The following is a 131,760-nucleotide window of genomic DNA, read 5'->3' on the forward strand; positions in this document are numbered from 1 at the left end:
TTTTAGAAATTATCAGAGGTGTTCACTAGGTGTTTATCTGGAAAGATGTTTGTTTCAGGATTCACTATAATAAAGAAAACTTGTAAATAGTCTAAGTGCCTTACTGCAACCCTGTAATAAAATGCATATACAGTAAAATATGTAGCTATAGTTAGCACATTAAATCATAAACATCTTTAATGCTTCCTAAACAATTTATGTAAGACTTTTTGCTTTGTATGCATGGGAATGGTTAAGGGAGTAATCAGGAAACTAGCCAGATAATTTAGAAAATCATTTATTTGCTATTTTATTAACTCTCACTAAAAGGCAATGTTTCTTCTCCCATCCCTTGAGACAATTCTCTTTAATTGGCCCAGCAGGGCTGATTACAATGTCCTGGAGTGCTCTCGGGACTGCTGGGAATAGGGAAGCCCAGGCCAGGCTCTGTTCTCCACGCACCCCTTGCCTCGGCGCTGTCCCCCGCGAACAGCTGCGCAGGGGAGGAGCAATGCTGTTAGAAGTGCTTTCTCACTGTCCCCCACGAGACGCTTAGGGCCAAGTCCCCCTTGTGCCCCTACCCCACCCTACTCGCCCCTGAAGAGACTGGAGGCCACAGGCATGTTCCCGAGTCACAACACGTGGCCACACTGATCACCTGGGACAGAAGGTCGTGCGTCCTCCCCCCACCCCACAAGAGCCTTCCCAGCCCTTTCACCCAGGGCACCCCACCCTGGTGACTCTCCAACCCCATCACGCCCCCAGTCCACTGCCCCTACTACTGCTTCACTGCCCCGCATCCTCCCGGAGGCGCCGACCTGGCCGGCCCTATAGGGCATCGGGGGCCCAAGCGGAGGCCTGTTGCAGAGCCAGCCAAGCACCTCCAGCCAGCGTAGAGACGCTCACCCAGCCTCCTCCCAGGCGCCGCCAGCCACGCACATCCCACACCTGACTGACGTCAGAAGACCCATGACCTGTGGGTCCATTAGGGCCATTAAGATGGTGCCTCTTCTTCGGAAAATGATCTAGTAGCTTCTTACAGAATAAAAGGCTCAGCTGCCCGGGGACCCGTCAGGCCACCCCTCCCCTCCATGCGCGCCCAGGAGGAGGAAAGCCTGCCCACACAGCGGTGGAGCAGTGTTCCCGGGTCTTCCTCCATGGACGCTCCAAACTGGAAACCGCCCACGTGCCCGTCAGCCGTAGGCTGGGAGAACTGCCCGCAGCTCGCCGGAGCGATGGGAGGTGTGCGGCAGCGGCGGCAGCGGGGAAGAGCAAGCAGCGGATGCAGCCGCGGCGGAGCTGCACCGCCCAGATGCTACGTTAAATACTCCGCTGGTTATCGATTGCTGCGTAACTGTTCACCCCAAAACTCAGTGGCTTAGAGCAACACCGAACACTTACCTCACACAGTTTCTGCGGGTCAGGAATTCCAAAGTGGCCGAACTGGTTGGTTCTGGTTTCATGCCACTCAGGAGGCTGCGGAACAGCTGTTGGCCAGATGTCTGTCCGAAGGCCTTGCAGGACTGGAGGGGTGGCTGCGGGGTCATGCCCACACGGCTGGGGGCAGGGGCCTGGGTTTCCATCGCGGAAACTTCTCCCTGGGGCTCTTCATTTGTCTCCAAACTGACTACGAGGGCAGGCCTCTCAGTGGAGGAGGGACTGCAAGGGCTGTAATTATAAAATAACCAGGAGGGGAGGCCACTGGTGCCCACCATGGAGACCAACCACAACTACATGTCACGTGCTTCCAGTTTGGGGAGCTCAAGACCAGGCAAAACTCAGCCACGGGCTCGAGTCCACAGCAGTGGCTCCCACTCGGGTGGGTGGTGTTTGCCGGGGCAGGGGCGCGAGACAGGGGTGGCGTTCTGTGTCTTGAACAGGGTGGGGACTGCACAGGTGAACGGAGCTGATCACTTGCGACCTGTGCCCTTGGCCGTCTGTAAGTCAGTTACACTTTGCTTAAAACATGAAGATGAAAGCACCCAGTGTAGTGAGCGGCGTGACGAGGCTGCCTGAAGCGGTCGTGGAAAGCCAGACTGCAGGAGCTGAGGCAGAGTCGGGTGGCCGTGGAAGAAGGCAGGGGCTTCAGGGCGCAGGGAGAGTGAGGAAGGTTTGCCTGCATCTGTGGAGAGACTGGACCCCGGGCCGTGAGCTCCGTGACCCTCCTGGCAGATGGCCCTCAGGGAGGCTACGCGGGGAGGCCCTGAGCAGGCCTCACGCGAGAGGTGCCAGCCAGCCCTCAGCGGCTCCCCAGGCCCCAGCCCCAGGCTTCCAGCTCGGCCAACGTCTGACCCTGAGGCAGAGCCACCCAGAACCTCCCAGGACTCCAGACCCACAAATCCGTGAGTGATGTGACGTGGTTTTTAAAAGCCACCAGATTTGGGGAGCTCTCTGGAGCTGGACCTTCACCCTCCTCTGCTGGACACACTGGAACCTAAGTATGCTCATGGCACTTTCTGTTGGGAGGAAAACCGTGATTGGGCTGCTTTGAAATCAGTAGGACTGTATCAGGACGCCTGGAAGTGCTCAGAGTGAGAGGAACAGGTTCTGCGCCTGTCAGAAGGCCAGGCTGTGACGACCGAATCGCTGTTGTCACAGATAACCATCTCGTCTGAGAAACGAGAGACCTCGAAGAAGAACAGAGGCGTCTGGCTGCCCAACTAACCTGGCTGAGGTAGAGGGTGCCAGGCGGCCTCTGCAAGCCTCATTTCCTTGGCCTGTTTCATCAGAGATCAAAAGGTAGCCCCGGGTCTCCAGGTCTCCAGGTCTCCAGTGTGAACCAGGGCCCTCAGGGGCAAGTGGCAGGCATGGCTCTGAGCTCACACAGAGGATGGGGGCGTGGTGGGGTGGGGGGAGCATAGTGAGAAAGTAACCAGTTGGCTGTGGGGACTCTGAGACTGGAGCAGAGGGGTCAGAGGAGGCCTGTGGACAGGTGTGGCCGACACCTGAACTTTGCTTTGTGATTCTGAAAACTCCAGCATGTCCACCCCATGTGTCCATGTGTAACTGCCATTGAACAGCCACCGGCAGGCTACAGAGCAGACCCATGGGTGCTTGTCTGGCCTGCAGGGGGTAGCCGGCAGCCCTGAGCAGTCGCCCTCCTGAATGATAGGCAGAATCTCCAAAGGGTGAGCATCTGAGTGTCCCAAGGCCACTGTGACAAATTACCACACATAGCAACAGAAATGTATTCTCTCCCCTTTCTGGGGGCCAGAAGTTTGACATGGAGATCCTGTTCCCTCCAAGGCTCCCTCGGGCCTGCCCGCCTCTCCCAGCTGCTGGTGCTCAGGCGCCCCGGGCTTGTGGCCGAGTCTCTCCAGCCTCTGCTTGTCCTCACGTGGCTTCTCCCTGTGCACGGCTCTAATCTCCCCCTGCCTCTCTCTTACAGGGACATTGGTGATGCAGGTTCAGGGCCAACCAGTTAATCCAGGATAAGCTCATCTCAGATCTTTCACTAAATCACGTCTGCTGAATCGCATTCCTCCTATTTAGAGAAAGGTCACATTCACAGGCTTCAGGGAGCAAGACGTGGGCACAGCACCGACTGCAGAGAGGCTGTGCAAAGCAGCCATACCACCTGGCTGGCGTAGCTCAGTGGACTGAGTGCAGGCTGCGAATCAAAGTGTCGCAGGTTCGATTCCCAGTCAGGGCACATGCCTGGGTTGCAGGCCACGGCCCCCAGCAACCTCACATCGACGATATTTCTCTCCCTTTCTCCCTCCCTTCCCTCTCTAAAAATAAATAAATAAAATCTTAAAAAAAAAACAAAACAAAACAAAACAGCCATACCAGTGTGTTCCCACCTATGAACAGCAGAGAGACAACTCGGCCCAGATCAGAAGCTCAGGAACCTTTGGAAGGACATCAGGGGATCTCCAGATTCTCAGGGAGGCTGGAGACAGAGGGTCAGAAAGTAGCACCAAGGGGAGGCAGGAGGCCAGAAACCAGCCAAGGTCCAGAAACAGCTTGGGCAGAGGTCCTGCCTTGGCCACAGGACTCTGGGACCTCCCAGGGACCTGGTCACTCTCCCTGGAATAGAGTCTGCCTTGCACCTGTGTGGAGGGCTGAGGGGCCCGATGCCTGTGAAGCCCCAGGCCATGCAGGACCTTCCTGACAAGACCCTCCAGGTGGGGCTTCCCTGCCCAAATGTATGTGGAGCCCAGTTCTCAGGTAACAGGACAGAGCACGGGTTGGGGGCAAGTCATGGAGGATGCAGCATCCCTCAACTATAAGGAATGAAGACCCCAGGATATGAAGACTTGAGAGCCCCCCACCTGCAGGACCCAAGCCATGCAACTAGAGAGCAGCTGGTGAGGGGGCGGGGTGTCTGGGGAGCCGTCCCACCGCACTGCTGCTGGGTCCTTTCCCTGGCTGGCCCAGCTTCCTCCTCTACCAGAATCTGTGTCTGTGTGTCTCAATGCTGCTGACCCCTGACCCGCAGCAGTCTGAACAGTGGGGCCCCGGGTGGTGGGGTCCAGGAACCCCGACAGGATGTGCATCTGCTGACCTGGTTCCCAGGGGGGACACCTGTACTCTGAATGCAGGAAGGGGACCAGAGGCAAGAAACCCAAAGTGACAAGCTGGTCCTCTGCAAATGCCGAGGTTCCGCCGCCAGGCTGCCCCGGAGACAGGAGGGCCTCCGCGGACGGAAGCAGCCAGCCTGCCGAACTGTGCTCTCCTCTGTCGTTCCTATGGCGTCTGTTCCTAGTCTAGTGTCTGCATTTATTTCATCGTCGTTTCTTAAAACGCTTGTCCTGTCCTCTTCGTGTCTCTGGGCCCTGCCAGAACAGCCACCCTGAGGCCTTGGAAGCGAAAAAGAGGCCAGTGCGAGTCAGGAGCCTAAGACCCCAGCCAGCCCCAAACCACACAGACGGGCACTGAAGTGTGACTGCCGTCTTCTCAGCAGGAAACAGCTGTGGTGTTGTTCCTTCTGCTGTGCGCACTGCCACCCTCCGTTCGTGAAACACCAGTCGCCCTTGAATTTCACTTCTCGAATTGTTTCTGCTCGTCAGTGAAACACAACGGGAGCGTTCAGCTCCAAGACAGCAGAAATCGTTTGAAAAGTGGAGAGATAGACCATGTTTATGAATGAAAATCCTCAGCTTTGTAAAAATGTCAACTCTGTAAGTTCACTGCAGTCTTAATCAAAATGCCAAGAGAATCAAGCCTCTAAAATGCATGCAGAAGGATAACTTGCCAAAGTAACCACAAACATTTAACAAAAGCAAAAAGGAGTAGGTATAAGAGGGTATTCCCCACCCAGAACCAAGGGACGTCATGAAACTACAGCAAAGGAAACAGTCGAGCCACCAGCCCAGACACGGCCCCACAGTCAGCGGAGCGATCTGTGTGATGCAGGGAGAGGTCCCGTGCCTTACACGGCCTCCAGACCCACAGAGAAGAGACAAATTCTTCAGTACGTCATGTTGGGACTGTCCGTTTGGGGGTGGGGGGGATCCATAAAAGTATATTCCAAAGATGAACTCCAAGTATGTGAAGACCCGAACATGGAACAACTGCAACTATATTGGAAGCCAATGTTAAATGGAGCACTTATGATCTCAGGAAATTAGACCTTCTTAAACCAGACGCAATAAACAAAATGGCTGAGAAAGTTGACCACATCAAAATTTGAGACTTCCAAGTTGGGAGACAGTAGTTACAGAGCAGGAAAATTGCTACTCGTGGAGCAATCAGAATCGTTATCTAGCATGACGAACTCAGAAAACCCGGAGAGCAAAGCAGACACTCGGTAGGAAAACCAGTCATGAGCAGGCTCTTCTCAGAGGAGGGAATTCCGACGGCCAAAAACAGCTAAGAAAATAAACTCTATTGAACAACAAAATGCAAACTGAAATAAGCACTTTTTGCCGCTCAGACTGCAATTACTAAGGCTGGGCCTTTTCCCAGGGGAAGGAGGGGAGTGAGTCTGTGGCAGACCCCCCGCCGTCCAGCCACAGGTCTCCTGCTGCATCTACGTGGCCACATGACCCAGTCCCAGGCTGCTGAGTGAAAGGAAGGCTGTGTGTCTCCAGGTAAGTGACCTTAAAGGGTAGGGACACACCTCCTTCCTTTTCATTGGCTGGATTCCACAGGGAAGTGAGGGCTGGAGACCGAACACATAGCGGACCCACTGGGGGAGGATGGCAGAGCCACCAAATGTAGGGGCCGGCTTCTGCCTGACTATGAGCCACCACAGCAGCCATGCCAGGACCGCCCACCTGGATTTCGTTTTTAACTGAAGACCCTGTTCTTTCTGGTTTTCTGTCCACTGCAGCTGAAGCGAGTCCTTCCTGCTAACAACTCTCCCTCACTGTGGGTGGGTTGAAGTGTACATTTGTTTAGCCACTTGGAATTCAATGTTTAAATGTAGATTCTGCGCCCCTCCCCCCCATCCTCAGGTGGCATCCCCACTTTCCTTCTGCTATCCCTGAAATATCCCACATTGAATCATCACCGAACACAGCCACTCTGGGGGACCGCTGGATGGCCTGCAGTCTGGCTGTGTGATGGTCAAGGTCATCCACCTGACTGCTGCAGGGGTGCTGGGCACTCATCAATGCCCCAATGACCATAGGTCACCCCTGAGACAGCCTCCAGAGGCTTTCTGGAGATGCTGTGCTCTTTCCAAGCAATGGAAACAGTGGGCATGATAATTGTTTCATGGGAAACAATGTAGCAATGGGGTGCTCTCACATCCCCTCCTCTTCTCCTGAAACCAGAAGCTGGTGATGGATGCCACTGTCAGGCACCTGTTCCCAGGACCACCCTGCAGACGGCAGCTCACTCAACAGGGGCCACACCTGGGTTAGAATTTGGAACTAAAATGATCTGTCCAGACATCTTCCTCTATGGGAACCCTGCAAGGGTCCTAAATCACCCAGGTGTTAACCATCTCTTTGCAGTGACGTGACCCTCAAGTAATTTGCTCCATCCCATTAAGAAAACACAGGCAGGGCCGTTGGTTGGCCTAGTTCATTGTAAACTGTTGGCTGGCTGGCTGACACTGCACATTTCCGTACCAGCTATGTGGGTTCCCTGTAGACACTGCAGGGTTCACTCCTGCAGCTCTAGGCTAGCCTCCTCCCACCCCTTACGGGCCCCAGGCTGCCCCAGTGTTCTCCACACACAGAATCGCAGATTGGGCAACTGCAAGGAAGACCACAAGGGCAGGAGACTCATATCCAGCACAGGTGTTATTCTGTGGACAACCGAAGGGCTCTCTTATGGGAAGCTCGGCAGTGTTGGCAGATCAAGGGGCGTGGGAAGCGAGGAGAGATGCTGACCTGCTCTCAGGCGGTGAGCGCCTCAGAGAGGCTTACGGGACGGAAGCTGAGATTCAATGGCTAAGTAAATATTAGCAGAGCTGGATCGGAGATGCACGAGGAGCTTTAATGTAGGCAGGTCCTGCCAAAGTCAGCATGCCCTGGTGGTGGGGAAGGGCACCTGCCGTAGGAACCATTCCCAGCAGTACTTCACACCCTCTCTGCTCAAGGGCATATAGCCCACCTGGCCGACGCCGGCCTTACCCTCCCCGCAAGGCCCAGCTGAAGACAGGACCACTGGCCACACTGCAGGCTCCGAGGCCTGGTCCATCTCTGGTGAGCTGAGGGGTGTGGTATCAGGCCTCTGAGAACCTGAGACATGGCCCGTCCTCTGCCCACCTGCCGTGAGTCTTTGGAACCATTAGAGGTTGTTCAGAGAAACACATTGGGCAGGCCTGCTTCCCGTGCACCGTGGAGGATGCCCTGCCAGCAAGACATCGTTAGATACATATGTGCAGCCATCACTTAAAAAAAAAAAAAAAGAAACTTTAAGACTGGGTAATCATTACTGCAAGGTTGAATAACCCTTGTTTTAACAGAAAAGTCGTTTTGCAAATTCATGTCTCACAGTTGAAAATCTTCCCACGGTGAGGTGTCTTGGGGTGAAGCGTGCCCACAGCAGGCCACCTGCAGTGTGCTCAGCCCGGACCAGCAGGGTTTCCCCTGGACGCTCCCAGGGCTAAGTAACAAAAGACTCTGAGGTGCTGCCTTCAGGGTGAGCAGTGAACAAACCTGTCTTCACAGCAGCCTTGGAAAACATGGTTAAAATCCATAAAAGCATTGGGGTGGAGGAACCAAGCTCGTCATGACACAGAGGAGAGAGCAGAGGGGCTGAGTGCCCAGTCTTGGTCAAGGACATGCAGTGACCAGACCCAGGCCAGGCCTCCTGACCCCACCTGCCCTGCACCCACATCACGCATGGCTGAGTCTGCAGAATTTCTGCTGGGCACACACACCCTGGTCAGTCACCTGCCTCTAAAATCGCCTGCCCTTTCCCAGCCTTGTATTGCTAAGTTCAGAACTAAACCCCATCTTCTTCTGTACACCCAGCAAAAGGTGTACGCATGCAAACACGTCTGAAAAGCAACCAGAGTGGTACTTTGCCCACCTAGGCATTTGGGGTTCAGGACATGCCACTTCCTGTGGCACAGTGTGTGCCCCTCAGCCCCTGTGGGAGGGAGGTGGCCTTTGGGACATTGTCCCTTCTTCCCACCTTGGCACCCTTCACCCAGCTGCCCACATGCACCCTTTTTTGTCAGCACTATGTTTTCTGCGTGTCCAGGAGGGCAGCTTATCAGGAGACAGGGATGGAAGCAAAGGAGCTGATAAACAGGGAAGTGGGGGGTCATTACAACCACCCTCTGCACGCCACATCCCTGGGGACCAGCCTCCCAGGCATGAACGTCTAAAGCAACACCCTGAAACTTCGGCTGGAGAGAGGAGAGGACTAGGGGGTCTGCTGAGGTGGGGGCCAGCACGGGGAGCCTCTGGATTGCAGCAGGTCTGCCTGAGACAGGATGCCCGGAGGGACGGAGCCCTCACCTTCTCCTGCTCCTGAGCTGACTTTGAGCTGAGATTGCAGCCTGGTTTCTGCTCTGCTGGGTCTGGGCCAAGCGTGACTGTGAGGGTTGCGCTGGGAAGGAAAGAAGGAAACCATGCCCTTTTCCCTCTTTCTGCTCCCCTGATTTCTGAGAATGGAGCCCTGCAGCTTCCCGGCATTGAGACTTAGCCCTGTCACGTAACAGGAGCTGGGGTGCCTTCATTTGAACATCAAGCCAACTTTTAAAAGTCTCACCATGGCCGGCAAGACCCTTGTATTTAAGGCCTGAAACACCAAGGGCCACCTTGACGTCTTGGAGGCACGCAGTGTCCCCCAGGCCTGACCATGAGTCCCCTGACCTCACCAGGTGTGCCCCCACTCAGGACAGGAGTCTTTCCTCACAGGGGTGAAGAGCGGGTGAGCGGAGTGGCCTCTCTGGCTCCATCGGCCCAGCTTCTGGACCCACCTGGACAGGCTTTCCCCTCGGGCACCAGCGGCCGGGGGTCCCCTTCCTTCCAGGAGCCAGACAACTCAAGTTTCACGGCCTGTGGGTTGAGCCTGAACACAGCAGTCTCACGAGGTCTGCACTCATGGAGGTCTTCTTTTTGGTTTTGAGTTGTGGGGTACCTCCTCACTGACACAGACGAGTGCTGACTTGGGCTCATGCCCACTCCCCAAAAACTAAACGTGGGCTCCGTGCACTGCAGGAAGTAAAGAAAAGGGCGCTTGTGAAGGTCCGGTGAACTTCTGACGTTGCCTGAGAAATTCGTGGCACTGGGTTTCCACTGAGCTCAGCCACCGCACCAGGACCAGGTGCCCACCGCAATGGTCGCCCACCTGACGGACTGACCTCATTGAAGAGCTGTCTCCCTGGCGCCCATCCGTGATTCCGGCCCCTGTGGTGTGGCCGGGGCCCTTTCTGTTCAAAGTCCGTCATGAATGAACAGAGGCTTTTTGTTGCCCTGAGATTTCCAGGGCTGAGTGATCTTGCTCCACAGACCGAAGATGCCTGGCCGGAGTCCAGCGGGGGACAGAGGGATCTGTGTGTCGTGTTGGGTCAACACCGCAGCACAGCCACGGCGGGGAAGTGGGGCGGCCGTTCATAAAACTCTGACTTGTGTGAACGAGGGTTGCCTTTCCAAAGGAGCCAAGATGCCGGCCGTGCAGAAAGCTCACTGCCAGCCAAGGGTACGGACGGCATTTAGAATTAAAATAAAAATGTGACAGAATCAGAAGCTAGGGTGCATTCTTTCTCCTCGCTCTCCTCAACAAAGCTGAATGGGATTATTGAGATCGCATTCTACCCTTCAAAAAATGCATTTGGCTGAGAGCCGTGTGTGCCGGGCGTCAGCCAGAAACAATTGTTTTGCTGACAGTAGGAGCCCGTGAAAGCCCGTCTCGCAGAGGCGCTGACGCCACCAGACGCACAGCCGGGCCAGCGAGACTCAGTCCTCTTTAATCTCATTCTGAAAGTGAACGGGCTTGGCTGCTGAGCCGCATATAAAGCCGATTCCTGGGAACGCTGTTAGCCGTGAGGGAACTTACCGTTCAGATAACAGTGTTTCTCTCCAACGTGAAGAAAGATAGAAAAACTGGGATTAAAATAAAAAACATGTAAACCCATGGCTTCATTATCCAATAAAATTAACTATGTCCGTAATTAAATAAGTAATAAGTAATGTAAATTTTCTCCGCTCCACACCCACTCCTCAGTCCAGCCCCTCCCCCAGGCTGCTTTCCTAGGCAGACCCTCAGCCAGACGGACGCAGCTGGACCCCAGCCTCACACGGTCCCCTCTGCCATGGGGCCGACGTTGTCCCACCTCTCGGCCACACCGCCTCAACTTTCCAAACGAGGTCTCAGCACCTGCCTCCTCACTTGTGAAAACCTACTCCGTCTCGGAAAGGTCGTCCTCGGCCATCCGTGGAGCGGCCTCAGAGTGCCCCTGGCCCGCCGTGCCCGTCCACTTGGGTCTCACACTGTCGTGACTTCAGTGCTGCTTACAAACCCCGCTCGGCTGCGGCTCCGAGGCCGCACCTGGAGACGACTGACGCTGGGGGCCACCTGAGTCCTCGGTTCCTGGACGCCGCCGTTCAGGACTCTCCACAGGACTGTGCAGACGGGTCCTGTCACTTGCCTCCTGGATGCACTTTTCCAGTTTCTCGCAATTCCAGAATAAAGATTCTTCTCACGCGTGAGGTTTCTCTGGGACACATTCCAAGGGGTGAAACGCCTAGATCACAAGGAGCGTGCATGGCACTTACTGATACTTGCACGCTGCCTCCCCGGGGGCTGCTCTGTCCTCCTCCCCACCATCCCACGGGGCTCCGGGCGGGGGCCTCCTCAGCCCCGCACGTGCTGCTGGCTGCAGATCACGAGGCGTGTCTCCTGGGGAGGACGTTGGTATTCCCTGGGCACCAGCAAGCTGGAGCGTGTTTTCCTGTTTGCGGTTTCTTTCCTGCCGTGTGGGTTTCTCTTCCGGGAATTGTGTGCCCCCGTGCTTTGCCCACGTTTTGTTGTTTTGCTCTCTTCGAGCTGTGCAGAAGTGTTTCATGTTGTATAGACGCCGGTCCTTCTCCGATGATGTTCATTGTGTCTTTTTTCTGCTTCCTTTATGGTTCATATTGTCAGTTGGTTCACGGTGAGACCAAAAACAAGGTTAGCTTGTTTAAATACAGCATTGTTTCTCTGTACGGCTTGTGCTTTGGGCGAGCTTATTAAACCCTTCCCTGTCTCAAAGTCATTCAGATAATCTTGTATTTTTCAACTTTAAGGTTACACTTCTCATGTGTAATCACACATTGATTTGCGCAGCTTTCTTGTGGTAAAATGTGTGTAATGTAAAACTTGCCATTTTAGCCATTTTAAGTGCACATCCCAGTGACATAAATCACATCCTCAACGCTGTGCAGCCTCGCCACTCTCTATTTCCAAAGCTCTTTCGTCACCCCAGGCAGACTGATTCACTTCTTAATGCAGTCACACAACAGATCCTCACCAAGCATCTCCTAAGCTCCTAAGCTGTCAGTGGAGGAACGCTGGCTCCGAACTCGCCCCCGGGTGGATGAACAGAGCACCCAGGGTGAGGGCCACACCCCACAGCCCTCGTCGGATGCTTCAGGGCTAACTTATGGTGACAGAGAAGAGTCCAAGGTGGGGCCAGAAGTGCCCTTGCCCGCCTCTGGTTCAGCCAAGACAGGACAGGCTCACGGCCTCCTCCCTACACCCGGTCTCTGACGCAGGGCCCCTGGGCCACACTCAGCCTTGTGCTGACTCTTGTCACCCCAAGCTGCCACCCATCGTCATCATGTTCAGTGGTCATTCTCCCCATGACTAGCTACCTTGGGCTGTGGTGACAAAGCCACCAGAGCAGGTGGCTGAGGCAGGAGGGCTCCCATGGGACCTTGGCAAGCTCACGCCCTGGGAGAAAGGTTTTGAGGGCTCCCGGGTCCCCTGCAGACTGCACCCTGGGCGTCCTCCTGCAGACACACAATGCTGGGTCGAAGCAGCAGGGAGCCTGGGGAGAAGGCTCCATGTCTCACGGGGCCTGGAACCTTCATGCAGTTGTAGGTGCTTGCTTTAACAAAACAGTATGAAATTAAAGTAACAGATCGGGCATAAAGTTGAGTATTTATTTAGAATGTGAAAAGAAATGGCAACAAATTGCAAGCGTCTTAAAGCTGCAGGATGAAAAACAGAGCACGGGAGGAACGAGCCCCCTCCCTGCCCTCCCCTGCACTGGGGAAGCACACCGCACCCCCACCTCATGAAAAATTTCAGTTAGAGCATAAGAAACCTGTTACAGGTTGAGGAATTGACAGGAAAAGAAGATGTCGTTGCAAAAATGTTAAAGGATAAATATTGAGGTCTATTTTGCCCAGGTTTTACTGAGTTTCACACCTTAAGGTGGGAACAATTCTAGGGAAGAAACCATCTCCAGATGCAGCCTCCTTTGGCCCATGTTCTCCTGGCTCCCCCCTGTTGCAGCGCGTCTCTGCACCTGGACTTCGGGGAGCGTAGAGGACAGACACTCTGTTTAACATACCTCCTGGCCCTGTGGAAAGTTACCTGACCAAGGGTTCCACCTCCCGACACAGTCGCCTCCAGGAAGCCCCCCTGGGTTCCCAGGCATCCTGTCCTCTCCTCTCTGAGCCCTAGCACTGACAGTGTGACTGACCAGACAGCAGAACAAGCAGATTCCTGCTTTACATCATTGGAGTTTAAATGTACGCAACACTTTTGGGGGATCCATCCACTTCCCAGTGTGGGTTTCTATACAAGGGATCCCACTTTCATGCTTCTAACGGTTAAGTACAACCACGGCTGCAGAAATAACTGTGGGGGAGCACGCTTGGGGGCCACACAGTGTTCCTGCTTATTTAGCCAAACTTATTTCAGAGAACTGGGGCTCTTGTCACCGTCGCACCTGTTGGGGCCTGCAGGAATTCTTTGTGACGGGTCAGTGGTGTGAGAGGTGTGTTCCCAACCCCGGCGGTGCTGCAGAGCCACTGCCTGGGGCCTCCCAGGGGAAGACTGTGCTGGGTGCCTGGAGGAGGAAACGGTCCTCACATCCGCTTACTGAGCACGCTTTGTGCATCACAGGAACCTCACAGAACAAAGTGCAGCGCTGTAAAGACTTTACGAGTTCCCCTCAGAGTATATTGTTTCCTTATGTGCGGCATTTTCCCAGGTTTCTTTTCCTTCTTTCTCTCTTTTTCTTAATGTTTTTCCTCACCGGAGGTCATTTTGTCCATTCCTTCTAGAGACAGAGGAAGGGAGAGATAGAAACATCAGTGCAAGAGAGAAGCATTGATTGGTTGCCCCCTGTATGCACCCAGACCAGGGATCGAACCCACAACCTTTTTGTTACGGGATGATCCTCCAACCAACTGAGCCACACCAGCCAGGGCTCTTTCTTTCTTTTTCTTTCCTTTTTTTAATTTGTTGATTTTAGAGAGAACAAGGAAGGGAGAGGGAGAGAAACATTGATTTGCTTTTCCACTTATTTACGCATTCATGTGTTGATTCTGTGCATGCCCTGACCGGGGATCAAACCCATAGTCTCAGTGGATCTGGGTGGTGCTCTGACCCGTGACACTGCCCAGCCAGGACTTCCAGGCTTCCTTTTTAACAATGAAAAGATGGTGTTTGCTTAAATCAATTACCTCTTGAAGTGTGAGTCAAATCCTTGGCTCTTTAGGGGTGAGCTGCACACCGCTCTGGTGTGTATCTGAGGCTCCCGCACCTGCCCACCCTCGCTGACTTCCTCAGGGTGTGAGCCAAGCCTGAAGGTTGGACAGTTCACTTAGTTATTTTCTCCACAAAACTCTTTCTGACAACGATCAAAGCACCAACACGATCTGGAGGCAGCTGCTCCCACAGGACTCCCACAGGACTCCGCTGGGCAGGGGCCAGAGGTATAATTCCGAATCAGAACTGCATTTCATGTGGTGCCCGGTCAACCTGAACTTTCCACAAAGCGCAGCCAGCACTGCTGGGGCCATGGAAGGTGTGAGTTAGTGTTTTCTAATAAAATTAAACATCACCTTTAAGACATGAAACCAACTGTGCAAACATACTCTGGCTTAGAATAATAATAATAATAATAATAATAATAATATAAAAGGACCACAGGACATCAGTGGACTTGGGCCCTGAGAAGTAAGGTAAGGATGTGGACTCACCAGTCACGAACACCCAGCAGATCCCAGAACAACAACAACAAAAAAATTCCCATGATTTTGCACCTAATGGAGGAAGAAAGTCCATTCATTTAGCTGGCACGGTGAGTGAGAAATACCAGACTTTAATATTTAGGTGAGAGGAAGTGGCTCACACCTTTCCTGCTAACACTGATGGCTGCAGACAGTTTGGGAAGGGCTTTCTGTGGGCCAACTTGTGCCAAGGTTCAACAGCGAGGCACTATTTGCAAACCCTAGAGATGGGCTGTCTCATGAACCCCTTTTTACAGATGAGAAAAGCAAAGCTTAGAAGTGGAAATAACTTGAACGAAGTTCCCATCGTGGCAAATGATGGTGCTGAGCCCTCATGCCCACCCCACGCCCTGCCACCAACCTCAGGCAGCCCCGGGGGAGGGGCCGTGGGGACAGCCGTGGCTCTCCTGCCCTTTGTGTGCATATGTACACGTTTAAATTACGTCCCTGTGCATGTGGGCGAGGGGATGTAGTTCCAGAGAAACATGTGTGTGAAGTAGCAACCAGCTCACACCGTTGTCAGGAAGAATGGAGAACACCTTGGCATAGCTGAACCCACATAACTGTCTTGAATGTGTCAAACACCATTTGTTTAAAGAGAAGGTAGTGAATCGCCCAACACAGAATATGCCAGCTCTTCCTCTAGGAACTAGAAACACTCAAACTTGGAGAATTACCGAGATTCACTGGATTGGCAGTGGTTTTTTCCTCAGTAATCTAGCCTGTGGCTGAAATTACACCCAGCTTTCCACTAAACAGGATCTGACCCTCAAAGAAGGGTGACTCAGTCCCTGATCTCCACAAAAGAATCAGTGCTTCACGATTACCTGGCCACATCAACCCAACTGAACCGAGAATTCAGGATGTGCTCTTGTCCACCCCAATCTGCCCTTGCTCATGAAAAGGCCATTGTCTCTGGAGGACGACGGCCAAGCCTCTGATGACACAGCTGGCTGGTGAGCACTGGCCGAGGGCCCCACTCCGCTCCACCGCTCCCCTGCACTCCCTCTGAACTTCACAAAAACTCCCCCTCGGGCAGGCTCTCTCTTACCCCCACATCACAGGTGAGGAAGGAGCCTGAGGCAGAGCCTAGCCAAGTCACCCCAAGGCCATGCAGGACCCTCACTCTAGCCCTTCTCCGTCACCTCTCCATGCGGTCCTCTCCCTGCAGTCATGCGGTGTGACTCCAGGGACTGAAGCGATCAGTCAGAGAACATAGGAGGGACCCATGGACACGGGCAGTGGTCGGGGGGCTGATCATGGAAGCAAGGAGGGCAGTGGGGGGAGGGGGAAAGTGGCACAACAGTAATAGTATAAACAGTAAAATCTTTTAAAAAAATAAAAATTAAATTAAAAAAGGCAGGCAGCTAGTGTCAGCTCATCCCAGCAGTGGGATCACTGTTCATTACAAATGGATTTCTAGGATAATCCTTTAATTCTGGGCACAAAGGAAAAGAGAACAGTGGAAAACAGCCTTGCCTACATAAAGTTTTTTCTAAAAGAACAACTTGGCCAGACTGAAACTAGACTGCTTGCCATATGGGAAGGGGTTGGCACAACTGAATGGTATGTAAGTATGTGCAAGGTCTGTCTGGGAAAAGTCCAGCCATTGCTAACATGACAAGAACATTTTATGCAACATGAATGTAACCTGGCAGCCAAGGAGAGTGGACTGGAATGTGCATGTGTGAACAATGATGACTTTACTGTACTGGTCAGTGGGAGTGGTAGACGCCATTGAGTGAGCATGTGTACTGTGTGGCCATCACATTCAAAATGACTGAGCGAGGAGAGCAATGAATCTGCATCAAACTCTGCATTAAGCCTGAACATTCCTCTGCAGAAACTATGTGGATGATTCAGAAGGTCGCAGCTATGGGCAACTGGCAAGTGGCAGCTTCATCATGACAATGTGCCAGCTCATGCATCACATATCATGCAGAGTTTTTGGCAAAACATCAAATCACCCAAGTAACTCAGCTTCCCTACAGCCCAGATTTGGCACCCTGTGACTTCTTGCTTTTCCCAAAACTAAAATCACCTTTGAAAGGGAAGAGATTTCAGATTATCCATGAGATTCAGGAAAATATGATTGGGTAGCTGATGGTGAATAGGAGAACTGTGTGAGGTCCCCAGGTGCCTACTTTGAAGGGGATTGAAGGGTTATTATCCTCTGTACAATGTTTCTTATATCTTGTAACTTCTCCAATAAATGTCTCTATTTTTCATATTACATGGCTGGACACCTTCTGGACAGACCTTGTGTGTCATTTCCGCTTCAAGAATACCACTGCCAAAGAAAAAAGGTTCATTTTGGGTTGTCAGTGCATTTCCTAAATGGGGATCATTCTAAAAACATGATGAAGTGAAATACAGGCCATTTCAGCCCTGACTGTACAGACTGTAGGAGCCCAGGACCACAACCCCAGTTATGCTCAGAAAGTCCTTCCTCAAGCACAAATGCTAGTTTCCTGCTCCTTGTTTTAAGAGACACACCCACTTTATTGAATTTTTAAACTTAAGTGGCTTATAAAAGGCCTCCGATCCAGTAAGAGTTCCTGGCCTCGTCAGTTCAAGTACTGAAAATATGTGCAAGAACACTCTCAGGACAAACATCCTGAAGTGGGGGGGCCAGATCAGGGGGTTCTCAGCGTCTGTCAGCAGAGACCAAGTGCCTCCACTCAGGATGCATTCCTGTTTGCTAAAGCCGGAACTGGTACAAAGCAACCGCACCCCAGCGGCGCAGGTGGGGCGTCAGTGCACATATGGGGCTATGTGAAGAGGGCAGATGTGTGCACAGGCATAGGTGGGCATGCAGGCAGAGCTGTGTATAGGTGTGCGTGCAGGGGCAGGTGTGTGTGCAGGCACATATGTGTAAGCAGGTATGGCTGTGTGTGCAGGTGTGTGTGCAGGGGCAGGCAGGTATACAGGTGCAGGCTGTGAGTGGCACACTCAAGGGTCCCCATGGTCCACTTCCGATCCTATCCACACCTGTTGCACTCACTTGCTCACTCACCTCTAGGAATGAGTGAGACACATGACACCACCCAGTTGTGCAAAAGGCCTTGCCAAGGAGCTAGTGGACAGCAGCCATGTCCCAGAAGAGAAAGGAGGGGGATGGAGCAGGATCATACACATGACTCTACCTCCACACGGTGAGACTAACTCTGGGACTTTATAAGACAAGCCTCTTATGAATGACATTGATGATATATGTTTCTATCTCCTCACTCACTACTTTCCTCCCGGGCTTCTTCCCAGAACTTCTCAAATGCCCCCTCCTCCTGAGACCTTCCTGGTCTTCCCAGTAGGAGTTACCTTCTTAAATCTCTTCCACCTTTCCCAGTACCTCCTTTCCCACACATCCCTGGGGGCCCACCTGTCATTCCGAGTGCCGCCTCCCAGCCAGAGCTTAGGACGTACTAAGGGTTAAGCCACAACATCTTTATAGAATAAATTTTTGGCTCTCCAAAGAGTTGATTCTCTCTCTTTTTTCATACAATGAATATTATCATACAACCAAAATGTCTCGGTTTACAGCCCAAGGTAGCACCTTCATCCTGATCTTCTACAAAGTTCCACAGCTTTGCTAGGCTCCAGAACCACTGAGGAGATAAATAGGAAGGCTCTGGGGGTGTCGGACAACCCAGGCGGTGGGACATCATCCTAAAGGGAGAGCAGGGTTGGTTTTGGGGGATGACGTCATGTGGGAAGGACGGAAGGGGGCCAGGATGAAATTTCCTGTACAAATGGGGATGAAGAGGGGCTGAAGAGGAAGTGGCAGACAGGCATATTAAGAAGGAGTTAAAAGGGCTTTCCAAATTAATTTCAATATGCAAAAATCAATATCAAACTGCCTCGGGCTTTGCTTTTTCAGTCCAAGCATACCAGCAGTGTCTATATTCATTAGGATTTAGTTGACTTGCAAGTGAAAATCCAACAAAATAACAGTTTAAACAAGGTAGAAGTTTACTTCTTCTTCACATTAATGAAAGCCAGAGGTAACCAGTCCAGGGCTAGGAGCATCTTTCATGGGGCCTAGACTCAGGCTCCTACTCCCTGGTTGTTCTATTGGCATGGCTTCTATTATCAAAGTTGTTTCATAGCCCAAAATAGATGCTATAGCTCCAGCCATTTCATTTACCTTCCAGCCATCAGATAGGGACCCTCTCCTTAAAGGCACCTCCCATAAATTCCACAAACCTTGTACTTGCGTCCTATTTGCTGCCAGAATACAATCACATGACCACAGTTATCTGCCAGGCAGTCTGGGGAATGTAGTCTTTACCCTGGGTGGCCATGCTTCCCGCTGAAAGTGAGGTTCGATCACTAAGGAGTGAAGACGGGTATGCGGAGAACCCACAAGCTCACTGTTGGCCAGGCCACTACCCATTGCTCGTAGTGAATCCCACCTTCAAGAATTGCTCCCCCCTCACTGCCACAGAATGAGATCTGTGTCTTTGCAACTGTGCAAATATAATAAATGTGTATACTGTGATACAGTATTTCTCAAAACCAACTGGGAAGAATTACTGTAAGCATTTTTTTCATAGAAAATTACTCCTTTGAGAATAATTGTTTTCATAGTTGTGCTTTTTTGACATTTTAGGAAGGAAAATTACATGCAAACATTTGTTCTGCAAACCCAAAGTGTGAAGGAAGTTGTACTCAAATACCAAAAAAGTTGCTTCCATGCCTCTGAATTTCAAAAATATTTTTAGTTTGCATAAAGGCTCATGGTAAAGAGGATCTTTTTTTTTTTTGTCAAGGAAAATGAAACTGATGACACAGCTGAAGGAGACCCCGTGTGGATGACGCAGTTTTAAATCACTCCGGGCCCCATCACCCTGTTTCCATGAAGGTCGCTTAAGGTCGCTTCAGGTCACCACCTGCCTGCATCGTTGACGTCCCTACCTCTGTGTTTTACATGCTAACCTGCGTATTAAGTAGGAATTGAGGTTTACCAATAAAATATAAAATAACACCAAGTCGTTAGATCCCTACTTGATGTCAGATGTCGTGGAGCCCTGGAGAAGGCACGTTCAGGGGTGGATAAGGTGTGGAGGGACCACCCAGGCCAAGGCGGGGAGCATGAGCAGCAGGGAAGCAAGGTTGCTGTGGCACCTGGGAGGCTGCAGGAAAGGCTCCGGGCCCCTGGCGCTGAGCATGTGAGAGAGGACAGCCTGGCGCGGCGGGTTCAGAGCCACCAGAGATGTTCCCAGTGCCAGGTGGTCACTGAGCTCACATGCGGGAAGGTGTCTTTTCTGTGCCTGTGACCACAGCACTGCAGCCTCCAGGTGCTTCTGGGTTTGCCACGGGGTCCCAGAGGACAGCCGATGCTGGAGGCGCTCATCTAACAGGGCCCAGTGTGACACTGTGTCGCCTGTGGACAGCGGGCATCGCTGTGAAGTGTCAGGACACCATGCAGAACCAGACGCCTGTCATGGGGACTTTTAATAGGCAGTCCCTTACCTCCACCAGGTGTGGGAAGGAGAAAAGGTCCTGATCTCTGTGGGGTGGCTCCAGGGGTTCCCCAGCCCAGGCCAGGGACCCTGGATGGACAGGCTGACCGGCACCTGTGCTCCTGTGCAGCCTGAGCCCGTGGACAGGTCACATGTGCTCCAGCCAGGACACCTTACAAATACTGAGGTACATTTTCTTTATTTTCAGGAACCACGCAGTATAAACTCCTCAGTGTATAAAAAAGGTATATTCTCCGTGTTCCTTTCAGTTTCACCTTAAAGCTAAGCTGAGCGCACAGAAAACCACTCTTTGCTGCGTGCTACGTAAAACCTGCTGACTGTCATTCTAAGTGATACTTTTCACCTGGCTGACATGTATCAACACGCTGTTTTGACTTGTGGAAGCCCCAAGAGAGGTAACATTTTCTTTCTTTTCTGCAAGTCGCGTTGGTGTTGAGTTAACGAGAAGGCGCAGTGGGCTCCATTCATGGCTGCTCAGTTCCATTTTTCCTTCGAAACGCACCACCCACACGACCCCCGGTGCCCACGTTCCATCAGCAGTTGTTCCCTGAAGTGCGGAGGGACGTCGGGGAAGTTGCGGACGTGGCAGCCCCGGTCCCCACTGCTCACTGGGAACACTGCAGCCCAGACACACCCTCCTCAGAGCCTCAGGCAGTGACAGATAGTGAGTGACCTGAGCGGCTGAGCTTCCCAGAAGGCTGAGTCAGGGTCCAAATCCTGCCCCCTGCTCCCTGCTACGCCACCTCACTGGCAGATGTGATTACGGTGAGACCCGGAGGTGAGAGCACGGACCCACAGTGGGCGGTACACCCAGTGGCTGACGTCCTGGTAAGAGAAGGGAGAGGGAGACCGGAGACCCGCAGACCCCACCTAAATCTATTAAAGACACTGAGTTTAGGTTAAGAACACTCCCAGAAAGAAGACTGCTGCGGCACACCCACCTGGCTTCGTGGGAAATCCTACCAAACGTTTAAAGAAGACATAATGCCAACTGTACAAAAGCTCTTCCAGAAATTTCAGGACAACAGGATAACCCCCAAATCACTCCCTAAGGTTAACAGTGCTCGGATAACCAAACCAGAAGTAGACATAAGAAAAGAACTATCCCTGAAATACAGATGCAAATATTCTTTCAAATGTTTGCAAACTGAATAAAAACAATGAAACAGAGCACTACCTCACACCCAGGCAGGGAGGCGGGCATGTCCACTCACTACTCCAACTCAGAATCTTCCTCAAGATTCTCACCAGGAGAATCACCAAGCAAAGTAAATCAAAGGCATCAGATCAGAAAGGAAGAAGCAAAGCTCTCTTTATGTGCAGACAGCATAATTTTCTGCCTAGAAAACACAGAATCTATGAGAAAGCTATCAGAACTTGCAAGGGAATCTAGTAAGGTTTCAAGACACAAAATTGATATATAATGAATCATATTTCAAATACTAGCCATGAACAATGAAAGAGAACCTTTAAAAAGTATACGTACAATTGCATTGAAACACTAAGTAGTGATAAATCTGACAGAAAATAAGATTTGTACACTGAAAGTTGCAAGAGATTGCAGAATTAAAGAAAACCTAAATAAATTAAGAGATATGCAGTGCTACTCAAAAGACTTAATATTGTTAAGATGTTGTTTCTCTGACAGGTGCGGACAAGTCAGTCGGGCCTTGTCCCACAAAGCAAAAAGGTCGCCAGGTTAGATTCCCACTCAGGGCACGTGCCTGGGTTGCCGGTCTGGTTCTAGGCCAAATGCATGGCAAGGGGCAACCGATGGGTGTTTCTCTCTCACACAGGTGTTTCCTTCCCTCTCTTTCTCCCACCCTTCCCCCCTAAAAATAAGTAAATAAAAGCTTTTTAAAAAAATTAATGTATGGAGCTAGCATAATCCCAATCGAAATTGCAGAGGAAATTTTCTGTGGAAAATCACAAACCAATTCTAAGATTCAAGTGGAAATGGAAAGGGCCTGGATTAGCTGGGACAACTTTCAAAAAGAAAAACTGAGTTTAGTTTGGAAAACTAAAGTAATGCCCCCTGATTTCAAGACACATTACAGAGTTATATCAACATGGTGTGGAATCCACCTCAAAATGGATAAACAGATCAGCGAGGCAGGAGAGAGGTTCCAGAAGCAGAAACACACACATGTGTTCAGTTGAGATTTGACAAAGGTGCAAAGGCAATTCTGTGGTAAAGAACAGTCTTTACAACAAACGGTGGAACAATTGTATATCACACGCAAAAATGAAACAGCCTTACAGCAATGTCTCACATCATGTAAAAACCAGCTCACAAAGGATTATAGGCCTGAATGTAAAATGTGAAATTATAAAACTTCTAAAGAAAACAGGAGAAAACATTTGTGACCTTGATTTAAGCAAAGCCTTTTAAGATATAATACTGAAAACACAATTATTTAAAAGATGATAAAGACAGAACTAAAATAAATATCATGCTCTGTAAATAAATATCATGCATATGGGCACTTAATCCAGAAAACTGGGATTTGTTTAAGATTAGAATGTCAACCAATTTCATTCAACATATGAACAGGACTAAGAAGAAAAACTGTAAGATAGATTTTTTTAAAGACTTTACCGATTTATTTTTAGATATAGGGGAAGGGAGGGAGAGAGAGAGAGAGAAACATTAACGTGTGGTTGCCCCTCACATGCCCCCCACTGGGGGACCCAGCCCACAACCCAGGCATGTGCCCTGACCGGGAATCAAACCGGGGACCCTTTGATTCACAGGCTGGCACTCAGTCTTCTGAGCCACACCAGCCAGGACTATAAGACAGATTTTTGACAAAATGACAAGAACTTTCAGCACATGAGGAATGGAAGGAACCTCCCTGAACCTCAGTGAGGTACCTGTGGAAGGCCTACCAAAAGCAGCCTGACTTCCCCTTCCTCCCAAGGTCGTCCACAAGTCCAAGGTGCCCTCTCACCACGTCTGCTCAAGCCTGCATAGGGTGTCTCAGTGAAATGAGAGAGAAGAGAGACAACAAAAGGCACATGCATGAAAAATAAGCCATCTTTATGCACAGGCAGCATGACTGTGAACAGACAAAATTCTAAGACACCTACAGACAAGCCACCGGAACTAACTGGTGGACTTAGCAAGGCTGCAGCACTCACAGCAAACATGTGGGATGTGGTCGTGCTTCTGGACAGCAACAAACTCCTGGAGGCTTACACTTAAAACCACAATTTACAACATCAAAATATAAGATACTTAGGGGCAGGATTGGAAAGACATGGGTAAGACCTATAAATTATAGGTGAAAATTATAAAACATGGCTAAGAAAAATCAAAGAAAACCTAAGTAAGTGAGACATACACTATGCCCAAGCACAAGTGACTCAATAATGCTTAGCTACTAATTGTCCCCAATGACCCATAGAATCAACACACTCTCAATAAAAATCCCAGCAGATGGTTTGGGGGATATTAACAAATTGATTCTAAAATTTATGTGGAAGATGAAAGGATCTAGAAGAGTCAAAACAATTCTGGCAAAGAGGATCAAAGTTGGAGGACTTGCATTATCTAACTTCAGACTTAACGCAAAGCTTCAGTGACGGGGATGATGCGACATCGGCATAGGTGTCAATGTGCAGGTAGATGGAACACAACCTGAAGCCCAGAGACAGACACACACAGATGCGGTCACTTGATTTTTGACAATGTTGACAAGGTAGTTCTATGGGGCAAGATATTTTCTTCAACAAATGCAGTTGGAGATCCAGCGAGAAAAGAAAACGTTCATCTCTGCCCCTACCACCGACTCATGCCACACCCAAACATTAGCTCAAAATGGAATATGGACCGTAATATTAAAGCTAAAACTGTAAAACTTCTGAAATAAGAAAATCTTTTTTTTAAAGTTGTTTCAAAACATTTTATTTATTTACAAAATATTAATGACCTCGGTGTAGGTGAGTCCTTCTACAACAGGATGTCAAAAGCGTGACCCATACAAAAGAGATATTGATAAACTGGATTTCATCAAAACCTGACACGCCTGCCCTTTGGGAGATGCTATGGATGCTTAACAAAACGTGCCAACGCTCAGATACGGAAAAGCACAGGATTCATGGTTCCTCGTGATTCTGCAGGTTTCCTGGGAGGTTCGTCCACTGCAGGTGCTGGGGGCCCTCATTCAGCCGCATCCACCTGGGGCTGCATCCACCTGGGGCAGAGACAGCTACCTAGGCTGGGACATGCACCTGGGCCAGGGACACCCACCATGGCCTCTCGTCCCCCGTGGTCTGCTTTTACCCAACCTCAACAAGAGCCACATTCCTCCATGTGAGCCATGAACAATGAGAAAAATTAATAAAAACAGTAAGATTCCTTTATTTTACCACTGCAAAATTATAATATATCCAGGAATTAGTCTAATAAAAATGTAGAATCTTTATGTGGAAAAATTTAAATGCTCTCAAAGAACTTAAAAGAAGACCTAAATAAATGAAAAAATAATCTATGTTGGTGAAAAATAATGCTTAACATTGCAAAGTATGAAACATGGTTTTTTTTTTTTAATTTTCTGTATTTCTAACGCTTTGACATCTGGAGGCCTCGCTTCCCCAGGACTGACTGCCTCTCGCAGGGCCATGGGCCTGGGAGCACGCTTTCCAAGTGCAAACCAACCAATCCAGACCCAGCACCCACCCTCTCCTCTATCAGGCACTCACACTCAAGGCCACCGTGCTCCGCCCTAATCACCTCAGGGCAGATACCAGCCGTTCAGGGGCAGCCCCTACCCCTTAGCCCACTGAAATTATTGACACTAGCCAATCCTAAACCTGTTTACCCTTCCTGGCTTGTTCCTGCCTGTGGAAACCACAACAAAGGGTTCTCCCTGGGCTCTCTCCCGACCTGACTGACCCTGGTTCTTCCCCTGAGGCCCCAGGTCCCTGTGCGCCTCCTGTTTCTAGGGAGCTGTGAGTGAAACTTCTTCCCTGATGACTGATAGTCATCCCCGACTGCGTGTCTTACTCACCTAATTAAACCTAACTCCAGGGACCTTTCAACAAATTCTTACTGCAACGACCTACACATTTAATGCAACCCAAAACTTGCAGTAAAGACATTTTAGCAACTGGACAAACTGATTCTACAATCTGGATGGATAGAAAGTTCTACGAATCACAGACCAGCCTTGAAAAGAAGCTCCAACAGGAATGCACCCTACTGGTTACTACAGCACATCCTCCTAAGGTACAGAAATTAAGACAGCGTGATGTCCTCACAGGAACCAACAAACCAGGGGATTAAAATAGAGCGCCTGCAACAGAGCTCTATGAACACTTCTGTCCGTGTGCAAAGCGGAACCACAAGTGGGAAACTAATAAACGGTGATGAGACTATCGGGTCACTGCGTAGAGGAAAAAAAATCTGTGAGCAGATTAAAAATAACCATAAGGTGGTTATTCTTAGAAATAAGGTGGCACTAAAAATAAATAGTAAGAGAAAATGAAGGAGAAAATGTCTTCCTTTCCTGTAAATAATTCTGAAATTAAATAAATAAACACAGCGCAAAGCCCCAGCCCCACAGCAAGCGGCAGGCAGTGTCCCCAGTTCATCTGGAGGGTGGGAGAGAGTTCCCTCTGATCTCCCCGCTTAAAAGAGAACAGCAGGGAGCCACAGGGGCGGAGCTTGGCGGGCAGCCCCTGCGCCCGCAGGCTGTGCATCCCAGAGGTTCCTGGGGAGCCAGGGGGAACTTGCCTGAGTAGCTAAAGGACCTGTCTGGTAGTTTTTCCAAAACTGGGAAACTTAAGCCCCAGAGATAAACCGAACGTTATCCCCTTCTTCTGAAAGAAACTGCTTATAGCTCCATACCCAAGACCAACTTTTCCTAATCAAGCTTCCAGAACACTCCAGAACTTCCAGAACATTCCATCACAGTATTAAAATCGAAGCCTAAGAGTGGACAACCAGTTCCAGCCAACCAACCTCCCAGCCTGCACCATTCTTCCCACAGCCCCACCTGCCAGCCCCTACCTCTCACTCTCAGCCTCCAGGAGATAGTTGACTTCCTCACACACAAGAGATCTTTGTCCGAAATGGTTGATCCACCCTGTTAGCTATCCGGTCCTTTCCAGCCTGCCCGAGGAGGAGTCCCAACCTCTGGTCCCAGCCCAGTGCTTCCCCTGACCCTAGATCTTCTGGACGGAGGTAGGGTCATCAGTGGGTTTTCAACTGTGCCTCCAGGCCCACTGCTGGCCCTCACCTAGGAACAGGCCCAGAGAGTAACCCTCCCTAAAGCAACCATCCTGGATCTGTGCCCCACTCCCTGTGTCTCCATCTGCACACCCCCCTCTTGCCCCCTTCCTCCTTCATCGGACAGCTTTAAAAGAAAGTCCTTGGAATTCCCTTTCCCTGTCCACCACGTGGCTCACTGCTGGGTGCTCTCCACAGCTGTCTACGACAACTGGACAGCACTTAAGTTCTATCCCAGCCAGTGCTCCTGAGGGGAGCAACTCCTGGACTCGCCATCCTGAGCCCTCTGCACCTTCCCTGTTCTCCTGGTGGCCTTTGGCCATTGTTGGCCTTCCAGAGTCCTCCATGGCTCTGTTTATTGTGAATGAGTGGGGGTGGAAAAGGAAGGAATCTCTTCCTCCCCATTCTGCCCAGCCTCTCCCACTGCCCCACCAGCCTTCCCAGCTGGACTCTTGTATCTGAGATCAGAGCCATCACCAACCCGGTCCCTGGAGATCAGCAGAGTGCTGATGGCCACCGAGGCAAGGGAAACAGTGCCTGCTGGTGTCCACCAGCATGTCATGTCCACCACAGTCACCAGGGCCTTTATGTCATCACAGCACAGAGTGGAAGGCAACACTGCCACTGGCTGCTTCTCACAGACGTGCCACCCGAGGTTCCAGGAGAGCTCGCTTGCCCAGGTCAAGCATAAGGCTCTGAATCAGTGTTGGACCCAGCCCTGCTCTTCCCTTTCTTGTTAACTTCGCTGTGTGGGATGCCAGAGGGAACCAATGGCCTCTCCTTTGGTCCCAATTCTCTCCCTCCATTAAAACAAAGAAGGGGGTCAGCATGGTGATACTTCACTGTGTTGGAGGTAAGGGTCTCAGCTGCATTATCAGAGAGCCGAGTCACCCCTGACCCACTGCCCAGGAAGGGATGAGGCTGGAGGGCCTTACAGACAACAGAGGCCCCGGTGAGGTCTGACCTTCCTGCAGCCTTAGAACAACGCAGGAAGAGCTGGGCCCCTTCCGGTGACGTCAGACACCCACGTGTGAACGAGGGGCTGCTGGACTGTGTCCCTGTCAACCTCTCGCGCCCATCAGCTGACGCCTGACTGTCAGGGCCACAAGGAGGGGCGTGCCAAGAAAGTTGCTGTTCTCCCTACAAAAGGTTTGAGGTGAATTTTTTTAATTTACAAAATTTGAACATGGAGCTATTTCACTTTTACCCTAGTTAATATTGTGCTATTAATTAGGGACCCCCAAATATCTCCCCTGTATTCAGAGAGTAATTCCATGAACTAGAGTAATTAGGGAATAAGGATTATTTGATTCAAACCACTGGACTCCCCTCTGTGGACCCCCTGCCTGGTCTCACCATCTGCGTGGGCCCCGCGTTTGAGCAGACCCCACATGTCTGGGATGAGGCCTACTCTAACAAACAGAGTTAGCACGGACCTATGAGAATGCAGCGAGAAGCCCCTTCCCCAAGACCGCCTTGCAGCAACAGTCTGAGTGAGGACAAGGTAGAGGGAAGAAAAGCGGCGGGAGCTGGTTCTGGAGAGCAGTCCTAATGGACCTCAGAATGCAATGGCCTCTTACACGCGCGGCCTGGCCAGGCCCTGCTGCTCGTGGGCCTCAAGATTTGGGGCGGTGAGGCAGAGCCTCACACCCAGACCCGGAGTGGAGATGGGGTAGCTCGCGTGCTGGACTTGGGCCAGCCACTGACCCTGTCCCGGCGCGGGTCAGTGCTGAAACCAGGGCCACGCCCCCGGTCCTGTGCTGAGAGGCGTAAGGGGGCGACGTGGCAAGCCTCGCCGAACTGGCAACCGGACCTCCTGTCCTCCCGGAACCGGGCCAGCCGGTGGTTCTCTGTGGTCCGGCCAGACGGGAGGCGCTCCGGCCTGGACCTAGGCGCTGCTCAAAACCCGCGCTGCTTTTCCCGCGGCCCCCCAGGGGCTAACCCGGGTTGCAACGAGCTAGTCAAGTCTGCGGCCGCTACTCCGGGCCCGCGTGGGCGGGGGTTTGAGATAAAGCCCCGCCCCGGCCCCGCCCCGCTACCGCCCCCCGCTCACGTCACACCGCCGCCCCTCCCGCGCCTGCGCGGCCGCACACCGGCCCGCTCCAGCCGCCGCGCATCCTTGTCCCGCGCCTGCCTCTGCGCTCCGCTCCCCGCTCCGCTCCGCTCCGCGCCGCGCTCCGCGCCCGGCGCGCCCAGCTCCCCGGCTCCCCTTTCGGAGGGCGGCGCGGCCATGAGACTGCGGGGACGCGGTCCCCGGGATGCCCCCGCCTCCAGCGCGGGGGCCGTCGACGCGCGGCGGCTGGCGCCCCCGGGGCGGAACCCCTTCGTGCACGAGCTGCGCCTCGGCGCCCTGCGGAAGGCCCAGGTGGGTTCCCGCCGCTGCCCGGCGAGCCCGCTGCCGGGGCCGCGCCGAGGGGCGGGGATGCGCGGCGGGGAGGGGTGCGGGGAGGGGTCCTCCGGCGAGGCCCAGCCCGGCTGCCGCCCCTCAGGCGCCCGCGGCCCGCGACCGCTACACTGCTCTGCGGCCCGCATTCCGCAGCTGGAGTCCCCGGCGCCCTCGCTCCATCCTAGGTCCCCTCACCTATTTTCCCGCCGCCCGTGCCCTGAGCCTGGCTCCTCATCCTCTTTCCCCGGGCCCCCGCACCCCGGATCCAGCCCTGCATCCTCTTTCCCCGTCCCCGCATCACTTCCCCTGATACCCGCAACCCCCGCTCGGCCCACGCACCTCGGTCCCTGGTGTCGTTGTCCACTCCTGCGGTGTGCAGGCTCCATGCGGTGCTGGAGTGGACCCCCCCTCCCGTGTGATTTTTGTCACTTGATGAGCTTCGTACGTGGGGACCTAGTGGACGACTTGAGTCGGTGCGAGAGACAGTGGTGTGCGGGCTGTGTGGGACCCCCTGAAGATGAACAGCAGGAGCATTTGCGCCTCTGTTTGCCAGTTGTTTTCTGGGGAATGTGCCAGGAACGCTCCCTTGGGGGTGAGTCCGCAACCAGAATCAATTGTATAAAACTTCGGTTCCAGCCTGGGAGGGAACAGTGTGCCATTGGCTTCCATCTGGTGTTATTTCTGGGATCATCTGGTCCTGGCTGAGGGATGGGTGGCTGCAGGAAGCAGTGGGGCTTCCACACTCTTCCCTTCCCTTCCCTTCCCTTCCCTTCCCTTCCCTTCCCTTCCCTTCCCTTCCCTTCCCTCTCTCCTTCTCTCCCTCACTCTTTTCTTTCTTTCGTATTTCCTTTTTAATTTACTGATGATGACAGAGAAACATTGATTTCTTGTCCCACCCATTTATACATTCCTTGGTTGATTTTTGTATGTTCCCTGGGTTGGGGGTTGAAGCAACCAGGCCAGGGCCTCTTCCTTTCCTTCATGTGGTTTCCGACCTGGTGGAATGCCTGCCTGGCTGTGTCAGGTCTCTGTGCTCCGGTTGTGTGTGGTGTTTGCATTTCTTTAAGGTACCTCACAGTATGGCCTTTCCTCGGACTCCAAAACTACCCAGGAGTAGGCGTGCAGTTTGGGGATTTAAGTGGTTGTCTAGTTGGTGGGCAGTATGTTTCCAACTGTGACAAACTTTTGGGTGGGACATTGAGAATTTTTTAGTGTGTAAAGTAATTCACCTGAAACGATGTTAAAGTGAAAGTTCTTGAAGTCAGCATTAAGCTGTCATTTTCTGGGACTCCTGCCTTTTCTCAGAGTGCCTTCTTGGTGGGTTTGATTGGCACGGGAGGCAGAGGAGACTGTGGGCAGAGATAGAAAAGAGGGAAGAGAACGGAGAGGGTGGTGTCCCTTCTAGTGATAGGAAAGGGCAGGGTTGTCCCCAGTTGGCTCCTGGTCCTTGTCCCCCACCTCTGTGCATGTTTGGAGCCAGTGCCTGCCTGCCGTGTGGTCTCCCGGTGCCTAGTTCACTTGTAGCCTCACACTCATCACCTAGCAAGTCCTATGCCCAGAATGCTAGGGGTTAGGACACACAGTCACTTCTCCTATGCTCCTGCGTGGGCCCCACCCACCAGCCCTGCCCCCACCACTCCTGTGGTTCAGGGGGCTTTCCTTCTCCCTCTGTGCTTCAGCTTAGAACCCTCTGAGGTGCTCTGGGGACCCAGCGAACCCTGGCTCCTTCGGGGGGTTTCCAAGGTCCCTTCTGGGCCCTTCCCCACCCCCAGGCTTGTCACAGTTGGCTCCAGTTGCCACAGGGCTCTCTTTCTCTCTTCCTCTTGTCCACTCTCTCCCAGCCTCTCTGCTTCTCCCTCTTGGGTGAAATATCACTGCGAGGGAGAAGCCCCCTCCTCCCTGGAGGTTCCCAGAGGCCCAGCTCCGTATCCCTGTCAAGTTTGCAGCCTACCTGATGGCACTGCCGCTGTCTGTCCCGTTCCAAACTGTGTGCTCACCGCTCCAGCGGATGGGGTCCACTGCAGGGACTCAGCTAGCTGCTGAGTGAAGAAACAGGCGAAGGGGGAGGATGGCGGAGCGGAGTAGGAAATCCCCAGCTCCCCTCCACCAGCGGTCCTAGACTCGTACATTGGGGCTTTAGAGCAGTGCCTGTGGGCTCTTCAGGCTGTTCTTCACTGAGATGAGTTTGAGATCCTGGTTGTAGATGTCAGGCCGCCTCTGGATGACATTCAGAAAAAGAACAGGTGGGTAAGATACTTTGTGTACACCTTGTCACAATGTTTCAGAGACCGCTGTCAGCATAATCCTGTGTATTTGTGGCAAAGTCATTGCTGCTGCTCAGGTGTCAGCGACGTGTGGCTGAGGGTGTGTCGTTCCTCATTGTTCTCCACCTTCCAGGTCCCACTCTGAAGACTCATTTTGCTTTTCACCAAACAGCGTTCTGTCAGCCACACGTTTTACCATTATCTACTGCGTTGTAGGGTAGAGTTTCCACAGAGTGAATTGGCCCATCTACTGCCTCCCAAATCAGTAAATAAATGGATTCAGCAATGACTGAGACACCGAGAGTGCTCAGAAATCATGTAAATTCTGGTTAAGATAAGCCAGTAAGGAGACCTGCACTTACCTGCTAGCATTTGCTGCTGGGAAAGGGCCATTGCAAGTCTGTGGATTAATGACCAGTCCATCTGTCATTTAACTGCAGATTTTGCAAGGAGCTTAAGCATCTCTTTGGACAGAAAACAATGCAGTAAGATCTGAAAGCCATGAATAATTATAGTGCTGGATAGTCACATGGTGACCCGTTACTCCTGAAATTGTGAAGTGGTTTTGTATCACCTGGGTTTTTGGGTGCTTCCCGCTGGAGCGCATGGACGTGAGCTCATTCCCACTTCCAGCTATGAAGTTCCCTCTTTTCTGAACTCCCCCTACTCGTGTCAGTGAGCACTGACTTCCTGGAGAGCAGGCCGGCTTCTTGTACACTTTGGAACCGAGTCCTGGGAGGGCAGAGGCTGGGAGTGCACCCTCCACTGGCCTGATCCCCAGAGAGGATTACCAGGAGGGCTGAGTCCAGGGAGACTCCCTCTCACCGGACCTGCAGTTGGTGGCCCTGCATGGAATTTACCCAGAAGTGGACAGTCTTTGGAGTCCTTATCAGAATGCCTGAGTTTTGATTCAAAAAAAAAAGAAAAGAAAAGAAAAGAAAAGCAGCAGACACCTTGGTTGGTCTCCACCCGGATCCTGAGTTAGGTGTGGCCCTTCTAGAGCAGGGAATCCCACACTTTGTATGCTCCTGACCACTCCTAGTTGACATCCCGGCCCTTGGCTTCAGTGCCCCCCACCCCCATGCACACAGACCAGGCCTGACATGTCCCTCCTGTCCCCCTGACCTGCCAGACTCCTGGGCCCTGCCAGCCGTGCCCACCGCACCCCCTCTGCTGCCCCTTGTGTCTGGTGACTCCATGCCTGAGACTCCAGAACAAGGAGCAGCTCTTTATCTAGCACCTCCTGTGACGCCAGCTGTCTTCCAGGGGTGTGGAGGGATAGGTAAATGGGAGGTGACCTGGCCTGAAGCTGGTGTTCTCGAGGGGTAATAAAACCCCAGGGAAACATGGGATGGAGGATTTCCAGGGCAGCGTGTGTCCCGTGGGAGAACAGAGACAGCCTCGCCCTCCCTGGACACCCGGCGGCTGAGGCTCCAAGTGGACACCAGGTCGCAGGTCTCTGACCACCTGGGAGTCTGGTGGCGATGATGCCTCTGTTGGCACAGTTGTAGCCCAGTGGGATCCAGGACATGCCCAGTGTCCTTGTGCTGGTCACTCAGTGCTGCTGTGGGAGGGGGTGAGTGGAGGGTCAGGTGCTGTGTCCCCATGTCCCAGGTGAGGAGACAGGCCCAAGGCCAGTGCTGTCCCAAGTCCCGGGCAGCGAGGGCTACCTCAGTGCAGGCATCCGACATGACTGTCAGGGCACTGGCCTTCTCTTCTGACTCACCGACTCTAATTTATGGAGGACGCACACGTAAAGCTGGACTGTGGCTAATGCTGAGGGTGGGAAGGGAGATTCAAGGTTGGAAAAAACTTGTCTTTTCAGTTTTTATGCTCTTCTGTCCTGATGTGTGGATTTTCGACATTCATGTATGTTTTATATGTGTGTGTATATGCACACACACACATCATGTACACACAGAAGTATATACACTTATTTACACATTTTGTACACACACATACCCTGGAGTATATATACACACTCATACGCAGTACATACATACACACAGAAGCATATACAGGCACACATATACACAGAAGTATACTCATACACACTCACATGCATTATACATACACAAGTATATGCATGCAGCTTTGTTCTACAACCTCTTTAATCTCTTAGTTCTGAGCAAAGCACAGTCAATCTTATTTCTCATTTTAAAAAAATCAGGATTTCGTCCCTAAAACAGTCACTCAAAAGTGTGCTGCAGGAGCTGGACAGCCTGCCCACCCCGCCAGGCCCACAGGCCTCAAGGCTCCAGGAGGGCCTGTCCCCGATGATGGAAACCATCTGAGGAGGTGTCCTGGGCTCCCCTTCCCGGGTGAGTCTGAGCAAGGCTCCCACAAAACCTTGCTCCACAAAGCCCCACCCCTGCCCCGCCCACCTGCCCCAAAGACCCACAGCCTTCTGACAGCCCTGCTCCCCTGTCCCCCTGCCCCTGGGACTGTCAGCCGACACAGCAGGGCGAGGTGCCACCCTTCCCGGAGCAGCCCTGGGAATAGCCCCCTGGATCCCCTGGAGCTCCCCTGGGTTTGTGGGGGTGGGTTAAGGCGGCCTGGCCTGGCCTTGCCTGAGCCGTGTTTCTAACATTGCTGGTGTTCCGTAAGCGCGTAGTCTAGCTGGGAAGGGCAGTGTTTTGAAAACGAGCCCCGAGGAAAGCATGTGTTTGGAAATAACACGTTGATTGTGACCATAGTGTTTGTCCTTCTCGAGCCCAAGTTGCTGTGCAGCTCCCGGGGCCGTGTCCGTTACACTCCACCCACAAGTGAAAACATGCGGCATTTGTCTTTCTCTGGCGGACTTATCTCACTCAGCATAATGCTCTCCTAGTTTATCCGTGCCGTCACAGAAGGTGAGATTGCCTTCTTTTCTGCGGCTGCGTAGAATTCCCTTGTGTGAATGTGCCACAGTTTTTTCATCCACTCGTGGATACGGAGAACAGACGGACAGCTGTCACAGGGGAGGGGAGTTGGAGGCTGGATGGAAAAGGTGAAGGGGTTAAACAAAAACAAGCAAAAAACTTCATAGCTATGACAGTGCTGAATACCAGAGGGAAAGGAGTGGGGGAAGTGTTGAAGAGGGTGAAGGGGGGACAAATGGTGATGGAAGGAGACTTGACTTTGGGTGGTGAGCATACAATACCATATGCAAATGATGTATTACAGAATTGTACACTTGAATCCTATATAATTTTATTAACCAGTGTTACCCCAATAAATTCAATTAAAAAAAAAAGCTAGTGCCTTGTTCCTTGGCATTAGGTCCATGTTGTAGTCTTGTGAGCTTAGGTGCTCTGGGAGCTGAAATGCTTAAATGCCGCTGTTACGTGGCCACGTGGCGCTGGGCCTCCCATCTTCCTTCAGGCACACTGTGCTGGGCTCGGGTGCTTTTGGTGGCAGGCCGCAAGCTGCCGCAGACTGAGCCGGCCAGAGCCGCTGGCCGCCCTGTGTTGGGGCCTCCCGCGGTGCCCGTGGGGCCGCAGCTGTTTTCCGCTTAAGAGTCATATTTCCATCTCGGAGCTAGAGGAGTGATTTTCCCTAAAAAATTATTTGCCATGTGCACACTTTTTAAAGAACATTTCACAATTTTACTTTCTTTTTTTTAAAGATTTTATTTATTTATTTTTAGAGAGGGGAGGGAGAGAGAGAAACATCAATGTGTGGTTGCTGGGGCTCATGGCCTGCAACTCAGGCATGTGCCCTGACTGGGAATCGAACCTGTGACACTTTGGTTTGCAGCTCCCACTCAATCCACTGAGCTACACCAGCCAGGGCTCAATTTTACTCTTTCAAACCCCTAGGATGACGACACAGAGCCGAGCCTCTCCTGCAGTGTCTCACACAGGGCCCCTAAGATCTGGAGGTCGAGGACCAACACTGGACCCCCAGTGGGGCCTACTGCTCTGTGGCCTCCCCAGGAGCCTGAGCTGCTCAGAAGTGACCTTGGTGCCCAAGACAGCTGGAATGCCAACGAGCTGAGGGCCTGGTATAGGTCAGGCACTGAATGCCCATTCTTGGAGTGAGGGTCTCACATCTTAGCCCATTTACTCTCCCTGGCTCCCCCTGGGAGATGAGATTCTACAGGAACTGAGGAGTAGGAGGAGAAGTGAGAAGACAGGAAGAGCATTCAGGGGAGGGGAGGGCACCCAAGATGTCATTGTCCTGAAGCAAGAATGGGATGTCAGTGTCCCACATGGCTGTCCTGCCTGGTCCCTCACCCCTCCAACCCTTTCCACAGGCCCAGCCCTCCAGCCCCAGAGCCTTTGCTCTGGCCTTCCCCCTGTAAGACCCTTCAAGTGCTCCCCCTGCACTTCCTCAGCCTTTGCTTGAACCCCACTGGTCATCATAGAGACCGTTCTCAACTCCCCTGCAGAAAAGACGCTCACCCCAGGTGTGCCTGCCTTACCCAGACACCTACTGTCTGCTCGTTTGTGCCGTTCCCCCACCCTCCTCTGTCTTGTGGCCCAGCCTCAGCCAGTGAGCACTGTGGTTGGTGTCTGCATCATAGTTTTCCTTGGAGACCTGAGTCTGTGTGACAGGTGGCTGCTGATGTCCCCAAAAATCTACTTCCCCGGCCCTCAGGTGGAGGCTTTTGTGATCATCTCCTGATGCATGTCCTTGGGCCAAAGACTCTTGAGCATGGACTGCATGCTCTGCCTGGCCGCCTCGGTCCCCAGTGCTATGATCTCTGCTCCCTTCACCTGGAGGCACCCCGTGCTGCCCACTGTGTTGACCACGTTTCGCTCACAAGCTAGGTGGCGGGCCCCACTGCCTCGGACTGTCTCCCGGGTCCCGGCACTAGGGGCATGCCATGCTGGGCCTGTGAAGCCACCAGTGCTGATGTCGGAGCCAGACCTTGCAGACCTGAGCCAGGCAAGGTCGGCCAACACGAAGGCTCTGGCCTTCTGGCTGGAACCCTCGGGTGCTGGCTAAAGGGCCGGGTGGGCGGGCAGGCAAGGACTGTCTGCTGATGGTGGGTTTCCATGGGGGGTTCCTGGGTTTAAGTGTCATCTTGAGGGTTCCTTAGGCCCAGGGGTGCTGACCCATGAAGAACTGTGCGAACCTCTGTTGCTGCCTCACAAAACCCACCATCACCCTCAGTGCATCCTCGAGAATGGTCAGTGTGGCCATCCAGGAAGATCAGTTTGCCACTGGGGCGAGGGACAGACTTGTGAACTCAGAAGGAATTACTGAAATGCACCCACTTTGCAGGAGCCTCCAGACTGGGCAGTGAGTGCTAAGGTTTGAGTCGAGAGCTCTTGAAAAGTAATGGTGGGGATGGCGAGGATGTTGGGGCTGGCTGAGGGTTTGAAAGACAAAAATAGCTGTTGTAGAAAAGCTACATTTAATTTTAGATGCGAGCGGGGTAGCTAAGAAGAAATAGCACGCATGTTGCAGTAAGCATGGGCTCAGGAAGGAGTTTCCAGGTGGCACAGGTAATCCTAAGTCGCACAGGTGTACCCAAGCCTCAGAGCGGAATACAGTTGACATCTGGGGCTGGGAAGACAGTCCACATTCACATATTAGTAAGAAAAAGGCGAATGAGTCCCTGCAAGTTCAGGCAAGTCACCAAAGAAGCCCAGGTACCCAGTACACACAACGTGTTGTTCCCACTAAAGCTGCCCCTCGGCCGTGACCTGCGCTCCCTGGCCCCCCACCAGCCACTCCCACCCCAGCCCCCACGCTGACACCTCGGCCCTCTAGCCACCTTCGAGTTTGTCTGTTTGTACAGAGGAAGCTGTTTCTTCAGGGCAGTGGTGTGTGAGACAAGATGAAACTGACCTCCACTATTCAGATACTCAGAGCACGTTCTCTTTGTTTCACTTTTGCTTTGAAGTGCTCTTTTAGAATCAGTGTGAAGATGACTGTGTGTATTCTGTGCTGAATGCGGCGTCGTCGGGTGAGGGCCCGCAGTGACCCGTACCTGACCGCGTTGGTGTGTGGAGGCTGGGGACGAGCACGGAGGCAGACTTCTCCCGGGTGGGCAGGCGGGCTGCTGGGTTTGCGTCGGTGCCACGTCGGGCCCAGGGCTGGGCCTCGGACGCTCTTTCCAGGCTCCGCTCCAGGCTTCTGTGGCTGGCGGTGGCGTTTTCTAAGGAAAGTGCTTGACTGTGCCCGCTGATGGGACTTCTGTGAGGATTGCTGTGCTTTTCCTAAGTTATCTTTTCTGTAAAAGGAAAAATAAAGTGGGACGTCTCTTTTCTCTCGCTGCATCCGGAGAAAGTGGTCCCAGCAGACTTGAACGTGTCTCCGTGGCCCTGCAGACCCCTTCCCGCCAGGCAGGCGGAGGTGCGGGGGCCAGACAGCTCACGGCGTCAGATGTTGGCTTCCCAATTTTAGAGTATTCTGTCTGTGCTAAATCAGGATTCTCAAAAATAACGGGCTCTTTTTTTTTTTTTTTAATAAGTAACAGTAAAAAATAAGATTAATTCCCTGGGCAAGGTTTTTCTGTTTATCTCACACTGCCCCGGAGATCTTTCTGTGGAACGTAGGTACTGCACCTCCAGTGTGTCCCTCACGGCACGAGCTTGGAGGTGACGAAGGCCAGCCTCCCAGGGTATGTGTGAGGAGCACACGAGACCCAGCCTCAGGAGCCGCCGCTCCAACGACTTCTGAACCCTGAAGCACAATTCGTTCCAGAGATAAGCCCTTGTCCTCCCACGCCCAGGCTCCAGCTGATCTGGCCTCATTCACAGCTCCCGTCACAGCAGTGCCCCACCCAGCTTTGGTGAAGGGTTAGTGCACCTGCCTGGCTCAGTTCCTCCTCCCCTCTGCAGGGCTGCTGGGGTGCCTCGTGTGGTAAGAGAACAGAGAGAGGCCAGTGTTTCCAGCAGAGGTTGGGCAGGGGGATCTGGGGTCAGAGGGTGACTCGGCAGCTGTGCAGATCTCTGAGCACCAAGGGGTGGGGTCTGGCAGTGTGTGGAGGGCCAGGGGGGAGCTGCCATGTTCCACCTTGTAGGAGGGGGGTGGTCTTGGGTTCTGGACTTGTTTTGGAGGTGGAGCCAGTAGGAATTGGTAAGAAAGAGAGGTGGCAAATACGATTCCAACATGTGTGCCTACTGCCCAAACCGGACCTGAGGGGCAGAGTCACCCTCTAAGCAGGAAAGGCCAGACGTGAACAGGCCGGTGAGGCTCCGTTTGGGTGGTGGTCCTGTGTGGCTGTGGGTGGCCATTTGTGCTGTTGGCAATACGTGTCTGGAGCCCTGGGCAGCAGACCGGGCTGGGGTGCCACATCAGAGGCATCGTCCCTGAGTCGGGCCAGCATCCAAGGGTGGGAGGTGCACGGAGGAAGGACTAGGTGCTGGCCTGGGGGCTTCTCCCTCAGGGCACCCTCCTCTTGTCTTTTCCTTGAACCTTGGCTTTTGCTCTGACCAGCTGGCGGACCTTGGAAAGTGCTTCGCTGGGCCTCAGTTTCCCCACCTGTTCACGTGTATACCCACTGTATCTTCTCTCTGGGACAGGGACCACACCCTGCATTCCCCAGCAGCATAGTCCCTGCCTCCCCCTCTAGCAGCTGCCCCTGCCTGTCGGCATCTCGCTCAGCCCTGCCCTGCCCTTGGTGCACAGGCTGCCCCTCGGGGAGATCAACCACTTAGGGCAGTTGATTTGTGTGTTATGTTGTTCCTGGCACTGCTCCTCTGTGGCCTCACAGGGCCTGTGCTCTGAGACGCGTGCCTTGAGCTGGGGAGCAGTTTCCTTCAGCTCCTGCCTGCACGTGGGGCCCTGTGGGCTGGGAGCAGGATGGGAACTCCTGGCCTCTGGCGCTTGCCCTCTGGTGGCACAGCAGGTCAGCCCCAGCACCGCTGTGCCCCAGGGTCTCGTGTTCGTGTTTGCTGTGGCACCCCCATTAGTCCAGGCTCCCCCGTCCCCCAGGCCCCACGCCTGTTAGTGGTTCGTCTACCTCCTGTATGCTGAACTAGGCCTGCCATCTTTGACAAATGCTTCATTCAGATGTAAATTCATCTAAGTCACCGTAGATATGAGTCCCCTTTTGTCCCTTGCTAAGACATGAGAAACTAATCGCCACCTTGGGACCTGTCCTCCTTGCCTCCTGTAACTCGTAGCTCCTCCCTCACACAGGTGGTCTTCAGCTCACCTGCCCACGTGAGCAGCTCCTGGGGAGCTGGGCCGGGCTGCCAGCTGGCAGGTGCACACACGTAGGCCCTGCCCGAGTTCTCACCCGCAGCACCCGGGCTGCAGTGTCGCCCTCACAGAGTTCAGTGGGAGACCCGCCCCGAGCAGCGGTCGTCTCCAGAACCGGCGGGAGGTTGCGTTCAGCCTCCTCGTGGGCGGTGCTGCAGAGCTCTGGCCACAGGGCATCTGGGGGCCGACGCCTCGGATGGTCACATTTGTTTTCCCTCCGCACCCCTGCCCTCCCAGAACCTCCGCAGTTACTGAGAGTAGACGGCGCCCCCACCCTGTGTGAGCGCAGTCTCCCTACTTCTGTCACCGTGGGCTTCAGGAACTTGGAGGAGGGAGACGAGGTGCGGGATGTGTCTGCAGTGCGTGTCTCTCTGTGGCCAGCAGGCACTGTTGTGCACGGAGGTGCCTACGTGTTCCATGGAGAGCGCGTCTCTTCAGGGTGCCTGCTGAATGCGCCCTTCGGAAGGGCGGTTCCTTGCTTCTTCCGCAGCGAAGCACACTGGCGTGGAATGCACCTTCAGGAGCGCTTTCCCCGTAAGCTGCCCGCCATCGTGCTGACTAGTGATGGGGGCCACTGACCCCGAGTGTCCGGACATCCACCGTGTTCTTGGAGCTGCCCGCGCCCTCTCCCCTTGGAGCAGCCACCTCCTGCCCTTGTGCTCTCCTGGCTGCAGGTGTTGCTGGAATCTTCCACGGCTGACTGGGGTCCCTCAGTGTGGTGTCACTCCAGTGTGCACGCTTGGAGGGCACAGAGCATTGCAGTGCCCTGGCTGGCCTGCCCACTGAGTGACACCAGGGAGCGTTTCACTGCAGTGACCCCACCTGGCACAGGGACAGCGTGGGTGGAGACAAAGGGGACCCCCATGCTGTAGAGACCCTTGCTTCCTAACCAGCATCTCAGTGGTTCCTTGTTGGTTATCGAGCATGAGGCACTTGGACCGACATGCATGTAGACAGTGCTAGTGACTTCAGTGGCCTGGGAGCCAGTGCTGGGTGTGCCCGAGCCAGGCGTTGTAGCCACAGGTGCCTCGGAGATCCGGACTGGCGGGTCAGGTGAACTCACTGAGAACGGGTGGCGAGAACTGTCACTCTCATACTCCTTGTCATGGCAAATCTCGGTCGTTTTCCAAATGTATTAGCTTGGGCTGTCCTAGCAAAGTACCACGGATGGCAGCTGAAGTGACAGAATTTATTTTTCCCAGTCCTGGTGACTGGGCGTGTGAGGTCCTTGGCATGCAGAGGACCCTGGCACGCGTGTGTGTGCATGTGCACGTGTGCCTGTGATGACGGACTCTGTGGTAAGCCTGTATGAAGCCCAGTCGTAGCATAGATCGTAAGCGACACTCAGACTGCTCCTTCTGTGGCGTGGGCTCCCGTGTCTGGGGCATTCGCCTGGAGCCTGGAGCCTCAGGTCCTGCGGGTGTTTAGAGGCCAAGGGCAGCCCACACACTCCTCCCTGCACCTGGGCGTTTCACCGCCCGGAGTTCTCTGCTGGGGGCCTTGGATGGAATGTGTGGGTTGAAATGAAGTACGCGGGTTGGGATGGGTGATCCACCTTCAGATCTAGTCTAAATCGGCCACTCAGTAACACAACCGTGCTGTGGCCGTGTATGTCAGTGTTATTCCTGCTACACCCCTTTTTAATGGGATAGTTTATCACAACTGGTTTTCAGTAGTTAAGTAACTCAGCCAGGGCTCGTAAGTGTAGATCCTTGTAGGATTGTGTTACAAGCCCTCATCCAGCTCACGAGAAGGGTGACTACCTGGCACTTGGGACGGTGGCTGGGACTCCTGTTAGTAACGGGAGGGCCGCAGCTGTCGCCAGCATCTCAGGAGGGACGCAGATCCCTGCACCACTAGCCTTTTCCTTTTCCTTCCCCGTCCACAGCGTTCTCCCCAACACACCGCTGCTTCTGCCTCCTTCGAGACTGGCCCCCAGTGCCTGGAACGCCAGCCACTCATCACCAGGGAGCAAGGTCCTCCCACTCTGGGACCAGCGCCCCAGTCGGCCCGTGCTAGTGCCATCTGCCAGATGCTGCCCCGCCTCCCTGGGGAGAAGGGCCACTGTGAGAGGGGCGCTGGTGGGAACAGGCCCCGGAGGACCTTCCCCAGGTGAAGGTATCTGTGTCCGTCTCCAGCACAGAGCTTGTTTGGAGTGTGGGCCGTCCCCTGACCTCCCTCCCTGGGGCATCCCTTCGCCCTGCATCCTCCTGACGGAGAACAAATACTAGGACTCAGTCAAGCCGCAGGCTCACCCTCTGGGCCAGCCAAGGAAGGCAGCGCAGCCGCCTCAGGGGACAATCACCACGTCCAGCCTGGTCACTAATTACAGGGCACGCTGGGTATTCGGCCAGAGCTGCCTGGAAACAGCACAATGGCTCCGTTTCCGTCAGACATTTCTCATTCTGTGTGTTTTCAGTCCAGGCAGGATTTCCTGGGGATTCCTTTCTAGGGCTACCCTCTCTTTGCTCAGCCCCACCAGAGCTATGTACGTCCACGTGGCTGTCGTGGCTGCTCTGTCACCTGGTCAGCCTGGGGAGGTAAGGCCCATGGCCTGTTTGCATCAGGGCGGGGGAGCAGTGAGGACGCAGGGAGGCTGGAGGCGCCTGGCGTCTGGGATGGACGCAGGCGACGGAGCCTGTGAGGTGGACCAGAAGGTGCGGGAGGACAGGAGGGCACAACCGGGGGGCAGCCTACTCTCAGAACAAGTGACCAGAGCCCACAGAAGATTCTGGAAGGAGCTACCTTTCAAGCCCTGCTCTTCCTGGGGATGGTTTCTGCCTCCCGGGGTCAAGGCTGAGCCTGGCAGAGAGCACACAGGCCATGTGCTTGGGCGAGGTGAGGGCAGAGCCCCCTGCACCCTGTGGAGTGCAGTTTACACAGCACTGTATATATATTTATAAATATTTAAACATGTGTATTTATAAATATATACATATTTAACACACACACCCCCCCCAGTAGAACAACCCCCTCCCCCGTCCCCCAGGTGAGGCTGTTCCCCCAGAGTCTACGTTGTGTCCCCACCCACCCACCCCTCATCTCATTGGAGGCTTGTCTGTTTGCCGAGGTCAGCTGGTTCTCACTTAGAGACCAGGACTGTGCCCTTTATGATGCATACGGGAGCGGGAGCACTAATGCATCATCTGAGGTTCACACGTCACGTCCTGCACGGAGTGGCCAAGTGAACCCATGGCCGCTGACCAGCCTACAGGAGCCTGCGTTGCTAATTAACCAAACGGCTTGGACAGGAGTGCTCCAGCCCGAATCAGGGTGCCGGGCAGGCACGGGTCCCCTGACCAGGTCTGGCCAGCTTCTGCCTGTTTGTCCAGAAGGAATGTAGCGCTGCCTCCCCTGCAGTCCACAGATGCATTGGGGCGGGCAGTGGTGGAAACCACGTGCTCTTTCTGGAACCCCATTGTAACGGAGGGAAATTGTAGCGCACCCCACCATTCTTTTGACATTGTTTCTGTAAGTGGGGACTCGGACTAACATGTAGCTTATAGATGAACAGCGTGTTGTATTTGAATCCTGGGAAAACCAACTTTAAAAGAGAAAGACTCTGACCTTCAGGCATCCCAGCTCGGGGTGGGTCCCGGATGACTAAGCCAGGCTGACGCACACGGGACCATCACTTGCCCTGTGGGTATGGGCTCTGCTCGTCCGTACATAGAGAACTTTCCAACCCCCTCCTTGATCTCTTTGTTCTGTCCCCTTCCCTTCCTTGTGAAAACCTCTGCCTCCACTGAGGTGGGAGATGGGCTTTGAGATGTGAGTCCCCCCTCTTCCCGGTTGGTGGCACCTGAAAATAAACCTCTTCTTCACATCGACACCTGCCTCTCGAGTCTGGGCTTTTGCAGCAGCAGACAGCGGACCTGTGGTGTGGTTGCACCGTGAGATACAGCTGTGGTGGTCCATGGTTGGCAGCAGGAACCATCCTGGAAACAGAACAGCCTGCACAGCTGGGCGTGGTGCAGGCATCGCACCTCCGAGTGTGCGGACTTTCTCAGATTTCCGGTTTCTGTGCCTGGTCACTCCGTCTGCAGCACCGGCACCGGACAGACAGTGCTTTATGGGAACACACAGTAAACTCTCCAGTAACTTGATTTCTCTGCAAATTGAGAAGGGAGGGCCAGCTGTCAGTTTTAACAGCAGAGCAGATATGCTGAGCTCCCAGCCGGCACCCCAACAGCGAGGGCAGCCTCGGGGGAGGGGGCAGTGAGGAGGGCGTGGGAAAGGGGGGGCGGGGTCACATCTCCGGAACAGGAGGGGAGTGTCACCTACAGACTTGTATCCTCTTTTTCCCTCTGCAACAGAATTATAAAGTAATCCCAAAGGATGGAAATGGACACATTTTAAACTTAAGTGTTAAAAATCAAGGAAAGGCTACAAACTTGTAAGATTAAATTAAAGAGGTACTTAGAGAAAGTTATGTGTTCTCATTGTGAATATTGGGAAACAAAATATTTCTGAAATTAATGCTCCAGGCTTTTACTGCAAGATGTGAAATAGACTGTTAGGACTCAGAGCAGGAGAGACTCTTGCAAGAGCCAGGATCCATGTGACTGCATAGGGCCCCGTGGAGCCCAGGGACACATCAAACTGGGTCTGCAAGCAGATCAGCAAAACAGAAGAAGATCTGGGCTGAGGAGTCGGGGAAGGCGCTGGTGTGTCAACAGTGAAACTGCAGATCGGGACTGGTGGAAAGTCACAGCGGACGGCATCGGCAGCCTCGCGGTGTTCTGAAGTCACGTGCACCACACGGGGAGGTTCGGTCGGGGAGGAACACTCTGAGGACTTCCGGAGATTTCCCCACTGACAAAAGCGCTGAGGTGAAGTCAAGAAAAAAGAGACATCTTGATAAACACTGGTCTTAGATACGTTGAGGCAGCAATCAGAAATCTCTGTAGAAATTTATCTAAAGATACGTGTCTTTTATCTTTGTCTTTTGTCCAGCAGCTGGCTGGCATCCTAACGTCCTTCCTGCAGCACCCGCCCAGAGGAGGCAGCACGGGAGGGGCCTGGGGTCAGATCACCTGGGATTCGGAGGTGACTCAGCCTCAGGGGCGCGGTCACAGGCAGACCCAGGGACTCCTGTTAGAAAAGAAACCCTACTGTTTCCAGCACTGTAGCCAGAATTTCAGCATGACACGAGCTATGAGCACATCACTGATGGTGAGTGAGGACAGGCCCGGGATGACCCGCCGGATGCAGGGGAGACCTGTGAGGAAGTCCAGCACCCAGTCATGGTTTAAAGCGAAACACGGCCCTCAGAGGGCCGGGAGCGGGAGGTGCGTCCACCAGTGAAAGACATTTACTGGCGGCCTGGAGCCAGCGCCCACTGAGCAGGAAGGAGCCTTGCCACCAATGCCAGCAGGGCAGCAGGTCTGCTGTGGCTGCTTCTGTTCCACCTCACACTGAAACCGGAGCCTCCAGCTGGCCGTCGGCACCCTGCCCCTGAAACCGGAGGAGCAAAGCGCCATTAAACATTGCCATCATTAGCAAAACGCGGTTATCAGATCTGCGCCGTCCAACAGGCAGCCTCGGCCCCAAGTGGCTTTGGAGCACTTGAAACGTGGCGAGTGTACGTTGGGACTCCCTGTAAGCCTCAGACTCGCAGTGGATCTCCAAGACCTGGAAAATGGGTGGGCGCTCTCCTAATTTTTGTGTGGAGTACACACTGACGTGATCTTTCAGGTATATCGGGTTAAATAAACTATATATTAATTTCATCACGTGTATTTTTTTTAAACGTGGCCACTGGAAAATTGAAAATTGCGCACGTCTGGCATGTATATCGTGTGGAGCAGCGCTGGCCTTGGTCGGGAGCCCGAGGGACTCGGCGGAGCCCAGAGGAGCAGCCCGCGGGCGCTCAGCTGCGGGTGACAGAGACCCACCCAGCAGATGCCGTGGAGAGGGGCCCTTTAGACCTGTTGGGTTGAGACCTCACCAGAGCCCTTCTCCTGTGTCTTGTCTTCTCCGCATCAGACCCACATATTTGAAATTACTGGAAATAAGCACTGCATCTGGGCATCCTAAAGCCTTTGTCAGTGTTTAAATCTCTCATCCTCTCCCGGTCCACGTGTGACTGAGCACCTGAGTGCCGGCTGGTGCAGCGCCAGAGCACCGCTTTGTGCATGGACGGGCTTGTGTTCCAGTGACGGCCGCTGGTCCCCCCGGGACTCTCCCCAACCGGACCACTCTGCCGAACCCGTGTGTCCCTCTCTCCCACCGAGTGTTGGCACTGTCCCCTCACCTGTGGGGCCTGCCCTTCTCCATGGAGCCCCCACCTGCCTTCCACTGTCCCCCAGCGAGACTCATGGTGGCACGTTCTCTGCTGGGCTCCCTTGGGCTGGAAAGCCACCCAGATTCTCTGGTCCTCCTCGCAGTCCAGTCTTGCCAGCCCCGTACCTGCCATCTTGCCACTTCACAGATGCCAGCTCAGTGCCACAAAAGTATTCTCATGTCACATAAGGCCCAGCTTCGGGGCTGCCTGAGGGCATGGGCATCGGGCCAGAGGGCTTTGACTCCAGGAGAGAGAGCGCCATCCCACTCCTCAGCTGACTCTTGGGGGTGACTTGAGGATAGAATGGGGAGGGGGGCCGCTGCTCCCCTCCCCCAGCCACTTGTGAGAGAGCCGCACCCTGGCCGGGGCAGGGGCAGGGGCAGCCCCAGCTCCTGGGCCGCTTCCACAGGAGGAGTCAGAGGAGGGGGTCCCGGGTGGCTGTGCTCCTGGAATGACCCCAGTCTGTCTCCCCAGATCGCAGTCATGACGCTGACGCTCTTCCCCATCCGGCTGCTGCTCGCTGCCTTCATGATGCTGCTCGCCTGGCCCTTCGCGCTCGTCGCTTCCCTGGGACCCGCAGAGAGGGACCCGGAGCAGCCCCTGGCCCTGTGGCGGAAGTAAGTCCTCGCCCGTGATGCTCCGATGTGGGGGGTCACAGGGCCGTTTCTTCCTCGTTACAGCTCCCGACCCCCAGTGCGGCCCAGTCCGTCCTCCCCTCCCCGAGGCAGTGAGCGCCAGGGCTGTGCTCTCCCAGCGGGGACACTGCTGCCCCGGTGGAGTCGTCCTTTGAGGCCGGCAGCTCCCTCCCCGCCACACCCCTGCCAAGGTCTCCAGCTTCTGACCAGGCCTACTGAGCCGCATGACTGCTATTTCCACGTCTTGAGCACAGAGACCCCTCGTTTTCCGTGTTTCCCAGGCCCCCACGTGCCAGCTGGCGTGTGTCCCACCTGCCGCCCCCGGTCCGGTGTCTGCAGGGGCGAGTGCTCCTCCTTGCTTTGGAGACCTGGGTGCCTCCTTGTCTGTGTGTTGTGAATACTAGAAACCCCGGTGCTCTGGAGGTGGACATGTGAACACGTGTCAGCCGAAGACCCAGCGTGGACCTCAAAAAGTTAAATCAGTCACTGTGTTTTCCCGTTGATTTAAGTGCCTAAAGCTGCTGTGTCAGAACAGCCTGGGGATTTTGGTATCTCTAGTGTCTTAAAAGACATTATTTCTGTTGAGGACTCAAGTACTGACAACCCTTCCATGTCTTGGCATCTGCAGTTAGTCATAAGGAGCCTTGAATGGTTTGCTCAGAAGTAGACGCATTGTTAGCTCAGTGGACGGAGTCCACCAAAGGACCCACAGGCCCAGTCTGGCTGTGGCTCATTTTTTGTAAATAAAGGTTTATTGGGACACAGCCACGCCCACTCGTTTATGTGCTGTCCAGGCTGCAGTCATGCACACCCGGGCAGTGGTGACAGAGGCCACCCGGCCCACAGAGCTTCATGCACGTGCCACCCAGCCAGTACAGGTTGAGTGGGCAAGCTCATCCTCTGTTCTCTGGAACGTGTCGGAGCCGCAGGCGCACTGAGGCCCAGGGGAGGGTGTGGGAACTGGCCCCTGTCCTGAGTGTGGGTTCTCCTGACACCACGTGGTCAGATAGCAGTTACACGCGGGGCCAAGGTCCGAGGGTGTGCTGAGCTGTTGTTGAGCGTGCTGTGGCCTGGCCTAGGGACAGTTCAGGTGTCCAGGGGACCCTTCACACGGGGTCTTCATGCACCCGTCCTCATGGTAGTTCATTTCTTAGACCATTCTCGGCTTCAAATGGTCCACAGTCTCCCTCCCTCCCTGGGAGGTCTGAAGGCGGGCTGTGGCCATCTTCCCACTCTGTCCCAAGCGTGGTGCGTGGCCTGGGTGTGCTGGACGGCAGTTCCCAAGTGAAAGAGTGAGTGGGTGGGTAAGTGAGTGGTGGAGTGGGGCAGGGGGCGGGGTGGGGGGGGGAGAGGGAGTGAGTGAGCGCATGCTGCGGGGCCTGGTGCCCCCGAGGCCCCTGCGGCGCTGGGGCGGCACTGCTGAGCCTGCACGGTTCTCCTTTCGGGCTTTTTAGTTTCCCTTGGAAGATCACGTTTTTTGCAAGTAGTGTTTTTTTTTAATGCTATTACTGTAAAATATATATTTAGTATCAAATACATAATGGAGCAAAATAAGTCTAGACCAAATAGGAATCAGGACTTCCATTTTGGAAGGTTGAGAACCGTAGCTAGAAAGCAGAGATTTTGTAGTTTTTGACATATTACAAGTGATCTGATTAAAAGTTTGGGATTTTAGTAATGGCAGGAAAATCACACTTCCTGGCACTTTCTGTGTAAGTTCTTGTTTCCTCTGCTCTGTCCTTAGGCAGTGCTCCCTCTGGCTCCACCCTCCCCTCCCGCTGCAGATTCTGTCTTTTCCAAACAGACGCCTCTGGTCTGGTTTCCATTCCTTAGACCGGCTCCAGGAAGCCTTTCCTGTCTGTGAATAACTCATTTGGCCTCATTGGCAGATGAGTGGGCCGCAGCAAACAGGGTCCATAGCCCTGCCTCACAGATGCCTCGTGTGTACGCCCCCTGCGTGTGGAGAGCCCACACAAGGAGGCACAGGGTGTCTTCAGCTTCACGAGCACTCTGGGCATATAGGTCCACAGAGACTGTGTGTCATTCTGTGTGTGTGTGTGTGTGTGTGTGTGCGCATGCATATTTGTGTGCATGTGTGTGTGCATGTGTGGACGCGTGTACATGTGTGTTCACACACTACAAGTGTGTGGGTGTGTACACACGTGTGTGCACTTGTGTGTGCATGTGTGTTTTGTGGGTATGCACACATGTGTACAGGTGCTCAGGGTGCACACGTTGCCCCGCGTTGAATTCCTGCAGCACAGCCCTCAGGGTCTCCGTGCAGCAGTATTACGGGAAACTCGCTAATGCCAGGCCCTGGTGGTGCCCAGGGGAGAGCGAACACCACACACGGAACTCCTCAGAGGGAGACACAGTGACAGAGGGGCCAAGTGTGGGACCAGGGGAGTCAAGAGGAAACGGGCTTTAAAGTGATGGGGTTCAGAGCATATGCACTTGTGCCCGTGCACACAACACAGAGCATCAGTGTGCAGTCGGCGGGGGAGGAGGGTCCCTTCCTGCTGCGCACAGCTTTTCGCTTCTGAGCAGACCGACGTTAGATCAGGGAGCATTTTTCTGAATGTGAGTTAGTGTCATCCAGAAGTTCCTGAAATAAAAATCTTAGGCTTCTTAATGAAGAAGGAAGGACACACTTTTGCAAAAGGCACTCTAAGTTACTTTTCAAACACACAGTATTGTGAAAACTGTAGCATCATCTTGCAAAACCCGACCAGCAGACTGACACCAGAGCCAGGCCAGGCCAGTCAGACCCATGGCGATGGTCGGTCTCGGTGCCGACCCTTTGGATGCTTGTGGGGAAGGAGCGTGTCTTAGTCCTCTCAGGCCGCCTTCACCTAGAGCCACCAGCTGGGAGACTGAACAACGGACACTTCGACTGGATTCCAGAAGTCAGAGGCCAGGGGGCCGGCCTGGCCGGGTCCCCAGGGAGGGCCTCTTCCTGGCTGCAGGTGCCCCCTTCTCGCTGGGTCCTCACAGGACTGAGTGCTCTGATCTCGCTTTCTCCTCTTACAAGGACACTGGTCCTGTCAGAGTAGAGCCCCTCCCTATGACTACGTTTAACCTTATTTCCAAACACAGTTATACTGGGGATTAAAGCTTCAGCATAGGAGTCTGGGGGACATGATTCAGTCCTGAGTGCTTCATGTGGGCACTCTGCTCTCAGGTCCGAGTCCATCTTCATGACAACTCCCGGTGCCGTGTGTCCACTGGAGGCTGGAGCCTGGACTTGAACTTACTTTTACTTTTCCTCTGCTCTCCTGGAAGCCTCCTCCACCCCAGGGTCTCAGCTTAGGATTGCCCCAGAGAGGCCCAGCAGCCCCCACATGTGCAGCCCAGCGCGGCCACCATGCCTGCTGCCGAGGGACCGTCCCTGCCACAGCCAGCCAGGCCCAGCATTGAGCTTGAAGCTCCTTGCGGCTCCAGGACGTGGCCTAAGACTTATGCTCTTCATCCTCAACTGCCAATGCTTTACTCCCTGGGGTGGTCTCATCAATGCACAGGCCAGCTGTCCCCTCTCCCATGGTCCAGGTGCTCCCCTTTATAGCAAAACCATTTGAAATATGCAGACCAGTAGTCTATAAGACCATGTGGACCTTAAGATCCAGGTGGACTGGGCTCTTGCTCCATTCCTCACATGCCTGCGTATTTAGGGACCAACACCCCAGCAGTCAACCCCAGGGCTCAGTGTCAGGACACTCCCTCCATCCGGACACACTGTCTCTTCAGTGTCCAGTCATCCCCTCACCTCTGTGGCCCTTTCCCTGATGTGGGCCCGTCATGTCCTGCTGGCTGCGTCCACCTCTCCCCGACCTCGGCTGCAGTGAGTCCCTGTGCCCTCCTGGTGAGCTCCTCTAGGTCAGGAGGTCTGCAACTCTCCACAGGCCAGTGACTCCCAGGCTCCTTCCTCCGTCCCAGACCTCTCCTCAGCCCACCTGAGAGCTTACCTGTATGTTGGTGGCCTCCAATTCAATGGCCCAAACAGTGCTTCCAGGCTTCCATCTCCCCACCTGTTCCAGCCACAGCCTCACCTCCATCCGTGGAACTTCATATTGTCCGTGGCCAGGCCAGGCCCAGGAGTTACTGGGACCTTCCCTCTTTCACACATGTCTTTCCCACCACTGGGAAATGTGGTGGTTCCACCTCCAGACTGCACTTGACCCTCCACTTGGTCCCACTGTCTCTGGCCCAAGTGCCAGTGTAGCCTGTCAGCTGCTCTCCTGCTTCTCCGTGTCAACACAGCAGTCAAGGCTCCTCTACAAATGGAGTCAGAGCGTGGCTCACCTCTGCCTCAGCCCTGCAGGAGCTCTGTGTCCCAGAACCCCAGAGTAAAACTCTCCTTCCCGTCAGCACCTGCAAGGCTCTTGTGATCTGTCATCCCTCCCGCCGTCTCCCTTCTCCTCCCTCCCTCTCCTCCGCCACACTCCTGTCTTTTCAGCGCTCTCATGCACTCCCGCCCCAGGACCTTTGCACAGGCTGTTCTCTCCCTTTGATGTGCTTCACCCAGATACGTGCAGGGTTAGCTCATTACTGTATGTCTGTGCTCAGGTGTTTTCCCTCTGCTGTTCCTGACCCTCCTGACTTTACTTTCCTTTCATTTGTGTTGTTTCACGGACAATACCTCATTCTGATTTACTCCATGATTCACTAATTTTTTTAAAAACTCACTTCCCACCCTAGAGAGTGAACCGCAGGCGGGCAGGGCTTTCTGCCTGGGTTCCCTGGTGTGCCCTCATGCCTGGCAGAGAGTGGGTGCTCAGTAGATGTTGCATGAATGGAGGGAGTAGTGAGGGAGAGCGGGTGGTAGAAGGCAACTCTGCGGCCCACCCTTACAGGTCCCACTCTGCAGTTTCTGCTCCCTAGTTTGTCTCCTGTAGGCACTGTGACCCCAAGGAAAGACCTGTTACTTGGTCTGTTGAGGACAGACCCCCAGCTGCATGGTGGATGCAGCTAGGTGCACCATCTCACATTGCAGTGCCACCTTGTGGTGAGTTAGTACAGGCGCCCGTCATGGTCTTGGTGGTGGGCGTTCCTTTCCCACACCCTGTGATTGTCCAGGTTATGTGCACACTAGCTGGCTTTGTGTTTGAACTTTCCTTCCTTGAACTTTTTTTTTTTATTTTGCAGGAGTTTGACCTTTTGTTTTGCCTCTTAACAAAAGCACAGTGAGCCCTGAGTGTAGACCTCATGCTCACCACTGCTGCTGGGACCCTGCTCTCCTCCTAGCATGTGTCACTCAGCTCCTGTCTGCCGCCCTCTTGGGCACCGCCTGCTGTTTCCTGGGCTTGGTGCTGTTGCTTTTTCTTGTTGTTTTTTTGTCCAAGACTTTCTGGTGTGTCGGGTTCTTTTCTTAGAAGGAGGACATACAAGGAGAACTGGGACATGTTCCGTGTCTGCTAATATCTGTGATCTCCCTCTCCCTGCCCAATTGATGGATAGTTTGGGAATAGAATTAGAGGTTCCAAACCTTCCCTGGCTGGTGTGGCTCAGTGGATTGAGCACCAGCCCACAAACCAAAGGATCACCTGTTCGATTCCCAGTCAGGGCACGTGCCTAAGTTGCAGGCCAGGGCCTCAATTGTGGGCACACAGGAGGCAACCACACGTTGATGTTTCTCTCCCTCTCTTTATTCCCCCCTTCCTCTCTGTCTAAAAATAAATAAAATCTTTAAACATTTTTTTTGAAAGGTTCCAAATCTTACGTCCTCAGAGCTCTGCAGATGTGGGTCTGCTGCCTGTGCCTCCTGCAGCGCTGATGCTGGGATGCCTGTGTTCCCCACTGGGAGGTCTGGGAGTCTTTTTGTCCTTTGTCACTTCAACGAGTCTTGAAGGAAATTTCTAAGTGTGAGACTTTTTAACACATTCCTTCTGCTCAGCACCTTGACAGGGTGTGAAGACGTATGTCTTCATTCAGCTCAGAGAAACTCTGCTCCTCTTGCCTGTGGTCTGTGCCGCTTCCCGCCTTTTTTCTGCTCGTTCTGGGAGATTCCCTGCTCTGTGTTCTCCAGACTTTCTCATGAGTTGGTCATTTCTGCAGCAAGACCATCGATTTTCAAGAGTGTTTTCGTGTTCCCTGCACTTTTCAGAGGGCCTCATTCTTGACCTTCTGTAACAGCACTGATGACAGAGTGAGTTTTTCACCCCCTCCCCCTTCCGAGCCAGCGCTGTGGATCTCTTTGGCTCAGAGTCTGTCCCCTGTCACATGGCTGGGTCTGCCCGGATCTCAGATTCTAAGCTGTCCCCATGTGTGATGGATGGAGGGTGGAGGGTGGGGTAGAAGGTGGAGGTCCCTGCCCTTGTGTGGGTAGATCTGTGTCCTGACTCATGTTCCCCTGGAAAAGCTGGGGCACCTTGGGCCCGTCACCGCGGGCTGAGCCTTAGTGTGAGTGGCGCTGGGCCCCAGCGTCGAGCAGTGAGGGGGCTGTGCCCCGAGACCAGCATCCACGCAGCCTTCTGCACTTGAGTGGGGACGGAATTCCTCTAAGACCTTCGGAGAATTGTCAGGTCACACCCCCCCCCCATATTTTCATGTGGGCTGTTTGAGCTTTGATCTGAGGTGGGGGGGGGTGTCCTTCATAGAAAGATTGAGATTTGATCTCCACTTTTTAAACACAGCTCTCCTCTTCCTTCTGCCTCCAAACCTGCCTTCCCAGGACAGGTCCTGTTCCCACGGCAGCTTCCTCCACAGCCCTGTCTCTTCCTCCTCATGCGTCACTGGGCGTCGGTCAGCTTTCGTGTCTGTGCTCGTGGCTGCCGTGAACAATAGTGTGCACTTCACACGTGCGGTGGGGCAAACAGTTCCAAGTGTTCCCCTGCACAGCCCCACTGGCTCGGGCGGTGAAGCTTCGCTCTCGGTCCCTGGCATCCCCGTGTGCAGCCTCCGTCACTGCTCACCACAGACAGAGGTATTCCCAGCGGCTTCTGAGGGTCCCGTGCTCTTCTGGCAACCGGCGACTGCTCGGAGCAGTCAGGTCTCATCTTCTGGAATTTTCTTGAGGGTTTTCAAGCCTCTTGGGAGGTCAGTCCAGTGGGGCTTGAGGCTCTGGTGTTTCCACAGTGACTTTGCCCAGTTTGACCACCCAGGTGACCCAGCCGTCGGGTGAGATGTGGCTCCTTGTGAAGCTGACTCCCTCACCCCGGCAGCTGGCGCGCGTGCAGCCCCGGGACACACTTGCCGGGACACTTGCTGATGTGCGGCTTCAGTGACACATTGAATAGTGATCTCATTGCTCATTGCCAGAGGTTACCACGCAAGGGAATGCACAGACTTAAATGCCAAAATCCTTGTATATTAAAAAAATAAATAGGAAATAAATTCAGTTGATCTAGGCTGGTTTTTATTTTATCTTCCACTTTTATTATTTATCTAGTTACATCCAGAAAATGTTTGTTTTAATAATACGACATCTGATTCTGGGACCCTCAGACAACCTATGGGAGATAAGATTGGGGAGCTTATACGCAGGCCTTTGCTGCTAACCTCAGCTCTGGGTCATAGTTTAATACATACATTAGGTGTTCTAGTGATTTATCACTTCAAATGTATTTACATACTTAGAATGCTAGTAGATATCTTTCTGACCTTGAAGGTATCAGTTCTATAATTTGGCCCCTGTTGTATATTCCTGGGTCATATGTTATTTTAAAGTTTCTGAGTGATGCAGGAGAGCTGGCCCTCAATTTTCCTGAATTCCTGAACAAATGAATGAAGAAGACCTCCCACTGCACATTTAAATAAAGGGAACAGTACCTTGTCCCCCTTTTAAGGACATTAACAGTTGTTGCAAATATGAGTTGGCCCCGATAAGTAAGCAAGGTCAGCACTGAGACCCCAGGGCTGGTCTCCGTGTGACTGGCCCCTTGTGATTGGCGTGTGCCTAACAAGGTGGGCGGGGCCGGGACCCGCTGCCTGGCCTCCTTTGACTTGCCCATTCTGTTGCAGGGTCGTGGACTTCCTGCTCAAGGCCATCATGCGTACCATGTGGTTCTTCGGCGGCTTCCACTGGGTGGCCGTGAAGGGGCAGCAGGCCTTGCCCACCGAGGCGGCCATCCTCACCCTGGCACCCCACTCCTCCTACTTCGACGCCATTCCCGTCACCATGACCATGTCCTCCATTGTGATGAAGGCGGAGAGCAGAGACATTCCCATATGGGGAAGTGAGTAAGACCCCTCCCCACCCGCTGCTCAGTGCCGGTCACTCCCACGTGGAACAGGCACTGGGTCTTGTGTCCCTGTTTTTTGTTTTTTTTTTCCTTCTTTGAGATCTCCTCTGTAATAGCAATTGTTGTGCTTTTTATTTTTTACTAGCACACTATTGCCCTCAAATATAACTCACTGAAATACTTCTTCAAGTTCCATCACAGAGGACTCCGTACAGAAAGGAGTCTAGGAACAGCCCCATAGCTGCAGCCCAGTGCCCTAGTTACTGTGCCATAAACCCAGGCGTGTGAGCGTCCTCGGGCTGCATGACAGATTACCAGGACTGGTGGCTTAAAACAACAGAAATGTGTGCCCTCGCTCTGGAGCCAGAAGCCTCCTCATCCTGAGGTGTCTCAGGGCTGAGCTCCCTAGGGGACGCCAGGACGGGGAGGGTCCTCCTTGCCTCTCCCAGCTCCTCGGGCTCCAGGCGTCCCTGGGCTTGCGGCTGAGTCACTCCAGCCTCTGTCTCCATTGCCCCACGGCCCCTCCCTGCGTCTGTGTCTCTGCGTGTCTTATAAAGACACTCGCCATTGGATAATCCAGGGAGATCTCCCTTCAGGATCCTCACCTAATCACATCTGCAAAGACCCTTTCTTTACAATGTTCTGGGGGTTAGGACGTGGACATGCCTTTTGGGGGTCACCACTGAGCACAGTTACCGTCACTGTGGGAACTGTAAGTAACCCAGGGCCCTGGACGTGGTCTGCTCACGTCCCAGGTGAAAACACGCCCAGCCTGGCCCAGCCCAGGCCAGCCGGAGCGCTGTCCATGGTGCCCCTGGGAGGGCTGGCCAGCCTGTGCCAGGTTCTCAGCTGTCTGGGTCTTTCTCCAGCCGCCCCACCCCAGCCCTGCCTCTGCTCTCGTCCTCGCCCACCAGCCTCTCTGCCCTTAAACGTCCCTTGGGTTCCGGAGCAGGGCTGGTCAAGGCAGAGGCAGGCGATGCTGGGGCAACCGGACGGATGCGGGAACAGGGGCATCCACTGGCCCCTGCTCATCCACCTGCTCTGAGTTCCCACGGGGCACCTGACAACATTAGGGCTCATCTGACAGTTGTATTGGAGACTGCTGGGTAGATTTCATTTTGATAAGACGGACATTTGGAGGAAAGGTCCAGTGCATTGCTGCTGTTAGCAAAATAGGCACTGCCAATGTCGACTTGATTGAGTGTGGGCCAGGTGGCATCTCTCCAGGCTGTGGTCACAAAGGGTCACAACAGGGCAGCTCTTAAACAACAGGTGTTCATTACTCACAGCTCTGGAGGCTGGACATTCAAGCTCAGGGTCTGATCTGGACTGGAGAGGACCCTCCCGTGGGTGGCAGGGAGCAGTTTTGTCACCCCTCCCCCACTTTCTCGCTGGCTTCCAGCAGTCAGGAGTCCACGCCGTGGGGTCGGGCGCGGATCCTCGCCCAGCCTGTAGTGCAGCCCTTGGGACACAGGGGGTCCCGCCTGTCGTCCAGCCTGCTGGGGCGGAGGCAGTACACCCCGACGTGACGCCTCGCCCTCTCTTGCAGCTCTGATAAAGTACATCCGGCCGGTCTTCGTGTCCCGGTCAGACCAGGACTCCCGCAGGAGGACTGTGGAGGAGATCAGGAGACGGGCGCAGTCGAAGGGCAAGTGGCCGCAGGTAACACTCACATCCAAGTGGGCTTATTCCAAAAGACTAAACTTAAAGATTGGGGGATGGGATGGGGAAGAAAGGAAAGGGCCAGAAGTTGCCTTCCCTGGGGGCTGGGTGTGTTTAGTTTCCTTTAGTTGTGATGAGTGTGCAAATCTAAGAATCTGCTACATAGGTACTTTTGGTTCTGAAATTTTAAAATTTAAAGAAATAAGGAGAAACCATTCAGATCTGCATCTCATGTTCCCCCGATCATCAATCTTTATTAGCAACAAACCTTTTTATGAGTTCGGAGTCAGAAAGAGCTGCTAACCTGCCTGAGGTCGGCGTGGCCTGGTGTCTGAGGGGTGCGGGGCCTGCGGAAAAGAAGCCCGAGCTGCTCCTGGGCAGCCCGGGCCGCGCTGCCTGTCGTGTGTCCGCCTCCTGCCCCAGGCCAGGAGGCGCTGGCCTCGGCTGGTGGCAGCTGGGGGTGGGTTTGACCCCTGCTGCACTTTTCTTCTTTTCAATCGAGCCGACGTGGAGAAGCTGGAAATCCCACGGGACTCTGGGTCCTGGCTTCTCAGGAAACACTGAGGTGGTGGGGGGGGCCTGGCTCTCGGCACCTGTGCCCAAGGGCAGCGCCTTGGAGTGGTTCCCTGGGTGCCACCCCTGCATGTCCAGGGCATTCCCGTTCCTCCTTCAGCTTGCTTGCCGGACCCTTGGGCGTGGCTGGGTCGGACTCGTGCTGGCTCAAGTGCCCCCTGGAGATGGTCTCCTCCTCAGGAGCCCGAATTGAAAGCACCCACCTGGGCTCTATTTGTCAGCAGCGGGGGGAGTTCACATTCCTTTGCTGGAAGTCAGTACAAGTCAGTGACGGGAAGTCCAGTGGGGAAGGTGCTGCTTAACAGCAGATCCTGTTCGTGTTTCACTTCCTGGGCCAGCACCCCTCATTCCCCAGGGCCGTCCCGAGCCCCAAGTTTTTGAGCCGAGGGCTGTCATCTGTGTGCCCATGTCCTGCTTTGCCTGTGGGACGCCTGCTCCCCACTCACATTCACTCTGTGCGGCTGTGCCTGGTCCTGGTGGGCTGGGGGCGGGGACCGTGGCTACCCATCTGCAGGCCCCTGGTCTGAGCAGGCGCGTGCTGCTGTCTGTTTGCATTGCATCCAGGTTTTAATAAATCCCCTAGTGAGAGGGGAAATCAGCGTAAGCTTCCATAATGCATTGCAACTTGTTTGACTGAAAATGATTAAAGTATCTAAATTATGTCAGCAGTAGTGAATTAGATTGTGAAAATTGGTGCCTGTGAACTCTGAATTATGTCTCTTTATTGCTGAACTCTTTTTTTTTTTTTTTATTTCAAGATAATGATTTTTCCAGAGGGAACTTGTACCAACAGGACCTGCCTAATTACCTTCAAACCTGGTATGTAGTTTTCTTAATTACGTTGTTTTCTTTTCGAGAAAGCAGGGAAGACCCTCGCTCCCACCAGGCCTCTCAGCTGTCCCACCAAAGCACAGCTCAGCCTGCAGGCGCTCCCGTCTGCTTCCGCCCCCAGGGCCACGACCCTGGCATGCTCCAAGTATTTTCCGCCAGCACAGATGCGGAGGGAGCCTCGCAGGCGCTGGGCCGCAGCTGGCCAGGGAGGCCTGGCGGGAGTCCCGTCTTACCCCGAGGCCAGCGTGCAACGTGCAGGCAGTGAGGTGGTGTCCCCTTGTCCCTTTCTCCCGCAGGTGCCTTCATCCCGGGAGTCCCCGTCCAGCCTGTGGTTCTGCGGTACCCAAATCAGCTGGTGAGTCTGTTCTCCTGAGGAGTCACGTTAAGGTGAACGGCCTGGGAGTGAGAACTGGGAGGTGTTTGGTCACACCAGAAATCTGATTCACCCCAGTATTCCAGAACATTCCCCACTATTCTGCACGGAGTCCTGCCTCCACGGGTCGGGAAGAGGTGGTCCTCTTCTCTTCTCATGGGGTCAGCCCTGACATTGCATGTGAAGCTTGGCCTCCCCCCGCCCCCCGTTGTCAGCAGCTCTCACTGCCCGGTGCACCCCCCAGGACCGTGTTAAAGGATGCTTAAGTTCTGGAAGGCTGAGACAACGAGGGAGACAGGGTTTAGGTGACTTGGTGGTTTGTGTGCTTTTATCTTGCCTTGGATGGGCGTAGAGGTTTTTTTTGTTTAAGAGACAGAAGGGGTGTTTTGGCTTCAGAGCTTTCTTGAGGGACCCCCAGCCCAAGGGCAGAGCCTGCCCGAGTCCTGAGAGCAGGTTCCGGCCGAGGCCCCATGGGCCTGTGTCCACGTCTGAGAAGCAGCCACTCCTTCCCTTCCTCTCGGGGGCCCTGTGGCTGTGTCTCCCTTGTGCTGGAACCCCGTCTGGTGGGTGCCCTCCTTCCTGCCTCCGTGAGCCAAAAGCCTCTTGCAGCCAAGAGAGGCCCACACGCACCCCTGGCCCGGGCCCTCTGGGCGCTGGAGGCACCGGTGTGGTTCCCCAGCGGGGACAAGTGAGGTGCATCTGCTCATGGCACGGAGCTTTCTCTCCACTGCAGTGTGTCTTTATGACAGCAAAGGGGGAACGCAAAGGTCAGGGCACGGTGGGCTCTGGCATCCCCAGTGTAGATGGTGGCAGAACTACACACGACATCTGTGGACACAAGAGGCTTCTGGGCCGGGCCCTTAGGGTCCAAGGCCTGCACACTGGACCCTACCCCTAGAGGGGTGGGTGGGCGCAGTCGAGGCTCTCCGAGCAGCCAGTAGATAGATAAATGTCAGCTGGAACTGGTTGCCAAGCAAACGGACAGATAAAGTTATTCTCACGGCACAGCTGAAACTGAAGAGGTATATTTATTCACTCTCTTCTCGAGACTCTGACATCAGTGTGTAGAATTCTAGATTTTCCATTCTTTAAGTTTGTTCCATGGGTGTATTCTAAGCAGGGTTCCTTCCTGGGTTCCAGCTGCATTCAGCTCAGGAGTCAGGGGAGCGTGGCATCTGCTTTGCCCTGGGCTGTGGGACCACGCCACGTGCTCAGCTGTGTCCCCGAAGGAGCAGCCCTGCTGCCAGCAGGTCTGAGCACAAGAGCCATGCCGAGGGGGCGGCATGGGGGACAGGAAGCCCGTGCCATGGGTTTGCAGGGCCTCTGAGATGGTGGGCAGGGGGCGTCAGGACTGTGGAAGGCAAAAGCTCACGTGGGTGACCAGTGTCAGGGTAGAAACAGGCACCTGTCATCCAGTGTCCCCACCTGGTTGCCCGGTGCGGCTGCTGAGGCTGAGGATGGAGAGGGTCTGAAATGCCCCCATGGGGCCCTGGGCTGGCCTGGGGGGGCAGGAGGCACAGCCCTGCAGCGGCTTGCTCTACCGCTTCCCAAGCCTGGGGCTGACCCACAGGAGTTGGGGTACAGGGGGGGAGGTGCTGGGATGGACTGTGGCTGGGTGGTGGTGGCGGGCAGGCAGGTGTCGTAGGCCCTGCTTACCAGGCCTGCGTGCGCACTCCGGAGAGCAGACAGACACAGTGGGCTGCTCGTTGCAGACTGGAGTTGCCAGGGACACCTTGAGAGGGGAAGGGCAGGAAAGGAGAGCTGGTGCTGGGTCTTAGGTGGGGGTTGGAAGTGGTGACCTCGGACCTGTGGGAAGAGAGGTGAGTGTATCTGGGGGGAGGTCTGGGGACCTGGAGGTGGGTGAGTACGCGCCTTCTCCTTTGCCACAGAGTGGACTTGGAAAGATGGGGAGACCAGCATTGCTGGGGTCAGTGGAAGGCCAGGATGAGGGCCGGGACGGGGGCGGGCGTGTCTGCGGAGGGAGGAGCCCGTGTGGCCCCCACAGGAATTCCTGGGGTCTGACTCCTAGCCCCGCTTCACCCGCTCGTTTCTTGCCCCCAGGACACCATCACGTGGACATGGCAAGGCCCCGGAGCGTAAGTCAGACGTTGTGCTGTCTTGTTTGTCCTGTTCTGCCCAGAAGCGCCCCAGTTGCTTTTAGCAAATGTGATACCTGAATACAGGACCTGCTGCTGTTCGATAGCAGTTAGATGTAGCCCACTGTGAAAACTAAATGTGAAACTCAGGCCACCTTCACACCTGGCTTCCAGGACTCAAATTAAGTGCCGTCAGCCCCACTGACAAAACAATCATGAGAACTCTTCTCTCCCTGCCCTGTGTCTGTCAGCTCAGCGATTACCATCCTCTCCCGGGAAAAGGCAGCAGACCTCCAGGTGGCTGCCCTCCTCTTGCTCAGCTATGGGGTGAAGGGCACAGGGGTTCCAGGCACATTGGGCCCCCAGGCTACTGCTGTTTGAGCTGGTGTTTTGAAATGGAAGGGAGGGTGCTGAGGCCAGGCCGGAGCCCTCCCAGGGCCCCCAGGCCTTGCCAAGGTGTTTGGACTGGGACTCTGGGGAGGCACCATGAGGGGCGGTGTGTCTTGAGTGGTGGTCTTCGCATTTCTGAGTCTGGGATGTGGATGATGGGTGGTGAGAAGCGAGGGAGAAGCTGGGAGAAGGGTTGGGAAGGGGCTCCCTTGGGGCCTGGTGGACTGGGCTTGGAGCTGTCAGTGATGAGGCAGAAGTGGAGTGTGTAAGAGTTAAGAGGGGGACTGTGTATCAAGGGGCTAGTGAGCGAAGGCCCAGGGACAAGAATCTGGATGGCTCCACATCGCCACCCCTGCAAGGAAAAGTCTGGTGATGCTTGTTCTGAGGAACTCAGGAACGCTGAGAGCTATGCATGGGGATGGCATGGCTTAGGGCCTGTCCAGTCTGCGCTGCCAGGAGAGCTCCAGGGCCAGGACAGGTGAACGAGGCTCCTGAGCTGGAAGACAAGCTTGGGAAGTAGTGGCTTGCACTGCAAACTGAAGTTGCAGAGGCAGGTGTATATAAGAAGAAGAGGGAAGACTGACTGCTATTTAACAAAAGTAGCCTTGTCTCTCACTGCTGTGTTTCAAGGTTCGGATTTAGGCTGGGAAGGCTCAGCACCCATCTGAAGGAGAATTAACTGTCCAGTGCTGCCCTCTGCAGGGCAAGGGGTCTGGAGTTTTGCTCCAGATTTGGAAGTAATTTAACTCAATGGAATTTTTTTAACCAATGCTATAAATCTACTTGTTTTTAAGGTTGGAAATCCTGTGGCTCACCCTGTGTCAGCTTCACAATCGAATTGAAATTGAGGTTTGTATAGATATAGTGTTACACAATGTTATGTTGGGGTTATAGATACATTGTGTCGAGGTCTTTTATAGATTTAGTATTATATTAGGGTCTGTACAAACATAATGCTATACAGTGTGATGTTGTCTGTATAGACACAATGTTATGTAGGCATCTGCATAGACACAGTATTACATTGTGTTGTGTTGGGGTCTGTGTAGATATAATGTTGTACTGATATCTGTATAGATACAATGTTATATCATCTGTCTCTTTGAACTCTTCTCCTTTCTCACTGGCTCCTCAGAGGTGCTTCCCCGTAATTTGGCATCAGTCAGCTTGTGTCTCTTCGATGGTTTTGAACACATTCAGATACGATGTTTAAAATCTACAAGGAAGCTAAACCCATCATTCTTTTATTATGCTTAGTACAGCTTGGGGGCATATAGAATTGACACATGTGCAATGAATAACATTTTAATTTTACCTGACACTAGTACTGCTGAATCCATACTGCTAAATGTGTCACGCTGTCCTCCTCTCTCTGACACGTGTCAGACCGTGTGGCCTGCCTTTCAGTTTGCACCCCGTTGAGTGTCTCAGACAGAGTCGCAGCACCCATCCTGTCAGCCGAAACAAATGAACTTACATTTGTTTGGCCTGTAAATGTTATCTGAGCGAATGAGGAATAGAGTTTATTTTCTCAAAAAGGAATTAACAGGCTACTCCTATACCCGAACATTAGAAATGAGTTATAGGCAACTTAAATACTTAATGAAAGAGTTGACTACCTTCCGATAAATTTTGCCGAGTAATACTGACTATGGATGAGCCGGCTTTCCGCCAGGTTTTTCACTTCAGTAGAATGTAAGCCACTTAACACTCAGGACTGAGCTGAAGGGGCCTTGGCCCACGTCCAAGTGTAGCAGGGCCTCCGCTTAGGATATTTTATGTGGCTCACCTGCTGGTGGGAATGCTCTATTTCAGACCTGGCTTCTAATCGTAAGCGTTGGAAAAGAAGCTACGTGGCTCGTGAAATCCCTCTAAGTGTATTTCCTCCTGTTGTTACTGCTCCAGGTTGCTGATGCTAATGTGAGGAGCTACTGCAGTTTACGTGGCTCTTTTCAATGTAGCTGCAAGCAAATAGAGTTCTGTGATGAGAATTAATAGGATTTCAGGATGTTCACGAATTCTTAAGTATTCGTATTAAACAAAAAGGGCTTGTGCTGGTTTGCCTCTTCTGTGTGGTAGGACTTATTTAAAATGCCTTGCAAGTGTTGCTCACTCGAAGATACATTCATGGGACAACTTACTGTAATCTCCAAATGCAGTCAGTGTCAAAAAGCTAATAACTGTCTCTTAGGTAGAATTAGTTGTGTTATCCTCAGCACAAAACTGAGAATTTCGGACATGAAAACATACATGTACATAACTCTTTTGCATCTAAAGACCGAGCCCCCATGTGAAATTACAAATACAGTACACGGGCCACAGCTTCAGTGTTGGGGGAGCAGGCACTCGCAGGGAGCAGTGGTGAGCTGGGAGCGTTCCACACACGTGTGCGTGTGTGTACGTGCACGCACCACCACTTCGGAGATGATTCTAGTGGGAAGTGTGAGAACAGATCTCAATTCTGTCAGTCTCATGCTGGTCACTTAAGGTGGGTGTCTTGTGGCCCCGTGGGGGTGACACAGCCTTCTCTGTGTGCAGTTCCTCCCAGTGTACAGCCCCTCGGAGGAGGAGAAGAAGGACCCCGCCCTGTACGCCAACAACGTGCGCCGCGTCATGGCCGAGTGAGTGTGCCTCCCCTGCCCCAGACTCCCCGACCCCCGTGACTTCCCTGAGGGTCACTCAGGACTCTCTTCCACCTGCTGTTTTCCTCCCTAGCACTGCCACAAATGAGGAAGCCAGCAGCACCAGGAAAACAGGGTCTTGACAAGCTAGTGAACAAGCATGGACTGTGCCTTTGGGGCACACACTGTGCGCCTGTGGCTTTTGTCCGATGACATTTCCGTTGTTTATCATTTCGGAAGATGCCGAGCCATCACTTAATTTCACAAACATTGAATGTGCCCACATCTACCAGTGCCCCCGGGTGCTGTGTGTGTGGGCGCCCTGGTAGTGACCAGCAGTGGAGCCCGCAGTGAGGACACTCATCTGTGCAGGCTTCAGGGTCTGGGCAGGAGCGTCCGAGAAGCCTCGCTGCCCCTCTGTGCGTACAGTGTTTATTAATGCCCCTGCTCCACTGCACCGAGCTCCATGTGGTCGCTGTACACCTAGGCGAGTGCGGTGACTCGTCCTACTGGTATGGCCCCTGTGCCCCAGTCAGGACCTTGTGCACCTCCTCTTTCCCGCTGCTCCCGGCTTGGTCCAGGCAGTGGTAGTGTCAGCTCACGCCCCTCCCCCTCCAACCACCCTCATCCCTCCTGTTCTGTCCTCTCCCCCTCCCCCCTCTCCCATCCAGGGCAGCAGGGGCTGCCCCCCCCCACTCTGCCCCCCTCCGTGCCTGGGGGCTGCTCAGCAGCGCAGTGGCTCTGACAGTGAGTGTCACTCGTGTGGGGTCCACACAGCTGCTTAGGGAGTGTTAGCAGTTGCCCTTGCTGACCCGTGTGACGTAGCCTTCTAAAGCAAAGTGCCTCAGTGTACGCATTGCACCCTCACTTGAGTGCATTCTGCGAGACTGTACTGGGCAGAACCGTACCTGTCACCTCAACACGCGTGACTTAGAACTCAGCAGCGTGTTCGGTCTTTATCCAGGGGCTCCTCAGAAAGTTGGGTGCTAGGAACAGAGTGCACTGCCCCCCCCCCCACCCTCAGAAACTCCTCCTCCCTCTCTCTGAATCATACACCAGCCACCAGGCTGCACGTGACCCTCAGCTGTTGGGAAGTCAGGGCTCTCAGTGACATCCTTGTTCAGCCTCTTGATAAAAAAAAAAAAAATAACATCCACCCATGGGATGGCAGGCTCAATGGGTTAGGTGTAAATGTTCTCAATACACATTGAAATTTACTATTAACGACTTTAAAGATGTGTATCCTAAAGAAACTGTCCATGTTAATAGTGGGGAATGGTGACATGCTCAACAGAAAAGGACAAATAACCCATGGGGTCCCCTCTTGTCACAGCGGAATTTCAGTGGGTCATCACCGCTCTTGTCTGTGGCCTCACCTGTGAGTGCACCCAGGCAGGGCCCGGATCCCCAAGGGCCCTGTGGTCGGCCCCTGAGCTGGCCTCCTCCCCTGCCTGCCCGTGGAACAGCCCAAGACACTGCTGGCACGACTCTGACTCTGTCCCTGAGGGGCTGTGCCTGAGCTTGGCGGGGGGGGGGGGGGGGGGGGGGGGGGCGGGGGGAGGGCCTCGGCCGGGGGAGGGGGGGGCGGACATGGGAGCTGCTGTTTCTGTCTCACATCGCCGCACGCTGTTTTCGTGGCACCGGGAACTTTTGTTCTAACAATTGAAACTCGTTCCGTTATTAGGGTGGGGGCTGCTTAGTTTTCTGTGCTGGGTAAATTTCCTACCTTGAATGTGTTCTTTCATGGTCAGGAAAGTTTTTTCCCAGGGACTCGGACGCAGCTCTGAGAGGGGCTGAGTTCCGACTCTCTCCCCAGATGCAGGGCTGTGCCAGCTCTGGTAAAAGCGACCCCTGGTGACCTGTGAAGAGTGAGCTTCCCCATCAGACACCCCCGTGGGACAGCATCATCGTTAGGGCCCAAACACAGGCTTGTTTTCTAGTCGGGCGCAAACCGAGATAATTCTGAGCTAACAGCAAAGCTTGGGGCAGCCCCAAGTTCCAAGTAATTGAAATTCACGGTCAGCTATCAGGCACTTACGTTTAGTGCTTGAACACGGACTTCCCACGTCACCCTTCCGTGCTCCTCGGTATTCCGAGTCTTCCCCTCATGTACAGATCGCCGTGCGGTGAGGGTGCCGTGGGGGCTCAGGGCAGGATGTAGGGTGCACACGCCGGCATCGCCTCTGCCAGCATTTCTGCCGGCACCGGCAGAGCCGACTCAGGAGAGACCTGGGGGAAGCCCCTGCAGAGTGGGGCGGCTGCCCCGCCAGGCGCTCACGGTAGGGCCCTCCTCTCTGCCGTAGGGCCCTGGGCGTCTCCGTGACCGACTACACCTTCGAGGACTGCCAGCTGGCCCTGGCGGAAGGACAGCTCCGTCTCCCTGCGGACACCTGTCTTCTAGAATTTGCCAGGCTGGTGAGGGGACTGGGGTGAGTGCCTTGTTTGTTTTTTTACTCTTGAACAGTTAGGACACTCGCTCGAAATCTGTGACAAGCGTCGGGGCTACGGTGTGTGAGGCAGGCATGTCGCATTCGGCAACAGTGAGAGAAAAGCTTTGTACTGGACCAGAAATGTCTGAGAGAACCTCGCAGGGGCCTCCACCCTGTGGGTGTCGGTGCCTGGGCTGGAGGTCCCAGCAGCACCCAAGCACTGCCTGACGTCTCTCTGTCGGGACAGGGAACCGAGGAGAGAGTTGGGGTGCTTATGCTGGTGACTTGGTTATTTTCTTTTAATTCAACCCACACAGCAGTGGGTGCCTTAGACCCCCAGGGGTTGATGCCAGCTCCTCTGGAGCCGCACCGGGAGGCCGTCCTGGTGCGCGCCCCGCCGAGGGTGCAGGCGCTCCTGCAGACACTTAGACGAAACTCGTTGCATGCCTTCCAGCTATTAGAAACCTCTCCTTGAAAACTAGCTGCTCGGCCTGTACCTAATTTTGATATTTTGGTAGGTCTTAAAACAGCAAACTCCCTGTTTTTGGCATTCTGGGATCTCATTGAAATAAACCTTTTCCTCTTCTTTGTTTAGCCTGAAACCAGAAAAACTCGAAAAAGATCTGGGCAGATACGCGGAAAGCGCCCGGATGAAGAGGGGAGGGAAGATCGATGTCTCGGAGTTTGCGGCGTACCTGGAAGTGCCCGTCTCGGACACGCTGGCCGACATGTTTTCCCTGTTCGACGAGGTAGCCCTGCCACCCGGTGGGGGCGGGGGTGGGGGGCGGTAGAACCTCAACGTCTCAAAGTATGAATTGTTTTCCTTGGAATATAAACACTGTTTAGTCAATTTTGGAAGTAGGGAAGGGAAAACCACTCCTAAATGGCCCTATCCCTACCCGCCCACCTGTCTTGTAGAGCATTCTCTCCCATGTTTTTAAATGCACAAAAAACCTGACATTTAAACTCATGTTTGCTGACAAACACGTCCGTAGTTTAGGTTTCCTTACATCAGGTCACGTAGGGATGCCGGCCGGTGGCCCCTGCCGCCCCGCCCCAGAGGCCCCCGCTGACCCAGCCCAGCTGGAACTCCGGTCACATGGTGTGTGCCAAGGGGCTCCTTCAGCCACTTCAGCCATGAGTGTTCTGTGTGAACAAGAGTGTGTTCCGTGTGGACACATAGCTTCATGTGTGTAAAATGTACCATGTTCCGTGTGACAGTGTTGCATGTTCTTTGTGCCCACAAGCCCCAGCGTGGTCTGGCGTGGCAGAACCAGGAGAGTCGGGCGGCTGGTGTGGGCACAGGAGACCTCGTGGGGCTGCAGGTCCTGCAGCGCCACCGTGCGACGCTGAGTGGGTGGGCCCATCTGGGGGTCCCCTGATTACAGACGGCTTTCCACGAGTTGAGGCTGTGGGTTTCTGTTCCTGTCAGAGCCACAGCTGTGGCTGCATTTCCCCGGGCACTTTGCCAACAGTGTCAGGTTTGAAACGGGAGAGTGAGCGTGGTCTCAGCTGGTGACGCTGATGACATGTTGTTAGTAGGGAGCCTTCGTCGAGCACCAGACATCTTACCACAGCGAGTGGGCTGTTTGTTTTTATTGTTGAGTGGTTCAGGGGCACAGTGGGCTTACAGGTAGGAGTATCCTCCTTTCCACGGAGAGCCTCAGGCTGGAGGCCAGACACCCTCCCAGAGCCAGGCGCACATAGGCTTGGGGCCTGGCGTGAACTCGGCCTGCGAGTCACCTGCGGCTGGCCGGGTGCCGTGTGTCTGCATCCAGCGCAGACCCACCTTTATTCTGTGTGCTCACTGTGTGGTTCCCATGGGCGAGGTTCTCAGGGCCCGAACATGACCCCTACTGCTGGCAGGTCTTCTTCTAAAAGGAAAGCTTTCGCAGGCAACAGTCATCATGCCTCACATACTGAAAATTGGTTGTGATGGCCTAAAAAGGTGGAATCACCTTGGAGAAGTCAGTGGTTATGAACGCCCTAACAAGTGCTCTTTTCGTGTAGACAAATGCTCTCAGATTTTTGTGGAGCTAAACTGTAGTTAACACGCAGCGGCCACTGTTGAACCCCAGCTCTCCAGTGGGAGGTGGCTGAACTGCCCCTAAGGGTGTCTCCCTTTCACAGAGCGGGGGCGGCGAGATGGACCCACGGGAGTACGTGGTCGCCTTGTCTGTCGTCTGCCGGCCGGCCCAAACCCTGGACACCATGCAGCTGGCATTCCAGGCAAGTGCAGGGTGCATGTGAGTTTAATTTATGGGGACAGTGAGACACGGGTCACATCGGATCTGTGATGCACCTTTATAGTCCCCAGGTTGACAGGCTGGCTCTGGCCATGCTGCCTGGTGGCATGGGAGCCTACTGGAGAGCTGGAACCCCAAGGGAGGAAAAGCAGGCCACTCTGGACAGGCGGCTGGGGCTGGCAGGGCCGAGGGCGAAGGAGGGGACCTCGGGGTAACGCCGGGCTTGCCTTGCAGATGTACGGGTCTCAGGAGGACGGGAGCATAGACGAGGACGCCCTCTCCAGCATCCTCAAGACGGCCCTAGGGGTGGCGGAGCTCTCTGTGACCGACCTCTTCCGGGCGATCGACCAGGAGGAGAAGGGGAGGATCACATTCGGTGAGAGGCTCTGGGAGCAGGGAGGATGGCCCACTTGTACAGAAAGTGGGGGACACACCTGGAGCCCCTGCCCACCTGTGCTCGCCAGGCCCCCTGTGTCTCCCGTAACGTGGAGATTCTCACGAGGAAGGTCCTTCCCTGAAACCTGGCCAGGATGCGTGGGAGCTTTCAAATCCGATTTCTTCAGGCGATGAATAGAATCAAATTCCAAAAGCTCAGCTGTAGAGCTCGGACCCAAGACAGATGCCATCCTGGGGGCTGGGGGCGTGTGTGCCAGGGCAGGGCATCCACAGTCAGGGCCCCAGGGCAGGAGCGAGTCCACCTGCCTGTGAGGACTGACTGTTGGGCAGCTCCTCTCCGGGAAGGTTTGGCTTCATTATCTGTGGCTGCACAAAGCAGGATGGTCAGATCCTCAGGCGCCAGGATCTGAAACCCTCCCGTGGGCTGGGGAGGGCGGCCAGGCAACAGGATCTTGGAAGGCAGCCTGCTCCGCACACCGGCCAGCGTGCACATTTCAAAATGAGCATGTGTTCTTGCTAGAAAACGGGCAGACATTTGCTCAGGAAAGGTCAGCGTGCACGTCTTGTTTGGACATGTTTTAAAATTGCATCCAAATGTCAGACACGGGTGGGGGTGGTTGGCTGTGCATGCGCACACACTGTCACGCATCTGCGTTCAAGTAGGCCGTGCTTCTGGTTGTTGGGGGCTGCCGATGAGGTCTGCAGTGAGCCTGACCAGCTGCAGACTTTTCCAGTAAAGGCCATTCCGAGCTTCCCACAAGGAGACAACACGTGTGTCCTTGGAGCCTGCAGGCTCCTGAGCTTCACCTCTCTCAGGGTGCCTGAATGCGAACCCGAGGGCGCTCTCCACCCCAAGACCGGACCCTGGCCCACTAGGAGGTGGTGCACAGGCACAAAGCCACTCAGGCCCTGTGACCAGCTTGGAGCGTGACCTTCGTGCGTGCCTGGTCTCCCCAGTGCTCAGGCATGTGCACCAGCAGTGCCCGCCTCGTGGAGGGAGCATCAGTCACCACCCTCTGTCCCATCCCTGGCCCAGCTCCCGTGGTGAGCAGCGCCTCTGTCACATATGCTGAGTGGCCTGAGTACCCACTGAATTCAGGGGCACGTGATTGAGGTCTCCCCAAAGCAGGAGTAGCTGAGAGGAACACAGTGCCTGCCCTTTGCTTCTGCTGTGATAGTGTGCACAGCAGAGAAAAACCGAGTGCAGGCTCCTGTCCTCACCTCCAAGACCATCAACATGGACCCCAGCCCTGCAGCAGGAGCAGCGGGTGCGCCTTAGGCTCAGGAAAGAGCTCCACACTCTAGATGTCTGCCCCCAAGGCCCCAGCAACCGTGGTGTCCTTGTCTTTCCAGCCGACTTCAGCAGGTTCGTGGAAATGGACCCAGACTTCGCAGAGGAGTATCTGTACCCCAACCAGCCGCCTTTCGAGAGCTGTGCACAGACGCCCCCTGCTCCTACCCCCAACGGCTTCTGTGCTGACTTCAGCCCTGAGAACTCGGATGCTGGGAAGAAGCCTGTGCGTAAGAAGCTGGACTAGGCCAGAAGGTGCTGAGGAGACGAGGCTGCTCCCTGGCGGTCACTGCCCCGCCTCCGCGTGGCCGCGAGCCCATCCGCTGTGACCACCTCCGGGTTCCACTCTCCACACAGGCTGCACGCTCACTGTCCGCAGGCCCGCCTTCCAGAGACTGGGTTTGTTTTCACGCTGCTTCTCCGTGAGGCACCAGCCTGTGGGGTGCCTGGAAGGAAAACCTCATGCTCGCAGAGCCTGGTCTCCTCACAGCGAGACCGCATGGGGCGTACCCTGGGCATCGTGGCCTGGCTCCGGGGGTCTCCCTGCCAGGCAGGTCCTCGGGGGGCTGGGTGGAAATCAGGCGTGGCTTGTTTCCACCCTCGGTGCCCTGGCTTGGGTTTCCATCTCCCTGTGTCCACACTGCCCCTGCGGCCAGCACGCTCGGGAAGGGGGACGCAGGGCATGTGCTTCAGTTCCAGCACAGACCCTCTGCCGACCTCTGGGGGCACCGTGCGGCCGACCCGCCATCTGGTTTTTAAACATTTCTATATTTGTGGGAGTTCATGAGTATTTTATAAACTTCATTTAGATACTTCAGGAGACACTTAGCATTTTTTTAAAAAAAGAAAGAAAATTGTTTTTCTACTTCATTTTCTTTTGAGGGTCAGAGGATATTTATTTATAGGCCTTTTTGATAGAATCTGAGGCTGTCTGTGTCTTTGGCGTCACTCTCTCTCCGGCCTCTCTTGACCAGGTCAGTTTCTCTCCTGTCTGGGCCACCCCGAGCAGCAGCCCAGAACCGCTGTTTCCGATCCTCAATCCTTTTTAATCCCCCTCTTTTTTTACAAATGTTACCAGCTTGGTATTTCTGTTTTACTATGATGTCATCTACTTCACCGTAGCGTCGACGCCAGTGGAAGCGTTGACTGTGGGGGGCGTGAGTGAGGACAGAGGACTGGGCCCGCTCATTTGTTGTGTGGGGGGCTGTGCGCCCGGGGCAGGCGTGCGGGCCCTGCTCGGGGTGACCGTCTCCCCTTGGCTCCGGCTCCATGGTGAGCAGGACGAAGGAGCCGCCCCTGCAGGCAAATGAGCCGTGTGGGCAGAAATGGCGTGGAGAGTAGCGAGAGCAGGTGACGGCCTCGTGCAGGTAGATGCCCCTCCTGTTACCGTGACAAGGGTGGCGTGGGCTCTGGCAGAGAAGAACCCGGGCCCCTCCCCGAGTCAGGTGAGGAGAGGTGCTTCCCAGCACAGGGAAGGGGACGCGAGGGTGTCGCCTCTGCTCTTCCCGCAGCCGCCCTGATGCGTCTCCTCAGGACACGACTGGGACCTGTCCTTAAAGCACAGTCATGACCGCAGACTCCAGTCTGTGCCCTGAAGCAAGGCCTCGGGGTTCCTTTGGGGAAATCATGTTTTGTTTTCATCTCTAAAATGAATGTTACATTAGGGGCTTGAAAGTGACCACCAGGGCCAGAAGCACAGGGAAAAACATGTTTACTAACTTCCTGAGGCGCCACGGGCACTTCTGCCGCGAGACGTCAGGACTCCCCTCGACTCCCGCCAGCGGTGGCCTCCACCTCGTTCCAGCTGCTCACTGCCAGCCAGGACGCCACAGGGCCGGGGTGCGCCGAGGCCCCGGGCCGGGCGTGCGGCTTGTCAGACACAGCAGAGTCTCAGATGCAGCCTTGGTAGCTGACGGTAATTGATTTTATAATCATGAAACGCATAGAGGTTCATTTTTAAAAGAGGAAAACCCACCCATGACCAGTGAAGGAGGTGAACAAACTAAGATGTTCTGAGGGAAGGGGCCCGAGCCTGGGGCCTCCGTCCTTCATGTCTGTGGATGAAGGGTTTTTGGAATGAAGTGCCGCTGTGCATTTTCAGGAAAAAAATCCCTGAGAAGCAGACTTGGAATGGATGTTTGCTCCTCCGGATCCACTTCCCCTGTCGTAGTGACCGAATGGCATTCAGAACTGTGAGTGTACATAGTGTCAGGACTTCCTCCCTTCCGTGTGAGACAAGGACGGAGCGGGAGGGCAGCCCCGGCCCTGCTGCCTGCGGGGGCCCTGCCGGGTCGCGGGGGCCCTGCTGGAAAGGGTGCCATGGAAAGAACTTCGGATTTTCAGTGGAATGAATAAAACAAAGTCCTATGTACTTGAAGATGCTCTTTGTTACCTGTGTTTTGTTTTCTTTTACTAGACAACACAAACATTTCTTAGGCTGCGATGGGAGAACCAGTCAAGATGAGATTTCTAGCGTGTTTGGGAAGCAGCTGAAATTCTGCAGAAGCAGCAGAGGGAAGGTCTGGAGTGTTCCAGCACCACACGGACAGGGGCTGACATTTCACAGAACTCGGGCTGCCTCCCTGGTGCATTGATTTTAGTAATTTCTCTATATTAAGCCCACACGCCTTAAATACACCTTCCAGTCCTTCTATTAAATCAGTAAAGGATGTAGAAATAGAAGTAAAACAAATAGAACCATTGTATTACAATCCCGGATGCTGTGTGTGAAAGCATCAAGGTGGTGGAGCCCCTGGCTTCAGGGCTCAGGTCGCCCTTGGGGACGTGGTTTGTTCACAGAAACGAGTGAAGCTGGGAGCCACTGGCAGATGTGACAGGACACACACCACAGTGCCATCGTTCATGTAACAGCCCTTTTTCTTTGCTAGTTTGTGCTTGTGGGCCCTCTTTAACATAAATGCGTATTGCCTTTTGGGTTAAATTTATTTAATTTCTTTAAGTAGAGGGAGGGGATAAAGCAAAGACAGGATCTGGACATTTCATATCCAAAGATGGACCCAGGTTTCTGGTCGAAGTCACGGCAGCCGCAGAGCAGAAAGGGCGGTGTGGCTTCGCACGGTGATGCAGGGGTGCACCGACCATGGACCTGCCTCCTCCTGTGTGTGCTCAGCTCTCCTGCATTCTCACTGGAGCGGGCTGCTGCTGGAGACACCAGCAGAATCCAGAAAAGAAGCAAGTCTCTGCCATCCCCGCTGCCACCCTGCCAGTCTTGGCTACCACCGTCCCGGTCCCTCCCCTGCGTCTGCTGACCCAGCTGGGAGCTGCTGATGAATGAGCAGCACTGTCTGCCCCACATCTACGCAGCCTCCATGCTCCTCCTTCTTCCCATGTGTGAGGCACACCCACTATGTGCGGCACACCCACTGTGTTTCCCTCTGACGTGATATGATGACCATGCCTCCAAACAGATCCTTTGGCCTTCTCCCAAAAACACGATTCTTCAAGTCCTCCAGGAGTCGTTAATTCCAGCATAGTCACATGCCTGCCTGGATATGCTCTAACATGAAAACAGTTACAGAGTTCATCATTCACCCCTGGGGAAAAAAAAAATGTTCATTCACCACCATTCATCTTCCCTCTACAACATAGTAGCAGACACCAAGAAGTAGGGGAAGTGAGTAAGTAGTTAAACTAGTGTGCATGCTGGCTCACACAGGCACACACGTGCACACACGCCAGGCCAGGAAGACAGTCTGCATGGTCACCATTTCTGTAGCCAGTTAAGAAGTTGCAGCAATTGTACTGAAGTCCTCTACCCCACCCCACCCCCCAGTCTGTGGTCCATGTTTACCTGGGTCCAACCAGCACCTTCTAAGGCTAGGATTCTTTACCTGGTGATAGGATTCAAATTTTTACCCCAAAGTGTGTGTCTTGCATTTATTAGTCACGGTAGGAGTCGTGAAAGTGCGAACGGGAGCCCAGTGGTGCAGTAACCACACCCCACTCTGTACCTGTCATTAGTGTTGGGGCCACTCTGCCGTCCTGCTGGTTCAGTCACTGGAGTGGCCGCACGTAGCTGGTGAGCATCTGAATTGCAAGTGCGATGGGTTCATTGTGTCCCCAAGGTGGAGCATCTGTCCTTGGAAAGAAATCCCTTTTAGGCGGAAGAGCCCAAATGTGCAGAGAAGAGAAAGGTGAATAGGCTGGCCAGTCAGCGTGGCTTGTCTGCTGTCATAACGGGCTCGGGATTCAGGGTCAGCAGGTACCTCACTCCTCTCACCTGTTCTCAGGCCACTTGCAGCTCTGCCCAGCGTCTTCACTGTGTCCCAGCCTGGCAGCACCACCCCTTTCCTGGGGCTGTGCCAGGGGAACAGTGTAGGGAACAGAGTGACAAACCACAATCTAGGTGCTGAGTCTTCTATGTCCCACGTGAATCACATGGCTGCACTATAACTCCATGAGCAGGAAGTGTAGAGGTGGGCACTGCAAGACAGGGAAGGAAAATGTGACACAAATCACCTTCCATTCTGTCAGGCCAGCTGTTCTGGGTAAGGGGAACTTGGGAGGAGCTGGAAGTTCAAGTGCATGCCTGTGGCCATGTTTCCTTTGCAGTAAAATGAACTCCTTAGCAATTTAATACAAGGTGGGCAACGGTGAGTCAGCCACTCAGCCCACTGGTGGTGCAGAAGCAATTCCAAGGGCAAAAAAGACAAATCCTTATCAGGATAAGAGTATTAAAATGAGGACAAGCCTGTTCTCCTGACAATGAGAGTGTTCAGTGTGAAATGAACAGGACCCCCAGAAAATAGTACCACCTAGGGGGTAAGCCCTGGACCAACTTCTGACGAGGTGGGAATCCAGAGATGCTCTCATCGGCTGAGGCTGTTCTTGCTGATCTGTGTTGTTGACTGTCTGTCATCTCAGTCCCTCCGGTGCCCCTGATTGTGGGGTCCAGTGAATACACACTGGAAAAGTGGCAGGCTGTCCATCACGTGTGCCTGGCCATGGGCGGGGCCACGGAGAAAGACAGTATCAGTATCAATGAGCCGTGTGGGTCCAGTGAAGCACAGGCCAAAAAAAAACTGACCAAAAAAAAAAAAAATAAGGTGTTTTATCACATGTGATTGGAGTCCCAGAAAAGGGGGGATTAGGACAAAAATGACTTGACAAATAATGGCCAAGGAGCTCAGTAAGCCACAAGCAGAATAAATATAACAAAAATACAGGAAGGCACACTATAAAGTTCTGAAAGCCACTGATAAAAAGAAAATCTTAAAAGCAGCCAGAGGAGAAGAAACGTTATAGCAGAACCAAGGTAACAGTGGTGTGCACACAGTGATTGGGCATGCCCAGAGGGTCAGTGTTGTTTGAAGGCGGATGGAGATCATTTAAAGGCATATATCGTAAGTTCCCCAAAGAAAACATAGAGGTGTAACTAATAAGCCAGTAGTGCACTTAAGGCGGGATATTTTCAAGTAATTATTTTATGCAAACTAAACAGGAAAGTTAAGGAAAAAAGAACAAGGTACAGATAACACAAATAGAAAACAAATAGCAAATGGTAAACTTAAATTCAACCACACTAATAATGGCATTAAATATAGAACTCCAACATAACCATTGCTAGACCAAATAAACAGAGAAACACCTGTTGAAACACATAGTGAAAGTAAAAGAATTGGGAAATACATGTAACATGCAAGCATAACAAGAGAGTTGATGTGGCGAGAAGAGCATCCCACGAGTGGCCTTTCGGGCCAGGAGAAGCGCCTGAGTCGAAGACAAATGTGGTGCGACAATAAAGGGTTCAGTTCAACTGGAAGACACAGTGACCCTACAGGTGTGTGTACATAATGACAGAGCTTAGCAGAAATAAACAAATCAAACCTCGCTGGAGATTCTAACACAGTCCTCTCAGTAATCGATAGAACCACCGGGGAAACATAATTATGTAGAACATTTGAACAATGCCATTTACCAAACGGACTTAATTGCCATTTCAAGTGCACACGAAGCAGTTGACAAAATAGACTACATGTTTGGTGAAAGAGGTTAAAGAGTAAATCTCAATACATTTCAAAATATTTAAATCATACAGAGCATGTTCCCTCATGAAAGTGAAGCTAAATAATGGAGTCTGCCCATGTTCTGGGGTCAGAGCTGAGCCGCACAGCCCTCCCACCAGACGCCGGCTGAGGAGGACAGCGGAAGCATCTGTGCGGCCAGCGGGGCTGACCTTTGCCATATAACATTGTCAGGAGCTGGTTAGGTTCTGATTAATTCTTTTAAATGGAATAAAAAAAAAGTCCAAAATTTTGCTTTCGGTCAAAATAGAGGAAGAGAGACTGGATCCACACTCGCTCTTGGTGAAAAACTCAGCTGGGGTTTTTTCTCAGTAATGAGGAAATAGACAAAACACTGCTCTGGTCCAGTCGAGCAAAGCTTAAAAGCAAGAGCTGAAACAATGGCCAGACTGTTTATAAGTAAGTTACCTGCAGCCCCAAACAAAGTTCCAGGATATTCCCAGGAATGCAGAATTATCCAGCACCCCACAAAGTAGAAGTTACAATGTCTGACATCTAATCAGAAATCACCTTCAATGCAGAAAAAGCAAGAAAGATGATCTATAATTACTTTAAAAAAAAAGACCCAGATCCCTGGCTGGTGTGGCTCAGTGGTTTGAGTGCTGACCTGCAAACCAAAAGGTCACTGGTTTGATTCCCAGTCAGGGCACATGCCTGGGTTGTGGACCGGGTCTGCAGTGGGGGGTGCACCAGAGGCAACCACACAGTGATGTTTCTCTCCCTCTTTTTCTCCCTTCCTTTTCACTCTAAAATGAAGTAAATAAAATCTTTTTTTAAAAAAACAGACCCAGAAATGACTCCAGTAATGGAAATTAGTAAGTGAGATTCATTTGTTTGACAATATAACTGTATTACTTTGTTCAGAAAGCCAGTGGCAGACAAGGCTGAACATGTTTAGTAGAGACATGAGGGATCTTTTATGAGATAACTATGAATTCTAGCATGAAAACTACAATGTTGGAAATTCTAGCATGAATACTACAATGTTTGAAATGCAAAGTCCCTAAGAGTAGGGGTGGATTTGCCATCACAGAAGATATGGCAGTACAACTATTCAGAACAACATAAAGAAGAAGACAAAAATTTGGACTGAACATCAGTGAATCACGGAACTTTCCCCAAGGAAAGGGGCAAACAGAAAAAATACTTAGAGAAGTACTTTTCCAAACTTGATATAAACTATGAGCCCGCAGATCCAAGGAGCTTAGTGAGCTCCAAACTCAGGGTCCATGTTGGAAACCACATCAGGCGCATTGTCATCAAAGCTTAAACAAATGACAAACAGAAAGTCAGCCAGGGAAGAAAAGACACACTTCATATGAGGAACAAAAATATGCAGGAAAGCAGGTTCCTTGTTAGAAATAAGACCATCTGGAAGACAGTGAAGCAACGTCTACAAAACTGGAAAAGATAAAAGACAATTGCCAACCTAGAATTCTTTACTCGGCAAACATACCTTTCCAAGCAGAGAAAGAAAGCCATTTTGGACATACAAAAGCAGAGGGAATGCATCACCAGCAGACCCTGACCACAAGGAATGTTGAAATAAGTCCTTAAAGCAGAGGGAAAATGGTCGCACGGTGAAACCTGGATCTACACAGGAATGAGGGGGACCAGAAATGGTAAGCAGATGGGCAAATATAAGCACTTCTTCTGATTATTTACATCTCTTTAACAGAAGATTGAATATCTGAGTCGAAGTTGCTAATGCATTCTTGGTTTCATAGCGCGTAGCAGTAAAATGTGTAAAGACAGCGCAAAGGCCAGGAGAGGTGAGTGGGAGTCCTGGGGTGCGGTCCCCGCAGTCTGCATGCAGCTGTGGGACGTTGCCTGAATGAGGACTGTGACAGAGGCAGGTGCAAAGCAACCACTGAAATGACACAACAAAGAGCTTGGCTAATAATCCCACAAAAGAGGAGGGAAATAGAATGTTAAAAACTCAACCCCAAGGACAGCAGAAAAGGACAGAAAGGGAACAAAGAACACTTTGGAAAAATAGAAAACAGAGGATGGTGGATTTAGATGCACCCACTTCAATATCACATTAAATGTCAATAGTCTAAATATCCACCAACAAACAGAAACTGTCATCTTGGATACAAATGCAAGACCCAACTTTATGATGCATATAAGAAACACAATTTGCATATGAAGACATGCGCCAGCCAAAAGGAGAAAGAAAAGGATTCAAGTCCCCAGGAGGACATACAATCCTTAAGTGCGTGTGCCCCTGGCGACAGAGCTTCAACAGGACAAAGCCGAGAGGATACAACCACAGGGAGAACCAGGCCACACACAGATACTGGCAGATGCCAACACCTCTCTCCCAGTAACTAAGAACAAGAATGAAAACTGTGTAAGGACACAGAAGACAACATTTGACTCATGCAGTTGTTCACCCAACAATAGCAGAACACACATCCTCTTCAACTGCGTGTGGGAAAGTCCTTTCTCGGGAGTGGGATCACCAGATGCAGCAGCTTGCCTTCCATGTGGATGCGTACCTAAACCAGTCACAGACCAATGCACCCATCGAAACCACAACGGCAAGCCTTGGAATTTTTATCTTTCCTTTTTTCAGTCTTGAGCAAGCATGTGTCTTATCGATGATATTTTTTATTTCTGGCTCGCCAGCTTGGTTCTGCATGACATCGATGTAGTGCTCCAGTGAGATCTGCTGGGGAATGGCGGCATGACAAAGGTCTCTGTGACCAGAAATGGCAGAGGGTTAGTTGATGGCAAAGGTATGCTGCTGTCCCTGTCATGTGAAAGGAAACTGTGCCTTCTGGTCTTTCCAAACAAGTGTGTGTGGGGGGAGGGTGGCGGTGTTGGCTGCATCAGCAGCAGCAGCACAGACCTGAGTTTGTGCTGATTTACTTCAGGAGCTGAGGGCTGCCCAGCAAGTGCCTCGGACAAAGCCGGTGGGGCTGGAGAGCTCACCAGAGGGCCACTAGAAACTTCAGTCATCGACACACCTGACTGGCAACCTCAGGAGAGTAATGGCTTCCCCTCCTCTTTGACCTTCCTAATCGTAAGTGACTGTCTGTCCTGGACAAACCCTAACGGAAAACCACACAGGGAAGGGGCTCTGGGAGACAGAACCCCTGGCCCCTCCCTCACAGTGCAGAGATCCGAGAAGTGAGCAGTGGTGCTGCCAAGATGACAGAATATAACGCAGCCCACGGGGACCACCGAAACCACTGTGACAAAGGAAAGCGTTTGAGTGACTCCCTGAGGTGCAGTGATGGGAAACACAAGGACACCATCTGGGCAGCAAGACTGGAGGGTGAGCTGCTCAGGTTGGAGAGAGGAGGCAGAGGCTCAAATAACAACAATAAAAGCGAACGGAGTGCCACCTGGGTTGCAGTCCATCTAGGGGAAATGTATACCTCTGTTGGAGAGTTTGGACCATGGAAAATTAACCAGGGGGAAACAGGCAATGTTAACTCAAAGGAAGACAAAAAATTTCCAAAAAAGGGAATGAAACCCTAGGACACTGTAGCTCAGTTTGAATAATAGAAACATCATACTGCTATGAACATTGGGGTGCATAGGTTCTTTTGAATTGGTGTTTCAGGACTCTGAGGGTACAGTCCCAGCAGTGGAATCACTGGGTCAAAAGGCAGTTCCATCTTTAGTTTTTTGAGGAAATTCCATCCTGTTTTCTAGAGTGGCTGTACCATGTTCATAGCAGCGTTATATACAATAGCCAAGTGCTGGGAACAGCCTAAGTGCCCATTAGTAAATGAGTGGATCAAAAAACTGTGGTACATTTACACAATGGAATACTATGCAGCAGAGAGAAAGAACTCCCACCTTTTGCAGCAGCATGTATGGAACTGGAGAATGTTATGCTAAGTGAATAAGCCAGTTGGTGAAAGACAAATACCATATGATCTCATCTATGAGAGGAATCTAATGAACAAAATAATCTAATGTGCAAAATAGAACCACAGGCATGGAACATAGACTGACAGTGGCCAGAGGGGAGGGGGAGGGGGATAATGGTGGAGAGAAGGGGAAGGGACTAGTCAAGGAACATGTATGAATGACCCATGGACATGGACAACAGGAAGGGATTGACTGTGGGAGTGGGGGTAGGGGTGGGTAGAGGAGGGCAAAGAGAGAAAACTGGGACAACTGTAGTAGAATAACAATAAAAAATGATTTAATAGAAGAAGAAACATTACTCTCTGGGACTGTTCTGCACTGAGTGTTTGTGCTCCCCCCAATTTCCCATATCAAAGCCCTAACTCTGCAGCTGGTGGGGGGGGGGGGGACATGTATTAGGAGGTGGGGTTTGGGGAGGTGACTCTGTTTAGGTGAGGCCATGAGACTGGGGGACCATGATGGGATCAGTGCCCTTATAAGGAGAGATCAGAGTGTGGGCTGGCTCTCCCCTGCACCCCCTACTTTTCTCCTGCCCCCACCTGAGGGCACAGCCCAAAGGTCCTCACCAGAACCCCACCATGCCGGCACCCTGATCTCGGACTTCCAGCCTGCAGACTGAGAGGAATAAAGGGCTGTTGTTTGAGCAGCTCAGCCAGGGACATTCTGTTAACAGCAGCCAAGCTGACTAAGGAACACCAGCCACTGTGCAAATGATAAACGGAGGTCTCGCATGGAGAATCAGGTTAAACACTGCTGGGTGGTTTGGAGGGCAAAAGTGGGAGGGGCGGCCGTATCCAGTGTTGAGGAGCTGCAGGGAACCCGCCCCTGCTACCTGGGCCTCTTTCCCTCAGACTCAGCGGGTGTGGCCGGGCCTGGCAGGCCCTGCCCTGAGCCCTGCTGGCCGGGGCATTGGAGGCTTGCAGTTCCCGGCCTCCAGCTGCCACGCTGTAGGGAGTGCCGTGTTGCAGAGCCCCCACTAAGATGCACAGGGGTGTGGCACTGGGCCCCAAAGAGCCTGTGGCTTGAAGACAACAATTGACCTCTCGCTCACAGAGGAGCACCAGCAGGTGTGCTGGTTCGCTGGTGGCTGTCCTTCACAGAGGCCCTCCTGCTCAGGGCCGCGCTCTGCTCCACCTCCCACCTCCTTCCTGATGAGGGACTGCCATGTTCTGAGTTGCTCCCTCTGGAACAAGCCTGTCAACGTCCCACTTCAGAATGGGTTGAACTGTGCCCCACAAATTCATATGTTGAAATCCAAAGCCCAGGGCCTCTAGTGTGACCTTATTAAGAGATCTTTACCGAGGTGATGAAGTTGAAATGAGGGCATCAGGGTGGGTCCAGACCCAATAGGACTAGGGGCACTTGGAGACACACACCACGCAGACACCATGTGAGCATGAAGGCAGACGGGGGATTCTTCCACAAGCCAAGGACCACCGAGGACCTCCCGTGCACGCCACAAGTGGGAGAGGCCTGGAGCACACTCTCCCTCGTGGCCTCAGAAGTAACCAGCCCCCCCCACAACTTGATCTCGGACTTTGGTTACAAAACCAAGAAGGAACAGCTCTCTGTGTATGCAGTCTATCCCTGGCACTTGGTCGTGCAGGACAAGCAAACTGGTCACCTTAAAATCCCAAGGCCCATCTCACCGTCCCTCCCATGTGCTCTGCAGTGATAGCTGGCCCGCAGAAGACCGTGAGAGACTGCCCTGTGGATGGACAGGACAATGCTCCTGCTCCACTTGCATCCATCTGTTGCTGTGAGTGCAGCGGCCACGCAGATAGTAAACTTAGAGCAAAGTTCCATGCATTTGAGGTCACTGTTTAATCAGCTCTTAACCACACCAGTCCACCCTCTCACCGTGCGGGTCTGGAGGGTGATGACACACAGGATCTGCAGCTCCACATTCTGTCACCCATGTGCCAGGCTGCAGTTCTGGTCCCAGCTGGTTCTGCTCTAAGAGCACCTCCTCCCCAGGTGGGTTATCATTTGTCTTAATTCCCGTGGTTCCAAGTGAGGGCTGTGGCGGGGGTGGAGGGCTCCTGGTGCAGGGCTATTCTCCTCCTTGGCCTGGGTGCAGGTGTGGTCACTTGTGGTCACTTCTTGGAGCCACACACTGGTGACGGTGCGCTCGATCTGTATCACACACCACCACATTCCATGCATTCTAGTCACTGCTCCTTCTTTTCTTGTGTTCTGTTGGTTTGGGTCACCTGCTGGGCTTGCATTCCTGCATGGTGTTTTTTGCTCAGTGTGTGTGTGTTTTTAATACATATCTGAACTCCTGGGTTCAGCCTTGTGTTTCCCCATTTAAAGAGCAGTCATTTCTTCGATAGCCATCTATGTCCTCAACACTGTTGATTAAAGCCTCATCATTGATTTCTCCTGTTTCTGGAAACCTGTGCTGTTGAGCATGTGTGAGGAGAGACAGCCTGGGTGATTGATGGTCACTGGAGGGTACAGTCCAGGTGGCACATCACCATCTCCCAAAATCCCTGTCACCTCCCTGAGTGCCATGGACTGACATCACTGTGTCCACCAAGTCCGTATGTTGAACCCCAACACCCAGTGCAATGGTGCTAGGAGGTGAGCCTTTGGGAAGTGATTGGGTCATGAAGGCAGAACCTGCCGTGATGAAACTGGTGTCCTTGTTAAAAGAAGCCCCAAAGGGCCCCCTCCCACTCCCCTCAGGCCTCCTCCGTGGGAGGTCACAGCAGGGAGAAGATGTCTAGGAGCCAGGAAGTGGGTCCTCACCAGAGAGAGAACATGCCCCTGCCTTAATTTGGACTTCCAGTCCCCAGAACTGTGACAAGGAAATGTCTGTTGATTCTGTCACCCTGTCAGTGGCACTTTTGTTTTAGCAGCTGGAGCAAACTCATACCCCAAGTCCTGGGTTCTTACTGCTTGATTCTAACCAGCCTGGCAGGGCAGTTTCTTGGCACTGCAGCTGAGTACCAGCCCTGTTTTGGGCACCAGCCAGGTGGTCAGGAAGCTGTGGGTAAGGTAGTGATGCTGATCTCCAGGTGGGAGCAGGAGCAAGTAGGGGATATGCTACTGAGAATGTGACAGGGTGTGACAAAAGGGCGCTTCCATGACACTTCTGAGCAGCAACTTGGATGCAGTCCAGACAGGATGGAGAGCCTGGAACTCGTGTGGATGTCCCCTACAGCAAGTGCACAGTGGGAAAATCGAAGGCCACATGCCAGGACAGTTGATGCCGGGGATTCGGGTCACCCAGCCAGAGCCACGCAGAAACCACGGCTCACCTCGCAGCCTTTTTGCACCTGGGGGACATGGACCTTGCTCTATGGCCCAAGATCTCCATTCCTCTGTGTCATGTGAAATCTTGCCAAGAAGATTCTGATTCTGTTTGGCCCCCAGAGCCAGAGCCAGTACTGACCGCCTGGCCATCCGGGGAAATCGGTTTGCGATGGGAGCTTAATTTGAGCTCCTTGGTGCCAACTGAGGCGTTGCCTGTGGGCCAACAGCCAAGATGTCCTGCTGCTCGCTGGAAGCCCAGGACAGTGCGGGCCACAGGAGCACCCGCATCTCCGCAGCCGGGCCTAACAACTATCCGGGACCTCCAGCCAGGAGGCCTGGGTGCTTGGCATCCCCTGTCCCGTCAGGGCAGGACAGAGGTCGCCACAGCCGGGCTGGGGACACAGACTGGACACCACCTGCACGGGAGTCGGTGGGAGAGGTCCCCAGGGACCGCCGCACAGAAGGCGTTCCTGGAGCTGGGCGGTTGGAGAGAAGGGTCAGTGTAGCATCAGGGCGTGGGTCTCTCAGCAGCTTCGGGGGAGGGAGGCGGAAGAGAGAGGACACAATCTTGGTCAGGCTCAGGCCAGCAGATTCCCTGCTCCCTCCCCACTACGGGTGCTTCTCCTCCGCGGCGATGGGTGGGCAGCAGTCGGTGGGAGGCAAGGAGCCCCGCGAGCAGAAGTCGGAGCTCAGGGAAGCTCCAGGGAGATGCAGGCGAGTGTGGAAGCGAGGCCTAGACTGGTCCCGTAGGAAAAGAGCTCATCCCAATTCTGCCAAGCCTCGGACCCACAAGTGTTCCCGCTCCCAAACATCGGAGGCTCCGGGCGCGCAAGACCTGGGGCAGAGTGTTCTACCGGCCCTGGCCACCGACTTCTGCCCTCCGTCCGGGTCCCGAGGGGGCGGGTGCAGGGCGCAGCGGGCCTCGTCCCCCCGCCCACCTTGGGCGGCGCGGAAGCCGAGCCAGACTGGCGTGCGCCCCCGACGGCGCCGGGGCGGAGCGGGCCAGGCGACGTGATAAGAGCCGGGAGGCCGAGACCGCCCACCGCAGCAGGACCGAGCCTGAGCTTTCGCTGACGCTGGGCGTAGGACCCCAGAGCGGAGCCGAGGCCGGGGGGAGGCAGGTAAGGCCGGGGCATTCCGTGGGCAACTTCCTGCACTGGCAGGCGTCCCTGCGCATCTTCGGGGCTTGCCGCTCGCGCCGTGGAGCCCGAAGGCTGCAGCCCGGGGGCACAGAGCCGGGACGGGCGCCGTCAGCAGGTATCGCGTCCCTCGGACGACAATGTCTCCAAAAGTCGTTCACAGCCCGGGGTGCACAGCGCGCCCCGACAGACAGTGTCATTGGAGACCTTAAGGCGATCGCTGGCTGAGAGATGTGTGCACCACGGGGGATGCAGGGTTGATGCCCGCCCCCCGGGGCCCCGGGCGGGGGGCCCGCAGGGGGAGCGCGTGTCCCAGGCCCGCGCCCGGCTCCAGGGGTCGCGCGAAGGGGCGGCTTCCTGGCGGCGCCAGCACTGGGGCGCACAGCTGTGGTGACTGATTGCTGCGTGTTGAACCGGACGATGCAGGGTGAAGGGGACCTGGGCAGAGCCGCCCCCCATCCCCATCCGATCCGGGTGGTGTTCTCAGCCAGTGCTCTATCGAGCAGGGTTTTGTCTCTGATTCCGAAGGTGAGAGCGGGCGCGCGGAGCTGCAGGTTCTGTGCTTCCGGGACAATCGGGACAGAGAAGCAAACCACCGCTTAGGGACCGGCTGTGTTTTTCTAAGAGACCGCATTTTGCTCTCTTTACCCAAACCTGTCCTCTGAGGCCACTGCTCCAGGGGTGTGTCCGCTCACCCCAACTGCTGGGCGTGGGCTTCCGGGCAGGTGGCCAGAGGGGGCTGCGAGGGCCCTTGTCAGAACACAAAAGCTGGAATTTGCTGCCTCTGCATCTTCGCCCCTACTGACTGCACCCCATGGCAGGCCGGGCTCGCCTGCTCCCCAGGGCACGCAGCCCCTCTGCTTGTTTTTCGTGCATCTCAGGAAGGTGCAGTTGGGTTGGCAGAGGTGAAGGGGCCACCGAGAGTTGGTGCATAAAATAACTTAGGTTGTGAGTTTTCATTCAAACTTGTTCACAGTGGGGAATTTGCCTGCTAAGCTGCCATCCTGTTACGCTTCTGCTTCAACCTCTGTGTGTGTGTGCATGAGCGTGTGTGCACGAGTACATGTGCACACACCCATGGGTGAGCTGTTGAAACAATGCTGGGGGGTCAAATGCCGGAAGTCAAATTTGAAACTGCTCTCGGACCCAAGGGCCCGGCTTGCTCGTGGCTGTTACTGTGGAATTTCCTCTGTCCCCGCTGACGACACTGCCCAGGGTTCATGGCAGGGATATGGTGTGAAGTATAGGAGCTGGCGGTCCCTCAGGTGAATCCTGACATGGAGCTCTCACCTATGCCCGCTCTGCCAGGTGACGCTGGTGAGCCATCGGGCCACGGCCTTGCATGGATCATGTATGCATTCCTTGAAGAAACCGTTATCACTGTTCTGTAAATTTTTCATTGCTGCGGCTGACTTTGATTAGAGCGGAATGAATAGGTCGGCACTCTTGTAAAGACTTACTGTCGGGTGCTATTCAAAGACAGTAAATTACTCCTTGCTCTGTGGAGTATGGCAGTGGTAACTGTTTGCATTATTGCTAAACGCAAAATTAGAGATCACACCAGCACTGCACTTCCACTGGACGAGAGAGGAGAGCCAGGGGAAGGGGGCAAAGCGGAGGTCTGTCCGGGGTTTCCACAGCCTCCCGCAGCCCTCAGGGGAAATAACTCATATGTTGTCCTCAGTTCTGGCCATGCCATCTGAGCTGCTTGGAATGTATTTGTTCTTCCCCAGAGAAAGGAATATAAATGCCTTGGATCTCCGCTCTTGCCACCGGGTGCCTCTGTAGTTCTGACTACTAACTCATTGCATTCCTGTGTATGTTTATTTTTCATGCTGGCTGAAAACCAAGAGGGAAGAAGTGCAGAATCCTAGATTCCATCCAGTCTGCCCATGAGTAGAAGCAAATGCCCCGTGGGACTGATGCCTTCCGTGGTGGCCCCGGCTAAGGAGCCCAATGCCACGTGCCCAAAGGCGGTGGAACTTGTTTTGGTCAAGGAGCAGAATGGGGTGCAGCTCACAAACTCCACCCTCGTCAACTCCCCACAGACCCCCGTGGAGACCCAGGAACGGGAGACATGGAGCAAGAAGATAGACTTCCTCCTCTCGGTGATCGGCTTTGCCGTGGACCTGGCCAACGTCTGGAGATTTCCTTACCTGTGCTACAAAAACGGCGGGGGTGAGTCCCCACCCGCCCTCCCTGTGCACTTCTGCTGGGCTAGAGACGGGGTGATGGGGCAGGCTTTTGAGAAACGGGCACTCTCCGGTACCATGGCACGGCTTTGAGACCTAGCACTAGCCGGGCACAGATTCCCCATGCGTGTGTCACAGAGCCACAGAGGTAGAGTTCAGACCACTCTCACCCTGTGCCCGGACTTCACAGCTGAGGACAGTGAGGCCAGCAGAGCAGGAAGCAGAAGATAGCGCTTGGAGGCACCATGGCTCTGTCTTCTGTTTCCGAAGGTGTTTTTCACTTCGGAAAGAAAAGACCCACACAGAAGGGTAGCTTTGGCCGACTAAAAACAGTCTGTACAAAGCGGGGCCCTTGAGCGAAGATGCCCTGTAAGTATGCTCCCTGCCCCTACTACTCCCTGCACTCAGCCAGTCCTAAAACCATGACTGTCTCAGGACTCAGGCAGACAACTAGATGAGATAAAGGGGAGAATCACCCCCAAAAATTAGAGCTGAGAATCCAGGTAAGTTGGAGCTCATGCCCACCTTCCTGGATTGCCTCCATTTCCCTGGCAACATCGCTGAATCACTGGCCACACCACAACATGCAGAAGGGGGTGCGTGGGAAGATAGTCCTGAGGAGGGCCTCCCAGCATGCCTGTGGGTAGGCTGGCATTGCTCTGCCCAGGTCGAGGGGAGAAGACTGAGGCCTCAGTGGTGCAGTAGGACAGACAGTCATGGGGCCTCCCTGCCTCCCTCCCGACATTCCACAGAGGAGAAGAGGAGGCAAAGGCAGGGAAGGAGCCACAATGCAGACTGGGTTGCTCGCGTCTGCTGTCCTCTCGGGGGCTGACCCCATAACCTGCGGCTAGGACACTGGCAGTTCAGTAGGGATGGGCTTGCTTTGAAAGCTTTACAGGGGTTCGGAGCACTGATGACAGTGGGGCTAGGCATGGAGGGGGGAGACTCACCCAGCCCAGCCTGTGGCTTCCATTTGGAAGCAGGCCAGGCAGGGAGCTTCAGGAGAAACAAGGACAGAGATTGGGGTCAGAGCCAAAACACATGTGGTCGAGGGAGATAGCTGAGCCTTTGAGGCCCTCAGTGACCGTGTTGTCATGCCCCACAGGTGCCTTCCTGGTCCCCTACCTGCTCTTCATGGTCATTGCGGGGATGCCACTTTTCTACATGGAGCTGGCCCTCGGGCAGTTCAACAGGGAGGGTGCTGCTGGTGTCTGGAAGATCTGTCCCATACTCAAAGGTAACGGTAGGGACACCTCCTCACACCTCGCGTGGCACAGACCAAGGCTGTGGCTCCAGAGCTGTTGAAGCAAGCCCACCCAAGTTGCGTGCATTCCCTCCTGCTTTGCTAGGTGTCTACACACATGAACGCACCGTTCGAATTTTGGTCCTACTCTAAAGATCTGTAATGACCAAGAATTTGAGAGTGTATTTCCTTCCTTCCAGATGAAGCCACCTGTAATTAAATTCATTAGTGGTGTTATTTTGTTCAGTGTCAAAATGATAAGAAAAAAAAAGATAAAACCTCTATCTATCAATCAGCTATCAATCATCTATTTGTCTATCATCTAAGTATCCATCCATCAATCAATCCAGCTATCATCTATCTGTCTATCTGTCATGTGTATAGCATCCATCTATCTATCAACTGTCATCTATCAACCACCTATCATCTGTCTACCCACCTACTTATTTATCATGTATGTATACCTATCATCTAGTAAACATCAACCGAGCAGAAATAAAATTAGGAGGCTTTGGCTGGAAATAAAGGATAAAGATTTATTCAAGGGTCTTAAGGTTTACGTATTAGAAACACATCTAGGCAATACCCAGAGTGTTCCAAAGGAGGAGGAAAAGCTGAGGGTTGTTATAGAAAGTTATACTCTTGAGAAGAATCAGTCCTGCATTCTTAGCTTCTAGATTGGTCCAGTAACCCTCTAGATGGCCAGTGGTCCAGATACTGGATGTCGGGCGGTCTGGACACCTTCCCCTAGTCCTTCAGGGAGCAACCAGGGTCATTAGGAGGTTCAATGTATTTCTGGGCATTGATTCAAGATGAGAAAGATCAAAGGCTTAAGTTCCCAGGCTACTTAAAACAAGAACAGAATTGTTTCCTCATGCCTCACTCTACTTGACTTTACTAATTTAATAATTCAAATATATATATATATATCTATATATATCTATATATATCTCAGAACTACCTATTATCTATAACCTACCTACCTGTCTAGTGACTCATGGAACCTTCCAGGCTGCTACTGAGATGCCACAGCACCATGAAGCAAACACACCTGGTGCTCAGCACAGGTGGCCAATCTCCCCACGGTCACCCAGCTCTGTCCTCCTGAGAGCCCCAAGAAGGGCACACACTGTCTTGCCTCCATCTTGGAGAGGCAGGCACTGAAACAGAGGGCTTGAGTCACTGGCCCTTGTCAGCTTGTTAGGGGCAGGGTGGGATTCAATCCCAGACCCGCCTGACCCCACATTGGGCCAGCAGGAGGTGGTGGCTCAGGAGGATTCGGGGTTATTTTCTCAATAAAACCGGAGAAGTTGTGTGGTTCAGACAGCTGGTTTCATTAAGAAAATAGCTCTTTAAAGCTCAAGCTTTGGATTCTCTCAGAAGTTCTTGACAACTTGGTGTTTGAGGAGAGCAGAAGCCTCACGGTGTCTCCAAGGCTGTCGTGTGGGGGGTCAGGGGGTGTGTGCTCAGACAGAAACTGATCTGGCCTCAGGAGTGAGGTCCTCGCACAGCTGCTGGGGTCGGTGGTCTCCGTGGAAGTCACTGTCACAGCATAACTACTGAGATGGGCCAGCTGTGACACCTCCTCCACGCACTGTGTTATTCCTGCCTCATGGTCTGCTGGGTGACTCTGGAGATGTTAGCAATTTTTTCTGAGGCTAAATAATTCATAGAGCCACCCTAAAGTAGAACTACAGAGCAAGATTCAGACACCTCTGGGCTCAGGCATCAGGTGCTGGGTGTTCCTCTGTTCAATTTGCACACAGAAGAATTCAAAGCTCAGAAGGATTGCCTGAGACTCACCTCCCGTACCATCATTAGTTCCCCAGTGGAGAAACATGCAGGTACCTGAAGACACCAGGCACCTGTTAGTGACAGGTGCAGGTACTGACCTGGACATTTCAGCATCTGCGTACTGGCACAACGTTGGTGCCATTGAAGGCAGTAAACCCAAGCTAACAGACAAGACACAAATGAGTTAATCGTGTTCTCCCAGGCTCTGCTGGGCAGCGCTAACATGTCACACGGTCATGCACTGCAATGAGCTTTCGCTGTGGTCAGTATTTACAGAGCATTAAAGCACCGAGTCGGAAATTAAGCACATCTATCCTCAAGTAACCATCTGGGGAAGTGTTGAGGAAGGATGCCTCCAGCTGTGATGCAGCCTGTGGTGATACGAGTTTGCATCTCTGGATTTCCAAGAGGCACGTCTTTCCGGTCCGAAGTATGTCTGCCAGAAGTTTTTTTACGCGACACGACTCTGTGCCCCCACCTCCCACCAGGGAGTCTAGCCCTGAATCAAAGCAAATCTGCCTCTTTCCTGAGCACCCCACGGCTGGGCGAGGGACTGCAGAAGAGGAAATGGGTGGTGGCCTCATGGGGCTGGAGGCCAGCAGGTGAACGCTGGTTTCCAGCTGTTTCCTGCCACACAGAGAGTTTTCTCCAGCAAAGCCACCAAAGTGAGTTGTGATGTTGCAGCTAATAAAATGTCAGATGCTTTCCAAGGATTTCAGTGCTACTTAATCCTAATGAACTGGAGTCAGTACAGGAAATATGACTGTCGGCACCCCATTTTACAGAAGCTCAGGCCACAGATATGGCCGCATCTCAGCAATATCAGAACCTGGTGGAGAAGTAGCAGATGTCACGCATGTCCGTAACTGACTCTGAGTCCCAGCCTCATAGTCACGTTCTGGCAGCTCACATCAGCTTTCGTCCAGTTTTGGAAACTCATCCGTGTGGAAGGCTGAGCTGGGGCCAAGTGAGGCCACAGCGAGAAGCACTGTGTGACCTCACGGACGGATCCTCAGTGGGAGCCTGGTCACTCACCTCATAACCCGGAGTCGAGGGAATCGCAAACCACAGAAGGTCAGCTATTGAGCTGGGAATCTGTGCAGTTAACACAGGGCTGTGCTCGTCAAGGATACAAATGAATCAGCACAAGAACACTAGACTTTCCTGTTTACAGAAGAGACCGCTGAATTGTTTAATGCCAACCTAGCTGCAAGCCCCAACAGATGCTTTTCTACTTGTTCAGGCTCCATCTTATCCATATGATTCCCATTTGATGGGAGGTGGTCATTTCTGCCTAAATTGGGTGAGGCAAACGATGCTTTTCTGGATACCCTGACATGCATGCCTTCTTTTCCCTTCATCTTTAAAAAAGCAATTAATAAAATTGCCTGTATTGTCATGTGTCATTCATTACATACGGGTAACACATGGTAAATAACATCAGTTGAAATGCCCCAAATAATCATTATAGAGCTAAAAGGTTATCTAGTCTTTCAGAGGACGATCGGCGTGTCTGGGCCTCGTGAAAGCTTTCTCCTATGTTTGGAGCTGAGCTCTCTGACAGCCCACTTCCCCCTGCCTTCCATCCCTTATCTGGGAGCTGCTCCCTGCATGTGATCGGCACTGAGCTGCACCCAGGAAAGTCAGATAGTAAGTCCACAGTGAGGATGAGCTGCTTCAGCGGCTGTGCCTCATCCTCAGTTCCCTGTACCATCTGTCCAGAGTCCCGCAGGGTGGGCGTGCGGCTGGAGAGGCTGAAGGTGACCTTCGGCACTCAAATGTGTCATCCCAGCATCCTAGAGGGAGGAGTCTCAGAACTACTCTATTCTCCCCACTTCCCCTCTGTCCCCCTCTCTGTCATATGAGCGCACATGCACACACACACACACACACACACCAAGTAAATAATAAAGACACCCAAATTGACAGGAGGAATTCTCTCCAGTTTACTTCAAAAAAACCTGCTGATGAGTCTCAAGAAGTGGAAAGCTGCTCTACCAGGGAGCCTTTCTGCAGCTGGTGTTCTTGGAATTAGTATTTGCTTGACATGCTCATTGAAGCCAGCTTTTGTGGACACTTTGGAGCGAGCTGGCTTTGGGGGGTGGTAGAGAAGGGTAACCGTCATGCTCTCTCAAGACCTAAGGAGGCAGGTTGTTTGGCTAATTGCTAAAGACACCCTCATTTTACATATGCTCTAGAAACACTGCCAACCTGTTGAATATAAAACCATTTATGATATTTTGTGGTCAGTAATATTTTAGTGTGATGTATCAAACTCTTCCTCTTTCTGGAAAAAAATTAAGGTGGCTTAAAATAAAACGGAATGCACTCAAGGTTAATATAAACATACTAAGAAAAATAGAAATTTAAGAAAATTGACATTAAGAACTATGATTGAAATTCACAGTTAGCCCTGAGCTTCCTGGAAGCCAGACAGTAGAGGAGCGCAGTTTCATTGGAAGTAGGAGAGGGAACTGAACCTGCCACCTCCTTAGCAGAGAAAGTTTCTCGTGGCCAGAAATGATGAAAAAAGTGTATCCATTGTGGCTTCATTCAGATGATGTGATGATGTGATGAACAACGATAAACAAAATGTGGATTTCATGTGGCTGGGCTTTAAGAGACGCTGGAGAGGAACTTGGTGAAAGTCGGGGTGGTGAGAGGCTACACTTCAGTGCCCAGGCCTGTGGCTCTGCCGTCCTGAAGGACAGAACTTGTGGTGGCCAAGCAAACAGCTGACACCAGCAACCACCTTCCTGGGGAATTGTTTCCAATCACTCTGGCATTTTTGGCACCTGGACAGCAACCCAAGAGACATGGTGCTCTCAGGTGAGGCAGAGCGCCAGTGCTAGGGTGCTGTGTCACCCACGGGGCAAGCCCACGTGCTCCTGTGGTGACCTTTCCACTCTGTTGTGAAGGTCGAGAAACCCGGCCTGCCCAGATGAAGAGCTATCCACACAGTGGTGGACGCAGGACCAAAAGCAAAGTCAGCTCTTCCTTCAGATACTGGATCTGGATCTGCTCTGGTGTTTGAACAGAGCTCCTCTGAGTTCCCAAAGTTTCAAGCTGAGGATTTGGTATGCAAAGTTGTAACCTTAAATGAATTTCAAGGCATACATCCACAGCAGTCCACTGCCAGGAAAAACCTCCTGTGATGTGCTTCATGACAACGTGGCTTCCTGAGCACATGGCTTCCCCAACCAACAGGAGGGAGCCTTCTAACCACCAGGCCCATCTGCCCACCAGTCAGGATGACACAACTCCAAAAGCCGCTCACCATTCTCTTGTGCCTCAAAACTGATCCCAAATTCCAGGTTTCGTGATCCTGGAAAGGATGCTCTGAAAGGCTCTGGGTGGCCCTAGGAGACTCTGGATAGTCATGTATGCCCCTGGCAGACCCTAGATGATCATGCATGGTCCTGGGTGAACTTGGATAGTCCTAGGTAGCTATGAATGAACCTTAATGACTCTGTTTGCCCTGAGTAGTCTTGAGTAGCTATGGATAACCATGAATAACTCTGGGTGTCTGTGGGTGGCCCTGAGTTAGCCATGATGGGCCTGGATGGTCTTGGATGCCCTTGGTGGTCCTAGATGAGCCTGGGTAGCTGTGGTTGGCTATGGAGGACCCTAGTTGTTCCTTAGTGACTATTGGTCACTGTGGATGGCTCTAGGTGTCCCTGGATGGCTCTGGGAATCACTGAGTATTCCTGGGTGAGCCTGAATGGTTTGAAATGGCATTTGTTGACATTTGGTGATGTTTTGTATCTCTGAGTGTCCCTAGATGACCCAGGGTGGCCATGGGTGGCCATAGATAACAGTGGGTGATTCTGATGGTTTTGTAGGGCTTGGTGGTTCTGAATAACTCTGGGTATGATTGTCCAGGGTGACCCAGAGTGGCTCTAGATGACCCTGGGTTAGCCTGGATGATCCTGTTTGATCCTGAGTGGCTGTGAGTAGCCATGAATGACCCTTGGTTACTCTGCATGTCTGTGAGTGACCTGGTTCTACCATGGTGGCCCTAGATGATTCTACATGTTCCTGAATGACTCTACATATCCCTGGCCTTACCAGGGTGGTCCAGGATGCTCTCCAATGACACTAGATGATCTTTCAGGTCTTGAATGCCCCTCAGGGATATTCTGAATGTCTCTGAGTGGACAGAGATGACCATAGATGGTTTTGGAAGGGGGAAGCCTCTCTCTGTGATCACAGCATAAAATCTAGCAACTGCCCTTTTACTTCTCTTCCCCTATGTATTTAAAGATGTTGCTTGGTATTAGGATGGTAGCAAACAGCTGGCCAAGGGTGGCAATGTTTTCTGTAAGGGAAGGTGGGAGGGGGCACTCTGTTGATGGCGGCTCTGTGCTCTCACTGCCCTAGGTGTGGGCTTCACAGTCATCCTGATCTCGCTCTACGTTGGCTTCTTCTACAATGTCATCATTGCCTGGGCCCTGCATTACTTCTTTTCCTCCTTCACCATGGAGCTGCCCTGGATCCACTGCAACAACACCTGGAACAGCCCCAACTGCACAGATGCCCACTCTGGCAATGCCAGTGACGCCTTGGGCCTCAACGACAGCTTCAGGACCACACCTGCTGCTGAGTATTTTGAGTAAGTGGGGGGTTCGCTCCTCAGGGTTCAATGACTCTTCACTTGTTGTGTCTGCCTTGGGAAGGGAAGGACACAGAGCTGAGCACTCTGTTGCAACCCAGGGGTCAGCCACCCACCCTCGCTGCCTTAAAAGGATGTGAGAGGACCCTATCCTTGTCCTGTGCTCATGTTCTCTTCCCTTGGATTCTTGTGGGACAACACTACTGTGAGTCCTCAGCAGGGATGGAAGGCTGAGTAAGCCCACAGCTACTCTGCCCTGCTCCCTGTTTGAGGTGGGAGGGGGCCAGCCGGAGGCACCAAACACACTGTATATGAAAGGGGCTGGGGCCTGGGCCCTGGGGGCTGCAGTGTCACCTCCGGAGTAGGCTGGGCCCCAGGTTCTCATTCACTTGCCCTTCCTCCACAAGTAGGCCAGGTCCAGCTTTCTCCAGAAAAGATGCCTTCCTGGGCAGGCTAAATTGCAGCCTCACTAAACAGACCAGGTCTGCAGGTGCACCGACTGTGTGCTTTTCACAATATGCTCTTTTCCTCTTAGAATGCTGGTCTTTTCATGGGTCTCTCCTCAGTCCCCATATGCAGCGGCCCTCCATGTGTCCCACTCCTCACCTCCCTTTGCCAAGCCTGGCCCTCTGCATTGCACGCTAAGTGTTCCCCACCACCTGTAGGCCTAACCCTCTTCTCAAATGTGTTCTCTGAATCCTTTCTGACACTGAACCAGCTCTTGGCTTCCCCTCCTCCCTCATGGCATGAGGCAGGGTTTGGAAGATCTGCATGGACTGCTAGAGGGGTCACGTGTTTTCTTAGAGCATCATTAGGAAGACTGTGGTTTGGGCATGGGGGTTGTGTGATGGGCTGATTTTAGGAAGACACCCTTTTGGGTGGGTTGGGATTTGACATAGTGAAAAGCGTCTGAGGAGGCTCTTTTCCCCAGAATGGGAAAGAGAGGCGACTGCCGAGAACACCCACCCCCATCCAGGAGGAGGGCGACTCCAGGCCTGGGAGGCTGAGGGCTTTCTTATGGAACTCGCAAGAGGGGTGAACTGGTTTCAGGGAATCTGCCTGGAATCTGCCCCATTTGGTTTGTCTGGAAGATGTGGGATGGGCATATCCTGGAGACATGGAGACACGGGCAGGGTTGCCTGAGTATGTGCATAGGACTCAGTGAGACAAGCAACCAAGAAATGATAGAATTGTCCAAATACAGGAAAGCCGAGCACTCGATAAAGTGATTTTGTCTGTTCTTATGGGGGAAAAAAAGAACAGTGCTTCATTACTTCGTTTCCCAAATGTCATAGTGTCTCATTAAGAGGCTGAGGCCAGGGGTGCATATGCTTTTGCCCATGTGGCCCCACTCTTGGGGCTGGTATGTAATGTAGAGAAGGGGCAGGGGACCTCTGCACACAGTGTGGCCATGCAGAGGTGGCTGTGGCGAGAGCCTGGGCACGTGTTAGTCAAGTCCTACCATCCACGAGGACGTTCACAGGCAGCTCGTGCTGGAGATGGGTTTAATTTATCATTTTGCCAACAAAACAGTGGCTCAGTGGCCAAGCTAGCATGTCTTTTACAATTTCAAGATCGATCTCTGTGCAACTCAGAACAAGTGGAAAGCTTGCTGCGATGTCGAAAGGTGCCGAGTGACACCGTTTTAGAACTGCTTATCTTTTGTTTGGCAGGTGTGGAAGAGTTCATTTATCTAAGTGATTTTCAGATAAGAAAATTAGAGGGAAAAAAACTGGTTACTCTAGTGATTTATGACTAAGAATGCTAGAGGGAAAGAATGTATGTGATACATGACTTTTAAAAATCAGACTAGTGAAATCTATTTGAAAATCTATAGCCTAGGGGGTGGAGGACTGGGTAAAAAAAGGTGAAAGAAAACAAAAAAAAAAGAACCTCATAGAGAACATTATGGTGATTATCAGAGAAAAAGGGGGTGGGGAGGTAGAAGGGGGGATAAATAGTGATGGAAGCAGACTTGGGGTGGTGAATGTACAATACAATATACAGATGATGTATTATAGAATTATACCCCTGAAACCTATTTAATTTTATTAACCAATGTCACCTCAGTGATTCCATTATAAACAAACAAACAAACAAACAAAGTGCAAGTGAAAATCTCCAGTCTTGGAGAGAGATATTGAGACAGAAGGTGCCCAGTCCCCCACTTCATAAAGGGCAGGTTAGCAAGAGCAGATGCTGCACCATCGCTGGAGGTGATGGTGGGACAAAAGTGAGGCATCTGAAGAAGGTTTACAACAACGTTATGGATTGGTGATGATCCTGAGGCCCTGGTGCTCCTCCCCGGGGTGGTGACTGGATTTCCCAGAATCAGGTCCTTGTGACCATGTCAGGGCCTGCAGGTGAGGGTGTTTTCCAGAATTTAAACCCACTTTATAAAGTGGACCATAGTAAAAAGGATGGCATGTCTCTGCAGGCACATGTAATTAGGGGGCTCACCATGAAGTGCCACGAAGGCCAAGATACTGCAATTGTAAATTAGTAAAGCTCTTAGTCTTACCTTGTGGGCACATGTAGCTCTGTCACTAACCATCATGGGACTCCAGTCCCCTGTGCAATATATAAAGTTATGAACTATTGTGCATTTGACAACTGGAATGTCAGCAGGGTAGATCTGAAAGGTCTTCACCATGCATTTTAACTCCAGGTCCTCCGAGAGTACAATAACTGTCAGGCTTGGTGAGATGGCCAATCACTGGCCAATGGGAAGTGCTCATGCCTTCCTGGGCTGAGCTGTGCAGGCTCAGAGTGGCTTTTTCATGCTCCACAGACTCTGTGTGCAGAACTCTCTCCAGCAAGTGAGAGTCCTGCAGGAGCTGATGTGTCCGCAGCTGCCAGGGGTTCCGGAAGCTTTTCTGCTGCAGCTTCCTCTACAGACAAATGAAAGGAAGCAGTCACAGTGGGGATGACTCCGCCCATGTGACTGCTCAGCCTGGGGTAGTGAAAAATCACCAGCCCGTGAAGTTTTCTTTATTTTCATCCTTCTTCCCTGAGAGAAAGAAACCTTTAGTAGTCACCCCCAATTTTCCCATTTTATGGGGTCCCCATTTCTCACCCAGAATCTCTTTCTTCATTAGTCCCTGTGCTTGCTAACCCCCTATCTGCAGTCCCTAGTGGGTATGCATGAGAAAATGCTATGGGCTCAGAGCAGAAACCAGAAGTTCATGACTGTGACTCCAGAATCATGAAACAATGCAGTGAACACACTTGACAGATATGAAATCTGTGCTAGGAGAGGGCTCTAGAAACCCCAAAATAGGCCCATGCAACTCCCACCAATTTAAAGTGTCCCTCAGTCCCATAAACACTCATCAATACCATCTTCACCTACTTTCTAATATAAATTAGAAAGCTACAAATCCAGAGCTATAAATTTGCTTCTGAGAAACTGCTTTAGCTGCCTTCTATAAAGTTTCATATATCTTATTTTCATTTTTATTCAGTTCAAAGTGTTCCTTGATCTGCCTTGTGATTTCTTCTTCGATTCATGAGATATTTTTGGAGGTTCGTTGTTTAACTTTGAAACCTTTGGAGATTTTCCAGATATGTTTCTGTTATTGACTTCTAATTCAATTCTGATTTTGTGAGATAATATACTTGTAAAACCTCGTTATCTCAAAATATACAGTGAATTGTTTTATGGCTTAATATACGGTTGATACTGGTAAGTGTTCCACAGGCACCTAAAAAGAATGTGTGTCCTGCCCTGATTGGTGTAGCTCAGTTGCTTGTGCATCATCCCACAAGGTAAAAGGTCATCAGTTCGATTCCCAGTTAGGAACATGCCTGGGTTGCAGGTTCAGTCCCCTATCAGGACACATATGAGAGGCAACCTATCAATGTTTCTCTCTCATGTTGATATTTCTCTCCTTTTGCTCCTTCCCTTCCCCTTTCTCTAAAAATAAATAAATAAAATCTTTAAAAAAAAAAGAATGTGTGTCCTGCTGTTGTTGGGCTGAGAGTTGTATATCAGCCAGGTCCTATTAGCTCCTGGTGCTATGCAGGTCTCCTTACTGATTCATATATTGTATTCTCATAGAACAAGCATGTCTACTTGTTCTATGGTTAATGAGAAAGGGTGTTGAATCTCAACCATAATTGTAGATATGCCTATTTCTCTTCACAGCTCTATTAGATTTTGCTTCATTCATGTGTTTTGACTGTCATGAAATGCATGTATATTTATGAATACTAACTCTTTGAACTGACCATGTCTTTATTATGAAATGTCCCTCTGGGGAACATTTCCCACTCCAAAGTTGACTTGTCTAATAGTATGTATGATCACCCAAGCTTTCCTATGAGTGGTGTTTTCTACTTATGCATTCAACATTTCGTGGGCTCTCCTACCCTTATGGTAGCCAAGCTTCCATTTCATCGGAAGAATTTCACTGAGTATTTTTCATAGGGCAGGCATGCAGGCAATGAACTCTCTCAGCTTTCTTTTCCACCTTTGTACTTTTAACTGATATGTGTCAGATTTAAAGTGGGTTTCTTGTAGACCGCATAGAGATGGCTCTTGATTTTTATTCAGCTTCTCAGCTCTTTTATTCACACTGTCTTTTCTTCAGTTTCCAATCAGTAATTATTGGTATGGTTGGCTTTAAGACTTTTGTCTAGATATTTCTTCCTCTCCCATCTCTTCTTTATTTCTTGTTTCCTGTGTTTATTCCTTCTTTTGAATTAATCAATTTCAGGCTTTCATTTTATCCACACTGCTGGCTAGTAAGCCATAGCTCTTTGTTTTAATTTTTAGTGGATATTACAGGGTTTACAATATATACATTTAGCATACTGTAGACTACCTTCAAATAACATTATACCACTTCATATATAATGTGAGAGCCAGACACACTATATCTCCATTTCCCCTCATGTTCTTTATGAAATTGTTGTCATAAATTTTGTTTCTACAATATGTTATAAACCCCACAATACATGTTACTGTTTTTTATCTAAACAGTAAATTACATTTTTAAATACACCTCAAACAGAAAAAACTTTTCTATTTACCTATTCATTCATCATTTTGGGTGCTCTCCTACCTTAATGTAGAGACAGGCTTCCGTTTCATCTGAAGAATTTCACTGAGAACTTCTTATAGTGCAAACCTGCAACCAATGAATTTTCTCAGCTTTTGTTTTTCTGAAACTAATTTTGCTTTTTTGTGTGTGGTGGAGGGATTTTTTTCCTATGGTGGTAAACTATACATAACAGACAATTTGCTACTACTACCAATTTTAACTTTACAACTCAGTGGCATTAAGTAATTGCACATTGTTGTACAGCCTTCACCTCCATCATCCCCAGAACTTTCCATCTTCCCAAACTGAACCTTTGCCCCCATTACCCACTAACTCCCCATTCCCTCCCCAGCCCCTGGCACCCACCATCTACTTTCTGTCTCTGCATTTGACACCTCTAGAGACCTCATATCAGGGGAATCATACAGTATTGTCCTTTGTGTCTGGTTTACTTCACTTAATATAATGTCTTCAAGGTTCATTCATGCTGTAGTATGTCAGAGTTCCCTTCCTTTTTTAATGCTGAATAATACTCCATTGCATTGATGGACCATATTTGGTTTATCAATGGACACTTGGGTTGCTTCTACCTTTTGGCTACTGGAAATAATGCTGCTATGAACAATGGTATAAAGATATTTGTTTGAGTCCTTGCTTTCAATTCTTTTGGGTGTATACCCAGAAGTAGAATTGTTGGATTACATCAAAATTCTGTTTAATATTTTAAGAAACTACCATATTGTTTTCCACAACAGCTGCGCCATTTTGCATTCTCACCAAAAATACATACAAGTTCCAATTTGTCTACATTCTTAACAATGCTAGTTTTCTATTTCGGTTTTTTCTTTCTTTTTGATAATAGCCATTCTAATGACTATGTAGTGGTATCTCATTGTGGTTTTGATTTGCATTCCTCTAATGATTAGCAATGTTGAGCATGAATTAATGAGTTCATTTGTCATCTGTATACCTTCTTTGGAGAAATATCTACTCAAGTCCTTTGCTCACTGTTGAGTTGAGTTGTTTGGAGGGTTTTTTTGTTTTTGTTTTTGGTTATTGTTCACTTTTAGGAGCTCTTTATATATTCTGGATATTAATTCCTTATCAGATGTGTGATTTGCAAATATTTCGTCCCATTCTGTGGATTGTCTTTTTACCCAGTTGATAGTGTGTCTTGATGCACAAAAGTTTTTCATTTTGATGAAGTCAGTTATCTATCTTTTTCTTTTATTGTTTGTGCTTTTGGTGTCATATGAAAAAACCCATAGCCAAAAAGGAAAAAAAAAACAGAACCAAATCAAACTAAGCTCATAGACATAGAGAACTGACTGGTAGTTGCCAGAGATAAGGGGCTGGAGGGTTCGGAAAACTGGGTGAGCTGGTTTTTTGTTTGTTTAAACAAATTGAATATTTTAATTGAAAATCCATTGCTAAATCCAAGGTCTTGAAGATTTATGCCTGTGTGTTCTTCCAGTAGTGTCATAATTTCAGCTCTTACATTTTATCTTTTACCCATTTGAGTGGATTTTTGTACTGGTGTGAGGGAGCTATGGATCAATTTTCTCCTGGCTGTAGGTCACATTTTCTTGCTTCTTGTTATGTCTGTAAACTTTTATATCAGTGCTAGACTTGGTGATTTTTATATTTGTGCTATTTAGATTTTGCAGTCTTCCTTTAATGTGTGTTGGATTTGCTCTGATAGGGAGTTAATTTGCTTGTGCCACAGTTTTCTCCTTCTGCACCTTGTTGAAATGCTTCTGGGGAAACCTTTGTTTCAGGAATGTTTATCCCCTCTACTGAAATGGCCTTCCAGAGTTCACTAAACTCTCCATGTGATCAGCAAGCCCCCTGTCCTGACTAGGGGGAGGTCAGTGGTCCTCAACCCTGTGTGAGCTCTGAGACCTGCAGACTCTCACCCTGTGGCTGAGTCAGTGGGCCCTGGTGGAGAGCTTTTCCAGCACCTCAGACTTTGTCACTGTGTCCTTCACACAGCAAGACCCCATGCTGCACTCAGGACCCCCGTCTGCCATTGGGAAGGTGCCTCCAGAGGGGAAGTGAGGTCTTGCAGGGCTCACCTCATCACTTCCCTTCTCCGAGGAGTCTCGGCCCTGTACTAGTCCCACATCTGCAAACACTCATTTGGTGTACTTTGTCCAGCTTTCTAATTGGCACAGCGTCAGTCTCTCATGGTCAGAATGGAGACTCTTCACTCTCTTTCCATGGCAGCCAGCTCCCCTCCCCCAGAAGAGCACGGGTTCAGAGTCAGGCTGTCCGGGTCCAGGTCCTGGCTCTGCTGCTGGCTGACTTCAGGTTGGAGAGAGTTCTTACCCTCAGTTCCTGGGTTTCTTGTTTGTAAAAGGGCAGGGCGGCTGCACTGGGCACCCAACATGCAGGGCAGGTAAAGCCCAGTGCATGACTGGCACACCCCACATGCTCCATTATCCAGATCCAAGGACCATGACAACAAATACACCTGAAGAAAGAATGCAGCAGGAAGTGCAAGGGTTACAGCCCTGCTAAGGCTGGTAACACCCCAGGCCATCACTTTTGGTCCTCCAGGCCACTTACATTCCAGAAATTTCTGCATTTCAGCCCCAAACCACCTTACCCAGACATCCTTTCATCATCCCACCATGTGCCTGCTGTTAGGAGGCACCTACCCTTCCCTATGCTCTGCAGCATCCTGGCATGACTAGTGTGACTGTCCTATGCCACACTGGTACCTGCTGGCTCTTCTCCCCAGCTGACAGCATCTGCAGTGCCCTGTCCTCTGAAGTGTTTGTGGGGTTTCACACAACTAAAACAAGAAGAATTTTTAGTCTTGGGGAAGGGAATTGACCAGTGCAGACAAAGTGCTAATTCTCAAAGCAACTTGAAATGTTTAAGGTGCACACCAGCATGTGCAGTGTCCTAGAAGCAGCTTTATGAGTAAGTCCCCAAGGAGAAACATGCACTCTTTCCCTCCAGGCGTGGCGTGCTGCACCTCCACGAGAGCCACGGCATCAACGACCTGGGCCCTCCCCGCTGGCAGCTCACATCCTGCCTCGTGCTGGTCATCGTCTTGCTCTACTTCAGCTTGTGGAAGGGAGTGAAGACTTCTGGGAAGGTGAGGCTGCAGCCTCACCAACTGGGATGTAGACACCCGGCCATGGTTGGGGAGTGGACAGGGGGGCTATGTTTGGGTTGTGGAGTGGAGGGGTGGCTGTGGTGGACTCGGGAGTGGACAGGGAGCCCATGTTTGGTTTGGGGTGTAGACAAAGAGGCCACGTTTGGGTTGGGGAGAGGACAGGTAGCTGTGGTTGAGCTGGGGAGTGAACAGGTGGCAGTGGTCGGGTTGGGGAGTGGACAGGTGGACCAAGGTTAGGTTGGTGAGTGGACAGAGGTGGCTGTGATTATGTTGGGGAGTGGACAGGTGGCCATGTTTGCATTAGAGAGTAAACAGAAGGCCATGGTTGGGTTGTGAAGTGGACAGGGGCTGCGGTTGGGTTGGAAAGTGGACAGTGACCATGGCTGGGTTGGAGAGTGAACAGGTGGACCGAGGTTGGGTTGGGAAGTGGTGAAGCAGCTGTGATTGGGCTGAGGAGTGGAGAGGGACCATGGTTGAACTGTGGAGTAGAGGGGTGACTGTGGTTGGGCTAGGAAGTGGACAGGGGGCTGTGGTTGGGTTGGGAAGTGGATAGGTGGCCATGTTTGGGTTGGGGAGTCAGCACATGACTATGGTTGAAGAACGATGTCACAGGGAAGGCACCCACAGCAGAGTGTTTCCAGCATCAAGACAAGCACAACATAAATTGTTTTTTGCTGATGAAAGTATTTTGGTTATTATCTGGACACCCAAAGCGATTTTGACCAAAATGTGTTCATCACTTGTAATAGCACATGTAGTCAAGCACCAACACATGGAATCTTTTGTTCATGACAGCACTTTTCTTCCCCTCCCTGCAGCCCGGAACCCATCCTTCACACAGAATCCTGGTGCACATTTGCACAATCAGTGAAATGTGCTCACATCTCATGCATCAGAAATTTCAGCCACTCCTGCTTACTCACACTGTGACAGACTAAATACAGAACAGGAATGTTCCTGCCTTGCCAAATTGTTTGTCCTCTTTTAATCCCTGGGAAAGACGCACAGGATAGAAGGCATTTACAGTCTCACCCCAGTGAGCATTTGCTGAGCTGGCGTCCTATGAATGTTTGGGATGTTGGGCTTCCCAATCAAAGGCCACCTCTCTCTTAACACAAACCATCATGGTGACCTTGTGGCCACACTCTGCCAGCAGGTGGCCTGTGCAGCCTGGTGACGCTGTCTTCTCCCCAGGTTGTGTGGATCACGGCCACCATGCCATACATGGTCCTTTTCGCCTTGCTTCTACGAGGAATTACTCTTCCTGGAGCCATGGATGGCATCAGAGCATACCTGAGTGTTGACTTCCATCGGCTCTGTGAGGCGTCGGTGAGTATGCCCACTGCTCGAGGCCCTGCGGTCTATGTGGACTGATGGGCATGGTGCCAGGGGGGCCCTCTTTTAGGGGGCCGGAGATCCCAAAAGCAGCAGGTCATCTGGAATTTCTCATTCACCCTATAAGTCCAGCAGGTGCTGGCTGCCCTGCTGCATGCGAGGCTCTGCAGGACAATGTGCACACCTGACCCCACTGGAGAGTTCACTGTCTGGTATGGGCATAGAGGGAAGCCGAATGGAACACAGAAGGCAGTGGAGGGAGCAGGTCACCTGATGGGTCTCTGCAGGGATAGAGTGAAGGCTGCTCTTCTCCCTAGCCCGCATCCTGGAGGGGTGTTCTTGGGTTCCTTGGATAAGCACCAATGGGGCTGCCCAGTCTGGGCCAGAGAGATTTGCCACCTGCCTGGAATGCAGCCCTGAGCTCCAGCTCCATGTTCATCAGCCCAGCAAGGCTGGGACCTGCCTGCCAGCATCCCAGGAACCAAGGCTCCCTCCTCAGAAAGCCATACCTCATTGGTGAAACTCTCCAGGTGCCCAGAGCACAAGAGCATGATCTAGGTCACATCACATCAAAAACTAAGTCCAGAGCTGGGCCGTAGATTTCTTCAGCAAAGGAAGAAATACTTGGAGACAGTTCTCTGAGGAGAGGAGGCTTGGCCAGGCCGTGGGAGAGGGGTCTCCCAAGGAAGAGAGAGAGGGGGTGGCATTGCAGGGGGACAGCCCAGAAATGGCAGTGGCCACCGGTGGGTGGATGTAGGGGTAATGAGAGTGGCAGCTTTAGAAAGGGGCTTGTTGCCAATTGAGGTGGACTAGATTAGGCAGAGGGTGGGGCTCCAACAGTCACCCAGGGAAGCTCAACTAGCTGTGGAGGGAGCATATGGACAGAGGAGAAAGTTCCAGGCTGGAGACAAGGGGCCCTTTGGAAGGTGGCTGCCTTATGCTGCTTGGTTGCAATGAGAGGCAGGTGTGGGGCTCATCAGCACTCAGGAGGAAGCAGCCCAGAGGCAGAAATGGAAGGGAGTGGGTGAGCAGGGAGGACCATCGTGGCTCCAGGCCCCTAGGAAGCCCCAGGAGGGAAAGTTGCTGCAGGAGCCATAGGAGGAAGTCTCTTTGAACACAACACCTCAAGCCTATAAGGTGAGGACAGCAGTGTGACATTGACTAGGAGCCATGCAAAGACAGGAGGTGACGCCATGACAGCAGACACATGCTCCATGAGTGTGAAGGAAGAGGCAGCTGAACAACCAAAGAGAGAGGAAATGCAGCAGAGGCCCTGGACCACAACTCCAGGCAGCAAGCAGGAGGAAGCAAAACAGACGCCAGCATTAATTCATAATGGATTAACTGTGGTTGAATGGGGAAATGATACTGATATTCCAAGGGAAATTGCAAATAATGCACAAAGATGCAGTCTGCTTTTCTTCCCGCTCCTTCAGGCCCTGCAGTGACACAGGAAGGTTTATTCTATGAGGTGCATTTGCCTCTGATCATGTTGTTGATGCCAGTTGCTTGTTGATAATGACGTTGAGTTTAAATTCCACTCTGTTCCGCAAAGCTGGAGGTCTCTCAGCCGGAGACCCAGGCAGGGAGGACAGAGAGCTGAGGCCTTGGTCTTTACACAATTGCCTGTGACAGCTGGCGCTCGCTCCCCGCAATTATCTCTAACAGCCGCTCACCTCCCCTCTGGCTGCAGGTGTGGATCGACGCTGCTACCCAGATCTGCTTCTCACTGGGCGTTGGGTTTGGGGTGCTGATCGCCTTCTCCAGTTACAATAAATTCACCAACAACTGCTACAGGTAGGTTATGAGCTCCTGTCCCATCCCCTCCCATAAGAGGATCTGCAAAATCAAGGGGGCATCGCTGATATAGGGGTGGGGGTGTCATAATATGTCCCTGGTTGAAAGGGGGGAAAGGGGAAAAATAGGCTGTGCATGTAAAACCTCTTAGCCAAATGGCTTTCTAAAAAGATTTTATTAGTGTCGCAGGTTCGATTCCCAGTCAGGGTACATGCCTGGGTTGCAGGCCATAACCCCCAGCAACCACACATTGATGTTTCTCTCTCTCTCTCTCTCTCTCTCTCTCTCTCTCTCTCTCTCTCCCCCCGCCCTTCCCTCTCTAAAAATAAATTAGAGAAAGAGGGAAGAGAAGGAGAAAGAGAGGAAGAGAAATACCAATGTGTGGTTGGCTCTCGAGTACCCTGTACTGGGGACCTGGCCCACAACCCAGACATGTGCCCTGACTGGGGCTCAAACTGGTGACCCTTTGGTTCACACCAAATGGCTTTTTAAGTGGAAATTAAAGTGGCATAGCTACAGGCAAAATGTTGATTCTTGTTTTAAGGGAAGTATTGAACACACACGAAGGTGTGTATCACTTTCCTGTGAGGGAACCTCTGAGGTTCCAGGAGCCGCAGATTTCCCCTGAGGCCCCACCCCTGCCCCTCACCCACCCCTGCCCCTCACCCACCCCTGCCTCACTCCTCCTCCCAAAGCCCAGGGTCAGGCTTCTCCCCAGACCTCCCCACAGTGAAGCACCTGCGCATTGCCCCCCCGTCTGCACCTGGGAGTCTGGGTGCTGGAGGGTGTCCTGGACCCTATGCAGAGGCACCCAGGTGAACCAGCATCAGGACAAGCAGGAAAGAGGCAGCACCGTGTACCCACCTCGGCTGTGTCTCCTAGGCTAGAATGGCCGGTCTTACCTGTAGCCATATGCTGGAACCAAAATCCTTCTAAAAACAGAAACAGAATTTATCTGGGACCTGCGTTCTTTGACCTTTACAGGCTCTTGTTTATATTCTTTCATATCCCGAGGATAAACTGTGGTAAAGACACACAGATAGTGTGCAGAGCAAAAGGACCAGACAGACCACTGCCAGGGTCACACAAAGGGGGAACTCTGGATGGCAGTCCCTGAGACAGCCCTGCCGGAGCCCACCTGTGCGCCCTAGGCCAGGGCACCCTGAAGTGTCCTTCTCCTGGGGCTCCCAGAAGGGCTGACCCACCCCATCCTCCCCTGCTCTCCTTTAGCCCTCAGAGTAGGGTCTCCTCTAGCACCAGCCCCCCCAGGAGCAGCAGGAAAACACGTCATCTGGGGCCACCAGACCCACCCTGTCAGAGCCTGCATTTGAACAAGGTGCCCCCTGCCTGACAGTCCCCTCAGCACAGGTGGGGACCCCTGTGGCTATCTGTTCTGTCCACCCAGAGCCCCAGCGTTGCTGGTGGGAACTCTCTTGCCTTCAGCACTGCGTCTTCTGTCCTAGGAACCTCTCAGTCCCAGGAAAACATGGTGGTTGGTCACCCGAGGGACATGCCCAGAGCCTATAGCCAGGAGGTCCCGGATGGGAGGTCCCCTCCCCACCGGCAGGGCAGCTGGGGGACAGGCTCTGTGGCTGCAGGAGGGACTGGCCATGCACACTGAGAAACAGGCATAGTAAATTGAGGATGATGACTGGAAACTGAAGTGGCTCCAGTGCTGGGAAGGGGTGTCTTGTTCTCACAGAGATGCCATCATCACCACCTCAGTCAACTCACTGACGAGCTTCTCCTCCGGCTTCGTGGTCTTCTCCTTCCTGGGGTACATGGCCCAGAAACACAATGTGCCCATTGGGGATGTGGCCAAGGATGGTGAGTCCCCCGAGGGTAGGCTGGGACCCCCACACCTCCACCTGTTCTAGGTCAGTTCTCAAAATGTGTTTTCCTGCAAACTGAGGGGGAGGTGCACAGGCCTTGGTACCGTAAGAGTTGCTGACCTAAATGGTCACCAGGCAGGGAAAGCTGGGAGACTGGGCACAGATGCGGGTGCTGAGGGGGGACTCTGATTGCTGCAGTCCCCTGGGCTCGTGGGGGTCTGCTTAGTTCTAGTTCATGTTAGACACCATGGCATAGGCAGCCTTGGGTCAGATCAGTACAGGCTCCAGGTCTCTTGAGATTGCTGCATCCCCGCCCCTCCCTTCAGAACTGTTTTGCAGGTGAGTGGTGAGGGGTCACCTAGTTTGCCCTGAGTTTGAAGGATTCCCCCTTCTGTTGATGGCTGGGAAGTCCCCTCCTCTGCTGGGGCTGCTCCTTTGCCTCAGAAAAGCCCTGTGAGTGCCACCGACTGAGCTTCCTGGGTCATTTTACTCGAGTCAGTGACCTTTCAGGGAGGAAGAAGCAGAGGACCCACCTCGCCTGTGCCCTGAGCTGTCAGCCAGGCAGCCTCATCGTCCCATCCAGTTCCCAGAGAGCTGAATATTAAGCCCCCACTCTGAAAACAGGACACAAAGACTCCCAGATCCAAAACAACCCCTCTGAAACTACAGAGAAAAAAGGGGGCTGGGGTGAAATCTCCCCATGCTTTCAAGTCCATAGTCTATCCTCTAGGAAAAAAAATGTAATAAAGGCGGGAGAATGGGAGCATAATGCAAATAAGTACCGAGCAGTGAAATTTACTCACTTGCATTTATGCACCTTCACCGTTCTTTTTGCCCTTTATTATGATAAATAGCAATAACTTGCAAAAATCTCTATTAACCCCTGAAAATCAAGCTGAACATTTTCTATGCATTTGCATGACAAGAAAAGTAAATGTCATTTAGGGTTCTAATTCTCAAAAAAAAAGTGTGAAATGTTAACTCAGGCCCAGAAATGCAAGGTGAGGGTGTTGACATTAGTTCATCCGAGCTGACGGATGTGTTTCTGGGTTCCTGGGTTTATGGCTTTTAGACCTCAGAGCATCTCAAAGAGCCACCCCCTGGCCCTGCATTGGAAAAGGTGCCCCTAACATGGGCCTTTGGGAATCAGCGAGCCCAGCCCAACCCCAGGGGCCACAGGGCCTCTGGGAGCTTGGCCCATCTCTGGCCTTTGTCCCAACCCCTAGAAGGGCCGTAAGTGCCCCCTGTTCCTGGCTGGTTCCTGATTCTCCCAGGCCAACTGAGGACTGGGAGAATCAAAAAAGCTGTAAGGTGCCTCTGTAAGCAGAGGCTCAGTGGGCAGTGCTAGTCAGCTAAGTGTGAGTGTATTCTAAAATCGACCATGAAAATGGTCAGTTGCCAGCTTCCTGTGGGAATATTTTTTACTTTGGATCATCCGAGGCCAAGCTGCATTTCATCTTAGGTGGGTCCTGCTGTTTCCATCCCCCTCTTTGTCCAAGCCCACAGTGTTCATTCACCTCTACCCAGATCCCACCTGGGATGAGGAGCAGGTGTGGTTGCCTACAGCGCTTGTCCTGACCCAGCAATACCAGTCCCAGGATGTTGTAAAAGGGGCTGATCCACGGAGCGCTGGCGTGTGCACAGGAGCACGCCCCTTCCCAGCAGCACACCACAGAGCATTCGTGAATGTGGTCTCTGCGTTCAGTCTGTGGTTTTAAAGAGCACATTTAGAATACTTCACAGCACAGAAAATATTTACTACATAGCGCTCGTGAACCACAGTGAGTGCAAGTGTGTGAGCATGCGTGTGTGTGTATGCCTGCAACCTGCTCAGGAAGGCCAACCCCAGGTGGTCACTGCGTGCTCAGGGACACAGGCAGGCAGAACCCCATAGCTCCTCCATCTCCTCCCCCAGGCCCCCACAGACGGGGGACAGGAGTGATTTGGAGAGCAGCAGGGCCACTGGGGATGATGGGACAAGTGAATCAGTCTCCACTGGTTTTGGGTTTCCATTCTCTAGAGTCCAGAGCTGGGTGTCCGCCAAGTTCACAGGAGGAAGGACAGGAGAGGCAGTGATGGGAAAGATTTTGTGCTATTAAATCTGAAGGCACTTGAAAAGGGCTGAGCTGGCCTCTCAGGGGCAGGGAAGGAGGTGTAGACATGAAGTGACATTTGAGGCGACACTCGGTGGCAACCAGAGGTTCTGCTTTCAGGGCCAGGGCTGATTTTCATCATCTACCCCGAGGCGCTCGCCACGCTCCCGCTGTCCTCGGCCTGGGCTGTGGTTTTCTTCATCATGCTGCTCACCCTGGGGATCGACAGCGCTGTGAGTGACATCAGCATTTTCTGTGCCCAGGACTCCGCCCACAACAGCCAGGCTCATCTGCAGCCTCAGATGCTCCCCGGGGTCCCCTAAAGTTTCTGTTCTCACACAGAGCCCCACATGGGTGGCAGGGAGGGGGTCCCATGATTATTTGTGGATTATTTGTGGAACAAGGCCCACCTTGTTCATCCCTGGGCCTCCTAGACTCCCTCAGTCTGTGTCCCCACTGCCTGCTCATGCCCAAGAGCTCAAATACCCTTTCCTGGGATAGGGTGTTTGGACCAACGCACCCCTTCTTTTTTCATTTGGGGTCACCAGCTGCACCCTCTGCCTGAGCCTCCATGGACCCTAAACACACACGGAGCAAGAGGGCTGCACAGGAAAATAAGGTGACATGACCGCACACTTAAGGCAGGTTCCTCATGACTCATCACTTTCCGTGACCCCTTTGCCCCCAGGAGGGATGGCTGCATTTGCAGGGTAGGACAACAGCAGTCTCCAGCCACAGCCCAGGCCTGCCCACTGCATGTCTTATATGTGGCTCTTCATATGTGTGTGCGTGTGTGTGTGGTGTATGCTACAGGGCAGACATTAGGCCCTTGTTCATCCCTGGGCCTCCTAGACTCCCTCAGTCTGTGTCCCCACTGCCTGCTCATGCCCAAGAGCTCAGACCTCAAGGTCCTCGTGACTGGCCTTGTTCACCTGAGCTTTCTACAAAGTACAGAGACCCTCCCCATGAGAACACTGGTCATGCTCCATAGCTCTCCACCTCCTCTCCCACCAGTCCAGTCACTAGCCCCTCGGGGTGGACCACATCCTTGGACAGCATGTCTGGTGGGGATGCAGTTGTGACAGCATTTCCTAGGGGAGGTGGTCTCGACAGAGTGGGACAACAAGGGTCCCAGGATAGTCAGGGTGACGTGAACAACATTGCATCATGACATTCAGAGTCAGGAAGGGTTCGCGTGTTAGCCATACAGCACCTCTCTCCCCACATCAGGACTTTGTAGTGTCTGGAAAGTCACCACCAGTGGACCGAGTGTCCACCCCCAGTCTTCTCTCCCTAGTGGCCGTGCCATAAGAGAAGCCCACTCAAGGACTGTCTTGTCCTTAAGGCATTCTGCACCCTGGACACCATGCAGTTCCCACTCCGTGTCCATTTTCCAGGAGAACATCCATGAATGACATGTAAATCGCACCAGGATGTGGTGCCGAGTGACCCCCCAGCACATCCCCTGCTCTGTGTTGGCTGCAGATGGGCGGGATGGAGTCAGTGATCACCGGGCTCATTGATGAGTTCCAGCTTCTGCACAGGCACCGGGAGCTCTTCACTCTCTTCATCGTCCTGGCCACCTTCCTCCTCTCCCTCTTCTGCGTCACCAATGTACGTATAGACTCAGTTTCACCTGATGATGTCTCATTAGCACTTGGCACTGGGTGGCAAGGCTGGTGCTGTCGGGCCAGACAGAGTCACAGCTTTTCTAAGAGCTGCATCTCCACAAAAAAACAACCCTCGACTTATATTCAGGTAGTTGTGGTCACAGTCAGGGTAGCTGTGGTCACCCTCAGGGTAGCCGTGGTCACATGCATGGTAGCTGTGGTCACATGGAGTAGCTATGGTCACACAGAATAGCTATGGTCACATGGAGTAGCTACGGCACAAGTGGAACTTGGTCTGGTGTTACTTCAGCACCTGGACAGCTCCCTGGGAGGTGCCCTTGATTCAGCCTCCCTCCTGCTGGATTTGTGGGGCTGGAGGGAGGCCAGTCCTCGGGGTGCAGGGCACCCAGGTCACCTCCTTTCCCCATAGAGGCCCTGCCAAGTTTGGCATTTGGTTGATTTCATTTCTAATGGCACCTGAAGCCCTGAGAAAGGGGAAGAGGTCATCTTTATTTTTTTTGGTAATAGACGTGTTCCTAAGAAGTTGCGGGTGGATTGAATTTCTGTGACTCCAATCAGACTTTATAGGGGGTAAAACAGAATCTGTCTGTAAACTGAACCCAGAGGCCAGGTTTATGTTTTGGGAAAAGCACTTGCATGGGTGAGGCTTTCTCCAGCCGGGCATGCCACACCGGACATGCGGGGTTCGGCAGGCGCTCCCCTCTCTTCCAGGGTGGCATCTACGTCTTCACACTGCTGGACCATTTTGCAGCTGGCACATCCATCCTCTTCGGCGTGCTCATCGAGGCCATCGGGGTAGCCTGGTTCTACGGTAAGGACAAGCCTTTCCTGGGGGCTGGTGAGCTTCACCAGTGGGAGAGCTAGCTTCCGTGCTGTCTCTGTGACTGGCAGGGCTGGCTGCCTCTCGCTTTGTTGCCATGTCGCTTCCTTTCTGGTAAAGCTGCCTTGTAAAGGAATGAATACTAGCTCTAGGGTGCTAAGTTGTGGTGACCACAGCAACACAGAGATGAGAAGCTTGGCAACCGTTATTCCATCGGCTTAATGAAGACAGTCTGGATGGTACCCCAAAATCCTTATGTTGGTCAGAGGGATTCAGTGTGGCCACTTAATTATGCTATTAAGATGCCCTAATTGAGTGTCGCAGGTTCGATTCCCAGTCAGGGTACATGCCTAGGTTACAGACCATGACCCCCAGCAACCACACATTGATGTTTCTCTCTCTCCCTCTTTCTCCCTCCCTTCCCTCTCTAAAAAAATAAATAAATAAAATCTTTAAAACATTTTTTTAAAAAAAGATGCTCTAATTGGTTCTTAAGAAAGAATGGTTTCCTGGGATGTTGGAACACTAGCGCTGGTGGAGGCGAGGTCTGTGTCCAGCTAACCAGGAGGTCACTAGCCCCCAAGATACCAGAGAAACAAGCTGAGTCTGTTCCTTGTCAGAGAACATGATTAACAAAGGCTCCTCATCAGTCGTTGTGTTTCAAGGTGCCCCTGCTCATGCATCAGCTCCTACAGCACAGAACTCCTTACCCACCAAAGGCATCACTGCTCACCTGACTCCAAGCCCTCCTAGGTCCAGGTGCTTCTTCATAAGTTAGAACTGTGAGTCCCACAAGGCTGGGGGCCTGCTGGTCAGCAGGTGACCCCCAGATGAGGCTTGGCCCCAGTCTGCAGCCATGGCCTTCCATCCATCCTGGCATGGAGACCAAGCATCATTTAACAGCATCAGAAAACCCTGGAGGAGGCTTTGCCCTTCCCCCAGGTGCTGGCCTGGGCAGGCCACCCGCCTTTCTTCTCTCAGTTTTCTCTCCCATAAAATGGACCATGGTGCCAACCCAGCTCACCTGATCAGGTGTCTTTGAGGGAAATAGGCTCATGGATCCGAACACCTATGTACTAAAGCTAAAGACCTGATGTTGCACAAACCCCAACTTATGTGACCCCCCTCATCTCACAGAGGGGGTCATATTCTCTGTCTCGGAGCCATGGAAACTACAGTTTATTAACATTTCCAGGCTTTGAGAGGCTTAACTGACAGTTGCATCTTGAGAACATTTTTTTCAATTATATTTGTTCTACAGAAAAAGGAAATATTGAATTCCCATTCAACAGAGAAATATTGAAGGAAATATTGTATTTTCATTGGCACCTTGAATCAATACCTCGTCATCACTCCCCTATCCCCAAAATAACACCTCACAGAGCGAGAGAAGCTTCAAGCTTCACCCACAGCCATGAACCCACTGCTGGTGGAGGCTGGAGGGAACCTGGCTGGACAGTGGTTGTCTGCTCCCCAAGTCTGCTCCCCAAACCCTCAGAAGACAGAGATCTGCATCATTCCTCCAAAAGCAATTCACATCCGTCTAATATAGTAAAACAAAGCCTGCCTCAGAATACACTGACCTACTGGTGCACCAAGGGGCCCTGTGGGTCTCAGCGCTGATGGCCCGGTGCCAGGCAGGGTCACCCTGGACCTGCTCCTGGGGCTGAGTCCGGAGGGGCTGTGGGGCCCCAAGCGGACACTCCCCTCTTTGCTGGCCTTTGGGTTTGTCCTTCTCCATTCTTCTTTGCCCCCGGGTCCATTTTCACGTCCAGGATTTTGATGATGGGACTGGAGTGTGAGAGGGAATTCTGAACCGAGGTCCTTTCTGATATGTCCCCACATGTGGCGCCTATGAGACTTGCACAAGCAGCTCAGCAAACCAGCCACAGCAGTACGACCAGAGCCCAGGCTAAATGCAGGGCAGGAAACTCCTCTTTTAGGATCTCCTGGAGAAAATACTGGTCACCTAGTAATAGCTTTTATTTAACAATGATGCTTATACGTACAGTGATGGAATACTATTCACCCTTTAAAAAGGGAAAATCCCGACCCAGGCTACCACAGGGATGGTCCTAGAGGACTTTGTGTTGACTGAGATAAATCAGTCCCAAAAGGGAGAATCCTGTGCATGTTCACTCAAGGAGGTTCCTAGAGTTGTCACATGCGTAGAGACAGGCAGCAGCAGGGTGGCAACCCGGGCTGGGGGAGAGGGTGAGGGGGCCACTCTTTAATGAGTTCAGAGCCTCAGTTTGGGAAGATGGGAAAATCCTAGAGATCGATGGAGGTGATGGCTGCACAGTGATGTGACTGTGCTTAAGGCCACAGAACTGTTCACTTAAAGATGGTTAGGATGGTAAAGTACATATTTACCACAGATTTTTAAGAGAAAAAGCAGTGACTGCAGCAGGCGGGCAGACACAGCTGTGGGACATGGGGGGGAGGACCTGAGGTGAGCAGAGGGTGGACAGCGGTCAGGCAGAGTGGCTGCCTTCCCATGGATCTCCCTGAGTGGCCCTTAGTATTGAGGAGCAAAGGTCACTCAGTGTCACCATGGGGGACATGTGTGGGGACCCCTGGTCAGCAAGACCACTAGGCAGTCTGGGGTGGGGCTGGTCCCTACAGGAGGCAGCCTGAGCTTGAAGTCCCCTGGGGTGGGCTGGGGGTCCGTGCGGACCAAGGTGCTTGCCTGGGTCTTGGGGAAAGTGCTGTACTGACCTCACCACTTGGCTCTCCCAGGCGTGCGGCAGTTCAGCGATGACATCAAGCAGATGACCGGGCAGCGGCCCAGCCTCTACTGGCGGCTGTGCTGGAAGTTTGTCAGCCCCTGCTTCCTCCTGGTAAGGACCCAAAGGCCACGCAAAGGTTCCTGCTCTGCCCCAGCTCTCAAGCCTACCCCAGGGTCAGTGGTGGTGGCCGCAGGCAGGTTGTTACTTGGGCGAGTGAATGTGCTTGAGGCTGGAGAGGGGGTTCCCTGCTTCCTGGAGACTGGAAGGGCAGGCTGGTCCCAGAAATCCTCTCCGGTCTCCTAAAGGTATGCTCCACCCCCATTAGACCCACTGAGAAACCTCACATGCAAGGTGGTCTTCCCACAATGAAGGCCCTCACGTGTCCTGCATTTGGCCACCCCTCCGCATTAGAGGGAAGGCCTGAGATGAGTGGGATTATTGACTTCCTGCCTTGAGGACCAACATAGAATTTAGACCTTCGGGGGAGACAAGTGCTCAGTCCAGAGGGCAGAGTGATGTGGATTCTGCTACAGCTCTGCCCCCGGGGGCCCTCAGGCACGGGCACCTCTCGTGTCCACTAGCTGCCTGGCTTTTATTGTCTGAGCCAAGTCCACACGCGCCTGTTTTAGTCGAGCACAGGCACGGCATTCGTTACAGGCAGCCCGTGGCTCCTTCCACGCTGCACACTGCAGCAGCAGGCTGAGTGGCTGTGACTGAGACCCGATGGCTCTCGACACCTGAACTCTCCTGGCAGGTCTGAACAGGTGGCTCCAGGTGGCCATTCAAGGCCAAGTCCATGTCTGAGTGGGGAGCCTAGGAGCTGTGCAGAGAGACCAGCACCCCCTGGCCCCTGGCTCTCCTCTCACCCCAGCCAGCCCAGTGGTCACCTGAGGGAGGCCTGGGATGGACAGGCAGCTCAGGCAGACCCTGTCACAGACCAGCCCAAAGGCTAGTGAGTGAAAAAGAAAGAGAGGCTCAGAAGTTCATTGATACGGTGCTTCTCAGAGAGCCACGCCCGAACATTCGGAAGCTGCTTGTCTCCCCCTCCTGGCAGCCTGAGGCCCGTCTCCAGTACATCCATCTCCCCGCAGTCCAGAGGGTGAAGGCTGTGGATGTGTGAACTAGAGACAGGCGAGGTGTTCTTGGGCTGCTCTACTTGCTCAGGTCCCCTGGATGGGACAAGGTGTGAGGTTGTCAAAGGCCAGCTGGGGGCATTCCCACTAGTCAAACTCAGAAAGAAGTGAGAGGACGTGCATCTCAAGAACACTGTCCTGTGACAGCAGCTCAGGATTCACAGGGCAGCTGCAGAAGCAGCCCCACTGCCTGAGTTCCCTGGTTTGCAGGGCCGGGGTCCCTAGAGCTGTGGTGGCTGGGAGACCCATCGCCCTGACTCTCTGGCTCCATTCCACCTCTGTGCCCACATCCCCATACCCGTCTGCCAGCCGAATGTCACCGCATGACCTCTGCCCTTGCTTTCAGTTTGTGGTCGTGGTCAGCATCGTGACCTTCAGGCCCCCGCACTATGGAGACTACGTTTTCCCTGAGTGGGCCAATGCGCTGGGGTGGACGATCGCAGCATCCTCCATGTCCATGGTGCCCATCTACGCAGCCTACAAGTTCTATAGCTTGCCCGGGTCTCTGCGGGAGGTGCGTATGCGGCCAGGACCCCTTACCCCTCCCAGTCACCTGATCATGAGGCCACCAACTACATCAAGTGGCCTCTCACTTCCTGCTGGCCAAACTCGCACATAAACTGCATAAAATCTCGGTACCCGAGGCAGCTGGGACTGTGGGAGGGTCCCCTAGGACTGCAACACCGGAGAGGAAACCTGGCCTCAGTGAGTCAGAGATGGCAGCTGCTGAGAGATGGGCCCTGGAGGACCAGCGAGGAGGGCAGCTGTTCTCTGTCTAGGCGCTGGGGCCTGGGCCATTTGGGCAGGAGGTGGAAGGAAGGCCAGCTTCCTAGAGCTGAATGGGACAGAAAGCAGATGCCTCTCCTCCTGTGTGGCATGTAAGATTCAGGTGCCCTGGGGCCCGATGTAGGCCAGTGGGAGCTAGTGCTGTTTACTTTCACTCGAAGCCCACCACAAGCTGATATGGAGACAGGAATTCTCCAGCATCTGCCTTATCAGCTTGTGCTGCAACTGCTCCAGGGTCTAGGGGGACCCAGATGTCAGCCCCTGCAGCTGACAACAGGCCCACTGGGGAGCCTAGTCACCTCGCCGAGCATGTGCCAGTGCCCACGGTCTCTCCATCTCTCCTAGAAAGTGGCCTATGCCATAACCCCCGAGAAGGAGCACCAGCTGGTGGACAGAGGGCAGGTGCGCCAGTTCACGGTGAGTGCGTGCCGCTCCCCCCACCATCCCCTCACCTATTGCAGACGGGTCTGGAGAACAAGGCTTATCCCTGAACCACAGCTCTCAGAAAGCTGGGAGGCTCATTTATTCATTCAGCAAATGCTCCCTGACACCACCTTCTGCAAACCCCTGACCTGAGGAGGGGCAGGCAGCAGATGAAGTATATCGGATGCAGATGGGCATGTGGGGAAAGAGAAAGCAGGAGAGGGGTAGGGCATGACTTGGGGCCCACCAAGGAGGTGGCATCTGAGCAGACGTCTGTGTGAAGCAAGGGGCCTGTATTCCCGGTGGGGACACAGCAGGGAGAAAGGCCCTGAGGGGTGGGCAGGGTAACTGTAGGATCAGTAAAGGATACATGCCCCACTGGGGGACGATGGGGGGAGACAAACCTGGAGCAGCCCAGGCCACGTGCAGGAGGCGAGAGGCTCCCGAGGGTCTAGAGCTGGGATCTGATGGAGCCCCGATCTGACGACATTTGACAGCGTCACTCAGGCCGCTCTATCGGGGAGGGGCTGCAGGGTGTCTGGGGACGACAACAGGAGGCTCCAGGTGGGAGACAGTAGGGGTCATACCAGGCCTGTGGCAGTATTTATTCTTTCTCCCCACCCTACAGCTGGGAGGCAACTGCTCACACGTGAGCTTCCACCTGCATTTATCACATGCCATGGAGCAGCTGCAGAAAGGGCCCAAACACTGTTGAGAGACAGAGTAAACACGTGACACATTTTAACTCCCACACCCTCTGAGGGGGCCCCTGAAGCATGGAGAGGGTGAGGACCACCACACATAGCTGGTCAGGGGGAGGCGAGCTGGCAGGCACTCCTGCTCTCATCACCTCCTGAGACAGCCCCAAACCAGGTGAGAGCCAAGTCGGGGCACCAACGCCAGCTGTGAGTGCTGGACCACCAGTCCCTCCAGGACTTGGATGCCGCATTGACTCAGAAACCACCTAAGGGCGTGATTTCAGGCAGGCGTGGACGAGGGAGGTGCGTGGGGACAGAGAACTTTCTCATACACAGTTTGAAGGGCAGATGCCTTGGTGCAGGGTCCTATTCTTGCTCTGCTTACTCTCTCATTTATTTCCGCTCCAGTCTTTATTGTTTCTTCATTCTTCTTTCTTTGGGTTTTCTCTGTTATGCTTTTGTCAACATCTTAATTTAGACCTTGGATCACTACTAATTTTCAGCCTTTCAGTTTTCTGATATAAGCCTTCAAGGCTATGAAATTCCCCTCAAAATGCCCTGCATGCTGCATTCTACAACGTTTAATAGCATTTTTCTTATTATTCAGTTAAAAGCATATTTTAATATTTATTGTGATTTCTTCAAGTCTGCTTGTAAATTTCCAAATGTGTGAGAATGTTTCATGTGTCTTTTTGTTATTGATTTCTAAATTAATCACTTTGTGCCTGGACACCTATGCTAGCTCTTCTTTGAAGTGTGTTGAGATTTTGTCTGTGGGTGAGTATCTGATCCACTTATCAACATTACTTATTCAAATTTTAATATTTATCATTATTTAAATTTTTATTTATGTGTATCTCTAATTGTTGATACAATGCTCTCCTTCTGTTCATTAGATTAGGCTTCTATGTCTTGTTCTCCAAACCTTCTACAACTTTGCTAACTTAACTCTGCTTGACCATGAGTAACAAACAGATGTTTATATAATATCCTGCCGTGATAGCAAATTTGTCCAATTTCCCCTGCAGTGGTACCAGTTTTGTTTATACGTTCGGTTCTCTGGGGTAGATACACGTTTAGAGTTATCACATCTTCCTGGCAGCCTGCGCCGGCTTCTCTCCCTTGTGATACTTTTGCTCTTGAAGTGCTTTTTGCCTGAAACAAATACAGCTGCACTAGGTTTCTTTTGAGTTTGCCTGAAATATCTTCTGCAAACTTTTAATTTTCAACTTTGTAATGAGCTTAGAATGAAGGTGTTGTGTTTTTTGTTTTTTGTTTTTTCAAAACTTGCATATACCTGGAACGTTTTACTCTGACAATCAGGCAGATTAATCGATTTATACTTGTTGTAAGTTTTGATTTGTTTGGTCTTTTTCACTTTATTTGTCCCATTTTCAATGTTTATTTTTCTCCATTATTACCTTTTATGGATTAATTTTAGGGGAATTTTTTTCTTATTCTACTTTTTTCTTTGTATATGTTTAGGACTTTATTCTATTCCTTTAATAGTAGTACTTGGAATTATATCATGCATATTTCAGCTCAAGTATAAAGTTAAACAATTTGCAACCCCCATTCTGAATATTATAAGGATTTAAATCTTCCTTCTGCTGAATAATATGCTATTAGTGTCCAATAGCTCATTTCTGTCTCTTTAACCTACAAATTAGACATAATTGTTGTTGTTGTTATCACTGTTGCTATTTTGTACAGAAATATCCTCTTGTATGAACGTGCATGTCTAGTGTTTATTTGTTCTTTATGCTTTTTGGCACATACATCTTTTTTTCTGAGGATCATTTACTTGATTTTCAAAAACACATCCTTCAGACATTCCCTTAAAAATAGGTCTCCTGATAAACTTCCACACCTTTGCAAGTCTGTACATGGCCGTCTTTCGCCCTCACTCGGGAAAGAGTTTTCATGGGCACAGCCTGGGAGCCACAGCTACGCCACCTGGCCTCCACCTCGTGGCTGCCCAACTGTGTCCCACCTGACGGACGGTTTCCCTTCACTTCATCCCTGGACACTGCATTATGTCTGCCTATGTCTTGTGAAATGTGCATAATTGTAACTTGCAGGTGTCGCCTTTAAAACATGTCTTACGTAGCTGCCCTGTAATCTGACAGTTGCACCCTCTCTGGGGTCCATGGGGTCTGAAGTCTCTGATTGCTCTCACCTCACTCAGGGTGGGCTGCAGCCATGTTCCTAGTCTCCTTATGCATGAACTCATGGCTTGATCTTAATCCGTGGGAGCTCTGAGATGCCCCTCAGCACATCTTCCTCCAGAGAAGGTTGCCTTCTGCTGCTGACCGTGGCCAGGACAGAGGCTTGGGGCTTGGAGCTGGGGCCCCAGGCATGGCCCCCCTTGCCCACCAGCTCCCCTCACAGAGCATCTGGGCTCTACCAGTGCTGGCATCACCGGTTGGTCACCTCAGGCCCTCTGGAGCCCCCACCCCGATGTGGGTGATAGGGTAGCCCTGCAGCGGGACCAGCGGCAGGTTGGGCTGGGTCAGAAAGAAGCTCTGCATGCTCTTGTTTTGAAAATGCTTAAAAAGTGTGGTTCTTACCATTTAGTGATAGAATGGCTTGTGCTCAAAAATAGGCTGAACTCCCAGCTGCATAATAGGCGATGACATTTGCAAGAAGACTAAATAGCCATCCTGTCGATTTCATCTGTCCTAAGCGGTCATGAGGCCTGCTCCCGCACCTGTTGGGGTCAAGCAAGGACATGGAACTGCAGGGTGCAGCCCTTCACTGTGATGGACCAGCGGCACCCAGATAGTAGCCACGGGAGCCTGGGGGGATCACAGGTGACATGCATGCTGGTGGGGGATGACATCTTAAATCAGCCCCAGATTTGCTGGTGTGCAAACTGCCACTTAGCAGTTTGGCCGGCAACTAAGTGCACAGTGCTGAGGGCCACCATGGCCACTGGATCCATGTGCCAGCCTGTTGCTGAAGCTGTGCTCCCCAACTTCCCTTTGTCAAATGGTGATGACTCATCTACAGGAGGTTTAATAAGCACCAGGTCTAGGTTGCCACAGGCACAACACTGGCCCAGCCCCCCTGAGCCTCCCAGGCTGCATCCACACCATTCTCTCTGCTGAGACCTCTCATAGCTACCAGCCAGTTACTGGCTTCTCAGTTCACATCTAAATAAACCCTGTTTCCTTCACAGCTACGCCACTGGCTCATGGTATAGAGGGCAATGGAGAAGGAAGACCCTGGGCAGCTGTCCCACTGCAGGAGAGACACAAACCAAGATGGAAAACCTGAGCTTGGACGGAAAGGAGGGCTGCTCTACCATTTAACTTCTGCTTTACTGGAAACACACAAGAGCTTTATCTTCTGACTGTTTACACCCTCGTGCCACGGGGAGAGGACCTGCCGTCCGTCCTGTGTCGCTGTGTAACTTAGTAGATCTGTGCCCGTTCCCGCAGGTAGAAAACATCGTGTTCCTTCATGTCACGCGGCTCCCCCAGCCCTCTGCCGCTGTCCAGAGCACAGGTCTCGCTCCAACTGTGCGCCGGGAAGAAATACAGTAATTAGAGGCGCACTCTGCGAGAGCCCCAGTGCTCACAACAGCTTCCCGAGTCATTTGTTTTGTTCGTATTTAAAAAGCCAAACATTGCATTTTGCCTAATTGTGCAGAAGGTGAAATGGAAGAAACCGTGCAAAGGGTGACCAAGTGGTGGGGAACGGGGAGGGCTTGTGTCTTCATGTGACACATGCAGTCTATTCAGAGCCACCAAGGGTGAGGGTCCCATGTGTGATGGGAATGCTGTTTATTTCCTTGCAGCGAAGAAAAACAAACACGGTGGAATCTGTGTGGGTGCCACAGTTCTTGTCTGATGTGGGCCCAGGTCAGCTCATGGTTACCACGCTGTGGACCCTGGCCCTGGGAGAAAGCATGCCCCCAGGGAGCAGGGGTGCGTCCCCAGCTGGTGGGCCCTGACTGTGCAGAGACACGAAGGCAGGCAGCCTGAAGACCTCACCAGGCACAGCCTTGAGCTGTGACCTTGGGAACAAGACCCCGCCAGAATTTTATTTCTCTCAGGCATATATATATCACATCAATAACAACACTTTTTAAGTTAGGGAATGGCTTTTTAAAATCATATTTACCTGTGAATCAAAACCAATTCTCAGAATGCAGGGTTGGTTTCTAAAAACCTGTTTCCTGTTCCAGTTGTTGTCTGTGAGAATATTAGCAAAAGCAAGAGAAGGCCGTTGGCCAAGGGTCACCCACCTGGACGGAAGGCGCCGTGTGGGTCATCACAACCTACTGGGCTGTGGACTACACGATCCGTGCAGCTCTGTGTCCTGCAGAGACGCCCCACTGTGCGTGCTGGCCATGCAGAGCCCTCTCGGCATCCCCTGCCATGGACTGTGATCCCAGGGGTTGTGGAACTTGCCGCCTGGGGGGAGGGGAAACGCTGGCCTGTCCCTGGAGGTTGTCATCCGTGTAGCCAAGAGGAGTCAGGTATGCCATCTCCTTTTGGGGAGTATCGAAATCTCCGTGTAGAAAACCAGTGTTGTCAGTGTCTGTCTGTGTCCATACTCAGCATCACCAACAATAAAAAAAAATGTATGCGGGAAAGACAACCATGGCTGTGTGGCCACATTTTTTGCTCAACCTCCTTGTTTTTCTGGGCCAGCTGCCTTGGGCTCGCAGCTTCACCCCCTCATGAGGTCTTCACCCAGCACCTGCCAGCCCAGAGGGAGCACAGCCTGGACCCTGAAGGTCTGCTGGGCTTACCCTGGACCCCACCTAAGGCCCATACCTGCTGTTTCCCTGGTACCCACTGCTCAGGCCAGCCCAGCACTGTCCTGCCTGTCTCTCTCGAGCCCCCCCATCTGCGCCATCAGCTCCCCTGCAGGCTCCTGTGTGGCCAGACTCCAGCTACCACCCCTGCCTGGGCCAAGGGCCTCTTCCAGGGACATGCCACCAGAGTCTTAAGTGGCGCCCTATCCTCCATCCCTGACAGTCTTTAATCTACTTTGTGGCTAAAGAGTTCCTTCCAGATACCAGTCTGCTCAGGCCACAGCCTAGAGGAGATCTCTGTGGTTTGTCATTATACTTAGAATAAACACCAGTTCTGTGATCCACGTGGTCAGGCAGCCAGTTGCTCCTGCCAGGCTGTGGCCCACATGCTAGGACACTGGTCACCCTGCCAGACCTTCCAACCCTGCCCCCAACAAGGGTATCCAGAAGACACACCCACACCAGGGCCTTCTTGCCCCTACCCCTGCATGATCGTGCTTGCCCCAAGTCCCCAAAGAACATCCTCATTTCCTTTGGATCTCATTTTCCCAGGAACCATGCAACCCACACAGAGTCTGCCCATTTGGCTCCATCACCAATCCAGCCACACACCATGTGCTATGCCTCAACTGTCCGGTGCTTGCTGCTGCTGCTTCCCTGGGGTGCTGCCTGCCCCATGGCTGTGACCCGCCCCTCCCCCTCTCGGCTCCGCAGTGCCTCCACCTCTGTCAGCCATCACAATGGACCATGGGCTGGACGCAGAGCCTGCCCCAAGGGGACAAAGTGAGCTGACCTCAGCACTATTATGATCCCTCCGTCCCCTGGTCTCGGGGTGCCTCAGAAACAGGCGTGATCCACTTTGACTAACTGTTCACAGCCTCACAGGACCCTGGCCTGTTCTATTCCAGCTGTGCCCTCGAGCCAGGTGCAGTGTGAGCACCTGCAGGTCCCGGGGAGGGGCTCATGAAACAAAGTTCTGACTGTGGCCACAGCCCCCTCATGGAGGCTTCCAAGTGTCACATTCCAGGTGGGGAGAACTCCTGGAGGCCAAGCCGCCCTTTCTTGCATATCCTCCCACACAGGGGGGACACATGCCCATGCACACACAGCATGCACGCTGCCCATGTCACATGAATACACATGCCCACATGCTGCACATGTCATACACCACACTCACATGTGAATGCCTGCATGTACACATGCCTACAAGCCCACCCACCATGCATGCTTCATGTCACATATTAGCATGTATATGCACACATACACACTCTCACACGGGGTCCACTGCAATCAGCAGAGATCCTTATGGTGAGCTGGACCCAGCCTGGGAGCTGCATGGCTCTCTGGACAGGCCCAGGGAGCAGTGTCATGGAGCCTAGCCACCCCAGACCTGCTGAGGGTTGTTGTCTCAGCAGCCACTGTTACAATGGGAGAGTGCTTGGTTCTGGGCTGTGGTTCCTCCTGAGCAGCCAGACAGACAACCACATGCTGTCCAGAGCTGTGCCACTGATGGAAGTGACAAAGGGTTTACACCCCAAATATGTTAAGAACTCCTACAAATCAATAAGGAAAACAGGGACAACCCAATTAGAAAATGGGCAGGAATCTGAACAGGCACACAAAAGGAGACAGGTCCAAATGGCCAACGGCCCCATGAAAAGATGCTCAACATCACCAGTAATCTAGGACGTGCAGGGCAAGCTGCAGTGTGACTCCCTCGCAGCCTGCCACACCAGGAAGGCTCAAGGGGTCAGACACTCCCCACACCGATGAGCAGGCTGGGCAATGGGAACTCAAACACATTTCAGGCATAAGAGTAAATTACATGTGACCTCCAAAAGGCTGAGTGTGTGTCTGTGAGGTTGAATCACCGTAGCAAACGCTGCAAGCTCCCTGTCCGGCATATGGGATTTCTTTTGCCATCGAGTGTGGCACCTGCTGCAGGTACACACAGCTCACATCTGGAACCACCCCAGGGGTTGCCTGGGTGACTGGGCCCCTCACCCACAGACTCCTGGGGCTAGGGCCTAGGCCTGCCCAGGGATGGGGGCAGCAATTGCTCATCACTGACCATGTGCAAAAGCCCCGCCCTGGTCTGTGCCCCGGAGCACCCTGGGGGCAGGCTGGGCTTGACTACCCCTGAAATCATGCTGGTTCTTAGCCCCTCTCCCCCTCACCCCATTTCTTTCCTATTTTCTCTTGAGAGCCCCCTCCACTGAATCAGGGAAACCCTCATTTCAGGCTCTGCTTCTCAGGACTTCCAGCCTAAGGAGAAGTGCACCCACAAACACAACAATTCCACCTCCAACCATGTGCCCAGCAGAACACTCACATGTGTGTCTGCCACAACACAGAAACTACAAGACTGCTGGTAAACACAGGGTGAGTATGTTTCAGCTGGTAAGGGAAGACCTATTAACAGATGGCATTGACTTCTGTGCCTCATAAAGAGACAGTGAAGTCCTAACCCCTGGCACCTCATTGGAAATGTATCATTACTATTACGTTAGTACGGCATCAGAGGGTATATGAGAGCATTAGAGTATAGCATTACAGGAGACATGAGAGAATAAGAGGGTAGATAGGATTAGAGTTCTTGATGCTCCACAAATTCACTGACACAAGAAGTTGTCATCTTCAAATGTCAGCTTTGTGGGTGTCAGCAGTGGTAGTCTCACACAGGAAATATATTTAATGGAATGTAATTAGCTAAGATGAGGTCATACTGGAGTGGAGAAGACTTAATCCAATATGACTGGTGACCTTATAAGGAGAGGAGAGCCCCAGCTGGGTATCTCAGTTGGTTAGAGCACTGACCTGAACTGCCAAGGTTGCAGGTTCAGTCCCTGGTCAGAGCACATACAAGAAGCAACCAGTGAAAATGTAAATAAGTGGAACAAAAAATCAGTCTCTCTCTCTCTCTCTCTCTCTCTCTCTCTCTCTCTCTCTCTCATCAATATGAAAAAAAGAGGAGAGAGACACAGAAACTCAGTGGGGAGAAGGCCATGTGATGGCCAAAAGAGAGATGGGGGTGAGGCAACTACACACCCATAATGCCCAGGATTACCAGTTACTTCCAGAGGGTGGCATGGAATGGACTGTCCCAGGGCCCTGTGGAAAGAACCAGCCCTTTCAACAGCTTGATTTCAGACTCAGACCCCGAACTGTGGAGTAAAAACAGTACATTTTTAAAGGTAAATAAAGTAAATTTCTGTTGCGTTAGGCCCCCCACCTCACCCAGGTTGTGGTGCTCTGTTGCAGCAGCCTCAGGAAACGAACACAGGCGAGCCTGCTGGGGGTATCAGAGAGAGCGGGCCCCCCCCCCCCGAGTGTAATTCCGGTCTCTGCTCCACAGTCCAGGCTCCAGCCTAATCAGACACATCTCCCAACTCCTGAGCCTCCCACCTGTCCCTGCCTCGGACAGTCTCCTTTTCACTGTCATCTCCCACTTTCCAGCCACTGACTCCTGCACCATTCCAGCTTCTCTTGGACATCACCTCTGGATCATCCACTCCAACCCCCACCTCTGGGCAGGGGCCCCGCCCAGTGCTCCTTGAGTGCCCAGTCTCCCCAGGTGACACACAAAGGGGGCAGTGCTCCTCATCTGCCCCTCCTGCTCTCCTGGGAACTCCCTTCGAAGGGGGCCTGGGTTGGTCCCATTCACTTCTACTAGTGTCTTTAATAGTCCCGGCACACAATAGACAATGTTATTTATATATTTGTAGATGGATGCATTAATGGGTGGGTATTTAGATGAATGAGTGAGTGAATGAATAAGTGGATGTTTGGTGGGTGGGTGGGTGAATGGATGAAAAAAATGATGTAGGTGGGTGGATAGAAAGAGGAAGGAGAGCAAGGAGGGAGGAAGAAAGGCAAGGGTAGAGAATGGATGTTGGGTGGATGACAGGTTATGAATGGATAGACGATGGAGGGATGGATGGAAGGGTGGCTGGATATGTGTATGGATGGTTGATGGGCAGGAAGGTGGCTGGGTTGATGGATGGATGATAAATGGATGGATGGATAAATCGTAGAAGGACAGATAATAAATGGGTGGGTGGAGGGGTCGATAGAGAGAGGTAGTGGATGGATGACCAGGTAGGTGGATGGATGGAAGCATAGATGATGGATGGGCAGCTAGATGGGTGGAAGGTCCTGTATTACATCTAAAAGCCTGTCATTCTGGCCCAGTATCAGATCTCCCTGTGGGGCTAGACATAGGAATGCTGTATTTGCCATTTGCTCTCCAAAAAGATGTCAGGCTCTTTAACACTGTCCATTTCAGAACACCGGAAGAAGTGTTTTCCTCTCCTGCCGACATGTGCAGAGACCAAGGTCCCTAGGGGAGGAGCCTGCCTGTGCCCCCCAATTCTGTTGAGTTGGAGGTCTCAGCCCTCTGTCCACCCTGCACTTTACCATCACATTTATGCTATTTGCCAAGTGACCTTTAGACACGAAGTCTGTGAGTTAAACCCCAGAAAAGCCATGTGATTTTCCTTTGAGAGATGCATTTTAATAAAGTTTCTGCAACAGTGAAATCGGTGATTTAAAGGGTAAATAGATTCCTCTGCGTTTGGCTTTTTTGCTTTTTTACTCTCCAATCCTCCTTTAATCTTCAGAGATGCATCTGACCGGCCCAAAGTTCACAGAATCCTGATTATTGGCAGCAGAGAAAAAGGTCATCTTTTTTGAGACAGTTAATTAGCAAGTCCTATGTTCGGTTGTCCCCAGGGACGATGCTGCCACACCCTGATCTACCTGCTTCCCCCCTCCTTCCAAGGAGCCTCAAGGTCACAAACACCACCTCCAGGGCCATAATTCCCATGGGGGAGGCTGAGGCACTGCACCCTTTGCACAGACCAGGGTCCTTCAGACCAACCCCAGTGCACCTGGGCTAACTGGCTGCACGGAAGGCTCCCCCGGAGCTGGGAGGGCAAACCTGTCTGGGAGAGCAGACAGCCACTCACCAGCTTCCCCCACTCCAGCCCCCACCCCTGCCTGCCAGGTAATTTGGGGGCGGGGCACAGGGAGAGGCCACCTAACTTCTTCCCAGGTGACCCATGCTCCCTAGCAAAAGAACCTCTGCACCGGACCAGGGCCTGCAGTTTTTGGTGTCATCGCATAAAATGGAAAATGTCAGAGTACTTCAATTTGTGTGTCTAGCTAAATACTTTAAAAAAGGTAACAAAATAGAAAATATCAAAGTCAGTGCACCCGAGAAGGGCGAGTTCTGTTTCATGAAACACGTGTTTCAGGTGTGAGAGGGGAGCAAAGCGGGGAGAAAACAGGCCTTCGCACGGCAGGTCAAAGACGCGGCCCTGCCCTGCGGGGGGAGAGCGGGCACCCCCGTCTGCCGGCAGTGGAGTCCACAGCCCCTGCGTCCCGCACTCTGTCCCTCTATGAAGACCAGTGGATGGGGCCCTGAGTCCTGGAGGAGTGAGGCCCAGGGCAGGTAAGCCTGAGAAGGGGCCACTGGGTCCCCAGGAGGAAGGTGGCAGAGGGGTATTTGAGGGGAGCAGACCTTGCTTGTCCCACTGTGTCCCCAGGGCAGCTACAGAAGGTGTGTCACAATAGAAGAGAATAGTGTCCAGGGAACTGGAGGTGCTAGGTGACCCCGATTTTCCCGTTTTGGACACATCACAGTCCTTAGTGTGCTGGCACGCACTGCTGTCTGCAGTGGGGACCCAGGGCTCCAGCAGGGGTCAGGGCTCCAGGTAGCCGACAGCACTGTGGACCAGCCAGGTGTGTACAGGCACCAGAAATGAGTGCAGACTCTAAGACATTCTGCCCTGCGCAGCAGCCCCTTTCCTGTCTCAGTCAGGGTGGTATGCTCTGGGGAGGCTGCCCCTTTGGGGACACTGGTCTCGGAGGTCCTCGAGTACACCCAGCAAATGAGTGGCATTGGAGAAAATACCACAAACCCTATTTGCTTGGAATACTTGCTCTTCCAAATTAATGCAAAAAGCTTTCCATTTATATAACTGAACTTTAAAGTTAAGCCACTCATGCACCGAATGTATTTATCTAGAGTTTAAATAATTTTACTTATTCCAGGAGCTAAGTCCCTCTTGCTTTAAAGTTATTTGTTGTGTAGATGAGGAGTCGTGTCAGACAGAATATTTACTGGGTTAAAATTTGCATGGTAAACGTATTCATGCTCTATCCCATTTTAAACTGTGCGCCCCGCCGTAGCTGCACGGTCCTGCCGGCAGTGCCCCATGGGCCCTCACCAGGAGCCAGTCCTGGTCTGGACCAAAGGTTAATATATGAGGAGCTTTTCCATAAACATATTTAAAGGTAGTATTATGAACCATCAGCTATTAAATGTTCTGGTATATCCTTTAAGCCTTTTTCACACAGAGATAATAAATCTAAAATTTTAAACATTCTACTGTACCACAAAAATTATCGTTTTAAAAGCTTGGGAGAAAAAGGGGGAAAAGTCACCTATAGATCCGTTCCCCATGGCAGCAAAGTAAATGTTGGCACTTTGAATATGTCCCTGTGCTGTTGGGACACAGGGTTTTGTCTCCATGTGTCCGTGCTGGGACCCCATGTCTGCCCTGCACTCTGTGCACCCCAAAGGTGTTAGAGGAGAAGGGGGGTAGGGGGAGGGAAAGGCGGAGGGCCCACTGCCCAGGTAATGGGCAAGGTTCCCAACTTCCTGTGCCTCAGTTTCCTCATCTGTAAACAGGTGCTCGCCGGGCCCAGCTGGAGGTTTTGAGACTGTTAAATGAGTTAAGTATGGGATGGGCCCCCAGCGAGATCGCAGGGAGCTGAGAAGCCTGAACAAGGGGATGGCTGATGCAGCACCACTCACTTTCATTGGCCCTCCCCAGTGACTTGCCAACAAATCACGTTCTCCGTTGTACTTACTGAGTGTTGCTAGCACAGAGAAAGGCTGTTTTAAACCTAGGTAGTAGTTTTTTATGGCTCCTCTCTCATTTCTAACTAGAAAGGCAAATTATCTGAACCAACAAGCTGGTCCTTGTTTCAGTTTCTGGCCTCAGCCCCATGGTGGCTTGGTGGGCAGGGTCCTAGGATGACAGTCACTCTGACGCACTTCCTGCTGGCCCCGCAGAGGTGCCCGTGTCCCCACAGGTTTTACTGCATGCAGAGAGTTGGAATACTATGAGCCAGGGTTTTGCTGGGAAGAGCTGCTGCCTTGGTCACAGAACTGTCCACAGCAGTGACCAGTTATCCTTCTGTGGGAATGGACATGCCTTCCACACCATCAGCACCCCCCTCACCTGCCTGTGCAAGGGTGGTGGGGGGGGCCGGGGAGAATGCTCCAGGAGCAGCTGGGCCTGCTGTGGCTGTGGCATCTCAGTGGCTGTGGCATCCCAGCAGTCACTGGCTGGGCCCAGGGGCACACAGGTTAGTGCCAATGCTCCCCACCCCGAGACTGATTTGCCCTGAGCCCCGGACATAACCCCCAATTCCAACACAGACCAGTTTCCACTGGCTGCTTCTGACTGGAGTCAAAATGCTGCCCAGCCCTCCCTGAGTTGGGGGCGGATTGATCGGCCACTCTTCAGACTCCAGGCTGAGCCCTGGCCTCCCCCACCCTCCTCCCCCCAGGCTTCCCAGAGGGTTGCAGTGGACTGTGGGTTCCAGTGACCATCATCACAGCAGTGGACAGACTGGGAGCCCCCAGCGGAGCAGGCTGGGGCACAAGGGTGTGTGCCATGCTTCCAGCCCCCATAATTCAACACAGGCCAGAGGGCTCCATGTCCCCCAGAGGAGCAGCCCTGCGGCAGGAGTCCAAGCTTTTGAGGGGTCCTGCAGTGGCCACTGCCCTTCCTGTGTTCGAGTCCAAAAGCCAGCTGAGTCCCGTGAGCCCTTGGCCGGGGGACCCAGTGTTGTTGCTGTGTTGAGCTGGGGCTGAAGAAAGAGCACGGCCAGGAGGCCCAGAGGAGAGGAGGGGCGGGCAGCCTGAGCAGCGCCCTAGTGGTTCCCATGATCCCACCACCTATCAGGGCTGCACTTGCCCCCCAAATTCCTATGTTGCCGTCCTGAACCCTAGTACCTGTGACTGTAACCTTATTTGGAAACAGGGCCTTAGCAGAGGCAATTGGTTAAGAGGAGGCCATGCCGGAATTGGTGGCCCTGATTTAAGAGGACTAGTAGTGTCCTTATAAAAATGGAAGGTTTGGTGCAGATACCCACACAAGGAGACCTCTCACGAACATGAGATGACAGGATGCTTTACAAGCCACGGAACACCAATGGTGGCCGGCCAGCGGCAGCAACACCAGACGCTGGGAGCAGCCCAGAGCAGAGTCTCCTCACTGCCCCAGAAGGAACCGCCCGGATCTGCGGCTGCAGCCGTCTCAGGACACTCCTGCACCTCCCCTCCCTCCTTTCTATTCAGGGAACACACACAGCATCCTGCTAGGGGCCAGGCACCTGTGTGGTGCTGCGAGAGGCGATGGACCCCAGACAGACCTGGCCATGTCCTGAGAACATCACAGCCCACCCAGCGAGACCCTTGACTCAAGTCACTGCCCCAGCAAACACACAGGTGCAGCTCTGCAAAGAGCCTCGGAGCCTTGTGTCTGAGTGTGGCAGGCAGGGTGTAGAAGAGAAGCTTCCCCGGGGTTTCGAGGATGGGAAGAGTTCATGGGGAATGTGGGGGGAGAGAGGCAATGGGCCAGCACAGGCTCAGGCCCTGCAACAGGGGCCTGAGTGGGCAGTGAGGCCGGAGTGAGGAGTCGACCTCACCGATCCCCATTGTAGTCTCCACCCGGAACGCAGGGCAGTGTTCTCCACACTGCAGGTGACCAGCAGTGGACTGAGAATCAGCACAGTGAATAGTGGTGGACTCTTTTTGTGTTACATAAGTTAGAAAACACCACCATGGGTTGCATGCTGCAAGGGTAAGATTTGTTTTCAGAGACTTTTTTGGTTCAGTTACACACTCAGTACGTTAGGCATACTTACTCTGGCCAGAGCAGTAAACTGTGTGTCCTGTCTGTGGCTCCCAGTCAGGCGTAGGTAGTCAAGTGTCCCCGCCAGGAGCCAGATCCATATGATTGATCTGCACCGTTGATGGCCTGCTGCCTAGGACCAGTGCTGCGCCTGGGCCCCCTGGTGGCCTCACAGCCTTTCACCAGCAGCCATACCTAGGATCCGGGAGCCAATGCCCCTCATTCTCTTCCTGGCCAGTCACCTGCAGGCAGGGGAGCCGAATCCCAAATCTCTACACTGAGGGAGTGCTTACTGTGCTGGTGGTCCCATCTGCTCCTCACAGGATGCTCAGACCAGCCCTCCACCTCTGGGGTTTTCAATCTGGAGTGCACAGGGCCACCATAAAGAGAATTATCCACTACAGTCACTGGTGTCACAGCCGGGAGGCCTCGTTACGTGGCCAAGTGAGTGGCACAGGTGTTCATGCACATGCACGTGTGTGCAGATGTGCGCCATGTGAGGGGCGTGCACATGCTCCAGGGTGAGGAGGGGCCGTTCTGCCATTGGTGCGGGGGGGGACCCGTGCCCACACCATTCCCTCTTCTTCCATCTTGAGGTTTTTTTCCGAAGGGGGGGTAGTTTGACAAAGATGCTAGGCCACTGTCTTCTGTGACATTAGTTTAGTTAAAGCCAGATGACCTGAGTGACAAGGTGAAGTACAGGTAAGGTTGAGAATCTGGGTGGCTAATTAGGCTCAAACAAAACAAAACAAAAACAAAAACAGACATACCCCCCCCCCCCCCCGCCAAAGAAAGAGCCTAACGGACATTTCTGCACATGGGCCTCTCGCACAAACCACTTCACAGAGAAACCTCTGTGCTAAACTGCCTGCCTCTCCGAACTGCCTGCCCCTGCCCTGGAGTGCCTGTCTCCATGCTGAACTGTCTCCCTGCGCCGAGCTTCTGCTGGCTAAACCAGCCCTCAAGAAGGTGTCCTGGAATCCTCTTTCAACCATTGGATGGAGGCTTTCCCCAGCCCGTCAGAGCTGCACAGCTCTGACCAATCTGGACAGTACCTTTGGGACCCATCAAACTATAAAAATTTGGTGTTCTCATTTGCATGAGGACAAACCAATCAGGGACCGGGGTGGGACTTCTGTCCATATAAGCCAGCTCCCCTCTTTCTCAACACCCTTTCCACCAAAAACTGCAGGCTGGGTTTTCCTGGCTAGAGCTGCAACAGAAAAGATGTGTCTCACCAGAGCAGAGGGCCCAGCCCCAGAGCGGCTCCACAGCCGTGCTCTTTTCACAGCTGTGCTGCAGCACTATTGAGCTGGCCCCCAGCAGTGCTGTTTTCGCAGCCATGCTGTCTCACTGTCTGCACTGC

The 131,760-nt window shown here is 52.7% G+C and overlaps 2 protein-coding genes and 2 long non-coding RNA genes across 5 annotated transcripts; 3 read left to right on the forward strand and 1 right to left on the reverse strand.

The window, feature by feature from the left end:
* Positions 1 to 9,043: 9,043 nt before the first annotated feature.
* LOC118499434 lies at positions 9,044 to 10,494 on the reverse strand. The gene is made up of 2 exons (XR_004901914.1): positions 9,695 to 10,494; positions 9,044 to 9,545 (listed from the first exon to the last, which is right to left on the reverse strand). It is a non-coding gene; the product is annotated as an uncharacterized LOC118499434 (long non-coding RNA).
* A 17,891-nt stretch (positions 10,495 to 28,385) lies between these two features.
* LPCAT1 (lysophosphatidylcholine acyltransferase 1) lies at positions 28,386 to 69,514 on the forward strand. Its single transcript, XM_028516567.2, has 14 exons — positions 28,386 to 28,638; positions 45,826 to 45,968; positions 53,943 to 54,157; positions 55,713 to 55,825; positions 57,157 to 57,217; positions 57,526 to 57,584; positions 59,664 to 59,698; positions 60,883 to 60,937; positions 62,627 to 62,709; positions 65,013 to 65,138; positions 65,734 to 65,887; positions 67,269 to 67,367; positions 67,619 to 67,760; positions 69,134 to 69,514. The coding sequence occupies exons 1-14, from the start codon at positions 28,504 to 28,506 to the stop codon at positions 69,316 to 69,318; spliced, it is 1,605 nt and encodes a 534-aa protein (XP_028372368.1). The 5' UTR covers positions 28,386 to 28,503; the 3' UTR covers positions 69,319 to 69,514.
* Positions 69,515 to 69,855: 341 nt separating this feature from the next.
* LOC118499435 lies at positions 69,856 to 71,448 on the forward strand. The gene is made up of 2 exons (XR_004901915.1): positions 69,856 to 70,526; positions 70,558 to 71,448. It is a non-coding gene; the product is annotated as an uncharacterized LOC118499435 (long non-coding RNA).
* An 11,860-nt stretch (positions 71,449 to 83,308) lies between these two features.
* SLC6A3 (solute carrier family 6 member 3) lies at positions 83,309 to 121,304 on the forward strand. 2 transcript variants are annotated; one of them, XM_028522969.2, is made up of 15 exons: positions 83,309 to 83,388; positions 85,258 to 85,584; positions 86,704 to 86,835; positions 93,016 to 93,247; positions 101,260 to 101,398; positions 102,614 to 102,748; positions 104,448 to 104,551; positions 106,254 to 106,378; positions 108,597 to 108,709; positions 109,962 to 110,090; positions 110,819 to 110,918; positions 113,667 to 113,767; positions 115,136 to 115,303; positions 115,921 to 115,992; positions 119,878 to 121,286. In XM_028522969.2, the coding sequence occupies exons 2-15, from the start codon at positions 85,299 to 85,301 to the stop codon at positions 119,899 to 119,901; spliced, it is 1,860 nt and encodes a 619-aa protein (XP_028378770.1). In that variant the 5' UTR covers positions 83,309 to 83,388; positions 85,258 to 85,298; the 3' UTR covers positions 119,902 to 121,286. The 2 variants fall into 2 exon arrangements, with proteins under 2 accessions (XP_028378770.1, XP_035876184.1); XM_036020291.1 differs by lacking the exon at positions 83,309 to 83,388 and having other exon boundaries at positions 85,299 to 85,584; positions 119,878 to 121,304.
* The last annotated feature ends 10,456 nt before the right edge of the window (positions 121,305 to 131,760 follow it).

The sequence above is a fragment of the Phyllostomus discolor genome, chromosome 3 (assembly GCF_004126475.2).
Source record: "Phyllostomus discolor isolate MPI-MPIP mPhyDis1 chromosome 3, mPhyDis1.pri.v3, whole genome shotgun sequence".
NCBI lineage: Eukaryota > Metazoa > Chordata > Mammalia > Chiroptera > Phyllostomidae > Phyllostomus > Phyllostomus discolor.

Excerpts from the sequence above, each read along its gene's own strand:
- LPCAT1 (XM_028516567.2), top strand. The coding sequence starts at position 28,504 with ATGAGACTGCGGGGACGCGGTCCCCGGGATGCCCCCGCCTCCAGCGCG. Across the intron at positions 59,699-60,882 it reads ACATGGCAAGGCCCCGGAGC|GTTGGAAATCCTGTGGCTCA; the intron begins GTAAGTCAGACG and ends CTTGTTTTTAAG. Across the intron at positions 65,139-65,733 it reads AGGCTGGTGAGGGGACTGGG|CCTGAAACCAGAAAAACTCG; the intron begins GTGAGTGCCTTG and ends TTCTTTGTTTAG.
- SLC6A3 (XM_028522969.2), top strand. The coding sequence starts at position 85,299 with ATGAGTAGAAGCAAATGCCCCGTGGGACTGATGCCTTCCGTGGTGGCC. Across the intron at positions 93,248-101,259 it reads CCTGCTGCTGAGTATTTTGA|GCGTGGCGTGCTGCACCTCC; the intron begins GTAAGTGGGGGG and ends CTTTCCCTCCAG. Across the intron at positions 108,710-109,961 it reads CCCTGGGGATCGACAGCGCT|ATGGGCGGGATGGAGTCAGT; the intron begins GTGAGTGACATC and ends TGTTGGCTGCAG.